The sequence below is a fragment of the Phytophthora cinnamomi genome (assembly GCF_018691715.1).
Source record: "Phytophthora cinnamomi strain GKB4 chromosome Unknown Contig106, whole genome shotgun sequence".
NCBI lineage: Eukaryota > Oomycota > Peronosporomycetes > Peronosporales > Peronosporaceae > Phytophthora > Phytophthora cinnamomi.
Genome location: NW_027151039.1, coordinates 1 through 138832, shown reverse-complemented (window position 1 = coordinate 138832; position 138832 = coordinate 1). Strand labels below are relative to the sequence as shown.

Below are 138832 nucleotides of genomic sequence, written 5' to 3'. Positions count from 1 at the left end.
TGAGCAGCTTCATGAGCGAGGACTTGCCGGATCCTGGCTGGCCCAGCACGAGCGTGATGGTTCCCGGCTTGAAGACGCCGCTGACGTTCTTGAGCACCTGCTTCTTGACGACGTGCTTGCTGGAGCGCATTTCGCGGAAGCCTGTCTTAAGGACATTGACCAAGGTGGGGAGCTCGACCTTGACGTCTGTCTCGTCCTTGACCATGATGTCGGCGGAGATGGAGACGTCCTTGAAGCGCACCTCCATCTGCGGGAGGCTCTTGCCGAGCGCCTTCTCCATGCGGGAGGCGACGTGGTCGTGGAGTGCCTGAGGCCCGCGAGCCATGAGCGTCTTGCCGTTATCGTACTCGATGGTGGCGCGCATGGGCGCGTCCGAGTCCTGCATGTCTACCCTGTAATTGCGTCGGAGCTGGTGTCGCCAGTAGGACTCAAATTGCAAAGTGATGTATCGGGTGGCTCGCGCTCGATGGATCCAACGTTAAACATGCGCGACATCGCAGCCGGTGAGCCTGGGCACTGTGCCATCCCGTGGATGGGCATCGCTGAACTCCCAAATACCAAGCATTTTGCTTACGACTGCTGTGCTCCGTCCCGAAAAGACGGGGCGTCCGTGCTGTTTTCCATCGCGCACTTCCATACTGTTTCTGTATGCATTTGGACATTTTGGACTCGAAATTTCTAAAACAAAGTGCACCTCGTTTTCCGGAACGGAAATCGGTTTACGACTGTGGCAAGCGGCCAATCAGAAACCCTTGGATTATGGGACGGGAATCAACGACCATCACTCTGACGATGTTGATTCCCCGGCTACAGTCGGCGTCTACCAGTCGCGGGGTATGCAACCTTTGCAATTCGGTTTGTCGCTGCGCGTAGCCTGGCAGATTGCTGTGCTGCACCGTCTCGCTGCTGGAGATGTCACTGACGTTGTGGGGGCCCAGACTGGATCGCCAAAAGTTGCGATCTGAAAGGCTGGAAGTTGCTCGCGAATCGTAGACGCTAGTGGGGTGAGACCTGCAAACAAGCGACTTACGGTAAGACCGCAGAAGAGCGGATGTGCTGCGTCGGTGCGTGTAGTGTACGCAATTGTTGGCGATGACGGTAGCGCCATCTGAGCCCAGGCGCGTTTCGTCACGTCGGACCCTTGGATTTAACTAAAGTTGCCGCCGCCTAGCGGCGGCGCTCGGCTAGTATTATAGCACGGATCATAACTCCCACGTTTCGTGGCTAAGCTCACCGATGCTCGGTGTAGCAAACTGGTGCCGTTGACAGTTCAGCCCGTGATGGCGAAACACATCTCACACAAGCATAGTTTGTGCAATTCTACAACTATTACACGCATTCCAGCGCTTCTCTCGCCGTCTGGGGGATCAACAAATTAGTTGAGTTGGTTAAATCGAAAGGTCCGATGTGACGAAACGCGCCTGGGCTCAGATGGCGCTACCGTCATCGCCAACAATTGCGTACACTACACGCACCGACGCAGCACATCCGCTCTTCTGCGGTCTTACCGTAAGTCGCTTGTTTGCAGGTCTCACCCCACTAGCGTCTACGATTCGCGAGCAACTTCCAGCCTTTCAGATCGCAACTTTTGGCGATCCAGTCTGGGCCCCCACAACGTCAGTGACATCTCCAGCAGCGAGACGGTGCAGCACAGCAATCTGCCAGGCTACGCGCAGCGACAAACCGAATTGCAAAGGTTGCATACCCCGCGACTGGTAGACGCCGACTGTAGCCGGGGAATCAACATCGTCAGAGTGATGGTCGTTGATTCCCGTCCCATAATCCAAGGGTTTCTGATTGGCCGCTTGCCACAGTCGTAAACCGATTTCCGTTCCGGAAAACGAGGTGCACTTTGTTTTAGAAATTTCGAGTCCAAAATGTCCAAATGCATACAGAAACAGTATGGAAGTGCGCGATGGAAAACAGCACGGACGCCCCGTCTTTTCGGGACGGAGCACAGCAGTCGTAAGCAAAATGCTTGGTATTTGGGAGTTCAGCGATGCCCATCCACGGGATGGCACAGTGCCCAGGCTCACCGGCTGCGATGTCGCGCATGTTTAACGTTGGATCCATCGAGCGCGAGCCACCCGATACATCACTTTGCAATTTGAGTCCTACTGGCGACACCAGCTCCGACGCAATTACAGGGTAGACATGCAGGACTCGGACGCGCCCATGCGCGCCACCATCGAGTACGATAACGGCAAGACGCTCATGGCTCGCGGGCCTCAGGCACTCCACGACCACGTCGCCTCCCGCATGGAGAAGGCGCTCGGCAAGAGCCTCCCGCAGATGGAGGTGCGCTTCAAGGACGTCTCCATCTCCGCCGACATCATGGTCAAGGACGAGACAGACGTCAAGGTCGAGCTCCCCACCTTGGTCAATGTCCTTAAGACAGGCTTCCGCGAAATGCGCTCCAGCAAGCACGTCGTCAAGAAGCAGGTGCTCAAGAACGTCAGCGGCGTCTTCAAGCCGGGAACCATCACGCTCGTGCTGGGCCAGCCAGGATCCGGCAAGTCCTCGCTCATGAAGCTGCTCAGCGGCCGCTTCCCGAGAGGCAAGAACATCACAATGGAGGGACAGGTGACCTACAACGGCACACCCGCCAACGACATGCAGAAGCACCTGCCCCAGTTCGTGTCGTACGTGACGCAGCGTGACAGGCACTACTCTCTGCTCTCTGTCAAGGAGACGCTCGAGTTCGCGCACGCCTGCACCGGAGGAGGCCTGTCGAAGCGAGACGAGCAGCACTTCATCAACGGCACTCCTGAGGAGAACATGGCCGCGCTCGACGCCGCCAGAGCCATGTTCAAGCACTACCCGGACATCGTCATCCAGCAGCTCGGACTCGACAACTGCCAGAACACCATCGTCGGCGACGCCATGACCCGCGGCGTGTCCGGCGGAGAGCGCAAGCGCGTCACCACGGGCGAGATGGAGTTCGGCAACAAGTTCGTCATGATGATGGACGAGATCAGCACGGGCCTCGACAGCGCCGCCACCTTCGACATCATCACCACGCAGCGCAGCATTGCCAAGAAGTTCCGCAAGACCGTGGTCATCTCGCTGCTGCAGCCGTCGCCCGAGGTCTTCGAGCTCTTCGACGACGTCGTGATCCTCAACGAGGGCCACGTCATGTACCATGGTCCTCGTGCTGAGGCGCTGGACTACTTCGAGGGTCTCGGCTTCAAGTGTCCTCCGCGTCGCGACGTGGCCGACTTCCTGCTGGATCTCGGCACGGGCAAGCAGTCCCAGTACGAGGTGAACTCGGTCCCGTCGAGCAATATCCCGCGCACGCCAGGCGACTTTGCGGATGCGTTTGAGCGCTCATCAATTTATCAGCAAGTCCTGGCCGACCTTGAAGATCCCGTGCACCCTGGGCTCATCCACGACAAGCAGACACACATGGACACCCAGCCCCAGTTCCACCAGAATTTCTGGGACAGCACCTCGTTACTGATGAAGCGACAAATGAGGGTGACAATGCGCGACTCAGCGGCACTCATGGGACGCTTGTTCATGAACACCGTCATGGGCTTGCTGTACGCGAGCGTCTTCTACCAGTTTAACCCGACGAATTCTCAGTTGGTCATGGGCGTCATTTTCGCGTCAGTGCTGTGCTTGTCGCTGGGCCACTCCGCGGAGATCCCGACAGTCATGGCTGCGCGCGAGGTGTTTTACAAGCAGCGCGGAGCCAACTTTTTCCGGACGTCATCCTACGTGCTCTCGAACTCCGCGAGTCAGTTGCCCCCGATTATTTTGGAGACCGTCGTGTTCGGCTCCGTGGTCTACTGGATGTGCGGCTTTGTGGACACCATCGGGGCCTTCCTGCTGTTCCTTGTGACGCTGTGCATTACGAACCTCGCATACACCGCGTTCTTCTTCTTCCTGGCGTCGGCGTCGCCGAATTTCAACGTGGCCAACCCCATCTCCAGCGTCTCGATCCTCTTCTTCATCCTGTTTGGAGGCTTCGTCATCACTAAAGATCAGATCCCCGACTACCTCATTTGGCTGTACTGGATCAACCCGGTCGCTTGGTGCGTGCGTGCTCTAGCGGTGAACCAGTACAGCGACTCGAGTTTCGACACGTGCGTCTACGGCGACGTCAATTTCTGTGAAAGCTACAACAAGACGGCCGGAGACTATTCACTCACCATGTTCGAGGTGCCGACCCAGAAGTTCTGGCTCTGGTACGGCATGGTGTTCATGGCTGCTTCGTACGTCTTCTTCATGTTCCTCTCGTACATCGCGCTGGAATACCACCGATACGAGAGTCCTGAGAACGTGACTTTGGATTCGGAGAACAAGGGTGACGCCACGGACAGCTATGGACTGATGAACACACCCCGTGGCTCACCAACAGACACCGAGGCTGTGCTGGAGGTTGTCCCCGACAGTGAGAAGCATTTCGTGCCGGTCACCGTCGCCTTCAAGGACCTGTGGTACACCGTGCCGGACCCGACCAACCCCAAGGACACCATCGACCTGCTCAAGGGTATCAGCGGATACGCGCTGCCAGGCACCATCACGGCGCTCATGGGGTCCTCGGGCGCTGGCAAGACTACGCTCATGGATGTCATCGCCGGCCGCAAGACGGGAGGCAAGATCCGCGGACAGATCCTGCTCAACGGCCACCCGGCCACCGACCTGGCCATCCGCCGATCCACGGGCTACTGCGAGCAGATGGACATCCACTCCGAGTCGGCGACGATCCGCGAGGCGCTCACGTTCAGCGCGTTCCTGCGCCAAGGCGCCGATGTGCCCGACAGCTACAAGTACGACTCGGTGAACGAGTGCCTGAACCTGCTGGACCTGCACCCGATCGCCGACCAGATCATCCGCGGCAGCTCCGTGGAGCAGATGAAGCGCCTGACCATCGGTGTGGAGCTGGCGGCGCAGCCCAGCGTGCTGTTCCTGGACGAGCCCACGAGCGGCCTGGACGCGCGCTCCGCCAAGCTCATCATGGACGGCGTGCGCAAGGTGGCCAACACGGGCCGCACCGTCGTGTGTACCATCCACCAGCCGTCCTCGGAGGTGTTCAGCGTCTTCGACAGTCTGCTCCTGCTGAAGCGCGGCGGAGAGACCGTGTTCGCCGGAGAGCTGGGCAAGAACGCGAGCGAGATGATCGCGTACTTCGAATCCATCGCCGGCGTGGCCAAGCTCGAGGACAACTACAACCCGGCGACGTGGATGCTGGAGGTGATCGGAGCGGGCGTGGGCAACAGCAACGGCGACAAGACGGACTTCGTCAGGATCTTCCAGGAGAGCAAGCATTTCCAGTTCCTGCAGTCCAATTTGGACCGTGAGGGTGTGTCTCGACCGTCGCCGTCGATTCCTGCTCTGGAATACAGCGACAAGCGTGCGGCGACGGAGCTGACGCAGGCCAAGCTCCTGCTGCAGCGCTTCTTCAACATGTACTGGCGCACGGCGTCGTTCAACCTGACGCGGTTCTTCGTGTCGTTGGTGCTGGGGCTTCTGTTCGGCATCACGTACGTCGGCGCCGAGTACAGGTCGTACTCGGGTATCAACTCTGGGATGGGCATGCTGTACTTGGCGGTCGGGTTCCTCGGCATCGGCTCGTTCAACAGCGCGCTGCCCATTGCGTCGCAGGAGCGCGCGGTGTACTATCGCGAGCGCGCGGGGCAGACGTACAACGCGCTCTGGTACTTCGTCGGCTCGAGCGTGGCCGAGATCCCGTACACGTTCGGGGCGACGCTGCTGTTCATGGCGATCTTCTACCCGATGGTGGGCTTCACGGGCTTCGGCTCGTTCCTCACGGTCTGGCTGGCCGTGTCGCTGCACGTGCTGCTGCAGGCGTACATCGGCGAGTTCCTGGTCTTCCTGCTGCCGAACGTCGAGGTGGCGCAGATCCTGGGCATGCTCATGGCGCTCATCTTCCTGCTGTTCATGGGCTTCAGCCCCCCGGCCGGGGACCTGCCCACGGGCTACAAGTGGCTCTACCACATCACGCCGCAGAAGTACACGCTGGCGGCCATGGCGACCGTCGTGTTCGGCGACTGCCCCAGCGGCGGCGACGGCAGCGACGTGGGCTGCAAGCACATGACGAACGTGCCGCCGACGCTGCCCAAGAGCCTCACGGTCAAGGCCTACCTGGAGGACGTCTTCCTCATGAAGCACAGCGAGATCTGGCGGAACTGCGCCATCGTGCTGGCCTTCGTGGTGCTCTTCCGCGCGCTCACGCTCCTGGCCATGCGCTTCGTGAACCACCAGAAGCGGTGAGCGCCGTCGACAGTCGGTCGGCGCCTCCACATCGTACAGTACACAGCTTACGCTGAAATACACTGAAATACACCTACTTGTATTTACATATCCTCCGTCTCGTGTCGCGGGTTTGTCGAGAATGGACTTTTTGACTTTTTGACGTCGTATGCATTATAGCAGGAGTTTTATTTTCGACAGCTGTCAAAATGGACTTTTGTTCAAATGACAACTTTGACAGTTGTCGATTTTGAAAATTGACGCAGCGGGCGAAGACGCCAATTCGACCTGAACCGCCTTCGCGCTGCGTGCGCCACGGAGACCACCCATCCAGCCAACACAGACTCTTGCTGAAGAGCCCAGCTGAGTGAGCGCAAGGAGAAGCTGCTGCCCATGGCCTCCCGACCGACCGAGCAGCAAGACTTTCAAGGGGGGGAAATCATCTGAAGTTTATTCAAAGAATATCGTATGAAAATGTACACAGAGCGACAGGTATTCCATCACTTCTTCTGGTGGTTGACGAAGCGCAGGGCCACGAGCGCCAGCAGCCGCGTGACCACGATGAAGCCCAGCACGAAGCCGAAGTTCTTCCAGATCTCGCTGTGCTTCATGAGGAAGACGTCCTCCAGGTAGGCCTTGACCGTCAGGTTCTCGGGCAGAGACGGCGGCACGCCCGTCATGACCTTGCAGCCGATCTCGGACCCGTCGCCGCCGCTGGGGCAGTCGCCGAACGCGATGGACGCCACCAGCGCCAGCGAGTACTTCTGCGGCGACACGTGGTAGAGCCATTTGTAGCCCTGGGGGATGGAGCTGCCGGGCGGGTTGAAGCCGTTGAACAGGAAGAAGATGGACGACAGCAAGATGCCGAACACCTGGGCCACCTCCACGGTCGGCATGAGGTACGACATGAGCTGGCCGAAGTACGCCTGCCACAGCACGTGCATCGACAGGTGGACCCAGTAGGCCAGGAAGCTCTTGACACCCGTGAAGCCCACCATCGGGTAGAACGGCGCCATGAACAGCAGCGTGCTGAAGAAGACGTACGGGATCTCCACGACGGTGGAGCCCACGAAGTACCAGAGCGCGTTGTACGTCTGCGCCGCGCGCTCGCGGTAGAATGCCAGGCGGTCCTCAGAGGCGATGGGCATCACGCTCGTGAACGCGATGAAGCCAATGAAACCAGTCGTGCAGAAGAGCATGCCCATGCCCGAGTTGATACCGGCGTACGAGCTGTACTCGGCGCTGACGTACGTGACGCCGAAGAGAAGGCCAAGCGTGAGCGCGAGACTGAAGCGAGTCAAGTTGTACGACGCCGTGCGCCAGTACATGTTGAAGAAGCGCTGCATCAAGAACTTGGCCTGCGTCAGCTCCGTCGCCGCACGCTTGTCGCTGTACTCCAGAGCAGGAATCGATGGCGACGGTCGAGACACACCCTCACGGTCCAAGTTGGACTGCAGGAACTGGAAGTGCTTGCTCGCCTGAAAGATCTTGACGAAGTCCGTCTTGTCGCCGTTGCTGTTGCCCACGCCCGCTCCGATCACCTCCAGCATCCACGTCGCCGGGTTGTAGTTGTCCTCGAGCTTGTCCACGCCGGCGATGGATTCAAAGTACGCGATCATCTCGCTCGCGTTCTTGCCCAGCTCTCCGGCGAACACGGTCTCTCCGCCGCGCTTCAGCAAGAGCAGACTGTCGAAGACGCTGAACACCTCCGAGGACGGCTGGTGGATGGTACACACGACGGTGCGGCCCGTGTTGGCCACCTTGCGCACGCCGTCCATGATGAGCTTGGCGGAGCGCGCGTCCAGGCCGCTCGTGGGCTCGTCCAGGAACAGCACGCTGGGCTGCGCCGCCAGCTCCACACCGATGGTCAGGCGCTTCATCTGCTCCACGGAGCTGCCGCGGATGATCTGGTCGGCGATCGGGTGCAGGTCCAGCAGGTTCAGGCACTCGTTCACCGAGTCGTACTTGTAGCTGTCGGGCACATCGGCGCCTTGGCGCAGGAACGCGCTGAACGTGAGCGCCTCGCGGATCGTCGCCGACTCGGAGTGGATGTCCATCTGCTCGCAGTAGCCCGTGGATCGGCGGATGGCCAGGTCGGTGGCCGGGTGGCCGTTGAGCAGGATCTGTCCGCGGATCTTGCCTCCCGTCTTGCGGCCGGCGATGACATCCATGAGCGTAGTCTTGCCAGCGCCCGAGGACCCCATGAGCGCCGTGATGGTGCCTGGCAGCGCGTATCCGCTGATACCCTTGAGCAGGTCGATGGTGTCCTTGGGGTTGGTCGGGTCCGGCACGGTGTACCACAGGTCCTTGAAGGCGACGGTGACCGGCACGAAATGCTTCTCACTGTCGGGGACAACCTCCAGCACAGCCTCGGTGTCTGTTGGTGAGCCACGGGGTGTGTTCATCAGACCGTAGTTGTCCGAGGCATTACCCTTGTTCTCCGAGTTCAAAGTCACGTTCTCGGGGTTTTCGTATCGGTGGTATTCCAGCGCAATGTACGAGAGGAACATGAAGAAGACGTACGCAGCAGCCATGAAGACGATGCCGTACCAGAGCCAGAACTTCTCGGTCGGCACCTCAAACGTGGTGAGCGAGTACTCACCCATGGTCATGTTGTAGGTGGCGCAGTAGTCGACGTCGTTGAATACACATGTGTCGAACTTGGAGTCGGAGTACTGGTTTACTGCAAGAGCACGTACGCCCCAGGCCATCGGGTTGATCCAGTAGAGCCAAATGAAGTAGTCAGGAATCTGGTCTTTCGTGATCGTGAATCCAGCAAAGAGGACGAACAACAAGACGGAGACCATGGAGATTGGGTTGGCCACGTTCAGGTCAGGAGAAGCACACGACAGGAAGAAGAACCAGGCTGTGAAGGCGAGATTTGTGACGAACAGCATCAACTCGAACACGAGGTATGCTTCAATGGTCGACACATATCCGCACATCCAGTAGATAATCGAACCGAACACCAGACTCTCGATCGCGGCCACAGGGACCTGACTCACCGAGTTCGACAGCACGAACGATACAGTGCGGAAGAAGTTGGCACGGCGCTGTTTGTAAAACACTGCTCGAGCCGCCATGAACATGGGAATTTGGGCTTGTTGTCCAAGCGAAACAAACATTACGGCGTTGAAGATGATGCCCATAACCAACTGGGAATTGGTCTCGTCAAACTGGTAAAACGTACTTGCGTACAGCAGGCCCATCAAGATGACCATGACAGCTCGACCGATCAAAAACGCGGTATCACGTGACAACAGTCTCAATTGACGGTGAACAACATCAATCGTGCTATCCAAAAATCCAAGGTGGAATTCCGGGACGGCGAGCACGTGCTTCTCGTTGTCCTCGATCAGGTTCGCAGACACCGGGCCATTCAGATCATCCATCATCCGAGCGTAGATGCGCGAGCGCGTGAACACATCCGCGTACTGACCGGCCGTGCGCGGGATATTGCTCGACGGGACCGAGTTCACCTCGTACTGGGACTGCTTGCCCGTGCCGAGATCCAGCAGGAAGTCGGCCACATCGCGACGCGGAGGACACTTGAAGCCGAGACCCTCGAAGTAGTCCAGCGCCTCAGCACGAGGACCATGGTACATGACGTGGCCCTCGTTGAGGATCACGACGTCGTCGAAGAGATCGAAGACCTCGGGCGACGGCTGCAGCAGCGAGATGACCACGGTCTTGCGGAACTTCTTGGCGATGCTGCGCTGCGTGGTGATGATGTCGAAGGTGGCGGCGCTGTCGAGGCCCGTGCTGATCTCGTCCATCATCATGACGAACTTGTTGCCGAACTCCATCTCGCCCGTGGTGACGCGCTTGCGCTCTCCGCCGGACACGCCGCGGGTCATGGCGTCGCCGACGATGGTGTTCTGGCAGTTGTCGAGTCCGAGCTGCTGGATGACGATGTCCGGGTAGTGCTTGAACATGGCTCTGGCGGCGTCGAGCGCGGCCTTGTTCTCCTCAGGAGTGCCGTTGATGAAGTGCTGCTCGTCTCGCTTCGATAGACCACCACCGCAGCAGGCGTGCGCGAACTCGAGCGTCTCCTTGACGGTGAGTGACGGGTAGTGCTTGTCCCGCTGGTTGACGTACGACACTAACTGAGACAGTTGCTTGCTCAGCTTGTCGGAAGCGATACCGTTGAAGGTCACCTCACCCTGGACCTGGACGTTCTTTTGAGTGGGGAAGCGGCCACTGAGCAGCTTCATGAGTGAAGACTTGCCTGATCCTGGTTGACCGAGCACAAGCGTGATAGTTCCCGGCTTGAAGACGCCGCTGATATTATTGAGCACCTGCTTCTTGACGACGTGCTTGCTGGAGCGCATCTCGTGGTAACTGGACTTGAGGACGTTGACCAAGGTGGGGAGTTCGGTCTTGGCGTCGGTCTCATCCTTGACCATGATGTCGGCCGAGATGGAAACGTCCTTAAAGCGCACCTCCATTTGCGGGAGGCTCTTGCCGAGCGCCTTTTCCATACGAGAGGCGACGTGGTCGTGGAGTGCCTGAGGTCCGCGTGCCATGAGCGTCTTGCCGTTGTTGTACTCAATGACAGCTCTCATGGGCGCGTCCGATGTTTCATCGTGCCAGTCAGCCATGGTTCACTTTACTTCGCCGTAACCTGTGATCCGCGAAGTCTTAAGGTGGAGGTTGTGGTCTCGAGTGGAGTGGAGTTGCTGGGGTTGTCGCTGGAAAGCGGCAAATTGAGAAGTGAGTTGGCAGGCTATCGGTGTTGGGAAGTGAGAGACATCGATATCTTGGCAACGGAGTCGCTGGTCGTGGTTTGCGGGACTTATCTGTAGAGTTAAGACGGGATTGCGAGCCTGATGATGGAGCTTCGTTTAAGTACGACCTGCTTGCTTTACCAGTGGAGTTTGGTGGAGGATTTGCTCTTGATACAAATTCTAAGTAACGCCGAGTGTCGTTGCGGACGATCGGTAAGTCACATGTCGTGATTGCCTGTTATACCGTTATCAGAGGTACTGTACATGCACAAATTTCTACATGTAAACAAAAAGCGACGGAAAAGGCCAAAATCTCGGTGTGTTAGTCCCATGTGTAGCGACGGTTTAACAACCAGCTCGTGGTTGAGACGGGTCTCCCACCGTCATCACTCATACAGCTGATCACGAACAACACAGGAGGATGACGTCGTTGGCATCGCGCCACCCTCGACAAAGCATGACAGGAACGAGTCAGACTGTTTTTGTAAAGCTGACTTGATTGTGGTATATATGTTGCGGGTGATAAGCACACGCCATGTTATCGGGTCAAGCAAGTTTCGGTGGAGTTATAAGTTCACGAATACAGACTGGTACTCCCGGTGCTCATTTGCTGATGCAGTCGCGTAACCCGAACAGCGCTACTACAAGTCGTTTCCAGAACACAGTTATCGTACGAGGAGATTGTCAAAGGTGCAAGAGGGTATATTGGTGACTATTAAACGAATTACTTCTTCTGGTGGTTGACGAAGCGCAGGGCGACGAGCGCCAGCAGCCGCGTGACCACGATGAAGCCCAACACGAAGCCGAAGTTCTTCCAGATCTCGCTGTGCTTCATCTGGAAAACATCACCCAAGTACTCCTTCACCGTCATATTCTCGGGTAGAGAAGGCGGCGTACCAGTCATTACGTGGCATCCAATCTCCGATCCATCGCCATCACTCGGACAGTCACCGAATACGAGCGATGCCACCAAAGCTAGGGAGTACTTGTGCGGCGTAATGTCGTACAGCCACTTGTAGCCCGTCGGGATAGATCCTCCAGGCGGGTTGAAGCCGTTGAACAGGAAGAAGATCATTTGCAACAGCACACCGAAGATGGAGGCCACCTCCACCGTTGGCATCAGGTACGACATGAGCTGCCCGAAGTACGCTTGCCACAGCACGTGCATCGACAGGTGCAGCCAGTAGGCGAAGAACGTGGTTGCCCCCGTGAAGCCGACCAGAGGATAGTACGGCGCCATGAGCAGCAGTGTGCTGAAGAAGACGTACGGGATCTCGACGACGGTGGAGCCCACGAAATACCAGAGCGCATTGTACGTCTGCGCCGCGCGCTCGCGATAAAATGCGAGTCGGTCTTCGGTTGAAATTGGGATCACACTTGTGAACGCGATGAAACCAATGAAGCCGGTCGCGCAGAAGAGCATGCCCATGCCCGAGTTGATGCCGGCATACGAGCTGTACTCAGCATTGGCATAAGTGATACCAAAGACGAAACCGAGAATCAAAGCGAGGCTAAACCGAGTCAAGTTGTACGACGCCGTTCGCCAGTACATGTTGAAGAAGCGCTGCATCAAGAACTTGGCCTGCGTCAGCTCCGTCGCCGCACGCTTGTCGCTGTATTCCAACGGAGGAATCCCTGGCGAAGGTCGAGAGACACCCTCGCGGTTCAAGTTCCACTCCAGCAATTCATTTTTTTTGCTCTCCTGGAAGATCTTGACGAAGTCCGTCTTGTCGCCGTTGCTGTTGCCCACGCCCGCTCCGATCACCTCCAGCATCCACGTCGCCGGGTTGTAGTTGTCCTCGAGCTTGGCCACGCCGGCGATGGAGTCAAAGTACGCGATCATCTCGCTCGCGTTCTTGCCCAGCTCTCCGGCGAACACGGTCTCTCCGCCGCGCTTCAGCAAGAGCAGACTGTCGAAGACGCTAAACACCTCCGAGGACGGCTGGTGGATGGTGCACACGACGGTGCGGCCCGTGTTGGCCACCTTGCGCACGCCGTCCATGATGAGTTTGGCAGAGCGCGCGTCCAGGCCGCTCGTGGGCTCGTCCAAGAACAGCACGCTGGGCTGCGCCGCAAGCTCCACACCGATGGTCAGGCGCTTCATCTGCTCCACAGAGCTGCCGCGGATGATCTGGTCGGCGATCGGGTGCAGGTCCAGCAGGTCCAGGCACTCGTTCACCGAGTCGTACTTGTAGCTGTCGGGCACATCGGCGCCTTGGCGCAGGAACGCGCTGAACGTGAGCGCCTCGCGGATCGTCGCCGACTCGGAGTGGATGTCCATCTGCTCGCAGTAGCCCGTGGATCGGCGGATGGCCAGGTCGGTGGCCGGGTGGCCGTTGAGCAGGATCTGTCCGCGGATCTTGCCTCCCGTCTTGCGGCCGGCGATGACGTCCATGAGCGTAGTCTTGCCAGCGCCCGAGGACCCCATGAGCGCCGTGATGGTGCCTGGCAGCGCGTATCCGCTGATACCCTTGAGCAGGTCGATGGTGTCCTTGGGGTTGGTCGGGTCCGGCACGGTGTACCACAGATCCTTGAAGGCGACGGTGACCGGCACGAAATGCTTCTCCCTGTCGGGGGCCACAGAGAGTAGTGTCTCTCCGCGGTTGGCAGTGCTTCGTGGAGTCTGAATGAGGCCATAGTCGTTTGTGACTTCATCCTTGCTCTCCGATTCCAAAGTCACGTTCTCGGGACTCTCGTGTCGGTGGTACTCCAGCGCAATGTACGAGAGGAACATGAAGAAGACGTACGAAGCAGCCATGAACACCATGCCGTACCAGAGCCAGAACTTCTCGGTCGGCACTTCAAACGTGGTGAGCGAGTACTCGCCCATGGTCATGTTGTAGTTGGTGCAGTAGTCGACGCCGTTGTACACGCACGTATTGAAGCTCGAGTCCGTGTACTGGTTCACTGCAAGAGCACGTACGCCCCAGGCCATCGGGTTGATCCAGTAGATCCAGATTAAGTAGTCGGGAATCTGCTCCTTCGTGATCACGAAGCCAGCGAACAGCACGAAGAAGAGGATGGAGACCATGGAGATCGGGTTAGCCACGTTCAGGTCAGGCGAGGCGCACGACAGGAAGAAGAACCACGCCGACATGGCCAGGTTCGTCATGAACAGCATAAGCTCGAACAACAGGAAGGCTTCCACCGTCGCCACGTAGCCGCACATCCAGTACAGGATGGAGCCGAACACCAGGCTCTCTGCAAAGCCCAACGGTAGCAGACTCAACGAGTTGGACAGCACGAACGAGTTGGTACGGAAGAAGTTGGCGCGGCGCTGCTTGTAGAACACGTCGCGAGCTGCGATGAACGTTGGGATCTGAGCCTGTTGTCCCAAGGACACGAACATGACGGCGTTGAAGATGATGCCCATGACCAACTGCGCGTTGGTCTCGTCGAACTGGTAGAAGGTGCTGGAGTATAGCAGTCCCATCAGGATGACCATGACGGAGCGGCCGACGAGGAACGCCGTGTCACGCATAGTGAGTGTGATCTGGCGCTGGACGACGGCTCTCGTGCTGTCCCAGAAGTTCTGATGGAATTCCGGGGTGGTGAGAATGTGCTTCTCGTTGTCCTCGATCAGGTTCGCAGACACCGGGCCATTCAGATCATCCATCATCCGAGCGTAGATGCGCGAGCGCGTGAACACATCCGCGTACTGACCGGCCGTGCGCGGGATATTGCTCGACGGGACCGAGTTCACCTCGTACTGGGACTGCTTGCCCGTGCCGAGATCCAGCAGGAAGTCGGCCACGTCGCGACGCGGAGGACACTTGAAGCCGAGACCCTCGAAGTAGCCCAGCGCCTCAGCACGAGGACCATGGTACATGACGTGGCCCTCGTTGAGGATCACGACGTCGTCGAAGAGCTCGAAGACCTCGGGCGACGGCTGCAGCAGCGAGATGACCACGGTCTTGCGGAACTTCTTGGCGATGCTGCGCTGCGTGGTGATGATGTCGAAGGTGGCGGCGCTGTCGAGGCCCGTGCTGATCTCGTCCATCATCATGACGAACTTGTTGCCGAACTCCATCTCGCCCGTGGTGACGCGCTTGCGCTCTCCGCCGGACACGCCGCGGGTCATGGCGTCGCCGACGATGGTGTTCTGGCAGTTGTCGAGTCCGAGCTGCTGGATGACGATGTCCGGGTAGTGCTTGAACATGGCTCTGGCGGCGTCGAGCGCGGCCTTGTTCTCGTCGGGGGTGCCGCCCGCCAGGTGCTGGGCCTCGCGCTCCGAGAAGCCGCCGCCGCAGCAGGCGTGCGCGAACTCGAGCGTCTCCTTGACGGTGAGCGACGGGTAGTGCTTGTCTCGCTGCGTCACGTACGACACGAACTGCGGCAGGCGGCGGAGCAGCTCGTTGGCGGGCGCTCCGTTGTAGGTCACGTCGCCCTCGACCTGGACGTTCTTTTGGGCGGGGAAGCGGCCGCTGAGCAGCTTCATGAGCGAGGACTTGCCGGAGCCCGGCTGGCCCAGCACGAGCGTGATGGTGCCCGGCTTGAAGACGCCGCTGACGTGCTTGAGGATCTGCTTCTGGACGACGTGCTTCTTGGCGCCCAGGCCGCGCACGCCCTTCATGAGCTCGTTGGCGAGCGTGGGCAGCTCCGTCTTGAGGTCGGTCTCGTCCTTGACGACGACGTCGGCGGAGATGGACACGTCCTTGAAGCGCACCTCCATCTGCGGGAGGGCTCGGCCCAGCGCCTTCTCCATGCGGGAGGCGACGTGCTGGTGCAGCGCCTGCGGTCCCTGCGCCATGAGCGTCTTGGCGTTGTCGTACTCGATGGTGGCGCGCATGGGCTGGTCGGAGGCGTCCGGCGGCGATGTCGTCATGGTGATGATATCCCAGTTGGGCTAGTGTGCTCTTGTGGTAGTGGAATGGCTTCGAGACGTGGCGTTGAGGGAGCAAATTGGAAAATGAGCAGGTGTGACCCAGCCGCTTGGGGTGGATTGCGGTCGGTCTCAGGTAACGCACGGCAAAGTGACTTTACCAGTCGACCATACCCATCCAACGGCGAAGTCGACAGTGACATGTCTACTAGACATGCCCAAGCGTTTGCAGCCGCTGAAGATCGCGTGAGTGATTATGAAGACGGGATAATCAAGAGCTCGATGATGCACTCTCGACTCGGCCAGCAGAGCTGGAGGAGGAGTACATATTACAGATGTAGGAGATTCAGGGTAGCATAGAGCGGACTGAGCTCTGGGCCATTTCCGACCGCCAAACGCTTCGCGAAGTGTGCTTTGTGGCTTTCCGCACTGATAGGGTCAAAACAAACACGAACGACCTGCCTTCGCACGCGCAAGGTGCACGCGTCTGCTGTCCGCGAGGCGGCGACCTGATATCAAGGTGCCTCGCAGTGGGTACTTGCCTTTTTTGAAGTCGAGCACCCACTGGGAGGTGAAGCACGTAGACGACCTAGGGCCACTTGGGTGCAGGTGAGCGGTAGTTGCAGGTGCAGTTGCAATGCAGGACCAACCATGTATTTGGTACGTAGAATGAATGTTGCCGTTTACGGCAATTTTCTGGTGCCGCCATCCAAATCGATTAAACACCATCTGGTCTCCTGATGCCAGCACGGGTTTCGATTGACGAAGCAGTGGTCTCCTGGCCCAGGGCTGCCAAACAGACACCGACCGACGACAAACAGCTACTATACCGTTGTACACGAGGCTCTGGGCTACAATGCAGCCTACATGGGTCCATCCAGACCAGCAGCAGCAACACACACATGCAACTACATACAATGCGTTTTCGGATTGCGAACCTTCCAGCAGTGCTGGACCAGCGCTGTATCTCGTACTTAAGCGAGGTCCCATCAACACGTCCGCTATTACTCCCATGATTTCCCGCCCCCAATTGGCTGAAAACACCTCATGGCCTACCCCTCGTAATACACACTTTTCGCGCCTACCCCTCGTAATGTACTGCACTCAGTTCGCTCCCCGCCTTAGCGAGCAGGACATCAAATGCTGTGTCGGCGCGCCGGACAGCAGCTTTGCTTCACGCTGACAGCTCTTACCTCACGATCACAGGAGGATTTAGGTCTGTAGCGGACGTCATCGCAACCGCACAGTGTACGACAGTAGTATGTCGCGTGTCCGCGAAGTTAAAGCACACAAGCCTCTCCTAATCGTCCGATCAGCAACAAAGTCACTTTCAAACTTCACTGCTCTGCGCTGCACGAGCTTGACCACTACTTAGTCAACGTCTATCCGTAGCTCCAGAGACCCAACGAATAACCTGAAGATGCCGCCGCCGGACGCCTCCGACCAGCCCATGCGCGCCACCATCGAGTACGACAACGCCAAGACGCTCATGGCCCAGGGACCGCAGGCGCTGCACCAGCACGTCGCCTCCCGCATGGAGAAGGCGCTGGGCCGAGCCCTCCCGCAGATGGAGGTGCGCTTCAAGGACGTGTCCATCTCCGCCGACGTCGTCGTCAAGGACGAGACCGACCTCAAGACGGAGCTGCCCACGCTCGCCAACGAGCTCATGAAGGGCGTGCGCGGCCTGGGCGCCAAGAAGCACGTCGTCCAGAAGCAGATCCTCAAGCACGTCAGCGGCGTCTTCAAGCCGGGCACCATCACGCTCGTGCTGGGCCAGCCGGGCTCCGGCAAGTCCTCGCTCATGAAGCTGCTCAGCGGCCGCTTCCCCGCCCAAAAGAACGTCCAGGTCGAGGGCGACGTGACCTACAACGGAGCGCCCGCCAACGAGCTGCTCCGCCGCCTGCCGCAGTTCGTGTCGTACGTGACGCAGCGAGACAAGCACTACCCGTCGCTCACCGTCAAGGAGACGCTCGAGTTCGCGCACGCCTGCTGCGGCGGCGGCTTCTCGGAGCGCGAGGCCCAGCACCTGGCGGGCGGCACCCCCGACGAGAACAAGGCCGCGCTCGACGCCGCCAGAGCCATGTTCAAGCACTACCCGGACATCGTCATCCAGCAGCTCGGACTCGACAACTGCCAGAACACCATCGTCGGCGACGCCATGACCCGCGGCGTGTCCGGCGGAGAGCGCAAGCGCGTCACCACGGGCGAGATGGAGTTCGGCAACAAGTTCGTCATGATGATGGACGAGATCAGCACGGGCCTCGACAGCGCCGCCACCTTCGACATCATCACCACGCAGCGCAGCATCGCCAAGAAGTTCCGCAAGACCGTGGTCATCTCGCTGCTGCAGCCGTCGCCCGAGGTCTTCGAGCTCTTCGACGACGTCGTGATCCTCAACGAGGGCCACGTCATGTACCATGGTCCTCGTGCTGAGGCGCTGGACTACTTCGAGGGTCTCGGCTTCAAGTGTCCTCCGCGTCGCGACGTGGCCGACTTCCTGCTGGATCTCGGCACGGACAAGCAGTCCCAGTACGAGGTGAACTCGGTCCCGTCGAGCAATATCCCGCGCACGGCCGGTCAGTACGCGGATGTGTTCACGCGCTCGCGCATCTACGCTCGGATGATGGATGATCTGAATGGCCCGGTGTCTGCGAACCTGATCGAGGACAACGAGAAGCACATTCTCACCACCCCGGAATTCCATCAGAACTTCTGGGACAGCACGAGAGCCGTCGTCCAGCGCCAGATCACACTCACTATGCGTGACACGGCGTTCCTCGTCGGCCGCTCCGTCATGGTCATCCTGATGGGACTGCTATACTCCAGCACCTTCTACCAGTTCGACGAGACCAACGCGCAGTTGGTCATGGGCATCATCTTCAACGCCGTCATGTTCGTGTCCTTGGGACAACAGGCTCAGATCCCAACGTTCATCGCAGCTCGCGACGTGTTCTACAAGCAGCGCCGCGCCAACTTCTTCCGTACCAACTCGTTCGTGCTGTCCAACTCGTTGAGTCTGCTACCGTTGGGCTTTGCAGAGAGCCTGGTGTTCGGCTCCATCCTGTACTGGATGTGCGGCTACGTGGCGACGGTGGAAGCCTTCCTGTTGTTCGAGCTTATGCTGTTCATGACGAACCTGGCCATGTCGGCGTGGTTCTTCTTCCTGTCGTGCGCCTCGCCTGACCTGAACGTGGCCAACCCGATCTCCATGGTCTCCATCCTCTTCTTCGTGCTGTTCGCTGGCTTCGTGATCACGAAGGAGCAGATTCCCGACTACTTAATCTGGATCTACTGGATCAACCCGATGGCCTGGGGCGTACGTGCTCTTGCAGTGAACCAGTACACGGACTCGAGCTTCAATACGTGCGTGTACAACGGCGTCGACTACTGCACCAACTACAACATGACCATGGGCAAGTACTCGCTCACCACGTTTGAAGTGCCGACCGAGAAGTTCTGGCTCTGGTACGGCATGGTGTTCATGGCTGCTTCGTACGTCTTCTTCATGTTCCTCTCGTACATTGCGCTGGAGTACTACCGACACGAAAGCCCCGAGAACGTGACTTTGGACTCGGAGAACAAGGGCGATGCTTCGGACGACTACGGTCTGATGAACACACCTCGTGGCTCACCAACCGAAACCGAGGCTGTTTTAGAGGTTGTCCCCGACAGTGAGAAGCACTTCGTGCCGGTCACCGTCGCCTTCAAGGACCTGTGGTACACCGTGCCAGACCCGACCAACCCCAAGGACACCATCGACCTGCTCAAGGGCATCAGCGGATACGCGCTGCCAGGCACCATCACGGCGCTCATGGGGTCCTCGGGCGCTGGCAAGACTACGCTCATGGACGTCATCGCCGGCCGCAAGACGGGAGGCAAGATCCGCGGACAGATCCTGCTCAACGGCCACCCGGCCACCGACCTGGCCATCCGCCGATCCACGGGCTACTGCGAGCAGATGGACATCCACTCCGAGTCGGCGACGATCCGCGAGGCGCTCACGTTCAGCGCGTTCCTGCGCCAAGGCGCCGATGTGCCCGACAGCTACAAGTACGACTCGGTGAACGAGTGCCTGGACCTGCTGGACCTGCACCCGATCGCCGACCAGATCATCCGCGGCAGCTCCGTGGAGCAGATGAAGCGCCTGACCATCGGTGTGGAGCTGGCGGCGCAGCCCAGCGTGCTGTTCTTGGACGAGCCCACGAGCGGCCTGGACGCGCGCTCCGCCAAGCTCATCATGGACGGCGTGCGCAAGGTGGCCAACACGGGCCGCACCGTCGTGTGTACCATCCACCAGCCGTCCTCGGAGGTGTTCAGCGTCTTCGACAGTCTGCTCTTGCTGAAGCGCGGCGGAGAGACCGTGTTCGCCGGAGAGCTGGGCAAGAATGCGAGCGAGATGATCGCGTACTTCGAATCCATCGCTGGCGTGGCCAAGCTCGAGGACAACTACAACCCGGCGACGTGGATGCTGGAGGTGATCGGAGCGGGCGTGGGCAACAGCAACGGCGACAAGACGGACTTCGTCAGGATCTTCCAGGAGAGCAAGCACTTCCAGTTCCTGCAGTCCAACTTGGACCGTGAGGGTGTGTCTCGACCGTCGCCGTCGATTCCTGCACTCGAGTTCAGCGACAAGCGTGCGGCGACGGAGCTGACACAGGCCAAGTTCTTGATGCAGCGATTCTTCAACATGTACTGGCGAACGGCGTCGTACAACTTGACGCGCTTCAGCCTCTCCCTGATTCTCGGTATCGTCTTTGGTATCACGTACGCCAGCGCTGAGTACAGCTCGTATGCCGGCATCAACTCGGGCATGGGCATGCTATTCTGCACGACTGGTTTCATTGGTTTCATCGCGTTCACAAGTGTGATCCCAATTTCAACCGAAGACCGACTCGCATTTTATCGCGAGCGCGCGGCGCAGACGTACAATGCGCTCTGGTATTTCGTGGGCTCCACCGTCGTCGAGATCCCGTACGTCTTCTTCAGCACACTGCTGCTCATGGCGCCGTACTATCCTCTGGTCGGCTTCACGGGGGCAACCACGTTCTTCGCCTACTGGCTGCACCTGTCGATGCACGTGCTGTGGCAAGCGTACTTCGGGCAGCTCATGTCGTACCTGATGCCAACGGTGGAGGTGGCCTCCATCTTCGGTGTGCTGCTGCAAATGATCTTCTTCCTGTTCAACGGCTTCAACCCGCCTGGAGGATCTATCCCCACGGGCTACAAGTGGCTGTACGACATTACGCCGCACAAGTACTCCCTGGCTTTGGTGGCATCGCTCGTATTCGGTGACTGTCCGAGTGATGGCGATGGATCGGAGATCGGGTGCCAGGTCATGACGGGTACGCCGCCTTCTCTGCCCGAGAATATGACGGTGAAGGAGTACTTGGAGGATATTTTCCTCATGAAGCACAGCGAGATCTGGAAGAACTTCGGCTTCGTGTTGGGCTTCATCGTGGTCACGCGGTTGCTGGCGCTCGTGGCCCTGCGCTTCGTCAACCACCAGAAGAAATGATCTCAAACCGTGATGGCAAACTCAGATTGCTGGTAAATTACCAGATCGCGTAATTTTCCACTGGAATATACTAGTAGTATACGTTTTAGAAATCTGATACACCTTTTGTCAATACTTGCGAAATAAAAACAGAGGACTATCCAACATTTCAACGATTATTGCTTACCGTCCCGTTCCAAGCGATTCATTGACACAAAAGCGCGACAATGAACATACGTAGTAGCGTTTCACGTATTCGATTCATTCATAGAGCGTGTATTACAGCAATAACTACAACGGAGTACTGTGTCCGTTAGCGATTGTCATAAAGAGTCTGCAACACCGACTCAAAACACTACAACAACCTGTTGTTGGTGCCAACTGGTCCATTACACGAGCGACTGCTGCGGAGACTTGACTTCCACGAACGCAGGCGACTTGGGCTTGCCACCGCTGTGGAACAGCGCCTCGATGTCCTCCAGCATGATGCCCTTGGTCTCCGGACAGAAGAAGTACACGAACACGCCGCAGATGCAACACAGACCCGCGAACAGGAAGAACACGCCGTTGATGTTGAGGTGCGGGAAGAGCTTGACCACCTCCGTCATGACGGCGCCCATGGCCCAGTTGGCCGCCGTCGACAGCGCCACGGCCGGCGCGCGCACGCCCAGCGGGAAGATCTCGGCCGGGTAGATCCAGCACACGGGGCCCCACGAGATGGCGAAGTTGAACACGAAGAAGGCCGAGCCCACGCAGATGAACCAGCCGCCCACCTTGGGGCAACCGGCGTCGTCCACGTTGCCGTCGCAGATAGCTGTGAACAGGATGGCAGCGAACAGGTGACCAAGGACCATGCCGACGGCGCCGATCAGCAGAAGCTGGCGACGGCCGAACGTGTCTACCCAGCGCATGGCCGGGATGGTGCTGAGGAAGTTGACGCCCGAGAGGAAGAAGGCCGAGTAAATACCGGCGTTGGTGATATCCTTGAAAATAAGCGCGCCGTAACTCATGATGGGGTTGATACCCGTGGCCTGCTGCAGCACTTGCAGCATCATGGCGATGGCCACGCGCTTGAAGATGGACGGCTCGAGCAGCTCGGCGAGACCCTTCTGGGCAGCCAGCTCCTCCGCGACCTGGTCGCCGATCACCTCCAGCTCGTGGCCCACGTTGTCGGTCTGGCGAAGGCGCTTCAGGACGCGCTCAGCCTCCTCCTTGCCCTTGTGCAGATACGTCCAGCGAGGGCTCTCGGGCACGAAGAAAATGCCGAGCATGACCACGATCGGGGCCGCCATGGCCACGCCGTTGGTCGTACGCCAGCCGTTGTCGCGGTTCTCCACGATGATGTTGACGACGTTGGCCAGGAAGAGACCCGTCACGACCGTCATCTGCATGAAGCCGGCGAGCAGACCGCGCAGCTCCTTGGGGGCCATCTCAGCACCGAACAGCGGCAACGAGAAGGACGAGTTGCCGACGCCAAAACCCTGGATCACGCGGGCGATGTACATGAGCGTGTGCTCCTGGGCCTTGTTGAAGCAGACCCACGAAGTACCGATGCAGAAGAGCAGGCCGGCCGTGAAGATGGTCCAGCGGCGACCCAGCTTGTCGGCCACGATGCCACCCACGAAGGCGCCGCCGAGGCAGCCCAGGTTGTACGCCATGTTGTACCAGACCGTGAAGTCCGTCCATTCGGCGGGCAGATCCGAGGAAGACGACGTACACTCCTCGTACGTGAAGTTGTGCCAGCCGACGCAGTAATCGTAGATGAAGGAGTCCATGATGAGCACGCCCGAGGTCACGCCTTGGTCGTAGCCGAAGAAGAGGCCGCCCAGCGCGGCGAACACGCACACGATGATAGCGTAGGTGCGCGAGCCCTCGGTCGGGACGTCATCGTCGTTGTTGTGGACGTTCACCACGACGCCCGCCGCCATTGTGGAGGGTAGATAGAAACCGAGACGAGAAAGCTGCGGTGCGTGAGCGCTGGCCTGTGCGGCAGGCAGTGAATTGCAGAATGAAACGAGTTGTAGCCCCGGCGGTTCTCTACATAGCATGTAGTACATATTGCTAACGTTAGGGAGAGGAGCTCCCGCGACTCGACTGAGGTGGCAGGACGGACGGCTGGCTCAGACGAGCATGCGATTATGTAGACTCTGTACTTGGCGATCGAGCGATCGAGCGACCGAGCTCAGCACCGTGCTTTGGATTACATATCGTGCCCTGTACAGCGTCGCTGGTGACTGGGCCAACCACTGGTTTGCGTACAAATCCCGCGGCCACTTGAAGCTGTCGCGCGGCAGCTTGAAGTTGGCAGCGACTTGGGATCGCCGGGACGCCGAGCTGCCCTGCGTTTGCGCGCGGCGAGGCGTCTCTGTCCGAAACCAGTCAATCGGCGCGCCCTACCACTTGATTTATTGGGCTCCTGGCTGGAGGCCGTGACACGTGAGCGTGCCGAGGTGTAGTGTTCACGCGTGGTGTTTTGATACACGTTGATTAAGAGTTGTTTTGAGTTGCAACCTGGGGCAACAGATCCGCGTTAATGCTTTCTGAAGTTTTTAGCGTTTTTCTGCTTGGTCGTGCAGCTCCAGTACAGTTCACGTGGGTGGTGGCCTCCACCGCTGAGCACGTGCATCGTGTAGTCCACGAATCGTGGACCACGATGCACGTGCTCAGCAACCGTTGTGATGGGTCATCGAAGTGCTTTGCAGTACATGTACACTGAGAGGGAAGAAGTTCTCCTGGTCCGCGTTTTTTAACGTGCGAAAAGTTAATGTAGGGTAGAGTAGAGACCGAAACGTCGTATTTCGTGTGTCGAACTTCAACCTGTACGTATCACGGATGGGCATGTACGGATTAAAAGCGGCGGTCAGTGACTGACCGCTGCTTTTGTTGGTCTGCCACCGCCACTGACTCAGTGGCGGTGGCAGACCAACTCGGTCCCAACAAGAAAGCAGGAAACAAGGAAGCATCCCTCAGCGGTTCGGCGGCTGGACCTCAGCCGTGAAGTGGTCCCAGAACTAGACCACTTGATTTATTGGGCATCTTACCCAGCCTGGGTCCTGCAGTGACCTCGGCTCCAGTCTGCCGAACTTGTGACCTTGTAATTCTGGTTGTTTCAGAGCTCTACGTCGAGTGTTGATACAGCCAGAAGACCATCCACTGATTGCCGGTGGAATGGCAACACATGTGCGTGTAGGCCAGTAGGTCTCGCTGCAGTGTTAAACGTGCAAGCAGATCCCCGCCATTTTAATTTGCGTGGGACGACTGCTTCGTCTATACGCGGTGTATGCACACACGCATTTTTGATGAGTCGACGATGCTCCCCATCCTTCAGCGTGAAGCAAACTTCAGAACAGCCAGTTCGGCCCGAACTTCGGGTGCATCGAGCAATGCAGGACAAGATGCAATACGAGACTTTAAGGTCAAGTCCAAACGCCTCGGAGATCCAGGTTTTCATCGTGTTGAGGACAAACCGGACCGTTATTATCTAAGTTAAATGGGCCGACACTGTGTACGTCGCCAAGTCACTGACGCATTCGTTTCCGGAACAACAACAGCAACGTTGACACAATAAATCAAGTGGTAGGGCGCGCCGATTGACTGGTTTCGGACAGAGACGCCTCGCCGCGCGCAAACGCAGGGCAGCTCGGCGTCCCGGCGATCCCAAGTCGCTGCCAACTTCAAGCTGCCGCGCGACAGCTTCAAGTGGCCGCGGGATTTGTACGCAAACCAGTGGTTGGCCCAGTCACCAGCGACGCTGTACAGGGCACGATATGTAATCCAAAGCACGGTGCTGAGCTCGGTCGCTCGATCGCTCGATCGCCAAGTACAGAGTCTACATAATCGCATGCTCGTCTGAGCCAGCCGTCCGTCCTGCCACCTCAGTCGAGTCGCGGGAGCTCCTCTCCCTAACGTTAGCAATATGTACTACATGCTATGTAGAGAACCGCCGGGGCTACAACTCGTTTCATTCTGCAATTCACTGCCTGCCGCACAGGCCAGCGCTCACGCACCGCAGCTTTCTCGTCTCGGTTTCTATCTACCCTCCACAATGGCGGCGGGCGTCGTGGTGAACGTCCACAACAACGACGATGACGTCCCGACCGAGGGCTCGCGCACCTACGCTATCATCGTGTGCGTGTTCGCCGCGCTGGGCGGCCTCTTCTTCGGCTACGACCAAGGCGTGACCTCGGGCGTGCTCATCATGGACTCCTTCATCTACGATTACTGCGTCGGCTGGCACAACTTCACGTACGAGGAGTGTACGTCGTCTTCCTCGGATCTGCCCGCCGAATGGACGGACTTCACGGTCTGGTACAACATGGCGTACAACCTGGGCTGCCTCGGCGGCGCCTTCGTGGGTGGCATCGTGGCCGACAAGCTGGGTCGCCGCTGGACCATCTTCACGGCCGGCCTGCTCTTCTGCATCGGTACTTCGTGGGTCTGCTTCAACAAGGCCCAGGAGCACACGCTCATGTACATCGCCCGCGTGATCCAGGGTTTTGGCGTCGGCAACTCGTCCTTCTCGTTGCCGCTGTTCGGTGCTGAGATGGCCCCCAAGGAGCTGCGCGGTCTGCTCGCCGGCTTCATGCAGATGACGGTCGTGACGGGTCTCTTCCTGGCCAACGTCGTCAACATCATCGTGGAGAACCGCGACAACGGCTGGCGTACGACCAACGGCGTGGCCATGGCGGCCCCGATCGTGGTCATGCTCGGCATTTTCTTCGTGCCCGAGAGCCCTCGCTGGACGTATCTGCACAAGGGCAAGGAGGAGGCTGAGCGCGTCCTGAAGCGCCTTCGCCAGACCGACAACGTGGGCCACGAGCTGGAGGTGATCGGCGACCAGGTCGCGGAGGAGCTGGCTGCCCAGAAGGGTCTCGCCGAGCTGCTCGAGCCGTCCATCTTCAAGCGCGTGGCCATCGCCATGATGCTGCAAGTGCTGCAGCAGGCCACGGGTATCAACCCCATCATGAGTTACGGCGCGCTTATTTTCAAGGATATCACCAACGCCGGTATTTACTCGGCCTTCTTCCTCTCGGGCGTCAACTTCCTCAGCACCATCCCGGCCATGCGCTGGGTAGACACGTTCGGCCGTCGCCAGCTTCTGCTGATCGGCGCCGTCGGCATGGTCCTTGGTCACCTGTTCGCTGCCATCCTGTTCACAGCTATCTGCGACGGCAACGTGGACGACGCCGGTTGCCCCAAGGTGGGCGGCTGGTTCATCTGCGTGGGCTCGGCCTTCTTCGTGTTCAACTTCGCCATCTCGTGGGGCCCCGTGTGCTGGATCTACCCGGCCGAGATCTTCCCGCTGGGCGTGCGCGCGCCGGCCGTGGCGCTGTCGACGGCGGCCAACTGGGCCATGGGCGCCGTCATGACGGAGGTGGTCAAGCTCTTCCCGCACCTCAACATCAACGGCGTGTTCTTCCTGTTCGCGGGTCTGTGTTGCATCTGCGGCGTGTTCGTGTACTTCTTCTGTCCGGAGACCAAGGGCATCATGCTGGAGGACATCGAGGCGCTGTTCCACAGCGGTGGCAAGCCCAAGTCGCCTGCGTTCGTGGAAGTCAAGTCTCCGCAGCAGTCGCTCGTGTAATGGACCAGTTGGCACCAACAACAGGTTGTTGTAGTGTTTTGAGTCGGTGTTGCAGACTCTTTATGACAATCGCTAACGGACACAGTACTCCGTTGTAGTTATTGCTGTAATACACGCTCTATGAATGAATCGAATACGTGAAACGCTACTACGTATGTTCATTGTCGCGCTTTTGTGTCAATGAATCGCTTGGAACGGGACGGTAAGCAATAATCGTTGAAATGTTGGATAGTCCTCTGTTTTTATTTCGCAAGTATTGACAAAAGGTGTATCAGATTTCTAAAACGTATACTACTAGTATATTCCAGTGGAAAATTACGCGATCTGGTAATTTACCAGCAATCTGAGTTTGCCATCACGGTTTGAGATCATTTCTTCTGGTGGTTGACGAAGCGCAGGGCCACGAGCGCCAGCAGCCGCGTGACCACGATGAAGCCCAACACGAAGCCGAAGTTCTTCCAGATCTCGCTGTGCTTCATGAGGAAAATATCCTCCAAGTACTCCTTCACCGTCATATTCTCGGGCAGAGAAGGCGGCGTACCCGTCATGACCTGGCACCCGATCTCCGATCCATCGCCATCACTCGGACAGTCACCGAATACGAGCGATGCCACCAAAGCCAGGGAGTACTTGTGCGGCGTAATGTCGTACAGCCACTTGTAGCCCGTGGGGATAGATCCTCCAGGCGGGTTGAAGCCGTTGAACAGGAAGAAGATCATTTGCAGCAGCACACTGACGACAAAGACCACCTCCAGGACCAGAAAAACGACTACTTAGTTAATAATCTAAAAAATAGTAGGATGGCCCATACCAGAGAATAGAAAACTTGAGATGTTGGATCATTTCTTTTGATTGGAACGACGAAAAGTTGGATCAAATCCGGCTAAATTACAGATAAATTGTATGCGGGTGTTCCAATACTCAACTCCACTTGGAATTACGAAGTTCTTGAAAATATCTTAGATCTTGGATCATAAGAATTGACAAGAAGTAGATTTTCTAGAGTACAGCTATGAAATATCTGCTGGTTTCCGAGTTTTACCTCTCCATCCAAGATTTTTATAGCTATTTTTTTTTAAGTTCTTACACATTCACCTCGTCTGAACCATGTGAGCGGGGTCTAGATCCTTCTCCTTCTAGCGGGGAATCGCGCACGAATTTCTCCCTGTTCTCTCAGTAAGCAAGCTCTCTAGTACTGCTTCTACTACGTAGTTCTATGCAGTAGCATTTCAAATAGTATAAAAACAAACGTTTTGAACTGGGTGGCATATGCTTTGCTGGGACGCTAAACGCTAGCCTGATAAAGTAGTAAATGGTGCGTCACATTGGAGCATGGCGATCCCATCGAAGAACGTGCCACCAGGCTTAGACCTGGTTCACAGGCGACTTCACCTCCACGAACTCGGGCGACTTGGCCACCTTGTTCTTGTTGAACAGCGCCTCGATGTCCTCGAGCATGATGCCCTTGGTCTCCGGACAGAAGAAGTACACGAACACCAGGCAGATCAGACACAGGCCTGCAAACAGGAAGAACACGCCGTTGATGTTGAGCGAGGGGAAGAGCTTGACCACCTCCGTCATGACGGCGCCCATGGCCCAGTTGGCCGCCGTCGACAGAGCGACACCCGATGCACGCACGTTGAGAGGGAAGATCTCGGCCGGGTAGATCCAGCACACGGGGCCCCACGAGATGGCGAAGTTGAACACGAAGAAGGCCGAGCCCACGCAGATGAACCAGCCGCCCACCGTCGGACACCCGGCGTTGTCGACGTTGCCGCTGCAAATGGCCGTGAACAGAATTGCGGCCCACAGGTGCCCGATGATCATACCCACGCCGCCGATCAGCAGCAGCGTGCGGCGGCCGTAGGTGTCCACCCAGCGCATGGCCGGAATGGTGCTGACGAAGTTGACCCCGGAGATGAAAAGCGCCGAGTAGCGCCCCGAGTTGGTGATGTCCTTGAAGATGAGTGCGCCGTAGCTCATGATGGGGTTGATGCCCGTGGCCTGCTGCAGCACCTGCAGCACCATGGCGATGATCACGCGCTTGCGGATGCTCGGCTCGAAGATCTCCAGCAGTCCCTTGCCGCCGGCCTCCTCCTCGGCGATCTGGTCGCCGATCACCTCCAGCTCGTGGCCCACGTTGTCGGTCTGTCGGAGGCGCTTGAGCACCTGCTCGGCCGCCTCCTTGCCCTTGTGCTTGTACGTCCAGCGAGGACTCTCCGGTACGAACCAGATGCCCAGCAGCACCACGATGGGTGGCGCCATGGAGATGCCGTTGGTCGTGCGCCAGCCGCGGTCGTGGTTGTACACGATGATGTTGACGATGTTGGCCAGAAAGAGCCCGATGACCACGGTCATCTGCATGAAGCCCGACAGCATGCCGCGCAGCTCCTTGGGGGCCATCTCGGCGCCGAACAGCGGCAACGAGAAGGACGAGTTGCCGACGCCGAAGCCCTGGATGATACGCGCGATGTACATGAGCGTGTGCGCCTGCGACTTGTTGAAGCAGACCCAGCACGTGCCGCCGCAGAAGAGCAGGCCGGCGCAGAAGATGGTGGCGCGGCGGCCGAGCTTGTCGGCGACGAAGCCTCCGATGAAGGCGCCCACGAGGCAGCCCAGGTTGTACGCCATGTTGTACCAGACCGTGAAGGTGGTCCACTCCGACGGCAGGTCCGATGTGGAGCGCGTGCAGTCCTCGTACGTGAAGTTGTGCCAGCCGACGCAGTAGTCGTAGAGGAAGGAGTCCATGATGAGCATGGACGACGTCACGCCCTGGTCATAGCCGAAGAACATGCCGCCGAGCGCGGCGAAGACGCACACGATGATGGCATAGGTGCGCGAGCCCTCGGTCGGCGTGTCGTCGAAGTCGGGCTGCTGCGTGCTCACGATGGCCCCGCCCGCCATGGTTCCGAGGCAGCGAACGCGAGGAGGTCAGTACAAGCTTGCGGGGGCCCTGGTCACCCCTTGCCACTTGCTGCTTGCGAGGAAAAATGCAGAGTGAGCACGTCCGGAGACCAGCGCCATACGGCTCGCTTGAAGCGAGGCGACGAGTCTAGTCTGGCGCCGGGACAGTGGTTGCGAAGCGCCTTGCAAAGCGAGCTTGAAGTTGTCGGTGGAGACTGCGCTGCACGGTTCCCTGTCACGGCGGAGCTCCTCTCCGCGCGCGCTTGATTTATCCGCGCGATGCCCTCTCCGCTCGCTCACTCGCTCGGGCTCGCCGTCTGAAGTTTGTCCGGGCAAAGTCTTGCTGAGTGGCAGCATACTCTGGTTCATACATCGCGCTCGGTGCCACTGTAATGACGAGAGGCTATCTTGAAGATAAGCAGCACCCGCCCGGCACAGTGTTGCGTCGGCGCGAAGTTTGTGAGGTTTGTCGTTCTAGTCGTACCGACCTACCACGGTGAGGGTCTCTGCGACCGCAGCTTGTACTGCGCGCCGAGCGCGCTCGACCGGCAAGGTTGAAGTACGCCTTGGTGCGCCGGCGCTAACAAGTCGTCTCGCTGCGGCCGGGCGTAGGCATGGAGTAGGCAAGACGAGGCGTCGAGGGCGGGATGGCGGCCGAGATTTAACAAGATCGCCGGTAATGCGGGCGTCAACGATTTCCAAGGCGCAGCTTGCCGCCCACGGCGTGCTGATTTTAATTTCTGCGCGGTGAGCGATACATGTAGCTTTGTGTGTTAGCTGACAGCGCCAAGGATTCCGTTCGAGTGCAAAAGCGCTCTCGGGTGGCACCAACTTGAAGTCGTCGCGGTGGCGCCGCTACTTGATTCATCGCTGGGCGGTGGCCGCGCCGGCTGCGACCTCATTTAGGCGCGGCGCAAGTCGCCTTCATCTCCTATCTTTGCGGCGGGGTCGCAACGACCGTTTGACGTAAGCCTCGTGTGATACCCCGCGTCATGAGCACGGCATGCATCGCCGGTAGCACTCGGTCTCACAGACGATTGTGCAGTTGTGGGCCTTATCGCGCAGCGCGACTTGGGTCGAACGACTCGGTCGGAGCGAGTCCGCTCACTCTCCATTGTTCAGCTTGCTTTCCTGTGTTGGATCGAGTTCGCGGGATACTTGGGCATGAACTTGGTAGCTCACTCACTGGGGCAGCGGCCCCAGATCACTGATCTGGAATCAGTCGTTTGTGAAAGACTGTGCCGGGCGGTCGAACTTCAACTTCGGGAAACCTCACTACGTTCTTCAGATCAAACTTGATTGACGAACTAAGGCAAGGGGCTTGCACTGTATTTTTTGTACAGTAGCAACTCGACTCTCCGACTACCATTATGCATTACCTTTTCTCGCCTTTCAGCTCGGTGAGCGCGTTCCGGGGCCGTGAGAAGGCTAGTCTGTGCTGAGCGAGGTTGATCAGTACAAATTAGACTCCGACCTTATTCACAAGGGAACGATTAGCCTCGGGTCTTACTTTCAAATGAGTCTTACTTTCAAATGGGTCTTACTTTCAAATGGGTCTTACTTTCAAATGGGTCTAACATTCAAATGGGTCTTACTATCCCAGGGCAGGTGTCCCAAATGCCTGCAAGCCATTACCGTTCCATGTATTGGGTGGAGTTCACGAACAATGGAGAGTGAGCGGACTCGCTCCGACCGAGTCGTTCGACCCAAGTCGCGCTGCGCGATAAGGCCCACAACTGCACAATCGTCTGTGAGACCGAGTGCTACCGGCAATGCATGCCGTGCTCATGACGCGGGGTATCACACGAGGCTTACGTCAAACGGTCGTTGCGACCCCGCCGCAAAGATAGGAGATGAAGGCGACTTGCGCCGCGCCTAAATGAGGTCGCAGCCGGCGCGGCCACCGCCCAGCGATGAATCAAGTAGCGGCGCCACCGCGACGACTTCAAGTTGGTGCCACCCGAGAGCGCTTTTGCACTCGAACGGAATCCTTGGCGCTGTCAGCTAACACATAAAGCTACATGTATCGCTCACCGCGCAGAAATTAAAATCAGCACGCCGTGGGCGGCAAGCTGCGCCTTGGAAATCGTTGACGCCCGCATTACCGGCGATCTTGTTAAATCTCGGCCGCCATCCCGCCCTCGACGCCTCGTCTTGCCTACTCCATGCCTACGCCCGGCCGCAGCGAGACGACTTGTTAGCGCCGGCGCACCAAGGCGTACTTCAACCTTGCCGGTCGAGCGCGCTCGGCGCGCAGTACAAGCTGCGGTCGCAGAGACCCTCACCGTGGTAGGTCGGTACGACTAGAACGACAAACCTCACAAACCTCGCGCCAACGCAACACTGTGCCGGGCGGGTGCTGCTTATCTTCAAGATAGCCTCTCGTCATTACAGTGGCACCGAGCGCGATGTATGAACCAGAGTATGCTGCCACTCAGCAAGACTTTGCCCGGACAAACTTCAGACGGCGAGCCCGAGCGAGTGAGCGAGCGGAGAGGGCATCGCGCGGATAAATCAAGCGCGCGCGGAGAGGAGCTCCGCCGTGACAGGGAACCGTGCAGCGCAGTCTCCACCGACAACTTCAAGCTCGCTTTGCAAGGCGCTTCGCAACCACTGTCCCGGCGCCAGACTAGACTCGTCGCCTCGCTTCAAGCGAGCCGTATGGCGCTGGTCTCCGGACGTGCTCACTCTGCATTTTTCCTCGCAAGCAGCAAGTGGCAAGGGGTGACCAGGGCCCCCGCAAGCTTGTACTGACCTCCTCGCGTTCGCTGCCTCGGAACCATGGCGGGCGGGGCCATCGTGAGCACGCAGCAGCCCGACTTCGACGACACGCCGACCGAGGGCTCGCGCACCTATGCCATCATCGTGTGCGTCTTCGCCGCGCTCGGCGGCATGTTCTTCGGCTATGACCAGGGCGTGACGTCGTCCATGCTCATCATGGACTCCTTCCTCTACGACTACTGCGTCGGCTGGCACAACTTCACGTACGAGGACTGCACGCGCTCCACATCGGACCTGCCGTCGGAGTGGACCACCTTCACGGTCTGGTACAACATGGCGTACAACCTGGGCTGCCTCGTGGGCGCCTTCATCGGAGGCTTCGTCGCCGACAAGCTCGGCCGCCGCGCCACCATCTTCTGCGCCGGCCTGCTCTTCTGCGGCGGCACGTGCTGGGTCTGCTTCAACAAGTCGCAGGCGCACACGCTCATGTACATCGCGCGTATCATCCAGGGCTTCGGCGTCGGCAACTCGTCCTTCTCGTTGCCGCTGTTCGGCGCCGAGATGGCCCCCAAGGAGCTGCGCGGCATGCTGTCGGGCTTCATGCAGATGACCGTGGTCATCGGGCTCTTCCTGGCCAACATCGTCAACATCATCGTGTACAACCACGACCGCGGCTGGCGCACGACCAACGGCATCTCCATGGCGCCACCCATCGTGGTGCTGCTGGGCATCTGGTTCGTACCGGAGAGTCCTCGCTGGACGTACAAGCACAAGGGCAAGGAGGCGGCCGAGCAGGTGCTCAAGCGCCTCCGACAGACCGACAACGTGGGCCACGAGCTGGAGGTGATCGGCGACCAGATCGCCGAGGAGGAGGCCGGCGGCAAGGGACTGCTGGAGATCTTCGAGCCGAGCATCCGCAAGCGCGTGATCATCGCCATGGTGCTGCAGGTGCTGCAGCAGGCCACGGGCATCAACCCCATCATGAGCTACGGCGCACTCATCTTCAAGGACATCACCAACTCGGGGCGCTACTCGGCGCTTTTCATCTCCGGGGTCAACTTCGTCAGCACCATTCCGGCCATGCGCTGGGTGGACACCTACGGCCGCCGCACGCTGCTGCTGATCGGCGGCGTGGGTATGATCATCGGGCACCTGTGGGCCGCAATTCTGTTCACGGCCATTTGCAGCGGCAACGTCGACAACGCCGGGTGTCCGACGGTGGGCGGCTGGTTCATCTGCGTGGGCTCGGCCTTCTTCGTGTTCAACTTCGCCATCTCGTGGGGCCCCGTGTGCTGGATCTACCCGGCCGAGATCTTCCCTCTCAACGTGCGTGCATCGGGTGTCGCTCTGTCGACGGCGGCCAACTGGGCCATGGGCGCCGTCATGACGGAGGTGGTCAAGCTCTTCCCCTCGCTCAACATCAACGGCGTGTTCTTCCTGTTTGCAGGCCTGTGTCTGATCTGCCTGGTGTTCGTGTACTTCTTCTGTCCGGAGACCAAGGGCATCATGCTCGAGGACATCGAGGCGCTGTTCAACAAGAACAAGGTGGCCAAGTCGCCCGAGTTCGTGGAGGTGAAGTCGCCTGTGAACCAGGTCTAAGCCTGGTGGCACGTTCTTCGATGGGATCGCCATGCTCCAATGTGACGCACCATCTACTACTTTATCAGGCTAGCGTTTAGCGTCCCAGCAAAGCATATGCCACCCAGTTCAAAACGTTTGTTTTTATACTATTTGAAATGCTACTGCATAGAACTACGTAGTAGAAGCAGTACTAGAGAGCTTGCTTACTGAGAGAACAGGGAGAAATTCGTGCGCGATTCCCCGCTAGAAGGAGAAGGATCTAGACCCCGCTCACATGGTTCAGACGAGATGAATATGTAAGAACTTAAAAAAATAACTATAAAAATCTCGGATTGAGGGGTAAAACTCGGAAACCAGCAGATATTTCATTCCTAGGAGCCCAGGGTTCGTGGAGCCCACCAGCTGTACTCTAGAATCAGAAATTTTACTTCTTTGTCAACCAAGATCTAGGATATTTTTGAGAACTTCGTAATTCCAAGTGGAATTGAGAATTGGAACACCCGCATACAATTTATCTGTAATTTGGCCGGATTTGATCCAACTTTCGACGTTCCAATTAAAAGAAATGATCCAACATCTCAAGTTTTCTATTCTCTGGTATGGGCCATCCTACTATTTTTTAGATTATTAGCTAAGTAGTCATTTTTCTGGTCCTGGAGGTGGTCTTTGTCGTCAGTGTGCTGCTGCAAATGATCTTCTTCCTGTTCAACGGCTTCAACCCGCCTGGAGGATCTATCCCCACGGGCTACAAGTGGCTGTACGACATTACGCCGCACAAGTACTCCCTGGCTTTGGTGGCATCGCTCGTATTCGGTGACTGTCCGAGTGATGGCGATGGATCGGAGATCGGGTGCCAGGTCATGACGGGTACGCCGCCTTCTCTGCCCGAGAATATGACGGTGAAGGAGTACTTGGAGGATATTTTCCTCATGAAGCACAGCGAGATCTGGAAGAACTTCGGCTTCGTGTTGGGCTTCATCGTGGTCACGCGGCTGCTGGCGCTCGTGGCCCTGCGCTTCGTCAACCACCAGAAGAAATGATTGCAAACCGTGATGGCAAACTCAGATTGCTGGTAAATTACCAGATCGCGTAATTTTCCACTGGAATATACTAGTAGTATACGTTTTAGAAATCTGATACACCTTTTGTCAATACTTGCGAAATAAAAACAGAGGACTATCCAGCATTTCAACGATTATTGCTTACCGTCCCGTTCCAAGCGATTCATTGACACAAAAGCGCGACAATGAACATACGTAGTAGCGTTTCACGTATTCGATTCATTCATAGAGCGTGTATTACAGCAATAACTACAACGGAGTACTGTGTCCGTTAGCGATTGTCATAAAGAGTCTGCAACACCGACTCAAAACACTACAACAACCTCAACTGGTCCATTACGCCAGCGACCACGAACGCAGGCGACTTGGGCTTGCCGCTGATGTGGAACAGGAAACGCTTACCACATCAAGTCTGGATCTACTCACGCTAGCTGACGTGGTGACATGCGATGTGTTGACTATTTTCGGCGATCTTAGCACTAAAGACGTGCGTCAACACGCAGGCCAAACGTACAACGCCATGGGGGAGTTACTACCATTCGGAATAGTTGCGCTAACTACCAAGATCAGCAAATGCGTTGGTGTCGAGGTTCGAGATGAACTGTGTTCCCTTAGTACCGAGCGCATGCAACGTAACGTTGATACCTATTTACTTCTTCGAAAGGTGACCATCAAGGCTGCAGATGTCCGTGGTGTTTTGCTGTCGGCTCAGCCCCCCCCTCCACCAAGCGTGACGCCACCATTGTGTTCGCAAACTACTTCCTGTTTGAAGAGACAACGAAGTTGTTTGTCGTCCGAAAATTAAGTGGTATGCCCAACGCGCGAGTCATTGCAGCAACTTCTCTTTTCTGTCCTAGGCACCGCGCTAGATGTTCACATCCATTTTGCGGCTGTTGGAAGCTAGCTCAGACAGTTATGGTAGCCTGCAGCTGGCCATAGTTAAACCAAATATATTTGGCGACAAGTTGAAGGGTGACAAGTATTCTGAAACGGAGTGGTAAACTTTATCAAGTCACAGTCTTCATTAGATGATCGTAGGCTACTTCAATTCACCTATGTAAACCCGCGACGTGTTCATTCGATTGTCAACAGCGTAACTCGCGTCCCCGTACACATCCTCGGCCAGTCAGTGCTACAACAGAACCCACGCCGGCAATCCACGTCTGAACTACGTAGATGTCCTCGCTAGATCCGGAATCAATAAAATGAGAGAGTTCACACGACAAACAAACCTACTTACCGCGGTCGCCAACATTACAGCGCGCGCGTCCACGTCCAACCCCACCTAGATTCTATGCCAAAGAAAACAGCATCATTAAGTCCACGACGCCGTAGTTCACGCTCGTCCAAGTCAAGTTGGATCCCACACTCAGGCTCATTTTGGAGTCCATGGCGCTCTCGAATTCAAGCCCAAATCCACGCCGGCGCCCACGCTCGAGGCCGTCCAATGCTTATGCTCGAGCACGCGACTAGATCCGAGTCCTTCCTCTAATATCCGACGCGTCCATGTTAGAGCAAACGCCAGCCATGCTCGCGTCAATGTCGTCGCTCACACCGCGTTACCGTCCATACCACCCCCCCACATATAGCGCCATGCCATGGCACCACAATTACAGGTACTTATCAGAATTTGCCGCACAACGTCCGGCTTCGTAGAGGCGCCAACACCAAGACCCAGAGCAGAAGCGGTGTCTCCTCGACACCCGCCGCATCGATTCCAGTGTCAGCTCTCTTCATCTGAGCGAGGGCGGAACCCCGGCTGATAATCCCCTTGGTCGTGAAAAGTTTGCTAGGAAGGTAGAACTTGTGGAATTTGTCCTAACAACTCCACGAATTTCGTGGAAACATCCATGGTTTCTGTGGCTGGTCGTGGACTTCTCGGCATAGGCAGACCTCCTGTATGAAGCAGTAGGTAGTAACCTCGGTCGGGTAGCGCTCTTCCCAGCGGCAAATAATACAGCATCGACGCTTCCTACTCTTTTTGTGGAGAAGTCGTGTAACAGAAGAGCCCAGCCGAGGGACCCAGTGTCGGCGAGCGAGACGTAGGCGGTGACGGCGAGCGGCGACGTGAAGTAAACGCCCATGTTGAACGAGGGCACGGCGACGATGGGCGGCATCGGAGTGGTCCGGGAGCGGTCAGCGGAGCCAAGTGGACGCTCCTGAGTGGCCAAGTTGACGAAGAGTGGCACAGTCAGCAGGACTCAGGGCTTGCGGTTGGCGCCCGGGGGTTGACTCGACACGGCGGCCGAGGCACGAGACAGCGGGCGATAGCGGCACCAGAACAGAATTTGCGTGCTCGAGCACACCTCGGGATCGCCGGTAGCGCGAGCTGCATCGCGAGACGCAACGAGCACGCAGGCGAGGAACGGGGACGTCAGTCTCCACAGGAAGGAGGAACTTCCGTAGCGTTAGCAACGAAGCCGAGAAACGGTCGTTGGACTGTTGAGGCTCACGACGAGGAATTGACGGACAGCGTGGGCAGTGGCTAGCGAGGGCTGACGACGGACGCGTGAATTTGTGCAGGACGTGGGTTAGTGTCGACAGAGAGCTGGCATTAACTTGTGTTTAGTTGAGTTGAGTGTAAAAGAGGTTCTAGTAACCCCACCTTAATAAAATTCGACCGAACACAAGGATGCACGGTCGGCGCAGCGATTGATATCGCTGTCGTCCATCTGGGCGTTGGAGACGTAAGAGGTAGACACGGCTGCGCAGCGACGGCTATACGACTCGCTTCACAACCGAGCGAGGAAACAGGTCTGCTTCAATCTGTTTCGATGCAACACCACATTATCTGATGGAACTGCTGTGTAGGAATTGACCACATGCGCTCTTCACTCGGCGCATCTGCCCACTTACCGTTCATGAACTCGGCAGTCAGCACCAATTACAGACTGGCGGTCGGGGTCACGTGTTGCTGGGCCCGGTTTTTCCAATCTGCGCGACAGGTACGCGTTCGACCGGGCGACGTCGATTACAACGACGGATAAATCCGGGCGACAATAAAGTCCGGGTGAGACAGATCCCCATTCGATCTCTGACTGCAGAGATGCTTTTGCTCGTCAAATGGCGTGGAACTGGTGATCCTGTCGTGGTCGCGGATGCTACAGAGTCCAGAGACAGTTAACCCACCCTCTCAGTAAATATATGTATTTTTCCGAGGTTTGGTCTTGTTCCAGACACCGTTCCGCTCCGCGCGGACTTCATTAAATGAAAGTAGCACAATAATATAAGTTTGTCTGACACGTTCATTTTGACGATTCACTGAGTAGTCGAGCGCATGGTTTGTATTGTTTGTGTTGAAAAGAGACTCAAATTGGTTACTGCAATGAAGTGTATGCCTTGAGTTGCTTTGCTTGTTCAGCCGCCCACTTGATATCTCCTTCACAATGCACGAGGGGTTGTTCGTGCAGCTTTGGACACAGCAGAGCTTAAAGGTTTCGTACACAGGACGATCGCTGAGGGGGTTGCAGCATGTGCTGGTGTTAATGTTTTTGTCGGAGTTGGCTGGACACAGGCATCCACGTTGCATGACCTCACAAACTTGGAACGCGGAACAGCTTGTTCTCTCAGGTCCCGCGTGGCAGACCTGGGTACGACAGCCACTACAGCAAGGAGAACGACGATGCAGGGCAGGAACCTCGTGGTTTGGCTCTTCAGATGATGAGGCGGGTTAAGCTGACTTGGAATTTGAGAACTACATGCCCATCAATGAAAAATAAGAGAATGCATTCCATGGTCACATAAACACGAGTGGATTGAACTAAACCTTGACTGCGTTTTGGTAGCCCGAGACTTTACAACATAGGTGACTTGAGGTTAATCTCTCACGATTCATGGATTGCCAATATTGCTCGATCAAAACGAGCGAATCAGGTTTCGAAAGTGCAACGATTTGGGTGTATAATAAAATTATGTGACCAATAACCTGGACAATTTTGGTTCATCGTACGGTCCGCGCGAGCTAACACGTCCGTATTATTGGCATTGTTCCTAGTGCAGACCCATACGCATGCCCAGTTTTAACTAATAGAGTATCAGTTTCAAGCAGTGCTCTCTCGGAGTGTGACTGGTGAAAAGAGTAGACGAATTTCCCATTTAGTATTGCAATGCTGTTCTGTTTTAGTTCCGACTACTGTACTATATCTGTTTGGGGCAGTTATCTCCTGTTATTCAAGAAAAGTTGAGAGCAGTACTTTACTACAGCAGAATCTATCTATTGTTGTGCTGTGCGGTCCGCAAATTAAAACCCAGAGCTGTTTCGGGTGAAGCACGGCTTTGTTAGACCTTGCCTGTGACCGCGTTCGCGCCGCGTAGGGTACGAGAAATAAACAAATTGAGGCAGGACGTAGCTTTGTTTCATCTGCTTTTTCAAATCTAGCCCATGAAATTTCAGAGCTTTTCTTCGTGCGGCGCACGACTTTGTGATTGATGTGAAGCAAAACTCCTTTGCCGACAAAGTAACTTGAGGTCAGTTGCGCAATGAAGCGCGTCGAGCAAGTGACGGCTACAGGGTACGGAGCGGTATAACTGGGCCAAGTGGCGGCCGGTGGTGATCCCTATGCGGGCGGGAAGCACCTGGTAGAGCTCTCCTAAGGACGTGCTGAGTAGAACCACGTAGAGCAGCTGGTAGCACGTGTAGGCGCCGCTCTGCAGGTCCGCCTCGAGGTTCCTCGGATCCAGGTAGTGCCGTGCTCATGAGCCACCCAGGGCCCGTGTAGGACCAGAACACGGACCAGCTGAAGCGCCGCCGTCATGGGGCCGTGGTGGGGGCAGCGGGGGAAGCGAGCAGCGTCGAGGTGTCAGCATGACGCATATCCGGGTGTGAGGTTGCCACTGAACAGTACAGCGTTGTGCCGACCGCTTAGTGCTGGTGTCATGGGGCCACTAAAAGCGAAGCTAAGAAATAGTGCTAAAGCTACTGGAGGCACGGCAAAGGAAAAATGCCTTCGTGCCACTATTGCTGCGTGTAACGCCATACCGACAAAGACAATAATTCGCAGCTTTGAAAAAGCAATTCCTGGGTACCCTAAGGTAACTGTCTAAAAGAGGGATTTTTTGCTTTTCCATACGGTTTCAACTTCGTTTTCTGTACCATAGGTTAGTTTATCAACCAATCCAATCGCAGAATTTTTACTCTCCGGATTTGTGTCGGGAGCTGTGATTACCTTATAGTATGGAGGATGCCATTCAGTGAGTCCGGATTTATCCGTCGTTGTCTGCAATGCCAATTCCAGCTTTTTAAGCCGTTTCTGGAATGAGTGACCATCAGTAATTGAAAATCTGCCCCGTATCCGATCAAGTCGATCCACTCCTTGCATATTTTTGCTACACTCTCCAATATATGTTGGTGCTGGGTAGGAATTTCTCTCACTAGCAACTGCACGTATAACTGGTGTAATTGTCGACGTATCTTCGATATCATGTTGACGACGTCACCATCGCACCTATAACCCTTTCGCGAACACAGTGCGTTTGTATAGTATAAAAATCCAAGATGTTACCAAATAAAAGGAGGCATTTTACCGCCATCGAGCACATTCACTAAAGTGCGACGCGACTGTTGAAGTACAGGAGGAGTCAAAAGCGGGTCTAAATACTACATTTTGATTGGCCGAAAAGATTGAATTACAATGCAGTCCGTTTCTGAAAGGGCACAGCCCGAATGCCATTGGCCGAACCACCTGCTCAACCGCCGCTCATCCTGGTTGAGGCCCGGAATATCTTCCCCGTATATTACCGAAGTGCGCAAGCGAATGCTCACTTTCGAAAAATCCAGGTCCCAAGGATGTCGAAGAAGCCTCCTCCGCCAGCCGACGAGCGCGTGGCCAAACGCAGTCGAAGGCCGACACGATCGCGGGATGCTAACAGAGACGCGACATCGCAGGGTAAGTTCACGCACCTCTACTTATTCAATGACGCTAATACCTAATGATTGTGCAGATGATGCTGTATTATTCAGCGAAATATGGCGAGCTCTACGCCGCGAAGGATGGACAGCGAAGCCACCTTCTCAGAGAAGTCTCGTCAACAAGTATCGGTACATAAGGCCAGGCAGCAATCCCGACGGAATCGAAGGTGTGGACTATCTTCTAGGAGAGGATGCACTTGTGGCGTATTATCTAAAGCTGAGCCACCAGCTCACCCAACTCGAGGGAAATATCGTGAGGGTATTACCCACAAGCCATGGCGAGCGTAGCGACTCTGCAGCAACTCATTCGACATCTATTTCTCAGGCGTGCGATATCAGTAACACCAGCGACCTACGTTGAATGCAACACTCGCAACGGCAATAGAACCACGGGGTTACAACAAAACGAGCGATGCGGCCAAATTGAAGTACGTGATCATCGTAGAGGACCTGATGGAGGCGCAAAAAGTGAAGCACGCGTCGATGGCGAAATTGAACAGAGTGACGGAGACGTAGTGTATAGCTGTCCCCATCAAGCTCAAATTCAACTGCAAGATCTAGACCGTGGACAAGGAACGAATCCAGACCTCAGAGCAGTGGAAAGTGGAGAACGTGGTGTAAGTGATGGAGTTGGGTAGAAGTAGCAGGACATCCGGCTTGTGTGAACTTGCTCGACCATCGTGTCGACAGGAGCGGGAGTAAAAATACTTGCTTTGATGGGGACCATATTCAGCAGCAAAGCGATAGCTGCAAACGCGTCCAAGAGCGCGACCAAAGTGAAGAGCGTGGCGAAATGCGAGGGCAGAACCCAAGTGCCGGATATGCTCGACGTCAAGCGGGTGGGCGTGGCCGTGGTCAAGGTCATGGCCGAGGTCGAGGTCGAGGTCGAGGTCGAGGTCATGGCCGTGGTGGTGGTGGACAGAGTATTGGAGCTCGAGAGGGTGCACGTGGCCAAACACGAAGTATTGGAACCCGTGCACGTGGCACTGGACAGCGTCGTGGTAGTAGTGGAGGTGGGAAAGGTGGCGTCCAAGCGCGTTGCCGAGGCTGAGAGCACGTTCAACATGTAGACCTCAGTCAGGACGAAGTTTCTCGCGATGATGAAGAGGACAGTGCTCGTGATGGTGAAGCGCGTGGCTTAGCGGATGGTACCCGGCAGCTTCGTGCCCACGGAGAACAAGTAGGTTTGCGAATTCAAGTTAAAGATGACAGTGACGGCTATGGGATGAGGCAAATCGATGATGGGAACATATCGGGTGTGACGGCAACTGAAAGTGATAACGTGCTAGCTGGATCTACTTCGCCGTCAAGTGCTGAATTGTATGTAAACAGTATAGTTGCGTACGCCCCAGCCAACGAAAAGTGGCTGATGACTAAGAAACTGGCGCCATTATTTCGGCATTTCGGCACGGCTTATGTTGTGGGTCGCGTTTGCAAAAGATTCATAGAAAAGAAAGTAGTTCTCTACGAAGTTAGATGGTTGGACAGTTTATTTCAAAGTCACGTCCACTCTGTAGCAATCGGTGCCCTTCAGCGTGGAATTGAGAACTATCGTCTTCTAACAAGGACTGCGAGAAAGGCCTCATGGAATTGTCTAACCTCTGCCCCTCCAGATGAAGATCTACCTTGCGAAGCTGTTCTCGAGGATCTTGTGGAGGTAGAAAACATAACCGAATATGATCCAGAGCAGGCCGTTCCCGCAAGTCTTGCAGTTGAAACCGTGAAAAGTATGAAGTTCGATCCCAGAATTGAGATGGAGGTTCCAAGTGACCTATACAGCCATAGTGATGGAACAAGTACTACACATGTGCGACCTGAAAGCGTTCACCTTTTCACGCATTCCGCGTCCTCAAGCTTCCTTGCCTACATTCCGATGTACTTTTGGAGACAGATTGTGAATGAAGTCAATGCGTACGCAGTTGTAAAGGGAGTGAAATTCCAGCCGGCCCTCACGCTTTCAGAGTTGATGAAGTTCATCGGTATTCTATTGTTTATGAGCATCAATGACAAGGGAGAATACGCTAACTACTGGGGGTCTCAGCTGGAAGACGCGATACTGGGCAACCTAAATTCTTCTGGCCCTGAGAACATCATGCCGCTATGTTGATTTAAGCTGATAAGGAAGTGTTTTTGCTTCCGTGCATCTGCGGCTTCAACCCAACGTGATCCTGCAGCAAGAATACACCCGCTTCTCAATCTCCTCAAATACGCGGGTGGGATGAATATCAATCTAGGTCGTGATATGGCACTAGATGAATGCAGTGTCGCTTGTCGCTCGCGATTTGGGCGCCATGTTGTTGTTTACAATCCAATGAAACCCACCGGTAAATACCACTTCCGACAGTACGTTTTGTGCTGTGCGACAACCTGGATAGCGACCAATTATCGTTTCCACTGCAGCAGTGACATTGGGGACCGATTGGACGGTGTCGTTCCCGCTGATGAAGCTCTGAACCTTCAGCAAGACTGGGTTGATGCAAAGGTTTCGTCAATTCGAAGACTAGTTCTTGAAGTGACGCGACCTATATATGGCTCGAATCGCAACATAAACATGGCCAACTACTATACGTCGGTACAACTACTGCAAGCGCTACGACTTCGAGGATTATATGCACGTGGTACTGGGCGCGGAACGGGTAAGCATTTCCGAAACATACTGTTCTTGATAAGCGAAGCGCTTCACGTGGCGATTTCCGCCAGGATGTATCTGCTGAACATGCTACCATCGCAGCCTCGTGGTGCGAAGGTAGCATTGTGCAGATTGCGTCTAATGCCGATGCATACTCGGTAACTTCTGTGGAGCGGCGACTTGGAGGTAGTACACAGAGCTATCCAGCCCCTGTAGTGGGCCTACTTTGGCTCACTACTTTAGCTTACACGTCGCGCTACGTGTATGAGGAAGCGTAGGAGTTTATTAATAATTTGAATTAATTATACTTGAGTCCACAAGTATAATATAAATCAAATAAAACACCAAATAGGTAGTTTAAGGTAAAATGAGAACTGTATTGTTTTGTGAATTGATCTTCCTTCTAAATCTGCCAAAACTGTTTATCATCTATGAAAGAGTTGACAGTGGCTGGCTGTCAGAGCCCCGCTAATATGCACGTCTCTAATTGGTAGAAAGATGCTGCTTTCTACCAATAGGATCTCTGGGTAGGTGTGGACCACTCATGTGTGGTGGTCCACTTCAATGTATCCATTGGTGTGCCTTACACCAATGTGAGGAAGTATCTAAAACCTTTAACAGATATTTATCTGTTAAACCATAAGTGACAAATGTCATGCACAAGTGACAGTTGTCACTTGTGACCGTTGTCGTGCACAAGTGACTGTTGTCACTTGTGTGTGTAACCCCGTTACACCATCCCCCCGTTAAGCTTAGACGTGTCGGTCTCGACACGTCAATTAATATTGACTGCTTGTCAATTGTTTGTGCTGGGGATTTCCGTGCTCATCCGCAATGAGCACGATCAAGCTGAAGACCACCATTGCAACAGAGTGTAAAATCTCTGTTGCTGTGTACAATGCGCGGTAGGGCGAGGTTCGCCACTACCACGGGAACAGACAACACAGTGTCTGTGTACGATTCTTCGATGTCGACCGCGCCTGTGCGTCGACATCTCTAAGCGAATTTTTGTTGCTTACCGTGACCGGGTAAGCAAGCGCCAAAGCACTTCGAGTCCTTCTCGAAGTGAGGCAAGTATTAGCAACTCCACGCTGTTGCGGTGGAGGCTGGTGTCCGTGCGTCGTGTGCACTGTCCGTTCAGGTGGCGGTGCATATTAGCAACCGCGACCACAACAGGTATACTACATGTATACCTGAGAGCTTCAATGATCTCCGTGCTAATTATCTAGCACGCGAGTCGTCAGGCGTTGTAGATTACTACAGCGCTCGCACTACCTTATTACTGGTAGTGCGTGTTGGGTTTCGTACTCCTTCACCATGTCCGGAACGTCTTCCATCAGGACGTTCCGTGGTTCCCACGTGTCGTGTTGGGGAGGGAAACCTCTCCAGCGAATGCGAAAACAATCCGGACCTCGGATTGTTTTCCTATGATCAACAATTCGCTGGACGATCCAGCGAATTTCTCCGCGTGCGTCTCGCAGCGGTGGCGGAGGTGGTGGAAACACGCCCCGATGGTCAACGCCGTGTTGACCTTCATCTCGTGTTGCTCCACGACCAAGTGACGGTTGTGGAGTACTTTCAGAGCGCGGCGGTTGCCGCTCTGTTCCTTAGTGTCCCGGCTCTGGCGGTCTCCCAGACCGCCTTGAACGTGCCGGTCGGGCTGTAGGCCCGACTGTATTAACTGCTCCAGCGCGACAACGCGTTGGAGAGGGTTTCCCCTGTCGAGTCTGTCTCTTCGGGTCAGACGAGCCACTTGGCTCGTGCTGGAGGTATGGCTTTAACCGCCCGACATAAAATGTCGGGTGGAGGCGCATGCTAGACGGTATGTCTAGCGTGTATGCGTTACCGTGGCGTGCCATCACCGTGAATGGCCCGATGAAGCACGGAGCAAGCTTGCTTGCTCCGAAATCCGAAACTGCATGTTTGGGCAGGTTTTGAGTAGATAACAAAACCAATGAATTCACGTTGAATTCATTTGTGTTGCCCCTGCCAATATTATCGGCGTTCAGCTTCTGTTTATCCACAGAAGCTGCAATCGTGTCCTGGACAAACCAAATTACGGCTTGTCTTTTATTGATGAAGTCAATTGCATCCGAGCTGAACTCGTTCAGCTCGCTCTCCGCAAGAGGTCCGGCCTCTGCGTGGTTCTTCGCGGTGTCTGCGCCCTGCGCAGACCCGTGGTCCTTGTTCCTTGTGGAGTCTGTGCTCTGCACAGACTCGTTTTCCTTGTTCTGGGGGTCAGCGCACTGCGCTGACCGTTGGTTCTTCCTGCCAAGGTCTGCGCGGGGCGCAGACCTGGTTGTCTTGGTCCTTGTTGTCGCGGCTGACACTGTGCAAGTGTCAGCGGTTTTCTGCGGCTGCTGTATTGCAGTCGTAGATCCTCCCCCACTTAAAGTGGGAGCCATCACTCCGAGTAAACCCGGTAGACGTGGATGCCGCGTGGCATTCACGTAGAACGATGTATGCCCGGTCGAGGCATGCACTATGTTATTGATGGCAAACTCTGCCATCGATAAGCACTCGCTCCAGTATTGGAACGAGTGAGCGTAGCTCTTCAAAATGTCGACGGGCACGCGATTCACGCGCTCGGTTTGACTGTCCGTCTGCGGATGATCCGCAGTCGACATTGAAAGTTGGCTCCTAAGAAGTGTAAACACTTCTTGCCACAGGTTCGCTGTGAAGCGCGGGTCTCTGTCCGACACGATGTCGGTCGGCATGCCATGGTGCTTGAACACCATGTCGACGAACAGACGGGCCGTCTGTTTCGCGGTCACTTCTGCCGGCACCGCAGCAAGATGTACCATCTTGCTGAAGCGGTCGACGAAGACCACAACACCGGTATTCCCTCCGCTGTCCGGGGGAAGACCAAAGATGAAGTCCAAAGACATGGACTTCCAACACTCCGACGGAGTCGGTAGCGATTGCAATGGAGCCTGCGCAAACGGCGCAGGCTTTACACGTTGGCACACGTCGCAAGCACGGACATACTTGCGCACCCACTTGTACTGGTGGTGCCAGTAGAAGTCACGCGTGAGAAGGACGTATGTCTTCTCACGTCCGAGATGTCCCGCAGACGGGGCATCGTGATACTCGTACATGATCCTGAGGCGCAGGTCATGGTCATTTGGCACGACAACGCGGTCCGTGTTGTCGTCGACTGCATTATAAAGAAGCAGTCCGTCGTGCACCCGATATCGGTGTGCACGCGCACGAAGGTGCTTGGGTAACTTCTGACGAGCCTTGTCAGAAGGTGTTGTGCCATAGGCCAGCAAGAGTTTCGCGTCCGCGTCGTGCGCGTACGCGGCCTTCACATCACCCAACAGGGACGATGTGGGTTTGCTTGATCGCATGACGTCAATGGCATTGACGTCAGCAGCTTCTGCGTAGTCCGGCCGACGTGATAACGCGTCGGCCACCACATTCAATCTTCCGGGTTTGTATTCGACCCGGAAGTTATACTCCGCAAAGAATGAGAGCCATCTCGCCATTCGTTGTGATATGTGTGGTGACTTCACTGCGGTGCGCAGTGATTCATGATCGCTGTAGACCACGAATGGTCTACTTCCAAGCAATACACTCGGAACTGTGCGAGTGCGTACTTCATGGCAAGGAGTTCCTTGTCATGCACCGGGTAGTTGCGCTCAGCTGGCTTCAGCTGACGCGATTGGTAGTAGACGACACGATCACGGCCCTCGTGATCGTGCTGCATCAACGCGCATCCGATCGCGAAATCGGATGCGTCACACACTACGTGAAATGGGCGATATTGGTCAGCCACTGCCAAGATCGGCGCCTCAGTCAAGCCCCGCTTGACTGCATCGAATGCCTTTTGGCAATTGGGTTTCCAATTCCACACAGCTTCTTTCTTAAGAAGCTGTGACAGCGGGCGGATCTTGCCCGCATAATCCTCCACGTACTTGCACAAGTACGTGGCCAAGCCAAGGAACTGCCTCAGTTCCTTGACACTTGAAGGCGTTGGCCATTCATTTATCACTCTGACCTTTTCCGGGTCAGGGCGAACGCCATTCTTTCCGACGAGACACCCGAGGACGGGTATCTCGCTCGCCCCGAAGATACACTTCTTCAGGTTTGCGTAGAGCTTATGTTTTCGCATAAGCTCAAGTAGCTTCCGGAGATGCACCCGGTGCATCTCAATGTCGGTCTTCCCGTCCACAGCCCGGCTGTGGGTGAATACATCATCGAAGTAGCTCGGCGCGAAGTCGCGCACCGAGCGCAACAAGGGCGTCGCGCACCTGTTGAAAGTCGCAGGGGCGTTCTTAAGCCCCTGTGGCATTACTAGCCATTCCCAGAGCATGCCGCTTGGCGTGCTCACTGCCGTGAGAGGGATATCGCTCTCACGCATTAGGATTTGATAAAATCCATCTCGCAAGTCGAGAGCACTGTAAACGGTGCGCCCGGCCATCGAATCGATGATAACATCTTTTCGCAGTATCGGCGTCTGCGCCGGTACCGTCGCATCGTTCAGCTTGTTGTAGGCATGAACGATGCGCCATCCGCCCTGTGGCTTCTTGACACAGAACGTCGGAGCACTGTGCGGGGACTTTGATTCCCGCACTTGTCCTGCTTTACGACGACTTTCAAAGAAGTCGTCGATCGCTTTTACTTGCTCTCGCGGCAGTGGCCACTGCCGCGTGACACAGTACTTCGTGCCCGGCACGAGATCAATCTCGTGCTGGATGCCCTTATCCTGCGGAAGTTCCGCAGGAATCTCTTCCGGGAGTACATCATTGTACTCCCTCAATAATTCGTAATAGGGACTCGACTTTAACGAGTCCCAACCTTGTTCCTCGAAGCGCTCTCGCTTCGTCTTCACACTGAGAGTGTCTTCACTCTCAGTGGTACTTCCCATGAAGAGCTGCCTGAGCTCTTCGCTCTCGCTCTCCGTTCTTTCGCTGTCCGAAAGGACGCAAACTTGCTCGATGCGTCCATCGTGCAAGTCGCGTGTGAAGCGCTTCCAGCTCATGGCTGGAAGCGAAGTCAACTCCGACGCCGTCGTCGGAGGACTAGCGAGTTCCATCTCGCGATACTGGAATCCAGTATCGGTGCGCGTCAAGACGCTTAGCGTCTCGACGTCCGGCGTCACCGCCTCAGTCTGCCCAGCAGACTGCTCTTGATGCGTCTCGGTCCCGGACCGAGACTTGCGCAGCGTTCTCCGCTTGCGCCGTCTTCTTGTTGTGCGGAGCCCGGCTCCGCACAGTTGTTCTTCTGGTCCAGGCTCGGCCGTGGACAGTTGTTCGCCGGCGGACCCTGTCTGCGGGCGCGCGATATCGAGCCCGGCTTGATCGCATGGCGCTTCGTGCAGCCCGGCTGCACGACAGCATCCAAATTGCGTCAGTGCGATACGTTTGCAACCGTCCGCAATGTTTGCAGCGTCAACTCCCGGAGTTGACACGCCTTCGTCACCTCGACGCCATTCATTGACGGAGCCCCTCATCACCGAGGGCGCGTCGACTCCCGGAGTCGACGCGTCGTTGTCGACCTGACCTCTTCGGGTCAGGGACTGTCCCATGCGTACTTGAACGCGAGTGTTGGTTCCCGGAACCGACACATCTTTTCCTTCCGACGTCGGCAGCATTGCCGACGTGGATTTCTCTTGTGCGCATCCACGCGCACCCCTTGGGCACCCCGGGACAGCGGCATTAAGCGCTGTCTCGACTGGCGAGTCGCGCGCACCTGCTGGTGCGTGTGCTGCGGTAACAGGGCCATCGCTCTCTGTTCCGCAGTCGCGACCGAAGCGCACGAGCGTGCGCTTCTTCCAGTCTATCACCGAATCATGCCATGCAAGCCACGATATGCCCATAACAACGTCGAACTTATCGTCCAGGTCCAGGACGATAAAGTGTACGACAAACACTCGTTGTTTGTACGAGAAGCGCACGTTCACGACGCGCTTCTCGGTCTTCACGATGGCACCTGTTACCAATCGAACTTCCAGAAGACTTCGAGGTACCTTTACCTCCTCGAAGTCAAGACTCGGTAAGCTCCGCAGTCGAACAAAGTTGATCGACGCGCCCGAATCTACCAGAGCGCGAAGAGAGTTGCTCGCTCTCTTCGACGTTACCTTCAAGATGACCAGGTTCGGCCTGTCATCTTGCTTCTTGCAGCGAGATGTGGTCTCACTGGGGGCTGCAGTCCTCAGTGTCGCGTGTCCGATGTCGGCACGCGTGACTGCATTACCAGTAGGGCGCCCCGCGCCTACTGGATGTTCACGTTTTTTGTTTGTTCGCGGCGATGCCCGGCATCGCCACGACGGCCACCATTGTAGTGCACGGGAGCCGTGCCCTCTCTGGCAAAGTGACCGATCCTTCCGCAACGGAAGCATCGCACATTACTTCCGTGCTGCTGGTGACCAGCAGCCGTTGCATTCGAGAAGTCCATTGGTTCCGGACCTCCCGGCTTCGCTACCGGGCGCGGTTGCGGCCTAGGCATGTTCACATGTAGTTTAGCCTGCCGCAGGCTAAACCCTTCTCGCATTGCGAGAGTAATCGCAACTTCGAGAGTACTCGGGTACTCTCGGAAGAGATAGGTCTTCACAGGCCCATCTCTAAGTCCCTTCATGAACGTGACGACTTTAGTCGCCTCGTCTATCGGGTTGGTCACGATGTTCGAGACCAAGTACCGTGCACGCTGCGCGTAAGCATGGACGTCATGCTTACCCTGCTGCAGATCGAGGAATTCCGCCCTCGACCGGAACTCATTTTGCGGGGGCTCAAACGCTTGTTTGAGCTCCTCTTTGAATATCTCGTACGTGCTAAAGCACGTAGGATCTGAGAGTCGGCGCCCGTACGCCCAACTCCTCGCTCGTCCGCCAAGACATGACATGGCGAACGCAACCTTTGACAACGGGTCGACGATACGTCGAGCCGCAATGGCTGTGTCGAGTTCGACAAGCCATCGGAGGAGAGGCTCGCCCTCTCTTCCTACATAATTGCTCACGCTCAATTTTAATAATTGAGCACGCGGTGTCGTCCCCGACGACGCCGTTGTTGAGGAAGCAGCATCGCGCTGCTCCTTCATGATGAATCCCAGAGCAACACCATGTTGCTCTGTCGGCGATAGCGTACGCAACATTGTGGTTATCGCCGCCTCCCCAATGACTGTTGACAGTCGTTGGAGGGCCTCCCACTCTGGATCCGACAGGTGGGGGCAGTCCGCGCGTGCAACATGAGTTGCATGCGTATTGGAGCTCTCCATGGGCACCTCCGTGCTCATGTGGTTCTCGGCTCCGCGTTCGTACACCTCGTACGAACGTCAAGTCGTCGGTCGTTGGACGGACTACAAAGTGCTACCAGGTGTAGTGGGCCTACTTTGGCTCACTACTTTAGCTTACACGTCGCGCTACGTGTATGAGGAAGCGTAGGAGTTTATTAATAATTTGAATTAATTATACTTGAGTCCACAAGTATAATATAAATCAAATAAAACACCAAATAGGTAGTTTAAGGTAAAATGAGAACTGTATTGTTTTGTGAATTGATCTTCCTTCTAAATCTGCCAAAACTGTTTATCATCTATGAAAAGGGTTGACAGCGGCTGGCTGTCAGAGCCCCGCTAATATGCACGTCTCTAATTGGTAGAAAGATGCTGCTTTCTACCAATAGGATCTCTGGGTAGGTGTGGACCACTCATGTGTGGTGGTCCACTTCAATGTATCCATTGGTGTGCCTTACACCAATGTGAGGAAGTATCTAAAACCTTTAACAGATATTTATCTGTTAAACCATAAGTGACAAATGTCATGCACAAGTGACAGTTGTCACTTGTGACCGTTGTCGTGCACAAGCGACTGTTGTCACTTGTGTGTGTAACCCCGTTACAGCCCCAGCATGCGTAAAACAGTACAACCAGTTCATGCAGGGGGTCGATCGTCTCGATCAGATTCGCTCTCGATTCTCGACGGCGGATGGTCATTCTTATAAGAAGTGGCACAAAAAATTAGCCCTTGCGCTCATCAATATCGCGAGATGAAATGCTTACCTCACGCGCCGAACGGTAGTCGATATATCTGGCCAACGGGATCCTCACCGCACTTTTATCATAGAGATGGCGTCTGAGCTTATATCAGACAAGTGGTCTGATGCGCCTAGCAACGGAAGAATGGCTTTCGATGGAGCTTGGATGGAAACAACAACGTCGCCTAGTGTAAGTGACACCAGTCATGAGAGAGTGTTTGTGTCTGTCAATGCTAACGGGAGCCCACAAAAGCAATATAAAGCTGTGGCGTCGCTACAGATATTGAAATACTGTGTGCGAAAGCGGAGAGGCTGTGTTGTCTGTAGGTGGGAAGACCGATGGCCCACGGAGAAAACATACTACAGTGGTAAACACAATGTTTGCCTTTGCAGAGGGGCTTACAAGAATCCAATCAATGACTACATGTGTCTTGACGTGTATTTTACTTGCTGGGATAAGTTTCACAGATATTATCTGCTGTTTTCAGCAAAAGGCAACATTCGGAAGTCAGCAGATCTGTATAAAGCTAAAGTGGCTCATGCGCAGGTAGACCCACCAGAACCGGTGGAACCTGTAACAGCAGCGAGGTCGCTAGAAAGCGCATTTAATGATGAATAAGGACATTTCGATACTTTAGGAAACAAAATAATCTTGTGGTGGTTACGATATGTCAACGATTACTACAGCTTGTGTGTAGCACCTATGGTAACGTAAAATTAGCTCCTTATGCTCTCCGTTATATGCCTCCTGCGCGGTTCGACATCGACCACAGCCCCAGCAAGAGAACACAAGTTTGTCCACTCCGGGAAAAATCCAGAGTGGACACAAGTTGGTCGACACCAACAGCAATCCGAACCGTACTCAAGATGGTCAACACCGCGAAACCCCGTCGCGTGCAGGGAGGTGATGGCATCGCGAGTTGTGCGATGATGATGTCCGCGGACAACGCCACGGTCGCCTTGATGACGCGCATAACAGACGGCGCGATGGCGGGCATCTCAAACAGCATGGTACGGGCAGCGCGATGGCGGCATCTCGAGCAGCATGGTACGGGCAGCGCGGTGGCGGGCTTCCCGAGCAGCATGGTAAGGGCAGCGCGACTACAGTGTTCACGGAGAACGTGGCGCATGCTCGTGGGCGTGCAGATGGCAGTGAGGATGGGTTCCGTAGTTCCACGTCGGCAATCGCTTCGGTCGACTCGTTGGACGCGTACGCTGGTGTGTAGAGTAAGGGGTCGATGTCTGGGGCGGCAGCGGCAGCTTCCAGGGAATAGACGATCGGTTGAGCGGAGCTTGGTGTTTTTGGAAATGAGTTTGAGGTCGCGACGCGCGCGGCGCGGAGCTCTCAAGATTGCATCAGTTCGCGGGTAATTTGCTGGCCAATCAGACTTCTTCATTTAAACATCACTGCCGATGGTTGGCGGAATTCGAGCGCAACAACCGGTGATTGGCGAAATCCGGCAACGCGAACCCAAGGAGGAAAATCTTCGCGCGCAAGTATGTGTTGCACGAACTCATCTCCTCGCTTCGTGTGACTTCCCACAGCCTTTGAATTCCGCGGGTTCTTCAACACCTACTCCGATTTATGGTCCCAATAAATGCGCCCCCAAGTGCATCACTAGGGCACCGCGCCCACAATTGCATCACTAGGGCACCCCTCCCGTTCATGATTGCCCGCTAACCTTGCCCATACTTTCTAATCTATACCCGCCGAGCGACGGCGTTGCGTTTACGGGGCCTTTGCCACCGTAGCAACAGCTGTAGCGTTGATGGTGGCGCTGTCCGTGCCGTGCAGGGCGCGAACAAGTCCCAAACGGTTGCACAAAGGATAGAAAGTTAGCGGGCAATCATGGACGGGAGGGGTGCCCTAGTGATGCAATTGTGGGCGCGATGCCCTAGTGATGCACTTGGGGGCGCATTTATTGGGACCATAAATCGGAGTAGGTGTTGAAGAACCCGCGGAATTCAAAGGCTGTGGGAAGTCACACGAAGCGAGGAGATGAGTTCGTGCAACACATACTTGCGCGCGAAGATTTTCCTCCTTGGGTTCGCGTTGCCGGATTTCGCCAATCACCGGTTGTTGCGCTCGAATTCCGCCAACCATCGGCAGTGATGTTTAAATGAAGAAGTCTGATTGGCCAGCAAATTACCCGCGAACTGATGCAATCTTGAGAGCTCCGCGCCGCGCGCGTCGCGACCTCAAACTCATTTCCAAAAACACCAAGCTCCGCTCAACCGATCGTCTATTCCCTGGAAGCTGCCGCTGCCGCCCCAGACATCGACCCCTTACTCTACACACCAGCGTACGCGTCCAACGAGTCGACCGAAGCGATTGCCGACGTGGAACTACGGAACCCATCCTCACTGCCATCTGCACGCCCACGAGCATGCGCCACGTTCTCCGTGAACACTGTAGTCGCGCTGCCCTTACCATGCTGCTCGGGAAGCCCGCCACCGCGCTGCCCGTACCATGCTGCTCGAGATGCCGCCATCGCGCTGCCCGTACCATGCTGCTCGAGATGCCGCCATCGCGCTGCCCGTACCATGCTGTTTGAGATGCCCGCCATCGCGCCGTCTGTTATGCGCGTCATCAAGGCGACCGTGGCGTTGTCCGCGGACATCATCATCGCACAACTCGCGATGCCATCACCTCCCTGCACGCGACGGGGTTTCGCGGTGTTGACCATCTTGAGTACGGTTCGGATTGCTGTTGGTGTCGACCAACTTGTGTCCACTCCGGAATTTCCCCGGAGTGGACAAATCTGTGTCCGCTCCTTATTGCTCGTGGTGTCGACCAACTTGTGGCTTCTGAACATCGCGACCGCCGGACCGAACGCGAATCATATCACCATGCCGCCGGTGATGCCCATCGATACGCTGTCCGTGAGGGTACATTAAGCCCATCGCTGGTTAGGGATACTCATCTCACGTGACACGTGTAGCCGGAGATAGTGCTGCTCATGGTGCCAATTAGAAAATGACAACAAGCTAACACCCGCACTTCTAAACGATTGCAAGGTGCTCGTCGCTGCCTTCAACTATTGGAATGTATAATGGCAGATTGCTGGCTGCTAGGAGACACGCCGACGTGTGTGAAGATGGAGCCGCCGTAGAGCTGGTATCGATGCATACTTGAAGCCAATAAAATTGAGAACGAACATGACAGATTTTATTTAGCTTGAAGTAACAGTGTCATCAGAAACTACAAAAACAACAGCTAAGTAGTGTCAGTCTGAATACAATCATACGCACGTTAAGGATGCTTGTCTGGGCGCTGTCGGTGGAAGGATCTCGGCGATATGCCATTCATGGTCATAGCGATTGGTTGTTCGGCTGTCAACCGGGCTGAACTATAGTAAGCGCATTTCGCACAGTCACACGGCATGAAAGCCTCATAGTCAAGTCGGTTTGCCAGGAGATCAACAACGTTCATGGCCATTTCCACGTAGACCATATTGTCGTACTCGGATTCACTTCGTAGGCCATCCATGCTATGTTTGGCTATAGTAGCTGGAGTGACCGACTTGTCTTGCTTCATCGCTATGTAGCTCTCTAGATGTTTATCGAGTTTCGGGCGGAGTTGATTCAGGTATAGATTCCAAAACCTCAAACGATTGTACAAGTCATTTCGTTTCACCTGCCAAAAAAGAGCATTAGCTAGTGGAAATAATGCAATGACAGCAAAAAAATAATGTCTTACTCCTGAAATCTCCATAGACGTATCTAGCCACCGTATCATCATAATGTGGTCATGGGCTGATTTTCCGCTCCCAAATGGGTTTGCATCGTGTAGCTTTCCAACTTCACGCATCTGTTTTACAGGTAAGGCTGCAACAAACTCATCGATTTCTGTAGATGAATTGAAGCGAGTTTCGTATTGCCAGTCACATCAACGACAACTAATTTAGTTCGAAACCCACATCATTAACAATGAGTGAAACGCACCCGTCCTTCCGCTGGATAGTAAACTGGGTAGAGGCTGTCGAACTCGATCGTTTGGTTAGAGCTAAACCTTTCAAGAGCCTTGTACAAAGACTAAAAATCCGTTTGCAAGCTTGATATCGCAATCTACAGTTCTCAGTTACCTCCTCAATGCTGAAAGGATTAGGACGATAAAAGCGCGCAACATTCAAAGGCATTGGTCTCACAGGACTTATCGACTGATAACAAATTCAACAGAACATTAGTCCCCCGTAGAATATCAACATCGAAGCAGTCTGGGTAGACCTTGACGCTGTCATGATCACGGCGCTCGTCTCGCATCGTCGCTAGACGGAAAGATTCGAACTGAGTGGTGGGTGGTCTTCAGCAGTCATGGAAGGTTCCGACCGTTTCACGTTCAACCTGCCCATCAATCTGAGATCGTAATTTTCGCGTAGATTTCAACATATTTTACAGGGTTTGAACAATTTCGAGAGGGGGCAAAGGGGAAGAGGCTTATATTACCCCTAGTCCTACATGAACCTCCCCCTGACATGACTGGCTAAAATAAAAGTAGGTGTGGTTGGGCGACCTTTTGAACCGAAGGAGGCATTTTGCAGCCATCGAAGGACTCGAACTCCACCCCCTTTTGTGACCACCGTTGAAGGTAGCGTTATGTTACCCGTGTCCGCGAAAGGGACAATAGAAGCTGCAATCATAGTGAAATCGCTAGAGATCGCCACGGTATTATTTGGACTAGCAGAAATGGTTAATCACGGAAAGTGTTCGCTATTGGATTCAATAGTCCCACGTCCGTATAGACCATTCTGCTGCACTTCTTGTAGAAGTTGCAACGAGCTGCAGTATTCACGATACGCTTCCCTCCGAAGAAGGGCCTAATCACTTCTAGCACATGCTGACGGATTTTGGACACTTTGTCGAATTCAGAACGCCGTTCCTGGACCACGACCTCACCAACAATCCTATCAAGACGATGGGAAACGTCACATCGATTGCAATAGATCTTGTAGTTCAGCGCGATCCAGGTAGACGAGCAGCACACCACGTACATACGAAAATGGTACTTGCCAGTAGGCTTCTTCGGATTGAAAACAATCATGTGGCGTCCTTGGTGCGATCTACACGCTACTCTGGCTTCACTCAGAGCAACGTTTCTTCCAACATCAACGCACAGACCCCTAGTCACCTTCAACAAATTCAAAATGAGCCTAATTCAGCATCTTGGTCCAGCGTCGTAGGAACCGCATTGAAGCCAAAACACCACTGAAGCAGTTTGTATAGGTTGAGACTATCCAACGACGTAGAGTTCCTATGAAAGACCATATCCTCAGGTTGGGCTCCCCAGTACTTGGCATATTCATCTTTGTTGTTCAACGCCATGTAGAACATAATGACTATGAAGTTCATTAGCTCGTGAAGTGTAAAGGTATCATGATTCTGAAGTCGTTAGGCGGGTGCGTACTTGTTCGTTGCAAAGAGAACTTGGTGTCAAAAGTACAACGGTAGATAGGCGAAGAAACGCGACGTGGCAGAGTTGAGAAATAGGTGCTTATATTCAGGCTGTAGGCTCGTCATAGTCGAACCATCACTTCGCTCGTACAAGCTCTAGGTGTATCAACGTTACCCGTAGGCTCAAAGCGCATGTTCGCAATGGCCTCCATTTCCTCCAACTTGTTGGCATCAGCACATCTGGGTTATACTCCACGTAATCCTCGACCACACGAAGATCAGCCGAGTCCCCAGAGTATAAAGTCGTCGTCCGCATCTCCAGGGTTGTCCTTCAATCTCGTCAGCGCACCATCGTCTTCCACACCGCTTTGAATGATACCAACGCTAACACTCTCTACAGCATTTTGAAACTGGGTATCAAGCCAGCGAATCTCGAAAAGGGAGACGAACTTGCCACGCACCGGTGCCGAGTCCACGTACAACATGACACAGCAGAACGGTATCTACGTCTCGCAGCATGTGCGGGCGAGGAGGAGGACGTAGGCAGTAGAATACCATCTACTAGTTATTAGCTGTAGCATGTCTGACTAAAGCGAAATACATGGGCACTCCTGTATCGAGGGCGGGACGTACTTCTGCTCATGCTGGAACCAGCAGCGCTTTGCCGGCGGTACGGCGGGCCCAAACGATGGAGTGCAAGGTCTTCAGCTGGTGCAATTTCGCGGCCAAACGCTTGACAGAATTTGCATCTTGCCTCGTTAATTTCTCCATCAACAACACTTGAGCCCAAAGACTGAAGACCTAGCTCAACCTCGTATTTGGGATCTATTTTGACCGCTGTTCCAGAGGGGTGGTTTTAGTTTGCACAAGGGCAATGTTAAGAAGAAGAAGAAGATGCTGAATGAAGTTGATTAACTGGGAGGTAGACTTGTCGTAGTGCTGGCTAAGTGAAAGCTAAATCAAACCTAAAGCTGAGGTATCCACGCACGCGTAATTGCGAGTTGAACGTTGTCACCAACTGGTTCGGAGACACAAAACTGTTCTGATCTCATTACTATGAAGATTGAACGGTTGATCGGCGATAGAGGTGCAGGTAGTGTTGTTGAAACGAGCAGCCCAAACGGGGAATATTTGGGCTGATCGCACGCACCCGCGGAAATAGAAATCGTACCGGAGACACCGTAGCGCGTGGAACACAATGGCTGTGTAGATGCGCCATAAAATGAGAAGAACCTCACGACGATGACGCCCTTCGTCATGGACATTGCGGTTGGACGGGAAGATCAACAGCCTCCACCCCAGGGAGCATCGAAAATCTGGGACCCATGGCTCTCATATCTTCCGCCATAACCCCTGGGCGGGGTCACACTCGGAAGAAGCAACGCGTAGCAGTCTAGATAGCCCGGAAGGGCATGGTTAACATAGCGATTTGCACCGGTGACTTTAGCCCGTGATGCGGTCTGTTGGTCTCCACGAGCACCCTCGCCTTGATCCTGTTGCCTACCCATTCGTGCTAGGAGGTGAAGAGTGCCGAAAGGTGGAATGAACAAGCGGCGACGCGAATAGACTGCGAACTGGGGTGGCTTCAGGCATATCCGGAATTAGGCATTTTGCAAAAATAGGATTAGGCATTCTCCACTTTCTCTTCATACACTACCTAAGTTTGAGAGGCCTGCGTATCATCCACAATGCGCATTGTTGTGGCCCGTCTTGTCTGTTCGCGGTGGTTCTCTTGATATATAAATAATAAATACTGGCATCAGTAAAGTAGCTGAAATTGACAATATATGTACGTATGCGTACCTTCGGCGTTGGCGGAAACTATAGCGTATATTTAGCACCGCGGTCTCTCCACGGAGATAGTTAATGCCTTCGTGGACATTAGCTCTCCCTCCCGGTCGGACATAGATGTACCGCTAGTCCAGGTATCGTATCGGGGGTGGCTTTGGATAACAACCTGCTTTTCTAAGGAGCGCCCAAGTTGCCTTAAACTTAACAACTCCTCCTGTGTTTCTAGTAGTGGCCGCCGCAGCGTCCGGACGCGTTCGAGGTATGTGTCGACGCTTCTCCCTGCCTGCTTCATCATCGGCAGACTCATATTACCGCTTTGTTATCGCTCCTATTCCGGTTGTGCGGTGGTGAATGGTCTGAACATCGCGCTGTTGTAGTCAGACCTACCACTACACTAACACTAACATATATGCACGTGTTATAACATAAACAACAAATCTATAGCAAATTCTATACAAAATTTGAAGCACATATATATATATATTGTGGCGGGGCGGGTGAGCGCCTTTTCTCGCCCAGCTGTATAGCACGTAGCCACAGAGCTGGCCATCCGGAGAAAATACTCCTCCTTCTGGATTTCCCAATGGGGTCAGACTCCGCAAGCAACACTAGGTGCTGCAAACGAAGTTGGTGTATGACCTTGTGAATCCCTCTAGGTGTCGTTTACTTTCGGTGAGACGGAATTCACCTTTTGAGTTGTTTTCACTACGAAGTGGCCTTGGTTGTAGAGCGCTTACATTACTTCAAAAGTAAGTCTCCACGACTGGGGCGAGATCTCAGGTAGACCTTCCTAGATAACCTTCAAAATACAGAGAGATAATATGCTAATATGCAGCGCTACTTATTCTTTTGGACCGTTGAGCGGGGGGCCATACACCAGTTTACTAGAGTTTCTTCCGAACCACTGGTCAAGTCCAGAAGCACCCTTCACTCACACGCACCAGCTCCCACAAGGAGATATTTAACTCCAAGCATAAGACTTTTAGAAAACTCAACTCCAAACGGAGAGCAACCTTCAGTCAAACAGTATACAGTCCTATCACACAGTTGTCTATCGATTGGATCCAGCGGTGACTACAGTGGAAGAACTCCGACCAAGTTGAGTACACGAGGGGTGGGAACCCCAGGATTCCCAGTGGTGACTTGGCATGCAAGTGGGTTGCCGATGCGTGGAAGAAGACGCCACAGCTCGTCATCGGCAAATCCATCACCGCTGCTGGGTTTCATGAAGACCCAAGCGAGTGGTTCATTTGGAAGCATGCCATTTACGGCCGAAAATTGCAGCAGCGGTGGAACGCTCAACAAACAAGCGACTCTACGGTGGATGAAGACGTGAGTATGTGGCGAGGTTAGTAGAAAATTCTGAACCCGTCAGTCCGCTACCCGAACCTGCTCGGCCCGACCCGAGAATGACTACGCGTGAACTGACTCGCTCCTGGTGAAATGGTCTGGCCAGGTCTAAGGCCTGGACATAATCCGTTCAGACTCTGGGCTAAGCCGGAACGCAACCGAGACCCAGGGTGCTTGACTTCGACCACCCTGGGTCTGAGCTGAGAGTCCAGAGTCTGAGTGTAACGGGGTTACACGTACAAGTGGCTACAAGCCACTTGTGAATTTAACAGATAGGATATCTGTTAAAAGTTTTAGATACTTCATCACCTTGGTGTAAGTCACACCAATGGATACATTGAAGTGGACCAACAAAAAACGTGAACATCCAGTAGGCGCGAGGCGCCCTACTGGTAATGGGGCACGCGACACCGAGGACTGCTGCCCCCAGTGAGACTAGCTCTCGCTGCAAGAAACACGATGACAGGCCGAACCTAGTCATCTTGAAGGTTTACTCGAAGAGAGCGAGTGACTCTCTTCGAGCTTTGGTAGATTCAGGCGCGTCGAACAACTTTATTCGACTACGAAGCCTGCCGAGACTTGACTTCGAGGAGGTAAATGTACCTCGAAGTCTTCTGGAGGTACGACTGGCAACAGGTGCCATCGTGAAGACTGAGAAGCGCGTCGTGAACGTGCGCTTCTCGTACAAACAATGAGTGTTTGTCGAACACTTTATCGTCCTGGACCTGGACGATAAGTTCGACGTGGTAATGGGCATGCCGTGGCAAGCCACGGCATGATCCGGTGATAGACTGGAAGAAGCGCACGCTCGTGCGCTTCGGTCGCGACTGCGGAACAGAGAGCGATGGCCCTGTTACCGCAGCGCACGCACCAGCAGGTGCGCGCGGCTCACCAGTCGAGACAGCGCTTAATGCTGCTGTCCCGGAGTGCCCAAGAAGTGCGCGAGGGCGCGCACAAGTGAGACCCACGTCGGCAATGCTGCCGACGTCAGAAGAAAAAGATGTACTGGTTCCAGGAACCAACACCCACGTTCAAGTACGTATGGGACAGTCCCTGACCCGAAGAGGTCAGGTCGACAACGACGCGTCGGCTCCGGGAGCCGACGCACCCTCGGTCATGAGGGGCTCCGTCAATGAATGGCGTCGAGGTGACGAAGGCGTGTCAACTCCGGGAGTTGACGCTGCAAACAGTGCGGACGGTTGCAAACGTATCGCACTGACGCAATTTGGATGCTGTCGTGCAGCCGGGCTGCACGAAGCGCCATGCGATCAAGCCGGGCTCGATATCGCGCGCCCGCAGACAGGGTCCGCCGGCGAACAACTGTCCACGGCCGAGCCTGGACCAGAAGAACAACTGTGCGGAGCCGGGCTCCGCACAACAAGAAGACGGCGCAAGCGGAGAACGCTGCGCAAGTCTCGGTCCGGGACCGAGACGCATCAAGAGCAGTCTGCTGGGCAGACTGAGGCGGTGACGCCGGACGTCGAGACGCTAAGCATCTTGACGCGCACCGATACTGGATTCCAGTATCGCGAGATGGAACTCGCTAGTTCTCCGACGACGGCGTCGGAGTTGACTTCGCTTCCAGCCATGAGCTGGAAGTGCTTCACACGCGACTTGCACGATAGACGCATCGAGCAAGTTTGCGTCCTTTCGAACAGCGAAAGAGCGAAGAGCGAGAGCGAAGAGCTCAGGCAGCTCTTCATGGGAAGTACCACTGAGAGTGAAGACACTCTCAGTGTGAAGACGAAGCGAGAGCGCTTCGAGGAACAAGGTTGGGACTCGTTAAAGTCGAGTCCCTATTACGAATTATTGAGGGAGTACAAAGATGTACTCCCGGAAGAGATTCCTGCGGAGATTCCGCAGGATAAGGGCATTCAGCACGAGATTGATCTCGTGCCGGGCACGAAGTACTGTGTCACGCGGCAGTGGCCACTGCCGCGAGAGCAAGTAAAAGCAATCGACGACTTCTTTGAAAGTCGTCGCAAAGCAGGACAAGTGCGGGAATCAAAGTCCCCGCACAGTGCTCCGACGTTCTGTGTCAAGAAGCCACAGGGCGGATGGCGCATCGTTCATGCCTACAACAAGCTGAACGATGCGACGGTACCGGCGCAGACGCCGATACTGTGAAAAGATGTTATCATCGATTCGATGGCCGGGCGCACCGTTTACAGTGCTCTCGACTTGCGAGATGGATTTTATCAAATCCTAATGCGTGAGAGCGATATCCCTCTCACGGCAGTGAGCACGCCAAGCGGCATGCTCTGGGAATGGCTAGTAATGCCACAGGGGCTTAAGAACGCCCCTGCCACTTTCAACAGGTGCGCGACGCACTTGTTGCCCTCGGTGCGCGACTTCGCGCCGAGCTACTTCGATGATGTATTCACCCACAGCCGGGCTGTGGACGGGAAGACCGACATTGAGATGCACCGGGTGCATCTCCGGAAGCTACTTGAGCTTATGCGAAAACATAAGCTCTACGCAAACCTGAAGAAGTGTATCTTCGGGGCGAGCGAGATACCCGTCCTCGGGTGTCTCGTCGGAAAGAATGGCGTTCGCCCTGACCCGGAAAAGGTCAGAGTGATAAATGAATGGCCAACGCCTTCAAGTGTCAAGGAACTGAGGCAGTTCCTTGGCTTGGCCACGTACTTGTGCAAGTACGTGGAGGATTATGCGGGCAAGATCCGCCCGCTGTCACAGCTTCTTAAGAAAGAAGCTGTGTGGAATTGGAAACCCAATTGCCAAAAGGCATTCGATGCAGTCAAGCGGGGCTTGACTGAGGCGCCGATCTTGGCAGTGGCTGACCAATATCGTCCATTCCACGTCGTATGTGACGCATCACGATCACGAGGGCCGTGATCGTGTCGTCTATTACCAGTCGCGTCAGCTGAAAGCAGCTGATATTAATTATCCGGTACATAACAAGGAACTCCTTGCCATGAAATATGCACTCGCAAAGTTCCGAGTGTATCTACTTGGAAGTAGACCATTCGTGGTCTACAGCGATCATGAATCACTGCGCACCGCAGTGAAGTCACCACACATATCACAACGAATGGCGAGATGGCTCTCATTCTTTGCGGAGTATAACTTCCGGGTCGAATACAAACCCGGAAGATTGAATGTGGTGGCCGACGCGTTATCACGTCGGCCGGACTACGCAGAAGCTGCTGACGTCAATGCCATTGACGTCATGCGATCAAGCAAACCCACATCGTCCCTGTTGGGTGATGTGAAGGCCGCGTACGCGCACGACGCGGACGCGAAACTCTTGCTGGCCTATGGCACAACACCTTCTGACAAGGCTCGTCAGAAGTTACCCAAGCACCTTCGTGCGCGTGCACACCGATATCGGGTGCACGACGGACTGCTTCTTTATAATGCAGTCGACGACAACACGGACCGCGTTGTCGTGCCAAATGACCATGACCTGCGCCTCAGGATCATGTACGAGTATCACGATGCCCCGTCTGCGGGACATCTCGGACGTGAGAAGACATACGTCCTTCTCACGCGTGACTTCTACTGGCACCACCAGTACAAGTGGGTGCGCAAGTATGTCCGTGCTTGCGACGTGTGCCAACGTGTAAAGCCTGCGCCGTTTGCGCAGGCTCCATTGCAATCGCTACCGACTCCGTCGGAGTGTTGGAAGTCCATGTCTTTGGACTTCATCTTTGGTCTTCCCCCGGACAGCGGAGGGAATACCGGTGTTGTGGTCTTCGTCGACCGCGTCAGCAAGATGTACCATCTTGCTGCGGTACCGGCAGAGGTGACCGCGCCGCAGACGGCCCGTCTGTTCGTCGACATGGTGTTCAAGCACCATGGCATGCCGACCGACATCGTGTCGGACAGAGACCCGCGCTTCACAGCGAACCTGTGGCAAGAAGTGTTTACACTTCTTAGGAGCCAACTTTCAATGTCGACTGCGGATCATCCGCAGACGGACAGTCAAACCGAGCGCGTGAATCGCGTGCCCGTCGACATTTTGAAGAGCTACGCTCACTCGTTCCAATACTGGAGCGAGTGCTTATCGATGGCAGAGTTTGCCATCAACAACTCAGTGCATGCCTCGACCGGGCATACACCGTTCTACGTGGATGCCGCATGGCATTCACGTCTACCGAGTTTACTCGGAGTGATGGCTCCCACTTTAAGTGGGGGAGGATCTACGACTGCAATACAGCAGCCGCAGAAAACCGCTGACACTTGCACAGTGTCAGCTGCAACAACGAACAAAACGAATGAGTCTGCGCAGGGCGCAGACTCCTCCAACAACAAGGACAACGACAACGGGTCTGCGCAGGGCGCAGACACCGTGAAGAAGCACGCAGAGGCCGGGCCTCTAGCGGAGAGCGAGCTGAATGGCTTCAACTCGGATGCAATCAACTTCCTTACCAAAAGATAATCCGTGATTCGGTTTGTCCAAGATGCAATAGCAGCTTCTGTTGATCAACAGAAGCTGAACGCAGACAATGTGGACAGAGGCAACACAAAAGAATTCAAATTTACTTCATTGGTTTTGTTAGCTACGCAAAACCTGCCTAAACATGCAGTTTCGGATTTCGGAGCAAGTAAGCTTGCTCCGCGCTTCATCGGGACGTTCACTGTGTTGGCACGGCACGGCAACGCATACACGCTAGACATACCGTCTAGCATGCGCCTCCATCCGACCTTTTACGTCGGACGGCTGAAGCCATACTTGCAGCACGAGTCATGTAGCTCGGCTGACCCGAAGCCTCGGCAGGAGCCGAGGCAGAAGTGGAAGCCTTGGCCTCGGCGACGAGCAGCCTCTCCTCCACCGCGCGGACGCCCTGGAGCAACCCCTTCATCTGGGTCCCCGGCTCGACCTGGATATTCGAGGCGGTCTGCGAGACCGCCGCGACTTGGGCCTTCTGGTTCGCCAGCTCCTGTTTCAGGGCGGCGAACTCAGCGCCCTGCAGACGCTCCACGGCGGTCACCCGGTCGTGGAGAGGCGCATACTGATCAGCCCGGGGCTGATCATACCCGGGGCGTGTTCCCACCCCCGCCACCGCCGATCCGTGACGCCCGCGGCTCAACCCGCTGGATTGTTGAGCGGATTGTTGACCATAGTATCCCGAAACCGAACCCTCAAGGGGCTCGTTTTCGTATTCGTTGGAGAGGATTTCCTCCCCATCGAGATACATGGGAGCCGCGGAACGTCTTGGTGGAGGACGTTCCGGAAATGGTGAGGGCGTACGAAGAGCAGTACGCGCTGGTGCAGCGGAAGTAGTGCGAGCGCTACGGGCATCACTAGCGCCCGAACCCTCACGTGCTAAGAACTTAGCACGGAGCTCTTTGAGATTCTCGGGCACACGGAACGACATGTACCCGTTCAGGTCGCGGTCGCTCAAGCGGACCGCGCCTGGGAAGCACTTCGCGCACTGAAAGCCCTCGGGCACAGCGCACGGCACATTTGCCTCCTCAGCAGCAACGTGGAGTTGCTCCAACTTTCCACACTTCGAGTACGTCTCGAAGCGATCACGCGCTTGCTTAATCCGATCGCAATAAGCACTCGGCTTCTTGTTGAAGTTCTCAACAAAAGCATTCCAATTTTGACAAAGTGCCTGCCACTCGGGCACTTTGCTGCGAGAAGATGTCTTCTTGCTTTGGAACCATCGGAGCTCATGGAAGAATCCGATGTAGTAATCGCGCCTTTGATGCGTTTCCGCATCAAAGTGCAGCTCGGCAGCCACGGCGTCATCTTTGATGGCGCTGCATACGTACAGCGGCTCCTCATTCGGAGGTACCGAGTTCCCATACCGGTCCGAGATCTCGGACGCGGACGGCTTCCACGGATCGCGCGCTGCAGGCGCAGCGCGCGGAGAGCCTTGAGCTTTGAAATCACGCGCTGCAGCAGCAGCGCGCGGAGTACTGAGAGCCCCAGCGGAAGCGAGTGGGGTATCACTCTCAGTACACGAACGCTTCGAACTCGAAGCGTCCGATTCGTCCCCTTCACGCGGGCGAACGTTCTTGGCGTGGGGGTCAAGCGATTCGCTCGACACTGAGTCTCTGCGCTTTGAGGACGAGTCGTTCTCGTCGTCCATGTCGACGACGTCGCCATACTTCGCCTTCTGGCGTTCGAAGTAGTCGTCGATGGAGAGATGACTCCCCATCGACTTTGCGGACTTCTTCTGAGGCGCGCTCATCGTTGAATGAGCGCGGATTTCTTCTCCAAACGCGGAGAATTGACGAATGGTCAATTCCAAAGATTGACGTGCGGGGACCCCGCGCGTCTAACCTTAAGGGGGGGATGGTGTAACGGGGTTACACGTACAAGTGGCTGCAAGCCACTTGTGAATTTAACAGATAGGTTATCTGTTAAACGTTTTGGATACTTCCTCACATTGGTGTAAGACACACCGATGGATACATTGAAGTGGACCACCACAATGAGTGGTCCACACATACCCAAAGATCCTATTGGTAGAAAGCAGCATCTTTCTACCAATCAGAGTCATGCATATTAGCGGGGCTCTGACAGCCAGCCGCTGCCAACCCTTTCGTAGATGATAAACAGTTTTAGCAGCTTTTAGAGGAAGATCAATTTACAAGCAATACAGTTCTCATTTTACCTAATCTAAGTCACTTGGAGTCTTATCTGATTTAAATTATATTTGTGTATTCAAATATAATTAAGTCAAGTAATTAGTAAGTACCTACGCTTCCTCATACACGTAGCGCAGCGTGTAAGCTAAAGTAGTGAGTCAAGTTAGACCCACTACACTGAGTCCAACCCTCGCTGTGCATATGGAGTCTGAGCTGAGAGTACCGAGTCTGAGCTGAAATCCCAGATTCTGGGCCCAGCTTTCGCTGTGGACAAGGTGTCGTCGTCGAGCGTATGGAGTCTCAGCCGAGTGTCTGAGATCTGGGCGAAGTCCAGGGCCTGAGCGAGTTGGCCCAGAGGGGTCTGAGAGAAGTCGACTTGACAGTTTCAGTCAGTCACTTCATATCAGCTGTACCACACTTAGGCACCCCCTCTGTTGGTATAAGTGCCTTACACACAGTGACCAATTGGCATCGCCGTGGACCTCTACGTGGCTGGCCTGATCTCGGTCGCGACGGATACAGTGATTTTCCCAGCACGGAAAGTCACCCAAGTCAGCATTTAACGGATTACATCTCACCTTTGTTCAAGGTGTACCCAGAGGGAAATTGCGCCCTCGCTTCATAAGTCTTAGTTTGTGCATCTGTTAAATTCAATCAGAGTTCGATTTGCCCCCAAAGGCGCAGGTGGTGCTTTCGGAGGGTCCAAGGAGATCATCCGATCAAATTCAGCTCCACATACCGACTCAGTTGCTATTCCTACAGAGTGGCAGTGGTGGGTATTTCGTATCGCTACACATTGGGGGTGCTTGTATACCCAGTGTCGTATTTCGCGTTTTCGGTCGGAAGGTGATTCGCCGTGAGGTTCAGGCAGAGTAGTGTTATAGCCCAGAGTCCAAGGGCCTTTGAAGAGAAGTGGAGTACATGAGTGTGGTGGCCTGCATATTCAAGAGGAGTGAATCGGACGAAGACACGTGCGGACTCAGACTTGCCAAGCGAGGTATGCATTTCGTTTATAACGTGACGATAATACAGAACAGGCTTTGATGCACCCTTTTTCGAGTGATCGCAGGAATTCGTTAAATACTGTGCTCGATGCGATAATATTCTCGATATTTGGAGTTTTGTAGAACAGTCAATATTGCGAAGTAGCACATTCTAATCCGATACATTTGTAGCGGAGGATTTTCCCTGCAGTTGTTATGGAGTGAGTCTGAAAAGTATTCTTTGTCGAGTAAGGGCTATTTCTCTAGGGGTGCCTCTCATCAAGGCACTTACCGCATTTTTTTTACTAACCCACCAGAGTTTAGAAGCCCCCTCGGTTTTTTGTGAGTAACAGTAAATAGTGACTCGGGTACTATTCGGTGAAACCTGTTAGTTGCCGCTGATATACGGAGGCAAATCTGACCATCGCAGACACATGACGGCTATGATCTCATTGACAGAACCGTAAAAACACACAAGAAAAAGGTCTGCCACACAGAATATGTGACATCGCATAGAAGCGATACCCTACACACTAATTTCGATCTAAGCCACACAAAATCAGTGCATGGCACACGTCGATATGTAAGAACACACCAAATGCTGGTGGCTGCACACCAGTCAATCATTAGCGAATCACGGTAGAAATTTTGGCTTTTCAACCACACGGGATGATATCCTGGTGCTGGTATCCTGGTGCTGTATCATGCCCGACGTGGGGCAATTTCACTTCTCAATACTCGAAGCCGCCTCCCCTTCTCCTCCTCCCTGTACCCCCTCATCTCAAGATGTCCCCAAGCTACACGCGGACGACGATCTGTAGCGACATGGCTCGCGAAGATTCCCAGCTGCTGATGGAAGACATGAAGGTCTCCATCATCGTGAAAAGCCAATTGGTTCCTTGCGTCGTGTGTGCGCCCTGACAAGGCCACATGAGGTGCGCTACCAGCTGCTGCGTTGCTCCTCGGAAACGTGCAAGGCGACTACTCCGTATGGCGCGTGTAAGTGGACGGGAAAGGTGATGACATGCCGAGAACTCAATCGTGTGACGATAATGGAGAGGGGTGTCCACGAGACTCTCGTAAGAGACCCTCAAAAACCCAAGCTGACACCTCGGCTCAAAGAATATGACCGTGAGTTGGCGACTCAACGGCTGAAACCAGCGCGAATTCGTATGGGTATGGCTCGGCGGTTTGGATTGTCGGAGACGGAATTGCCGACACTGAACCAAGTTAAATGGTTCACTACCGCATTCACCTAGGCCAAGCTGCATCGAAATGACGACTATGATGACATTGTGGATCAGATCGATGCGTTAGATTATGGACTGGAAAACCAACAACACGCAGCCGTTTTCGTTTGGGTGGCACAAGGAAGGCCAGATGTCGGAAACGGTTCCGATGAGCATCCGTTTTTTTTTTTTTTTTTTTTTTGGGGGGGGGGGGGGGGGGGCTGACGTCAAAGAGGCTGCTGCAGACCGCCGCCACCTTCAAGTTAAACTAGCTGCCATATCCAGTTGTTGTTTGCGGTGTATCGGACAGGAACCGTTCGTTCCACCTGGTGGCGCTGTTCATCACTTCCCAAAGACTGGCGGAGATGTATGTTGAGGCGTTGTCAGCTCTTCGGCAAATATTTTCGGCAGTTACTGGAATGTAACTTCTGGTCAAATACGTCATGGCGGATGCGGAAGCGGCTCAGCAAAATGCTGTTGATCAAGTCTCTGGCGTGGATTCGGACTATGTGTACCTGATGTGCTTCTACCATGCATGGCAAAGATCTACGAGCGGGTCAAGAGTGTTTCCCAGCGGTTGCGTAAGCGTGTAATAGCCGCCAATTACGATCTTCACTTTGCTGCTGACCAAGCTGCTTATGAGGAGTGGTCGCGTGAAAGTGAGCTGGCTTATTTTCGGGTTTACTTTAGGCGTGTGTGGGTAAAAAGCGATTTTCACCGCTGGCAGTGCTTCCATACCCCGAGTGGATACGCCACCACGAACAACCCGGTGGAGCGGTTTAACCGGTTAATCAAGCGCGATTACACGTTTCGTATGAAGCACAAGATTGAAACGCTCTTCCAGCTGCTTGAAGATTGTTGCGGACACCGGTCGGATAAGCCAAGAAAGTTCAAGGTTGTTCCTGGGGTCAATCTTAAGGCCCGGGTGAACGACTTCCGCCAGCGACCTACTCGTCGATATGACCCCAAGTCGATCCAGTATCGTGTTTCTGCTCGTATCACCGAACCCCAACATTGTGCGTGTGCCGTCACGTGGTTGTGTTCGTGCGTATTTACCTGAATTGGGTCGCAGCCGAGACACTGCACCCGTATCGGTGCAGATGGGCTCAAACTACGCGCGAATGGAATTGGAAGACCAACCAGAGAGCAGATGGGAGGTTGATGTGAGCAATTTGGCATGTGGATGCCAGTACAACATCAAGTTCGCACTCTGCATTCATGTGCTTTTTGCACTTCAGCCCAAGAACTACACTGGTCTCGACGGCAAGCGCACACTTGTAAATCGCTCAGTGCCCAAAACGCACCGTCGAAAGAATGCAGGAAATGTGCGAGCTCTCACCGGTCGCCACTTACTAATCGGCACGCACTGAATAATGTGTAAATTTCGCTAGAAACACAATAAGTTCCACTTTGTGAGTGAGGTATGCTAGATACTGAGTAATCAGCACGTTTACAAAAAGGTTTTGCTGCAACGTCGCAATTGCGCCTGTAATTCCAATGATATATATGCACAGAAGTTATGAAACCACCAACAGCCTCCAAGCTATGTATTAGATCGGTCACTATCCAACATTCCTCCAAGATGGCAAGCTCCAACGCTACTCACGACTCCACCGATGCCCCCCCTACTGGGTTCCATGTTTCGAGTGGTGTGAAGAACACCTTCGGAGCCGTGGTTGGGGTCGTCTGGACCAAGCGGCTGCCCGGTACCTGAGGACATGGGGCCACATCCAACGTGGTACCGGTCCAACTGTCGGTTAGGCAATCAAGCGCCTGCTCGATTCAGTACATCAAGCTCGCATCATCAAGGCTCGTCTCATCGCGGCAGCTGGCCAAGGAGACGATGCCGGTGAAGCAGAATGGGTGCTGCCGGCTGGGTTAACCTTAGTGGTCGTCCAACCTACCAAATGTGACGGATTTTAGCTGACCGCCGAATCAACGAGCGTGTCGCGTTCCTAACATCATAGGAACCGACATGGGAATCGGCAGCTAATTTGCCTTCCGGCGAAATAACCAGATACGGAAGGCGCCAGCGTACGCTGGTTGAGCACCGCTACATTGAAGCAGAGGCTACGGAAGAGAACTAAGACAAGAGAAATCGATCAAAGAGAAGGAGGCCAATGCAAGGTTCATATAACTTCATTTAATAATACATTTCTTTATTACATCTGCGTCTTGACTCCCATTGCTTCTTGAAATACCAGTCAGTGTATGCTCTAACGTGGGGACCGAACCAGACAAACCGGAATCGAACACAAGGCCAAACCGAACTGCTGGACTGGATGCAAGCGATCGATGTAGCGGACGCATGGCGCCTGCAACACCCGACGCTGGTAGAATACTCCGGCCCCAACGCTCGAGCAAGGATCGACTACGTCCTCATGAGCCCTCGCCACTTCCGCTCAGACATGCAGAACATCCTGCACGACTTCCGTCGGAAAGCAGAGCTCGGCGACCACAACGGCATCGACTTTCGCCTTGGTTCCACAACTTTTCGACCAGCAACCCGCCCACGGTGTCGCTGCCCCGAGTGGGTCATCCAGCTACCGGAAGCGCAAAAGCACCTCCAAGGGTCTCTGGAAGAGTTGGCTAATCGACTGCACGCCCCGACAGACGAACGGTACAATCCCGGCTGTCTTCTCGACGAGCATCAACGGCGTGACGCTACCTTCTTACGCGAGCTGTTCCAGTCCCGGAAGAACGCTCGCCAGAGAGAGATCGAAGAACTTCATCTCGAAATCAACCGGCTGAGACACCTTGAAGCAACCAACCCCTCGGCGGATCAAGCCAACCAGCTGAGCGAAAAGAAAGCACAGCTCGACGTGAAACACCAAGAACGTAAGCACTACGCCTCGCAGAAGAAGTTCGCCGCGGACCTCAAGGACGCCGCCTCAGATTCTTCACAACACACCGATTCCAGTCAATTCGCCGGAAGAACTGGACACGATGTGTGACGAGTTCAATCACTTTTGGTCCGGGGTTTACCGTTCACCGTCCAAGGCGTTCTCACACCCGAAGCCGAAATGGAATCGGCTTCAGATGGCAGAGATCCTGCAACACACCACTGCACATCTCACGCCAGAACAAGCTGCGTACATGGACAGCCCCCTGACGGCTAACGACTTTTATTGGGCCATCAAGCACACGACGGCAGGGAAGGCACCGGGTCCTGATGGGCTCCCGCTCGCCTACTACCTCACAGACCTCACGTTGTGGTGTTGCATTCTTGCGGTCGTCTATGCGGCGCAGTTGGAACGTGGAAGAATGTCCAAATATCAGCGTCGTGGCCAAGTGTGTTTGCTTTACAATAAGGGGAACCGGTAGGAACCTGGTAACTATCGACCCATTACGCTACTTAATGTGGATGCCAAGTTCGGACCGAAGATTCTGGCATTTCGATTGGGTCAGCTGCTGGACTCCCTTCTCGGGTCTGACTAGTATGGTTTTGTACCAGGACGGGATATTCACCACGCTCACGTCCGGTTTCAAGCGCTGATGAAGCTTTACGAGGATGAAATGGATTGTATGGCGAGAGCAGTGCCGCTGGACTTTGCAAAGGTGTTTGACAGTGTCGTGTGGGACGCCTTGGATATGATCCTCAAGCACTTTGGATTCGGCAGCGTCTTTCGCCGCTGGGTTCGGGTGATGTTTGCAGGCACTCTTGTAGTGCTGACGTTCAACGGGAGCTCATTGGCACCTTTCGAGATCGGGAGAGGCGTTCGACAAGGAGACCCTCTCTCCCCGGGCTTGTTTTGCTTTTTGTGGAACCACTGCTTAACCTGATTCGAGCACGGATGAAGGACGCTGGCCTTCGTTGTGGCAGGGACGACTGCACGGGGCTACTTCGAGACCTCCGCGACACGCAACGCCTGCTGAACTTGGTCGACCAGTTCTGCCAAGCGTCTGGCATGGGGTTGAACAAGAACAAGACCGTGGTGCTGCCGTTCCGACCCTGGGACAGTGATACTGACAGCATCCGCGAGTCGTTGCAGGATCTTGGCCTCTCGGTCGTCGGCAACGATGACTCGACCAAACTGTTAGGCATCTACTACGGCCCCAAGTTAACCGACGCGGCGCGTCTCGAGCATTTGCTTGCGGACATGCAGACACGTTGCTCCATCTGGAAGTACCGTGCCCACACGCTGCGCGGACAGGTCGTAATCCTTCAGCATATTATACTGACGGTACTCTGGTACTCGGTCAGCGTTTGCTACGTGCCCAAGTCCGGCTTCCAAGACAAGTTGGAGGCGATGATTGTCCGTTATATGAAGACTTCGATGGCATCCAACATTGTCCCGCGCATCTGGTGGAGCCTTCCGCAATCAATGGGATGACTTGGACTCACGCCAGCGGAAACGATGATCCAAGGACTCCAGCTACACACACTCTGTCAGCTTATCGTTGCTGTTCGGAAGACACCGCTGGAAGTGCGGTTGTGGACAGCGCCAGTGATTGAACTCTTTAACCGCGCCACGCAGCCTTGAGGTCGCGACTTTGACATCCTGTACGCTCCAGTCAGGAGCAGTCCGGATCACGCAGTGTCGCGCCGTGACTCTCGGTGGAGTCAAATGGGCAAGTACTGGCATCAAGTCATGTTCCTGTGGAGCACGAAACTGATGCAGAAGGTGACTCCCAACGCTTCAGCTTTTGACAAGGTGACGATGCCTTTCCTGGACAACACTCTTGTCACAACGGCAAAAAGACGCCAGGAACGCTACGTTCAGCTGGACTCGTTACAGTCAAGCCGCTCGCGCAACACCGCGTTTTTCGACCAGCTGATCTACTGGAACTCAGTGATCTGCCTGTGCAATCGGCATCATTGACCCAAGCTTTCAAACGGATGTGTGCGCCGGCAACGGCTCTCGACAACCATGCATGGGGCGTCTTCCTTACCCGGATTGACTCCCTCCTTCGATCCCTACCAAGACTACCCGCTGGCCCGCTCCCCGCACCCACCCTCTACTGTGCCCAGCACACATGGAGTTTTAAGGGTTACGAGGTGGCCGACCTTACCGTGGCCCTGATTCGCAAACTATTGGTCCATTTCAAGCCTCTCCCCCTCCCGGTCCAGTCGCTAGGGCTCGAGAAGCAACCCCCCACTGATATTTGGGCCCGGGTCCTCAAGATGATCAAGCATGTGCTGCCAGTCTACGCAGATCTGCTGTACCGGCTGCAGCACAACGCTTTATACGTCGGGTATCGCCTTCAGCATGTTGCTAATGCAATCACGACCTGTATGCATGGCTGCAACGTCCTGGAGACGACATCACATCTGTTTTGGCACTGTGGATTCGCCGCTGAGGTATGGAAGGAGTGGTTGGACGCTTTCCGACAGTGGTTGGATTCACCGATGGAATGGGCCACTATCGTCTACTTCGAAGGCATCGTACCTACACCAGGGGCCAAGAAGGACTATGGCTACTGCCTCTTTGTTGTCTTCCACATAGTGCGAACGGTAGTGCTCCGCAGTCTTTGGACACACCGGAACGACATCCGTTTCCACGACCATGAACCGAATTTGACCACCGTACAAACTCACGTCCATGCTCTAGTAGACCTCCACGTGGCCTCCCTATGGCGCGCGACTGCCAGGCAAGCGCTCCGGCACTCCTCGCGTAAGCAGGTGCAGCTACGAGCACTTTTGCGCAGCCTGCCAGTGACCGCGCCCTTTGAAGAAGAAGACACGAGCGGGACCGAGTCCCAGCCAGAAATGGGCACTCACCCAACCCAGAGATGAGGCCGGAAGAACGGCCCGATAGAAGGGTCTGGGCATCCGGCAGGAGTTCTCGAATGTTCCAGAATTTGGGTATAGTGGGGGTACCCAAATGTACTTTTTATGTACAAACGGGTACTTCCCAGATCCCAATAGACCCAAAATGGATCACCCGGATGACCCATTTACATATCCCAAAGGTGACGTTTTTATGTCCCGAATTGGTCGCAGAGCCGGCAGAGCCTCATTCGGCAATTTGCCAGCTCGAGCTCACATCTCACCCAAGGCCAAGACCCCACCCCACGCCAGACATGGCTACATCCAGCGCCCTGCGAGCCCCGACGATGGACATGACTCCGCCCTGCGCTGCACCGCCCGCAGCTCTCCAACCCTCGACCGGTCCGTGTGCTGTTGCGTCTGTTCATTCATTCGCATGCCCAACGGTTGAGAAGGAGGCTGTGGACACTAGCGGCCAAGACGGAGTTGCTCCAAGTGCCCCATGCACTCCGGGAGGGGGCATGGCTACACTCGCCACCCCGAACTCGCCTCCGCTGGACATGGCTACACCAGCCGCTCCAAGCTCGCCTCTGCTGGACATGGCTACACCAGCCACTCCAGACTCGCCCGTACCGGACTCGACTACTCGACCAAGTCTTCGATGAAGGTGCTTGGATTCCCGCCACCGAGGCCAAGAGCTTCCTGATTCAAGTTACAGGGGTCTACCGCTTCGTCTTCACGGATGAAACCGGTGTGGAACCCCCGATCGGACGCCATCACAAGCGCTATCTCGACATTGATGAAGCCAACCGCCACCGCAAGCATCCACGCGGAGACGAACAAAACTACACAAGCAGCAAGGCACCAGCGCACGACTAAGTGTTGGCAACAAGGTTCAAGGCACTTCGATCAAGTGCCTTCACGTCAAGCCCGACTTATCATCGGAAGTACTTCGGCAACTCGACCATCCTACCAAGTGAGAAATTAGTTTATAAATAGGTGGGCTAGCAGTGCACATTGCACACTCAAACTCCTAAGTGTAATGTAATTTGTTGATCTAACGTGGGGACCGAAAGCTGTCAACTGAAGGGTTACAGGGCCTAGACCTCTCAACTCGCTCCGCACAAGCTTTCGATCTTCACGTTGCACACACACGGCACAGGTCATGCCGCGGCCTCGCACCACTCGTCATCCATGCCGCCCTTGGCGACATTGACGTCCTTGTCGTCCTTCGTGCCAGGGCTACCGATCCAGCACGCAGGTCATGGCAGGTCGCGCCCTTGGTCGATGGTTGCTTGGGGTGTCTTGGATGATGAGGATTCCGAAATGGCAGTGGTGGTGGGCTACGCGGCCGGCCGCGGGACGGATGGTCTGCGTCCTCCCGAAAGCTCGGAGGCGCATCCCTGTCTTATCGGTGTGGCACACTTATACAATGTGTGCTAAACTTGTCTGGCTATGTGTTTTTACTATTTTGTTGATCTCATTCTGCTCCCGTTAATATTAACCTTTTCGCGAGCCTCCATTAAATATACAATCCAAATCTAAGGCATTCAATTGTAAATGGTAGTGAAATTCGCCCTTTAACGAAATCACGGTACTGCGCTTCGCATATCCAGGCCTCTCAAAATTTGGCAGAAAACCTACCTACCTGCCTAATTTGACCTCAATTAGGTATTTTGGGAAAAGTCTGAATAGGTAGTTCTTAAGTGGTTCGATACAAATGGCTCAAAAATCCAAATTAGGCATCCAGGTGGTATACTTTATTCAAGTGAATTGTAATTCGATACAAATGGCTCACAATCCAAGTTAGGTATTCAGGTGGTATACTTTATTCAAGTGAATTAGCTACGTGGACTCCTAGCGGCGCGTTCAGCTCTATCGACCAAAAAGAAGTACTGCAGCGACTGGAGTTGGCATTCCATTGCATAGTTGGTTAGAGCTGTTCTATTCGGGTTCTTATCTTGCTTCAAGACGCTGAACTCACTCTCAACTGAGTGAGTGCCGGGCGATATCGCCGCCACTCCAGCGACGAATGCGAACAGTAACGTGTACTTGCCTTCGCAGTCCACATCAGACCACGCATCAAGAAACGAAGATCGATCAACACTGTCAACGCGGTGATGAAAAGAAGTATTGACCTTGTATAGTTCGATGATATCATGTCTCCGCTTCCAAATGTCATGCGTTGCTGTCGGACCATACGCAGCAGTCAACCGAGCCTTGTGCGTCTCAATGAGATTGCGAAACTGGAGACAACAACACTTGAACTCAAAGGCTGAAGGCCAAGCTCAGCCTCGTATTTGGGGATCCATTTTTGTCGCTGCTGCAGAGGGGTGATTTTAGTTTTCACAAGGGCAGTGTTGACACAGCGGTTTGCATCAGTGACTTTAGGCTGTGGTGCGGTCTGTTGGTCTCTACGAGCACCCTTCTTAGACCCTCGCCTTGATCCTTTTGTCTTCACCATTCGTGCTAGGAGGTGGAGAGCGACGAAAGGTGGAATGCACAGGCAGCGACTGCGAGCTAGGGTGGTTTCAGGCGTCCGCAATTAGGTATTTTGAAAAAATAGGATTAGGCATTTGGCTCTTTCTCTTCACACACTACCTAATTTTGAGAGGCCTGCATACATTGTATGCGGCTTATCTCATGGGACGTCATCTACTGTGATTTGCCGGTTACATAGTGTGGGAAACTACAGTACATGTACATCTTGTGTACAGCTTGACATTTGTATTGAACATGATTACATGATGATTACGGCAATCACCTTTTGTCTGATTTGTCATAAAATATGGTGGATTTGCTGTTGAAGTTTGGTAAAAGGGCGAAAAATGCGCCCTCTATACCCGAAAGGGTTGACACCAACGGTAAAAAACAAAAGCTGACACTCGTTGTGAATCAATCGCTTACTTCTTATTAAGATGTTGATGGCTTAATATTTACTGCATTTTCATGTGGAACAGAGAAATATATATATGAAAATGAACATCATGTCAAACAAGGCAGTGAACAGATCTCGCATATCCAACGCATTGCATTACAACAGAGGAAATCCCTTCATACACAGCCTGCAACACCGACTGCTGTTGGAAGTACATGACCATTAGGCCCGCGATTGCTGCGGCGACTTGACCTCCGCGAAAGCAGACAACTTGGGCTTGCCACCGCTGTGGAACAGCGCCTCGATGTCCTCTAGCATCATGCCCTTGGTCTCCGGACAGAAGAAGTACACGAACACGCCGCAGATGCAACACAGACCCGCGAACAGGAAGAACACGCCGTTGATGTTGAGGTGCGGGAAGAGCTTGACCACCTCCGTCATGACGGCGCCCATGGCCCAGTTGGCCGCCGTCGACAGCGCCACGGCCGGCGCGCGCACGCCCAGCGGGAAGATCTCGGCCGGGTAGATCCAGCACACGGGGCCCCACGAGATGGCGAAGTTGAACACGAAGAAGGCCGAGCCTACGCAGATGAACCAGCCGCCCACCTTGGGACAACCGGCGTCGTCCACGTTGCCGTCGCAGATAGCCGTGAACAGGATGGCCGCGAACAGGTGACCAAGGACCATGCCGACGGCGCCGATGAGCAGAAGCTGGCGACGGCCGAACGTGTCCACCCAGCGCATGGCCGGGATGGTGCTGAGGAAGTTGACGCCCGAGAGGAAGAAGGCCGCGTAAATGCCGGCGTTGGTGATGTCCTTGAAGATGAGCGCGCCGTAGCTCATGATGGGGTTGATGCCCGTGGCCTGCTGCAGCACCTGCAGCATCATGGCGATGGCCACGCGCTTGAAGATGGACGGCTCGAGCAGCTCGACGAGGCCCTTCTGGGCAGCCAGCTCCTCCGCGACCTGGTCGCCGATCACCTCCAGCTCGTGGCCCACGTTGTCGGTCTGACGGAGGCGCTTGAGCACGCGCTCGGCCTCCTCCTTGCCCTTGTGCAGGTACGTCCAACGAGGACTCTCGGGCACGAAGAATATGCCGAGCATGACCACGATCGGGGCCGCCATGGCCACGCCGTTGGTCGTACGCCAGCCGTTGTCGCGGTTCTCCACGATGATGTTGACGACGTTGGCCAGGAAGAGACCCGTCACCACCGTCATCTGCATGAAGCCCGACAGCAGGCCGCGCAGCTCCTTGGGGGCCATCTCGGCGCCGAACAGCGGCAACGAGAAGGACGAGTTGCCGACGCCGAAGCCCTGGATCACGCGGGCGATGTACATGAGGTTGTGCGCCTGGGCCTTGTTGAAGCAGACCCACGAAGTACCGATGCAGAAGAGCAGGCCGGCCGTGAAGATGGTCCAGCGGCGACCCAGCTTGTCGGCCACGATGCCGCCCACGAAGGCGCCGCCGAGGCAACCCAGGTTGTACGCCATGTTATACCAGACCGTGAAGTCCGTCCATTCGGCGGGAAGGTCCGAGGAAGACGACGTACACTCCTCGTACGTGAAGTTGTGCCAGCCAACGCAGTAATCGTAGATGAAGGAATCCATGATGAGCACGCCCGAGGTCACGCCTTGGTCGTAGCCGAAGAAGAGGCCGCCCAGCGCGGCGAACACGCACACGATGATAGCGTAGGTGCGCGAGCCCTCGGTCGGGACGTCGTCGTCGTTGTTGTGGACGTTCATCACGACGCCGGCAGCCATTGTAGCGGGAGGGTTGAGGACGAGGTCGAAGTGAAGTCGCTAGTAGCTTGGGCCGTTGGAGGCGAATGGCCTTGTGTCGTAGGCGAGGAATTGAAGACTGAATAATGAAGGCCGTGGCACAGTCGGTGGCACGATGCAATGCTTGCCGCAGAGCAAGACAGCGTCAGTGGATTTGTATGTGTGCTTGGGAGACCTCTACGACTTGATCAAGGTGACAGGGCGAACTGCTGGTTTGAGGCAACAGGGAACCTATGCATCTTACACACACTGAACAGGTGAGAGGCTGGATTGTTGAAGTTGGCGCTGACTTAGGATCGCCGGGATGTGTTCGCGTACTTGATTTATTTGGCACCGCGCTGGCATGACGCACGAGCGTGTTGCTTTCCTCTTTGCTTATCGGTTAAAAACCCACGCACCATGAACTCAGCCATACATATTTGCCCATGCCTGTGTGAACACTGACAGTCTTGCTGGTTCTGCCGGGACCTAATTGCTGCCGTACGATCGCTTTCTGAAGTTTCTGCTTGGTGCGTTACCAGAGCAAATGTTCAGTGTACGTGTTGTACCGTTGACATTCCACCTCATGGAGTCCACTATATAGCAATGCTCGAATACCACTCCGGATGGGAAGTACTCGGAAGAACGCCTCCGAAGAAGTGCTCTCGTTGTCCGCGCGGTATGGAAATCCTTGCCTGAGCTCTTTCTAACGAGCACTGTCCGTACCGTTTGTGATAAGTAACTGCGGACGAACTTGAACGTTACTACTAATCCTGCGTCATGGTAATCAATGATTACCTGTCGCACTTGAATTACTATATTCATCCGGGCTGACAATCGACATTCGAGTCGTGCTCGACGTGCTCAATCGAGTGTGTTCTGTAGACTACAGTCTGTAGTGTTCACGGGTGTGTAGTCCGTAAAATGGTGGACCCAACGTTGCTACACTCTGGACGTACGGTCACGTTACATGTAAATGCGTACACATGCCCTGCGCACCATTGCCTATCCTGTTTAGACAACCTGGTGCAAACACATCCGAATTAAGATCACAGGGCCTGTGACATCTTTTCCGCATCTTTAAATGGGTGGGTACTGGGCCTCAGGACTCATCGTTCCGTACAAATGCTGACGTCCAGATTGCTACAATAGAACGCTCCAATGTTCGGCATTTTCTCGTCAGAGATTGGGTCTTCTTCTGGGACCGAGTACATGTACAAACTCACCGTAGGTAAAATACCCTAACTACGCGAATAAGTGGTGGTTCTCCGATGAGACACATCTTCTCGAGAGAACATGCATATCGTGATTAAATCGATCTCCCAGAAAACCACGGTTTTTTCAGCGTGTTATGCCGATTTACGTAGACTTCCATGCCCACTTACAATACCAAGTCAAAATACCCGTGCAAGTTTGCTCAGGGTTGTTCTTGAACGATAGCGGGTTCGTATTCGCATGTTTCGAACCACTTCAATAACATTCCTGTGTACTACCACACCGAGCATAGCAGTAAGCCCCTCACACTTCGCTCAGAACGCGCGCTTCTACGTGTTGGTCTCACTCCCGATCGAACAAGTGCATGCTGAGTGGATGTACTTCGATAAAATCGAAGGGTAGCGAACATAAGCTCATTGGAGTTGTCGTGGGAGTGCACAAGTGGAGGAATTCGTGAAAGCGTGATATTCAAATAGTTGCATTGCCTCGCTTGAGCGATTGATTTGCACACCAAAAGCCATAGGTCCTCCGGAATGTCCTAATATGTTGCAGGTTAATTGGCCCCTCATGCGACTTGGCATGATCTCAAGAGGAAACATACGTCACCACGAAAGATACGGTATTAGCCAAGGTGCCGACCAACTCCCTTGTGGCCTAATTGTGCAAGTCGCCAGTATGTAAGCTGATGAGAATAGTGAGTCTTAGAGTAAATGTGCTGCATCACAGCTCGCCAGGATACTACAGTCTTCCTTGTGGATCAAAAAGTACGTGCATGCACCAGTACCGTACAGTAGTAGGTTCCAGGCAAGGGTAACCCAATTCATACCAATGATGTTGGATGTGAAAACAAAACTTTATCACTCGATATATCGAATAAGAAATAGCCATGAATTGACTTGGGAAAACGTAAGTCGCCAACACCGCTGCTTGAGGGCTCTCTCCTATTGGCTAATATATTCCCTCCTCGTCGAGATACATAGGAGCCGCGGAATGTCTTGCTGGAGGACGTTCCGGAAATGGTGAGGGCGTACGAGGACCGGTACGCACTGGCACGGCAGAAGTAGTACGAGCGCTGCGATCATCACCAGCGCCCGGAGCCTCGTGTGTTAGCATGGAGCTCTTTGAGATTTTTGGGCATACTCAACGACGCGTACCCGTTCAGGTCGCGGTTGCTCAAGCGTACCGCGCCCGGAAAGCACCTCGCGCACTAATAGCCCTCGGACACAGCGCACGGCAGCGTGGATCTTCCCCACTTACCGCACTTCGAGTACGTCTCGAAGCGATCACACGCTTAGTCCGTTGACGGCAAGACCCCGGCTTCTTGTTGAAGTACTCAACAAAAGCGTCCCAACTTTGACAAAGTGCCTGCCACTCGAGCACTTTGCTGCGAAAAGAGGTCTTCTTGCTTTAGAACCTTCGGAGATCATGGAAGGGTCCGATGTAGTAATCGCGCCTTTGAGATCAAAGTGCAGCTTGGCTGCTACGGCGTCATCTTTGATGGCGCTGCACACGTACAGCGGCACCTCATTCAGAGGCAAGGATTTGTCATACCGGTCCGTGATCTCGGACGCGGATGTCATCCATGGGTTGCGTGCTGCAGGCACAGCGCGCGGGGAGTCTTGCGCTCTACAGACTGAGCATGACGGGCTTCATGTTCCGTGATCTCGGACGCGGACGGCATCCATGGGTCGCGTGCTGCAGGCACAGCGCGCGGAGACCATTGGGCTTTCGAATCACGTGCTGCACATGCAGCACGCGGAGAACGGAGAGCCCCAGCAGAAGCGAGTGCGGTATCACTCTCAGTTCGCGAACGCTTCGAACTCGAAGCGGCCGATTCATCTCCCTCACGCTGGCGGACGATCCCAGCGTGGGGGTCGAGCGAGTCGCTCGACACATAGTCCTTGCGCTTAGAAGACGAGCCCTTCTCGTCCTTCTTGTCCTCCATGTCTTCGTCGTCGTCGTCGACTTCGGCGATGTCGTCACCGTACTTCGCCGTCTGGCGCTCATCGTACTCATCGATGGAGAGATTACCATCCACCACCTTCGAGTCCTTCTTCTCTTGAGGTGCGCACATCGTTGAATGAGCACGAGGTTTCTTTTCCCAACGCAGAGAACTGACGAATGGTCAATTCCAAGATTGACGTGCGGAGACTCCGCGCATCTAACCTTAAGGGGGGGGGGGTGTAACGGGGTTACACGTACAAGTGGCTGCAAGCCACTTGTGAATTTAACAGATACGATATCTGTTAAAGTTTTAGATACTTCCTCACCTTGGTGTAAGTCACATCGAAGTGGGCCACAACAATGAGTGGTCCACACCTACCCAAAGATCCTATTGGTAGAAAGCAGCATCTTTCTACCAATCAGAGACGTACATATCGATCCGCTGGCAATCTCTTTTAGATACGATATAACATTTAGGAGGAAGTTCACTTTAGATACAATACAGTTTTCATTTTACCTTAATCTAGCTACCTGGTGTCTTTATTTGATTTATATTATCCTTGTGGACTCAAGTATAATTAATTCAAGAAGTTAACCCCTTGAGCCCAAGGTAGTACCGTACTCCAATCTAGTCTAAACCATAGGTAGCCTAATGTGTATCTGCGGGTAAGGGTTTTCATACAAATATCGTGATATTCCAGTAACGTGTATAGTGGATAGGCAGACGATAAACCTAATCATCGGTAGACTGACCTCTCGCTACTCTGTATGGTCCAGCTTGCTCATGGGTTCCGACAGCCAACTATACACGTTTGGGTAAATAACGTGTATTCTTGGCAGCAAAGACGGTGCGAGTTCCTGCAAGAGTCAGGGCGTCGCTGAACACAGACATGAAAGGAGAGTGCATAATCAAACCAACAAGAATATATGCAACTGATCCGAATGGCGTGACATTTTACCATACCGAAACTAAGTAACAAATGGACGGACGCTACCTGCTGGTTACTCTGTTGCCGTCGACCCGGGTGCGCGACGGGCCCGCTTTTAGCGGTACCGAGCTGGTCCTGGACTCATCACTTGCTTCCTCGTCACTCTCACCTCCTTTTCCGTCTTCCTCATTCCGCGCAGGCCCGCGCGCACGGATTGAGCGCTTTCCACCGCGTGTCGGCATTGGTACCAGCGCAGCATTGCGCCACGCACGGTGCCAGATGTCGAAACAAGACAGTAGCTCGCCCTTCACAGTATGACGCTTCTTCACAGAAAAACCCTTTACGCCATTGGCTTCTTCGAGGCGGTTTGCAGCTTGCATTTGCTGCAATAGGTCGAAGCGGCACCTCCACGAGCGTTGTCAGTGTCCTTTAGAAGCGAACAAAATTTGCAGACGCGGGTACGACGCTTTCGTCCTTGATTGTTGTTGCCAGATCTCCACTCATCATTTTACAATGGTATGTGCTCAGCGCGCCGACGTCTAGTAGTCTCCAGCTCTTTTGATGGCGTAGTTTGTAGGCTCTGGTTGCTGCGTAGTGCAGCCGAATCTTCATCTTGAAGCTGGCACAGCTCGAGGTGGAGGTGTTTCTGGAACTTCACGTGGATCATCTTTGGGCGATTCGCAGCAGCGCGAACAGCATTGTAGAATACTTAGGCGTCGATAATTGCCCGGTCAACCAGACCCAAGAAGAGCCCCTTATAGTACTTCTTGTTCTTGATGCAGAGCTGTAGTGAGCACCTGTAGAATGTATCATACACGATTAGAAGGTCCTCTAAGCTGTGCATACACGATAGCAGCACTTACCGCTGCAGCCGTGTATGTCTGCCCCTCCCATATAGGTCTAATAATCCTTTACGATGAGTGGACACGCCACTTCTTGCTGCTCCCCTGTCAACGTGTTTCGGCGAACAACGCGGTCCGGTTGGACTCTACCACCTGTACAAAGCATGTGTACAGTTCGCGTATCCCACCAGCGCATCACTCTCATCCCTGGTACTTGCAGGGCTTCCGAAAAAATGTATGTCCCTCGTTCAATGCTCGATGGTCTTTTTTTTTTAATTCTTTGGTGGTTTTTTCTTGTCTCCTTTCTTCTTTTTCGGGATCAGCAGCGTGCTCAAGCCTTCGCGATACGTGCGTATGGTCCCGATGGAATAGAAACCCGTTGTTAAAAGTTGCATAGACAACGGAACCAACGAGTAAAATCGATCCATGACGATGAGCCGCATCTCACCACTTGCTGGAGCCGTAGAACCAAAGATATGCTGCAAATTTCGAGCAACCGCCGCTGGACCGGACTTGTGATCAGTGGAGTTTGTATTGCCTGCTCTTTCCTTTTTACCCCAATAAACTTCAAAGCCGTATGATACAATTTAACAAAACGTTTGAATGAACTATACACGATAACCGAACTTTGAAGCAAAAAAAGCAGGTGTGTTCGAGGACACACCTGCTACTCACCGAATGCAGTACGCATTTGCTGAACAGCACAACATGAATAATTTTGTACCCCACTCGTGGGGCTTATCCTTGATGTACACACGCACGCGATTGAACGTAGAACGCGATGGCAACATTGCCTCGCCAAAGGTCATGATCGCTGGTGGTGCATAGCCAGCAGCAAAGCGGTTTTGTACAGCGTCTATCACCGGACGGAGCTTCCATGCACGATCTTTAGCAGCTCTGGGGTCATTGTTAGAGCTAAAATGAAGGTTCCGAGAAATGTGCATGAAGCGGTCGCGCGTCATAAATTTTCCAAGACAACCACGAGGTATAGTGCCTTCCTCTATTGACTTCCAATGATTAGCCAACTCTTCCTTGTTTGGGACGATTGACCGCCCTAGCAGTAGCCCTATGAAAGCACACAGCTCTTGCAGCAGTAGGTGGCACATTCATCACATCATTGCGAATGCGGTCTCGTGACTTGGCCTTATATTCTGGGTGCTTCCGTTCCCGCGCGATTTGCTTCGCCAATTGTCCCTCCATCATTTCATCTATACTGCCTTCGAAATAGTCATTTGATTCGGCAGCAATAGTCTCCCACAAGGAAAAAAAGAAAGCGCCTGATGGTGTTGTAGCTGCATCTAATGCGCGAGCAGTGGATCCAGACTCACCAACGTATAGCCGAAGGTAGTCTTCACGCATGGCGTTCGTTGCCCGCGGCTCATAGGGTTCTTGAAGGTAATCATAAGTTGTGTGAGTCTCCAACTCAGATCAACCCTTCTCGCCAAAATGCTTCAAGAAGCGTCAGGCACGGAACCCCTCGTAATATTCTCCCATCCCCGGATGGCAGCTAATAATGTGCGGTCAAATCTCGTATCGGGTGGAACGGGCAAGTTCATGTCCGTATCATCAACTATCTCGACGGCCTGGTCGTCATCGTCGCCATCATCATTCTCGGCGTCAGACTCAAACGTTGCGTACTTGCTAGGATCCTCATTGGTACATACGTGGTTGACATCTACAACATAGATACACGTTAGGCTGAGTTCATATTGTATACACCAACCTTCAGCAAATCGACCGTCGTTCTGCGAGTCTCCTTTCGCCTCTTTGTCCTCGTCCTGGTCGGGATACTTCACGTTTGTTTTATCTGCATCTTCGGACTCGATCTCCACATCGGACGCACCGCTGCTGTCACTAACGCCTTCAAAATCATGACCCAGGTTTCGCCGACTGGTAGATGAGTCTACATAACAAAAAGGTGTCAGATGCAGGATAAGTTACAGCTCTAAAGTTGAATCATACACGATATTACCTAGTGACCTTTCGCTCGAATATCCCCCATCACTACCAGGTGAAAACGTTGTATCATGCGGAGAGATGGCTTGCAGAACCCTCGGGCAGCTGGATGGTGAGTTCTGGGATTGAACGGGTGGATGATTCTGGGGTGGTGGGTTCACGAACGGGGTCGGGCCTTGCGCAGTTTGTTCTCGAATAAGTCTGGTTGCGGTTCCTGGGCTGGCGGTGCCGGTTGCTGATCGCTAGCAGGTAGATTCACGGATATTGACTGACCTGGACAAGCTAAGCAAATATGCACATTTAGTACAAACGAAACATGAATCATACAACATACGGCGTACGTACAGTCAATCGCAGTAGTTTTGCGGTCAGCGATCTCACAGCGCTGCGACGCCTGACCGCGTCTGCAGAGCCGTCACGCCTCGCCTTCTTTTTTGCCTTCAGGTGAGCTAGCCACAGTAAAGCGTTCGAATACACTACCCGAGATAAGTTAGATCAATCAAAGCCCTTAACGGTATCAATCTTGTTGAGGTACCTCATAAGCTCTTCCTTCCCCACGAAAAAAGCTCTTACGTCCTTCTTCGTTTTGCTAGGCTTGGTGTACGTGAAGTCGATTGAAAGCCCCACAGGTCGCTTCGATTGCCACCCCGGCTTCTTCAGCTCGAGCCATCTTGCTTGGAACGCCCTTTCCAGCGGCAGCGACCTCACCTGTCTCCGAGCCGGCGAATCTTCAAATGAGAGAAAATTGAGTGGCAACCAGTCGCCGGTCGATCAAATTGCATATTCAGGATGCAAGTTTGATCTGCTACTGTCCTTTCTAGCGGTACTGTCTATGTTGATCGTGCCACCTTAGGAAAGCTTGGATACTTCACCTACCCCTCTTTGACTTGAAATTTCTAAGGTACCCAAAATCCAAGTATAGCATTCCTTCACGTGGACCATACACGTTAAGGAATCGTTCTAAACGTGTAGGGTCCACGCGCTCGGGTTTAAGGGGTTTATAATCACAACTTTTCCTCATGCACGTAGCGCAACGTGTAAGCTTAAGTAGTGAGCCAAAGTTGGATCACTACAGGAAGGCAGATCACTATTATGTGCAGTCTCCCCGCTGTTTCGACAATTTTTGCGGAAATATGCAACGAAAACCGTCCATGAGCAACAAGACAGGGTGTCTGCTTTCAGTGAGAATCGCAGACAAAAAGAATTCTAGCTGTGAATGCTCTGTCCGTAGTAGTGATATCAGCAGCAGGTAGCTGTGCACAGTCTACTACAATATGATTATCAACTCGCTCGCCGGGAGGAATGAATAAAGAGGGCACCACAAGACCTCCACCACTCGCACACACAACAAATGAGAATCGTGGGGTCGGTGTGCCATCCATTATGAGATCCACGCAAAGCGACCACACGCGTTAACTTTTTACATCTTTCAAATGCGGTTTCATCTACGTTGTAAATGCGAGAGGGCTCCACCTTGTGCTCAATTACCACCTTGGTGAGCGACCAGAACAACGTTGTGATGTAGGTTTTAGAGACTGCACTTCGATCCTTCGTAACTACTTGTGACTTGTGATTTCCCAATGCTGGATACCGAACTAAGAAGCCTCGATACCATCCATCGCTCACACCCTTTCCATCTATCAGAATCGCGACCTCACTCGCTTTCGGCTTTGGAGGTTGCTGGCGGAAAATGGAGAATACACGATCTTGTGGGTCCGAGTCCTGCTTCTGCTTTGCCATGAAGTATTTCACGGTTGCCAAAGTCGACGACAGGGACGGCGCGACCATGCGCTTGGCCTTGGCGCTGCCCTTCTTGCCCTTCTTATCATCCTCATACTGAAACACCGTTCGGGAGTTAGCACATGAGCTGGGCACGCTGCTTTCTTACCTTGAGTTCCTCTTGACCGATTGGCTGGTTTGTACCGGTGGGATCGCGCACGCCATGAAATCGGCCTTGCGGTTGAGGCACGTTAGTTCAGGCAAGGGGGGGGGGGGGCGCCCGGTAGCTACCGTTTGTGGCATGTTCTGGTAGGCGGCACTCCAGAAGTCCGGTACGTTATTGCGTCGTCAGCCCATGTGCGCTGTTAACACGTGCACCCTACGAGAAAACCCACGCCGAGAACAAACCAAACCAAAGTTACCAATGAACCGGTTCGAAACGGTTTTGTGGTTTGGTTCGAAGGGGTTCGAATCCATAGAAACGCAGCAAACCACGAGAGGGTGGTTGGCTGTAAACCTCGATTCGAAACTGTTCGCGACGCGCCTCTTATCGAGAAGTGCCGGGTTGCACAACCGAAATACCAAGCGCCATTGAAGAGAAAAGCTGCTGTAAAGACGAAAGCTGTATCAGTGTGAGATACTCACCGCCTTTGAAAATGAAAACCGTGTCATCCAGGACGTGCAAGCGAATGCGCTTTCCTGGCTACCGATACCAGCCGCAGATTCTAATTCTTCGGGGTGTTCAAGATATGCCGCTTGCTTGGGCGCGGCCTTTGACGAGAGCCCGCCCGGAGAACAGAGAGCCATATTGACTAACCAGGCAACGGAAAAAGCAAAGCACAGGTTGCAGATGAAGCTCAACTCCAAACCACGAAACACCAAACCTCAGGAAGGGTTCATGAGCGTTTGTCGGGTAACGTTCAAACAAAAGTAACGGCTAAAATTGGTTCAAATATTGTTGGTGTTGCTGCTCGTGTGGAAGAGGGAAATGCCGCAATGAGATTTGTCGTTAAGCTTGAATCTGCGTTACTGTCCTCCTCTCCCTGTTGTTCCCCTTGTCCTGTTTGATGCCTCTCATCATGTTGTTTTCAGGAACTTGGATTCCACTTGATCTCATTATGGTATACCCTACCGAGGACTCACCCGTCTTCGATCTACCCAATCACATCGTGGCGAGGCACGTGCAGTACCCACCGTCAACTCGTTCACCATGAAGTCATCTCCGGATGAGTCTTCGCTTGGTCCGTCCCGTCTACATTAGTGGTACGCAATACCTATAAATATAACTTTGAACCAATAGGTTTTGCACTTTGGTTGGTTGGGTTTGTTCAAGAAAGAAAAAAAAAACAGCCGTGAGCCTGTCGTGACCAAAAAATCGGCGCGACGCTGTCGTGAATTATCTTGATCTAGCTATGAAAAAGAATTTATGATGCAGCTTCTGAAGGCACCGATCACGGCAAGCGGTCGCGCACAGGACACGCAGCGCTTGCAGCCATCAGTAACCAGAAAAACCCACGCGACCAATGGGATTTGAGCAACGCGCTGTGTAAAATTTGTGACCAGCGCGGGCATACACCCAACTATCATGACAGCCACGTAGCCAAGCAGCAGCGCAATTAGTCCACCAATCAAATAGCTGGACGCGCCGCAGCCGCAGCGCAGTCCTCCGATGACGAATGAAGGTGCGGGGTGTCGACAGACACCGCGCCCAAACCATTCGATCCTGGCAAGACTATTGTGGAACAAGTTGTGGACTCTGGTGCTTCATTTCACATGACTGGAATTCGAGAAGTTCTTCTGAACATTGCGCCTTGTGATGATCGCACCGTTCAAATGGCTGATGAGCGTATTGTTGTAGGAACAGAAGCCGGCGACCTCAAGATAGCCGACGGACTTCTTGGTATTGTACACAACGTGGTCTACATACCATCGTTCGCCCAAACGCTCCCCTCCGTATCGGTGCTTACAGCAGATGGATGAATACAAGTGTGATTTCGGTGATAACGGATGTACCGTGTACGGACCAGCTATCTTTCGGAGCGCTATTTGTGATGGCGTATACGTGAGCACGAAGACGACTGCAAGTGGATTGCAACGACATCGCTAACAGTAACTTTCCCGACAGTAGCAAAAGATTCACTTGAAGTCTGGCATCGCCGATTGGTTCATTTGAATTATCAAGCAATACTGGACATGGAACGTGGTGACCTCGTCCAAGGACTCCGCATCAAAGATTCAAGACATTGCCCATGTACCCATGTGAAGTGTGTGCACTTTGGAAAGGTCACAGCAGAGCTGCACCCCGACGCAGCCTTCGAACACAAGAAGCAAAAGATCGCATCTGTCACGCTGACCTGGCAGGTCCGTTCCAGCGTAGTATTCACGGCCATCGCTACTACATGGCAGTGAGGTACCCACGTCTACTTTCTCAAAGCGAAAAATGAAGCCGTGACGAAGTTTCGGCACTACATTCATTTGGTGAAACGACGAAATGGCGACGCTGATTTTTGTGTGCTTCGCACGGATAATGGCGGCGAATTCATTATCAAAGCTTTGACGACCTGGGTGACGACGAAGGTATTGAACGACATTATGTTGAGCCGGATAAATACCACCAGAACGGTGTTGCTGAACGGACTAATCGCACGTTGGCGGACATGACTCGCTGTTTATTATGGCAGGCAAACGTCCCTCACAATCTGTGGGAATATGCTGTTCCTACTACTGTCTACATGCCCAATCGCGTAGTCACGCGCAGCAACCCGGGCACAATGCCGTACACTCGCTATCACGGTAGTCGTTCAGATCTTAGTGATTTGCACGCATTTGGTGAGAGCGTCGTTGTCCAACTCAAACCGACACAGCGGAGCACAACGTTTAAGTTTCGACCCATTGCGCAGCGTGGAATTTACGTTGGGCCTGATCACCAGCGGAAAGGATGCTTTGTGTACATCCGGGAAGGTGGATCTCGGATTGTTCACAGTTGCGACATCACATTCATGGGCCTGCAGCTGCGTCCACTTAGGCCATCAAGCGCTCTCGACCCTTTGGCCTTTTCACCAAACACACCTAGCCGCTCTTTAACGCGGACGTTATGTCTTTGAGCAGCTCGATGCGGGGAAGTGACCAAGCAGAACCTCCGCCTACAATTGTGGAGCACCGAAGTGCAAATCCGAACCTCTCTCAGCGTCGTCGATCGGCAAGGATAGGTGTGCGAAACGCCGGAACTGCGTTTTTAGTGCTGGGAGTAATTCAAGAACCGATGACATTGAAAGAAGCCAAAAAAAATCCCCGCCGTGGCCGCAGTGGAAAAAGGCTATCGAGGACGATATCGAGGCGCTTCGTGCCAATGGGACATTCACGGTTGTGACTCCCCCGGCTGACGCCCATGTAATCGGATCCATTATAAACTTCAGGCTAAAGCGCCAGGCAAACGGCTCAATTGATCGGTTCCGAGCTCGGGTTTCCGCGCAAGGATGTGGCCAGATATACCTGCTCGATTATATCGAGACGTATGCTCCTGTTATAGCACTAATCGCTATTCGTGTATTTCTAGCAGAATGCAATCACAGAAGAGGACACGTTCGTGAAGGAGATATTCCCACAGCCTATGTTAAGGCAGGATTGCGGGAGGCCATTTACGTCACGCAATCGAGCGGATTCGAAGAAAGAGAACCCTACAAGTCTGGTTGCTCGGCAAAGCAACGACAACGCCAATGGAGCAAAATACACTGCTGTACAAGGCTGGCGAAGGAGAGGAACTCGCGGAACACGTCCCGTACAGGCAGGCAATTGTCGCCTTGCTGTACCTCAGTCGGGTATCTCGCCCAGACATATCCTTCGTTGTAAATCAAGCAGCGTCGCAGTGTAGCAAACCAAGCGCTCGACATTGGCACGCATTGAAACGGATAACTACGCTACGTGTCGACCACGCGATCCATAAGGTTAGAGTTCCGACGCACCACAAAAGCCCCACACCTGAGGTTGTTCACAGATGCGGATTGAGCCAACGATACAAGCCATAGACAGTCGATTTCCGGTCAGTTATTGCGTGTTCACGGCTGTCCCGTACACTGGTCCTGCAAGCGTCAGACTGTCGTGGCTAAATCATCAACCGCAGCGGGGTATATCGCAGCTGACACGAGTCTAGAAGACCTCAAGTGGACGGCGATGTTGATTTACTCGCTCATGGGAGTGAAGTTGACCAAGATACCTATGATGATCGACGACCTTTCGACGATACAGAGGCGCAAGAAGAAGAAAACGTCAAACTCACAAAAAAGCGTCGACATCGCTTTTCACTCTATCAAAGATGCATACCAAGATGGCACCATCAAGCTCGCGTACTGCCCGAATTCCGAAATGCTTGTGGATGACTTTACAAACGCGCTGGGGAAGACGCTGTTTTGCCACCTTCGATGTGCGATCGGACTTGCCAAGCTTGCCTCGTCGCACGACTCGCGGGGAAGCGTCGACGCCACTGATGAGAGTGGCACGAATCCGAGTCAGAGTTGATGGCTCGAGGCAGCGCTGACGACCCGAGGTGCTCTGTAGGTACAGGTAGGACGAGGGTGAGCAGGTCAGTGGGAAAACTCAGCGGTAAATCAGTCCTAAATTCACCACCTTCACGACAGCTTCACGTCCCACTGCTCGTCTAGTTCGTTTCGAGCCGCTAACACCCATTGCCGCTTGGACAGACGACGTCGTTGCTCTAGTAGCCGTGCCTGTCGGCGTTTCATCGTCTTCGTCGTCGAAGTTGTTTTCATGATCAAGTTGGGCCTCGAGATCAGACGCCACTCGTCGTAGTAGGGTTGCAGGGTAGTGATAGGAAATCAAGAATGAAACGTGTGCTATAAATTGCTCCGCCTCACCATTCTGATCTTCACGCTCCAGTAGGAAATTTTCATAACTGCCGGTTCAACTATCCGTAATGGACCTATCCATTGATGCACGAACTTCGTACCTTTCGGCCCTCTGGGTGGCCGGACCATCCATACTCGGTCACCAGGTCGCAATTCACGCTTCTTCTTCACCATACGATCGTAACACTTTGCTTGCCTAGTCTGCTCTCGTTGACGGGCTCGTTCAGCACACTCATAGCTGCTCTGCAAAGCTGCTAACATTCGCTTGTGGTGTCCTATTAGTTTTCCCGCTTCCGTCACGCTGGTCGCTCGTAACAGTTGGTTCGGTGCTCTCAATCTCCGACCCATCATCAGCTAGTTAGGAGACAGACCAACTGTAGAATGCTGGTCGGAATTGTAGGAATAGACGGCGAAGTCAATCAGTATATCCCAGTCGTTCTGCTTATCATACTGCATGTATATTGAGACCATATCTTTCCAAGTCCTGTGAAACCTCTCTACCAGCCCAATCATCTGGGTTAATTTGTTCCGATTGCACAGTTCATCGATCACTTTGCCGGTCAATTCCGGCGCTCCATCAGTAAGTATCTCGCGAAATGGCCCAAATTTCAGAACAATATCTTTCATCAGGAATACAGCTACATGTGGAGCCGTATGCTGCTTCACCACAGTAGCAACAGCATATCTAGTTACATACTCCACGGCAGCAATCACATAGGGTTCACCTCCATCACTTATCGGAAGTGGTCCTACCACATCTAACGCTCATCGCTCTGCTACGTCTCCTCCACGAATACTTCTCAGCGGTGGTACAACTTCTCGAGGTTTGGTTTTTCTGCTGTCGCATTCTTGACAGCCTCTGACCCATTGACTAACTTTTCCCTGAAGGTTTGGCCACCAATACAAATGCGCAATCCTCGCGTACGTATGGGGAGCCTGAAGTTGACCCGCCCAAACAGAATCACGGTGCTCTTTGAAGACCGGAGCCCACAACTTCGGAGGTAAAATTACCCGTCTCCCGTTCCCCGTCTCGATCAATGCTAATCCGTGCTGCTCAAACACTCGCATGCCGTGATGGTTGCCGTTTTCAACTAACCGCTGCACGACTCGACTTCGTTTTTGAGCCACCATGATCTCGTCGTCAGTAAGCTTCAATGTCGTGTTGCTCGTTGCTGGCTTCACCACTGACTGTTCACCATTTCTCTGTTCAGCATGACGTTGTGCGAGTTCGCTAGATCCCTGTCGTGCCCGTCCAGCTTGAGACTGCTCCCCATACGTACGCGAGGATTGCGCAATTGTATTGGTTCCCTCTCGTTTTCGTTAGTGTCGTAGTTCGCGATGCCGAAGGTGTCGGTGTCGTCTCCGTCGTTACCGTTGCGCGGTCGGCTATCGGTGCATCACGTCTCCTCGCCCACGCCGATCTTGTCGTGGTTGAGTCTCGTCTTGTCGTTTTCGTCTTCGTGGTCGTTGCTCTCGTGTTCGGTGTTGCTGCTATTGGAGATGTCTCAGTCGCCGCGCTCGACGTTGATGTCGCGTTGTTTGTGATGCCGATGTCGCTCGTCGCGTCTGCTCCGTCGTGGTTGTCGGTGTGTACATCTCACTGTCGAATGCTGCTGAAGCTATGGCTTCACGGCGTTCACCACTCACTGCATCCCGTCCTTGCTGTTCGCTCATACGTGGTGCTGGGGTCGTCATCTCCACGACCGTCGGTTCACTCATGGTCGTCGCAGTCCAGCCGTCAGCCCAGGTCACTCGCTTCGTGCTTCTCTCAGTAGATTGTGGTGTCATGCTCGCGCCAAGTTCCTCCGGTATACGCCGATCATTGTGACGAATCCGCTGCTGGTGCTCACGCATCTCGGACTGTGTAGGTGCCTTCTCGTGTCTCTTGTTGGCTGTGCTGGTGGTCGTCGCTATAGTCGATGTCGGTTGTAGTGGGCCTACTCTGGCTCACTACTTTACCGTACACGTGCGCCACGTGTATGAGGAAGCGTAGGAATTTATTAATAATTTGGATTAATTATACTTGACTCCACAAGTATAATATAAATCAAATAAATACTCCAAGTAGCTAGTCTAATGTAAAATGAGAACTGTATTGTTTGTAAATTGATCTTCCTCCTATATCTACTAAAAACGGTTTATCATCTATGAAAGGGGTTGACACCGGCTGGTTGTCAGAGCCCCATTGACATGTACGTCTCTGATTGGTAGAAATATGCTGCTTTCTACCAATAGGATAATTGGTTATATGCAGGCCACTCATTCTGGTGGCCGAAAGTGTAGCCATTGGTGTAACTTACACCAATGTGAGGAAGTATCTATCTTCTAACAGATGTCTGTCTGTTAGAACCACTAGTGACTATTGTCACGCACAAGTGACAGTTGTCACTTGTGACCGTTGTCATGCACAAGTGACAATAGTCACTTGTGTGTGTAACCCCGTTACATCGTCGATGTCGTCGGTGTCGTCGATGCCGTCGGTGTCATCGAGCCTGCGCTTTCTTCTCGTTGTCTGGATGCATCCAAGCGTCGCTTCACCGCTCACGTGAGTGGTCCCGATGTGGTTTCAGTATCATCCAGAGCGTGCGTTGCTTCTTCCCACACGCTATCGTCGTCTGATTGCCTGCGGTTCTCGTGCTCTGACGCCGTTGTGGTCCTGGTCGTGCGGCACTCAACTCACGTTCGTTCTCAGACTCGGTTTTCGTCGCGGTAGCTTCGTGCCATGTCTTCCGCAAAATATCTTCAACACTTGTTGTGGTGGCAGTTGACTCAACTTCTGCCATCTGTTGATTTGGGCTCCTCGTCCGCCCTACTCCAGACCTTATCGCATTCTCGACGATGGTCGGCTGCTGCGTATGCTCATCAATATACTGCTCAGACTCGTGATCATGATCAGGGCCATCTGTCATCGTCGTCAAACTACTGGACGGCGGTGGTAGCGAGTCGACAGGAGCTAGCGTCGTCTGTAATTTATCAGCTTCGTGATCCACAGCAGACCTTATTACACTACAATTTTGCTCAGCGGCTGCAGTTACTTGTCGCCTCCATCGTCGACGTCTACCCACAGCTGTCAGAACTACCGCTGGTGCTCTTGATTAAGCATCTGCCACTACTTTGGTACATCCTGTACAATAGTCAACGTCAAACTCGTACCCTTGAAGTGTTAACGCCCAGCGGTGTAATTTGCCAGTTAGATTGGGACTCTACATGAGCCATCGTAGCGCAGAATGGTCCGTGACAATCGTAAAGTGTCGACCATACAGATAAGGACGGAAGGGTTTTATAGCCCAAACAACTGCTAAACACTCCAATTCCGTAATTCTGTAGTTGCTCTCTGTCGCCGAGTTCACTTTGCTCGCATACGTAATAGGTCGCTACCCTTCTCCTTGGTCCTGCATCAAACATGCTCTTATCTTGCTAGCATCCGCGACAACACGAAATGGCAATCGGAAGTCGGGATAAACCAGCAGTGGTTTTGTTGTCAAAATTTCTTTGATCGCATTGTATGCAGTCTCCTCCTCGTTGCACCATTTCCACTTGGCACTCTTACGCAGCAATTTCGTCAGAGGCTCCACGATGGATACAAATCCCTTCACAAATCTACGATAATAACCAGCTAGATGTGTGAATCGCTTCACTTCCGTAGCATTCGTAGGTCTCGGGAAATTACGCACGGCTGCCGTCAGTCTCTGCAATGGACGGACACCTTCACAACTCAGTTCATGACCCCAATATTCCATGGATCTGGCTGCAAAAGAACACTTCACAAGTTGCAAAGTGAGACCAGCGGTATTGAGTCGTTGTAGGACACTAGCCAACTCCACTACGTGCTTTTCAATACTCCCATGCGTAAACACAACGATGTCATCCAAATATACGAGGCATGTATTCCAAGTTAGACCACATATTACAGAATTCATAAGGCGTTGAAAAGTCGATGATGCGTTTAAAAGGTCGAAAGGCATGCGAGTAAAACGATATAGACCACACTTCGTAGTGAATGCACTTTTATCCCGACCGCCTGGCGCAACTGTAATCTGCCAATATCCTGCACACAAATCTAGTGTAGTGAACTACAGTGCTCCACCCAACGCATCCAATGTTTCATCGATTCTGGGCAGCGGATACACGTCCTTTTGGGTGACATTGTTCAGGGCACGATAATCTACACAGAAGCGAACTTTGCCATCCTTCTTCCTGACCAGAACCACGGGAAACCCCAGGCTCCGTCTTCCTCTTGATGACTCCTGCCTTCAACATCTTCTCAACGTTCTCGTCAATGATCTTATCCTCTGTCTGGGCATGGCGTCGTCGCTTCATCATTATCGGCGCCGTGTTGCCAGTATCAATACATCTAAAGCAGTTGCTGGAGGGCTGTCACCTGTGGCAATTGTCAGTTTGCGATACACTCGCAGTAGTTTGATGATTATAGCTCGTGCGCTTGGCTCTCCTACTTGCAACTCGTCCTCTTGATGTGGTGGAGTCTTGGTGTCACCCAAGTAATCGAGCCACTCATGTAGATGATTCGAATCCAAGTCATCACTCACACTTAAAACTGTTGTGTCATTATCAATAGGAATCCACGTGCCCAACTCCTTTTTACTCGGTAGCTTCATTGGTTTATCGTGTGCATTGTCAGCAGGGACCCACGCGCTTCCATCCTTCACAGTAGTCGCGATGGTCACTATCATGATTGCTCCCGTATATTTAGTTGGCACGAACACTCCTCTCTCGCGTTTGCAGCAGGGACCGCCACTGCTATTGGCGCCGCTGTACGACCTTCAAGCTTCGTTTTGCGGACAATTCTCACTGCTGCCATTCACACCCTTCCCTCACCGCTGTAAGTGATGAACGGTATTACAACAGATCGGTCACCCTCTCTGTAGCGTACTTCACTCTTGTGAAAATCCATGATGGCGCCACGCGTCTTCGTGAAATCCACACCCACCAGAAAATCATTCGTACAGCCAGACACAATACACTCGTCTATCTCAATGAGTTCATTAAAGACACTACGAAACACAAAGTACCAATCACCGATCACGTCAAGCTGAAATCCTCCAATGCCCTCTACAAACTCCACCGATGCTCTACGACTGACTCTGTCGCCATATCGCATCCACTCAGTAGCCGCTACGGTGTATCTGGCACAACTATCCAACTTGATGCACTTCCGCTCGTTAGACACCAGCACAATTGCAGTAGGTAATCCATCATCGGCTTCTACACATTCCATCACATCACTACCAGCAGCCGAAGCTTCATCATCACAGCCATGGCTCCGCTGCACTAGGCCCACTCGCGTCTTTTCATTGCAGGCCCGCTCCGGATCACTACGCCGCTGGTGTCGCCGTCATTCCAGCTCTTGCAGGGCTTGACCAGTTTTCTGCCTCCGCTCTTCTAGCTCCATCGCGACGCAACACTGTCGTTCCGATTCTTCAGCTTGCGCACGTTCACGTCGTTTCGCGAGGGCTCGTTTCACTTGCTGTCGCTTCGTGCCTTCCGTCGTGCCAGCCGTATTAGTGCGATCTGCTCGCCACCTGCAGTCGTATTCGCGCCTTCCCCAGTTGCTCGTACTTCTCGTCGTTGCGTCACCTTCTTGCACGATGGCTCGGCCACGTCCTTGATGTGGACATACCGTGCTGCTGCCATTGCTGGGCGCACCGTCACCACAGAGATCACGGCTTTCAGAACAGCTCGCTACGCCGCACCCGTACGCATTTGCTGCATTAACGTTCCCACCTCCGACCTCTTCGTGACCACAGTCTGACTGACCCACATTCTTTGGGATCTGCCCGTCGTTCTCCATCACTACGACCGCCTCGTTCTCGGCTTTGCTCACATCTGATTCTTTCCGGCTGCCACATATGTTTCGCTGGGGACCTCTACCACTACCCAGGCGCCGTACTACCCCTACCGCGTCCGTGCTTAGTTTTCCACTCTGTGGGGTTTAGGCAACCGTGTCTTCAGGTACTCGTCATTACGAACCTTGGCATCAGCGCCGTACAGTCTCGTGCCATATGACCAAGTTGCCCACACGCATAACATTTAGGCTTCACGGTGCACGCTGCTGCCCAATGACCTGATCGCCCGCATTAGTGGCATGCGTTGTCGTTGCTGGTTTGCTCGCGCCACCAACAACCTCCACGCACCGGGATCGTCTGTTATTCTTCTTACTCTCGACCGATTTGGTCTGTTTCACTGCGGCCTTCGTCTTCTTCGGCCGTGATGCCGTATTTGGCTCCTCATCACTCGAAGCTCTCACATCACGAGGTCTCTTGGCTTTCGCCACTGGCACTTTGCTGGTAGCCTTACCACCGGTCGGATCAGGTACGATTGCACGCTTCCGTTCAGACTTGCGAGGCTCATACCAATACTTGCCACTCCATGTATGCCCAGGTGGTGATTCCCACGTACCGGAGTACTTATTATATATGCCCTGCGAGTTTGTGAAGAGAGCAACAGCCTGCATGTCACCTTGCGCTGCTGCAGCTGTTTCTACGCCACCCGAAAGTAATGTAGCTACCCCCGTACCGATAGTCATACCAGGAATCATATTGGTTTGCCCCATGATGCCGTCCATCGGTATGATATATCGACTGGTTGCTGTGGCCCATGCCTGTCCAATATTCATCATCCCCTGCGCTACGTTGTCAATATGATCATCAATTTCCGTTGCCTTATCGACTGCCTCTTCCAGGGTCGTAAGCTTGGGTGCCTGCTTCACAAGTTTCTGTGTAGGCTTATTCAAACAGCGGTAAAATTGAGCAAAGAGTACACGTTCTCGTACTCGTTTTCGTCCAACTACATCTCGTAATCCTGCTGCGAAGTCGGCATAAGTTTCACCTGGCATCATTTCCCTCATGTTGACTCTCCACTCCGCAGTAGACTTGTCTAATTTTTCACCGTAGCGCCTGAGGAGAGTCTTCTTTATATTCGTCCAGGTGCGTTGATTAGGCAAGCGGCGATCCATATCAACCCACCACTTGGCTGCATTTTCCATCAACTTATTTCCTAAGATGAAATAGAGTGACTTATCAGTCCACTTGCCTCGTCCATATTCCTCTGTATCTTTCAAAGCCAGGTCGACCCAGTCAATCCATGTGGAAACAGAAATCTTAGGCGATGGGGTGAAAGCCGGCAGTTTCAAATCTTTTACGCTCTTCTTCCTTGCTCTGCGTTCTCGTCGGTGATGTCGCAGACGTTCTTCATCTCGGCGTGATGGTCATCGTCCCCGTGTGCTCTTGACACCACTGCTACTTGAACTCTCATCGCTGGAGCTCTCGCTGCTGGGGTCATCGCCACCACAGTCACGATCGCTCCGTCGTCGATGTTCACGTCGTGCTCTCGTGCTGGAGTCGTCGGAGCTGCTCGACTCACTGCTGCTTGGTGGATCAGGAGGAGGTGCCGCTTGTCGTCGTGCTGGTGTGTCGCGGCGCTCTCTGCCTGTTCGTGCTGTCCCCGTGCTAGTGTTCTGTCGCATTGCTGCTTCATTCTCGTCGCGTGGCTGGCCGCCGCCACTACTTCGTGTGTTGCTCGTGACTGGTTGCAAGTTCGCCACCATCGTGGTGAGTTGCTGCAGCACCCTCATCATGGCCGTCATCGCTATTGCGTCTTGTGTTGCTGGTGCTGATGAAGCATCCGATACGCTACGCGGTTCCGTTGAAGTTGGACTCGTTTGTGAATCTCGTGTTGCAGGATTTGCTCGTGTTGGCGGTGGTGTTGGTCTCGACGCTGACGGAGTTGTTGCTTCAGCTTCGTCATCGCCACGCTGGTCCACTGGAGGCGGTGAAATCACTACTCGTCGGCCAGAAAGCTCATTGTCGCTCGTGGATTCTCTGTCATCGTGCGATGTCGTTGCGCTTCTGGTTCTGGGTCTTCTCGTCATCATCGCCTTGCTTGACGTCGATCGTCTCTCCACCGGTGCCATGGTAGTCGTAAGTAGTAATTTCGGTAGTCGTAACTAGTAATCCACTCACAGCCCCTGCAAACGACCACTATGTAACAAGTCTTATAACGCTAGCTTGCCAGCGGGTCGTCGCTCGTAATGCTGATTGCTGTGTCAGTGCCAAGGTTCGGGGATGTGACAGCTTAACTTGAGTCCTGTGCCGGAACGCGTCCGTCCCTACTTTTTATTTACACTCGTTCGGGACTCTATCAACTACGTCCAATTCGTCAACTCCCTCGTCTGCCTGAGTCCGCCTCACGTCGTCGTCAGCCTCACCTGCTGCAATCATGCGTTACAGGAGTGTTGGGTGACTTCGATCCCGGTCGGTACCCAGTCGCGCTCGCTCGTCAACCAGGCTGTTGACAGTCCACGGACGTCTCCCACTGCACCTAACACTCGTTCAAGCTGGTCTGTTGGTAGCCACGACACAGCGCCGCTTATCACCTCACCCACACTCGTTCAGCTCCGTCGTCACTAACCCGCTGTTTACTGCAGGTCAACTCGTGCTCACAGCGAGTCGCAACTGTAGTGGGTCTAACTTGACTCACTACTTTAGCATACACGTTGCGCAACGTGTTTGAGGAAGCGTAAGTACTTAGTAATTACTTAGGTTAATTATATTTGAATACACAAATATAAGTTAAGTAACAAAAGGATTCCAAGTGACTTAGATTAGGTAAAATGAGAACTGTATTGCTTGTAAATTGATCTTCCTCTAAAATCTGCTAAAAACTGTTTATCATCTATGAAAGGGTTGACAGCGGCTGGCTGTCAGAGCCCCGCTAATATGCATGTCTCTGATTGGTAGAAAGATGCTGCTTTCTACCAATAGGATCTTTTGAGTATGTGTGGACCACTCACTGTGGTGGTCCACTTCAATGTATCCATTGGTGTGTCTTACACCAATGTGAGGAAGTATCCAAAACGTTTAACAGATAACCTATCTGTTAAATTCACAAGTGGCTTGCAGCCACTTGTACGTGTAACCCCGTTACACCATCCCCCCCTTAAGGTTAGACGCGCGGGGTCCCCGCACGTCAATCTTTGGAATTGACCATTCGTCAATTCTCCGCGTTTGGAGAAGAAATCCGCGCTCATTCAACGATGAGCGCGCCTCAGAAGAAGTCCGCAAAGTCGATGGGGAGTCATCTCTCCATCGACGACTACTTCGAACGGCAGAAGGCGAAGTACGGTGACGTCGTCGACTTCGACGACGACGATGAAGACATGGAGGGCGAGGAGGACTCGCCCTCAAAGCGTAAACACTCAGTGTCGAGCGAATCGCTCGACCCTCACGCCAAGAACGTTCGCCCGCGTGAAGGGGACGAATCGGACGCTTCGAGTTCGAAGCGTTCGCGTACTGAGAGTGATACCCCACTCGCTTCCGCTGGGGCTCTCAGTACTCCGCGCGCTGCTGCTGCAGCGCGTGATGTCAAAGCTCAAGGCTCTCCGCGGGCTGCACCTGCAGCGCGCGATCCGTGGATGCCGTCCGCGTCCAAGATCGCGGACCGGTATGGGAACTCGGTTCCTCCGAATGAGGTTCCGCTGTACGTATGCAGCGCCATCAAAGATGACGCTGTGGCTGCCGAGCTGCACTTTGATGCGGAATCGCATCAAAGGCGCGATTACTACATCGGACTCTTTCATGAGCTCCGATGGTTTCAAAGCAAGAAGACCTCTTCTCGCAGCAAAGTGCCCGAATGGCAGGCACTTTGTCAAAATTGGAACGCCTTTGTTGAAAACTTCAACAAGAGGCCGAGTGCTTACCGTGATCGGATTAAGCAAGCGCGTGATGGCTTCGAGACGTACTCGAAGCGTGGAAAGCTGGAGCAACTTCATGTTGCTGCTGAGGAGGCAAATGTGCCGTGCGCTGTGCCCGAGGGCTTTCGGTGCACGAAGTGCTTTCCAGGCGCGGTCCGCTTGAGCGACCGCGACCTGAACGGGTACACGTCGTTCCGTGTGCCCGAGAGTCTCAAAGAGCTCCGTGCTAAGTTCTTAGCACGTGAGGGTTTGGGCGCTAGCGATGATCGCAGCGCTCGTGTTACTTCCGCTGCACCAGCGCGTACTGCTCTTCGTACGCCCTCACCATTTCCGGAACGTCCTCCACCAAGACGTTCCACGGCTCCCATGTATCTCGATGGGGAGGAAATCCTCTCCAACGAATACGAAAACGAGCCCCTTGAGGGTTCGTTTTCGGGATACTATGGTCAACAATCCGCTCAACGATCCAGCGGGTTGAGCCGCGGGCGTCACGGATCGGCGGTGGCGGGGGTGGGAACACGCCCCGGGTATGATCAGCCCCGGGCTGATCAGTATGCGCCTCTCCACGACCGGGTGACCGCCGTGGAGCGTCTGCAGGGCGCTGAGTTCGCCGCCCTGAAACAGGAGCTGGCGAACCAGAAGGCCCAAGTCGCGGCGGTCTCGCAGACCGCCTCGAATATCCAGGTCGAGCCGGGGACCCAGATGAAGGGGTTGCTCCAGCGCGTCCGCGCGCTGGAGGAGAGTCTGCTCGTCGCCGAGGCCAAGTCCTCCGCTTCTGCCTCGGCTCCTGCCGAGGCTTCGGGTCAGCCGAGCTAGATGGCTCGTGCTGCAGGTATGGCTTCAGCCGTCCGACGTAAAAGGTCGGATGGAGGCGCATGCTAGACGGTATGTCTAGCGTGTATGCGTTGCCGTGCCGTGCCAACACAGTGAACGTCCCGATGAAGCGCGGAGCAAGCTTACTTGCTCCGAAATCCGAAACTGCATGTTTAGGCAGGTTTTGTGTAGCTAACAAAACTAATGAACCAACTTTAAATTCATTTGTGTTGCCTCTGCCCGCATTGTCTGCGTTCAGCTTCTGTTGATCAACAGAAGCTGCTATTGTGACTTGGACAAACCGAATCACGGCTTGTCTTTTGGTGATGAAACTGATTGCATCCGAGCTGAAGTCATTCAGCTCGCTCTCCGCTAGAGGCCCAGCCTCTTCGTGGTTCTTCACGGTGTCTGCGCCCTGCGCAGACCCGTGGTCGTTGGCCTTGTTGTTTGGGGAGTCTGCGCCCTGCGCAGACTCATGTGGTTTGTCCATTGTTGCAGCTGACACTGTGCAAGTGTCAGCGGTTTTCTGCGGCTGCTGTATTGCAGTCGTAGATCCTCCCCCACTTAAAGTGGGAGCCATCACTCCGAGTAAACTCGGTAGGCGTGGATGCCGCATGGCATTCACGTAGAACGGTGTATGCCCGGTCGAGGCATGCACTGAGTTGTTGATGGCAAACTCTGCCATCGATAAGCACTCGCTCCAGTATTGGAACGAGTGAGCGTAGCTCTTCAACATATCGACGAGCACGCGATTCACGCGCTCGGTTTGACCGTCCGTCTGCGGATGATCCGCAGTCGACATTGAAAGCTGTCTCCCAAGAAGTGTAAACACGTCTTGCCACAGATGCGCTGTGAAGCGCGGGTCTCTGTCCGACACAATGTCGGACGGCATGCCATGGTGTTTGAACACCATGTCGACGAGCAGACGGGCTGTCTGCTTCGCGGTCACCTCTGCCGGCACCGCAGCAAGATGTACCATCTTGCTGAAACGGTCTACAAAGACCACAACACCGGTGTTCCCTCCGCTATCCGGGGGAAGACCAAAGACGAAGTCCAAAGACATGGACTTCCAACACTCCGACGGAGTCGGTAGTGATTGCAGTGGAGCCTGCGCGAATGGCGCAGGCTTTACGCGTTGGCATACCTCGCAAGCACGGATGTACTTGCGCACCCACTTATACTGGTGCTGCCAGTAGAAGTCGCGCGTGAGAAGGACGCATGTCTACTCACGTCCGAGATGTCCCGCACTCGGGGCATCATGATAATCGAACATGATCCTGAGTCGCAGGCCATGATCATGCGGCACGACAACGCGATCCGCGTTGTCGTCGACTGCATTGTAAAGCAGTAGTCCGTCGTGCACACGAAAGCGGTGTGCACGCGCTCGAAGGTGCTTGGGCAGCTTCTGACGGGACTTGTCAGAAGGCGCTGTGCCATAGGCCAGCAAGAGCTTCGTGTTCGCGTCGTGCGCGTACGCGGCCTTCACATCATCCAACAGAGATGATGTGGGTTTGCTCGATTGCATGGCGTCAATGGCATTGACGTCAACAGCTTCTGCATAGTCCGGCCGACGTGATAATGCGTCGGCCACCACGTTCAATCTTCCGGGTTTGTATTCGACCCGGAAGTTATACTCCGCAAAGAATGAGAGCCATCTCGCCATTCTTTGTGAAATGTGTGGCGACTTCACTGCGGTACGCAGTGAAGCATGGTCGGTGTAGACCACAAATGGTCTACTCCCAAGCAAATACACTCGGAACTTTGCGAGTGCATACTTCATGGCAAGGAGTTCCTTGTCATGCACCGGATAGTTGCGCTCAGCTGGCTTCAGCTGACGCGATTGGTAGTAGACGACACGATCACGGCCTTCGTGATCGTGCTGCATCAACGCGCATCCGATCGCGAAATCGGATGCGTCACACACTACGTGAAATGGGCGATCTTGGTCAGCTACTGCCAAGATCGGCGCCTCAGTCAAGCCCCGTTTGACTGCATCGAATGCCTTTTGGCAATCGGGTGTCCAATTCCACACAGCTTCTTTCTTAAAGAAGTTGTGATAGCGGGCGGATCTTGCCCGCATAATCCTCCACGTACTTGCACAAGTACGTGGCCAAGGAACTGCCTCAGTTCCTTGACACTTGAAGGCGTTGGCCATTCGTTAACCACTCTGACCTTTTCGGGGTCAGGGCGAACACCATTCTTCCCTACGAGACACCCGAGGACGGGTATCTCGCTCGCCCCGAAGATACACTTCTTCAGGTTCGCGTAGAGCTTATGCTTTCGCATAAGCTCAAGTAGCTTCCGGAGATGCACCCTGTGCATCTCTACGTCGGTTTTCCCGTCCACAGCCCGGCTGTGGATGAATACATCATCGAAGTAGCTCGGTGCGAAGTCGCGCACCGAGCGCAACAAGTGCGTCACGCACCTGTTGAAAGTCGCAGGGGCATTCTTAAGCCCCTGTGGCATTACTAGCCATTCCCAGAGCATGCCGCTTGGCGTGCTCACTGCCGTGAGAGGGATATCGCTCTCACGCATTAGGATCTGATAGAATCCATCTCACAAGTCGAGAGCACTGTAAACGGTGCTCCCGGCCATCGAATCGATGATAACATCTTTTCGTGGTATCGGCGTCTGCGCCGGTACCGTCGCATCGTTCAGCTTGTTATACGCATGAACGATGCGCCATCCGCCCTGTGGCTTCTTGACACAGAACGTCGGAGCACTGTGCGGGGACTTTGATTCCCGCACTTGTCCTGCTTTACGACGACTTTCAAAGAAGTCGTCGATCGCTTTCACTTGCTCTCGCGGCAGTGGCCACTGCCGCGTGACACAGTACTTCGTGCCCGGCACGAGATCAATCTCGTGCTGAATGCCCTTATCCTGCGGAAGCTCCGCAGGAATCGCTTCCGGAGTACGTCTTTGTACTCCCTCAACAATTCGTAATAGGGACTCGACTTCAGCGAGTCCCAACCTTGTTCCTCGAAGCGCTCTCGCTTCGTCTTCGCACTGAGAGTGTCTTCACTCTCAGTGGTACTTCCCATGAAGAGCTGCCTCAGCTCTTCGCTCTCGCTCGCCGTTCTTTCGCTGTCCGAAAGAACGCAGACTTGCTCGATGCGTCCATCGTGCAAGTCGCGTGTGAAGGGCTTCCAGCTCATGGCTGGGAGCGAAGTCAACTCCGACGCCATCGTCGGAGGACTAGCGAGTTCCATGTCACGATACTGGAATCCAGTATCGGTGCGCGTCAAGACGCTTAGCGTCTTGACATTCGGCGTCACCGCCGCAGTCTGCCCAGCAGACTGCTCTTGTTGCGTCTCGGTCCCGGACCGAGACTTGCGCAGCGTTTTCCGCTTGCGCCGTCTTCTTGTTGTGCGGAGCCCGGCTCCGCACAGTTGTTCTTCTTGTCCAGGCCCGGCCGTGGACAGTTGTTCGCCGGCGGACCCTGTCCGTGGGCGCGCGGTATCAAGCCCGGCTTGATCGCACGGCGCTTCGTGCAGCCCGGCTGCACGACAGCATGCAAATTGCGTCAGTGCGGTACGTTTGCAACCGTCCGCACTGTTTGCAGCGTCAACTCCCGGAGTTGACACGCCTTCGTCACCTCGACGCCATTCATTGGCGGAGCCCCTCATGACCGAGGGTGCGTCGGCTCCCGGAGCCGACGCGTCGTTGTCGACCTGACCGCTTCGGGTCAGGGACTGTCCCTTACACGCTTGAACGTGGGTGTTGGTTCCCGGAACCAACACATCTTTTTCTTCCGACGTCGGCAGCATTGCCGACGTTGATCTCACTTGTGCGCGCCCTCGCGCACTTCTTGGGCACTCCGGGACAGCAGCATAAAGCGCTGTCTTGACTGGTGAGCCGCGCGCACCTGCTGGTGCGTGCGCTGCGGTAACAGGGCCATCGCTCTCTGTTCCGCTGTCGCGTCCGAAGCGCACGAGCGTGCGCTTCTTCCAGTCTATCACCGGATCATGCCGTGCAAGCCACGGCATGCCCATTACTACGTCGAACTTATCGTCCAGGTCCAGGACGATAAAGCGTTCGACAAACATTCGTTGTTTGTACGAGAAGCGTACGTTCACGACGAGCTTCTCGGTCTTCACGATGGCACCTGTTGCCAGTCGTGCCTTCAGAAGACTTCGAGGTGTATCTACCTCCTCGAAGTCAAGTCTCGGCAGGCTTCGTAGTCGAACAAAGTTGTTCGACGCGCCTGAGTCTACCAAAGCTCGAAGAGAGTCACTCGCTCTCTTCGAGTAAACCTTCAAGATGACTAGGTTCGGCCTGTCATCTTGTTTCTTACAGTGAGAGCTGGTCTCACTGGGGGCTGCAGTCCTCAGTGTCGCGTGCCCGATGTCGGCACGCGCGACAGCATTACCAGTAGGGCGCCCCGCGCCTACTGGATGTTCGCGTTTTTTGTTGGTCCGCGGCGATGCCTAGCATCGCCACGACGGCCACCTCCAGGGGGCATGGGAGCTGTGCACTCCCGTGCAAAGTGACCGATCCTTCCGCAACGGAAGCATCGCACGTTACCTCCCTGCTGCTGGTAGCCAGCAGTTGTTGCGTTCGAGAGGTCCATTGGATCCGGACCTCCCGTCCTCGCTACCGGGCGCGGTTGCGGCCTCGGTACGTTTACATGGAGTTTAGCCTGCCGCAGGCTAAACTCTTCTTGCATGGCAAGAGTGATTGCAGCTTCGAGAGTACTCGGGTACTCTCGGAAGAGATAGGTCTTCACGGGCCCATCTCTAAGTCCTTTCATGAACGTGACGACCTCGGTCGCCTCGTCAATCGGGTTAGTCACGATATTTGATACCAAATATCGTGCGCGCTGCGCGTAAGCATGGACATCATGCTTACCCTGCTGAAGGTCGAGGAACTCCGCCCTCGACCGGAATTCGTTTTGCAGGGGCTCAAACGCTTGTTTGAGCTCCTCCTTGAATACTTCGTACGTGCTGAAGCACGTAGGATCGGAGAGTCGGCGTCCATACGCCCAACTCCTTGCGCGTCCGCCAAGGCAGGACATGGCGAACGCGACCTTCGACAGCGGGCCGACGATGCGTCGAGCCGCTATGGCTGTGTCGAGCTCGACAAGCCATCGGAGGAGAGGCTCGCCCTCTCTTCCCACGTAATTGCTTACGCTCAACTTTAATGGTTGAGCACGCGGTGTCGTCCCTGACGACGCCGTCACTGAGGAAGCAGCGTCACGCTGCTCCTTCATGATGAACCCCAGAGCAACACCATGTTGCTCCGTCGGCGATAGCGTACGCAGCATTGTAGCTATCGCCGCTTCTCCAATGACTGTTGACAGTCGTTGGAGGGCCTCCCACTCTGGGTCAGACAGGTGGGGGCAGTCAGCGCGTGCAACATGCGTTGCAGGCGTATTGGAGCTCTCCATGGGCACCTCCGTGCTCATGTGGTTCTCGGCTCCGCGTTCGTACACCGCGTACGAACGTCAAGCAGTCGGTCGTTGGACGGACTACAAAGTGCTACCAGGTGTAGTTGGTCTAACTTGACTCACTACTTTAGCATACACGTTGCGCTACGCGTTTGAGGAAGCGTAAGTACTTAGTAATTACTTAGGTTAATTATATTTGAATACACAAATATAAGTTAAGTAACAAAAGGATTCCAAGTGACTTAGATTAGGTAAAATGAGAACTGTATTGTTTGTAAATTGATCTTCCTCTAAAAAGCTGCTAAAAACTGTTTATCATCTATGAAAGGGTTGACAGCGGCTGGCTGTCAGAGCCCCGCTAATATGCATGACTCTGATTGGTAGAAAGATGCTGCTTTCTACCAATAGGATCTTTGGGTATGTGTGGACCACTCATTGTGGTGGTCCACTTCAATGTATCCATTGGTGTGTCTTACACCAAGGTGAGGAAGTATTCAAAACTTTTAACAGATAACCTATCTGTTAAATTCACAAGTGGCTTGCAGCCACTTGTGCGTGTAACCCCGTTACAGCAACCCCCGCGGCAAATGCTAACGTGAACACCGGCTATAGTGGCGCCGGTTATAAGAGAAAGTCGACTATTCTAGCGCTTCCGTGAGATCCCAAAACGTGAGTATATAGTAAAATCAAGTCAAACCGGCTATTAGGCTGTAAGAGTGTAAGAGAACTCTCCCGCCAAACCAAGACTACACATTGTAAGAGGAGTGAGGGGACACTTCACCTCACTATCTACGAAGATAACAAACTCCGTCGCGTTGAACGCTGTTTAGGAGGCGACAATTCGACGCTTCTTGATACTAGGATTGTGTCAACGAGCATGAGCGCTAGGCTGGAGCGCGACAGCGAACTGACTACCAGGTAGAGAAACGGAGCTTGGAGATCTAGAACTGCGGATATATAGATTAGATTTATCGGATCCGTTCTGTTGAAGATTCTGTTGAGAACAACCCAGAGAGAGACGACACAAGCGAGCAGTCTTCAAGTGACAGCGAGAGGGACGATGTTGGCGAGGAGGAACTCGCACGGCGAGGTACTAGAAAGGGCGCAAAAGCTCCAGATCTACATGTTTGCCCACGGATTGCCGGACACCAGCGTAGAGAACGTTGTCAACGCCACCAGGAGAATGGCAATCGCCTCTTCGTCCTTCCATACGGAATAGTAGTTTGTATGTTAAATGATATGTTCCCTCTTATAGCAACTATAAATCTATAAGAGAGCTTGGGGCTACGTATCGTGCGTACTGCAGCACCCCTTGCGGGTGAATTCGATGACATCCCCACAAGGGTGATAACTAGATTTTGTCCAGCTAGACAACTGACTGTAGTACAGCGGTAAGCGAGAGTAATCTTAAAACATGCCAGTTTACTTGCAACGATCCTAGTAGCGTGAATAGAAGATTATAAACGCATTACAAGCCACCCATTGCCAGCTACTCCGGGTAAGTCAAGGGAGAAGGAATGGGGAGGAGAGGGGGGCATTGGGGCGCCTGGTGCAGCTTGATTCGGCGCAGCGTCATGATTCGCGTATAACCACGACCGCAGCCTAGCTACACTCTGTGCGTGCATGACTCCGTAACGTAATGATTGGCTGTTTTTTTGTATTCATCTCCAGCAGTGCAGCGAAAAGTTGGGGTTAGAGATGCACTCTCTCAGCGGCAATCTCCAGCTGCATAGCGAACACGTTCTTTTAATACATGACTTATCTATCGAACTAGCAGTGCACAGCTATGTATGCTCGTTTGCCCAGTATGTATTGGCAGGTTACATTGGACGCGAATTGAACACCTTGTCGCACTATGGAATGCGAATCCGGCTGTTCATAATGTTGGGGCTATAATAGCAATCTCCTTTTTGTAGCATGAAGCTTGTTGTTGTTTACGAGCAACGGCTGTGAGCTTTCATTTCTGTTCAAACCAATAGCCTAAGTTAGGTTGGTCTTCCTGCCTCAACCGATTAGGTATTAGAGTCATGCAATGATTGCGTCGCTAGTTTTGGAAGATATGGCAGTCTGACAACTGGCTTACGGACTAGTACGCAGTTCGTAAGAAGTGTGTACCGGTACAGAGAACACCGACTATAGTCGAGGTGTTTGGTCACCAACTCGCACCGAGACGATGATGCTTCGTCCATTTGAAGGTGGAGACGGAGACGGCGAATATCTCCAGTTGTGTTATTGTATCTCCAGCTGCGTAGGTAACGAACACGATCTAATGGGGTACACATGGTGTAGCAGCCACCCAGCTTTGCGTTATCGTAGTGTCGTTGAGAACAGTATACACATTTTGCGTTATGGAACGCTTATCCGCTGTGCTTGGACCAAGCATAGCGCCAAGCCTTGGTGCAGTACTAGGAGAATAAATGGTATTGTTACAAACCAGAGAGCCGGTTCTATTGGAATGTAACATTCGAACGAGGCTCTGGCAAAACCACGGCCGCTTTCGATACCAAAATTTACGTTAACATCTAAAAGTGCGTCGAGTTATCACTACAACCCATGCAGTATAGGCCATGTTACGCGTTGCGGTGGGTTGGTCGGGTACGCCCGATCAAGACACTGTCGGAGTGTCTGAACTCTGGAGTAGACCTTAGGCAGGCTGAAGTCGAAGTGGATAAAGATCTCAACAAGGAAGACATTCTTGACGCAGCGGTATAACCTCCTCGTATCCGCCGGCTCGAATACTCTTGCACGAGCGGCAGCGCACGTTGTTTTACAAAGTTTGGAGGATTACGGAGTTGCCTACATTTTTGAAGAGAGCTCAACTAACGAATATGTGTACGGACACTCTAATAGCTTTTGACAGGCAAAACAGAAGCCAAGTAGCTCTGGTGTTGCCGCGGGGGGCAGAGTTGACTGTGACGCAATCTTACTTCGTGTGCACCGCATCAAATGAACAACATGCGTCACACTATTTAACGCTAGAATGCAAGAACGTCGCCCCCGATACTCGCATACATTCAAAATCATCTGTATTTTGGTGTGATAACTACAGTAGGTTTGTATTAGTTTGAACCATGGATATTCAAACTGGTTTGGGTGGTTTGTAGATTTATCGACGAACTGGTATTATGCTTTGCATGCGTTTGTCGTTTTCACCTTGTGATTTGCGCGAGTTATAATATCTAGCGCCGGATATAAAAACAGGTGGCCACTAACTCGACCAAGTTATTTTCACCAGCTTCGATATCGATCTCGATTTACGCTATCTGTGGTCGAATTGCCGATCCAAAAACGCAATTCCGGCCGATTTATTTCAAATCGCGATGGCTGTGTACGGATTATAATGCCGTGCTTTATATAAAACATATGCAATTGGACACTTACATCTGGACACTTGACAAGTGGTCGGCAGATCGCGCTGCCGATCTGTCGAAGCACCGCAGTTTCCGAAAACCTTCATCGTGCACAAGTGCAGAATGTACTCTCTCGACTACCGTTGGCGAGTCGTTTTTCTTATGCATGTGTGTGGAATCTGTATGCAGTATGTAAAGGATACATTTGGGCCTAACGTGCGAACACTGCAGCGTTGGTACAAGTTGTTTTTGACCGATGGTGTGGTTGATGAAGGAGGTCGAACTAACCGCTCGTCGCGTTGGCCGAGTGCCGTGGTTACCCGTGTTCGAAAGTACGTGAAAGCCCACCCTACATTTTATTTAGAGGAGCTACAGCAGTTCATACGAAACGCTTTTCCTAAAGTAAAATGGTAGTGTAGTATCAACATGTGGTCTTACATGGCGGGGAGCAGCTAGCGCCACAGAGAAGCGGAAAGCCCAGTGATGCAGGAGCCGCTCGTGCACTCACAGACGAAGCTAACGAGTCGTTAAGCACGTCCAACAGAGCCGTACCAGAGTAGCAGTGGCCGGCGACGTTACCTCGGTGTCCTGAGAACCAACGATGCGCCCGTTATGTTAAGTAGGAAGAGGTGGTGCGACTTACCTACGCCTGGAGGTCGATTTACTACCGTCTCGCATTTTTATGTCTTCGAATTATTTTATCTCAGAGATCGATCTAAGCCCTAAATCCCAGCGACAAACTAGCTGCAAACCACAATACAACCCAGCTCAAAACCGGCTCTCTGGTTTGTAACGACAGTCTCAGTTACAGTACTGGGTGACAATACATGATCGGCTACAAAAAACAACAACATCTAAATGAGAATTGACCAACCAAACCAGTTTTGCCGAAACTTCAGCGTCGACAACGTAGAATAATGCATCGCACAGAAGCCTGCGGCAGCAGCCATCGCTAGGCTCGCAGCTTCCGATCCCACGTCAACTTACAACTTCGAGTTATGAAACCCCTGCATGCGTAGCGCTGTCACGCCGTTGATGTTTACGGAGACCAGACCGTCTATCACCGTGCATCAACCTGGTGGGCAAATCACCATCTCGTGTAGTTTCCTTGGCCGTCGGGCTGCTATCCTGTAAAGTCCATTTCGGAATCGGTTCCACATCCGCAGGGTGGAAAACACTCTACAGCCAACGTGAAGGAACCATGCAAGCTACCAACCTACTACTTCTGTTTCTGGCTACACTTCTCGTCAATGTCAATTCGGCTGCTACTGAGGAATTCCCCCAAACAAGCGACCTCCGCTCGCTCTTGGACAAAAATGACGGCAAGCGCGGAGGGTTGTCATCCCTAAACGACGACAGTATGGGCGGCTTAGTGGAGAATGAGGACAGGGGCTTTACGTCCTCAGTAACTGAGTCAGTTGCCTCGAAAATCAAAGGTTTGTGGAAGAGTACTGGTCTCAGAAACAAGTTCGGTCGTTCCGGAAAGAATGCCTACCTGGTGGCGACTGTGGAAAGAATGCCTATCGTCAAGAAACTCGAAACCACGATTGAGAGGAACCCGAAGTTCATCGACAAGTTAAGCAAGAATCCTGAATCGATCAAGAAGTTGGCGAGGGACCCTGAAGTTGCAAAAGTGACAACTATGCTTAAGAAGAACGACGTCAAGGTCACCCAGGACAGTATCAAGCAGCTGCGCGCTGCTGCGTCGAATGACCCCGCCAAACTGAGCACGCTGGATGTAATCGACCGTGTAGCGGAGATGGGGACAGTGGCAGTGTCCGGCGCGATTGCCTTGCTTTTATTGGCAGCTTCGGGTTGGGCGCTATCCATGGTGGTGCCTTATATTCTTTTAAAACAAAAATAGTCGAGGCAGCGTGCAGGTTCCAACTATGTGGATGTAGCCTTGTGGAAAAGGGAGAGATGCTGATTCACCGCTAGAGAATAGAACTAATAATTAGCCCGCGGCGTTTGGAGTTTCTAAGGAGAAGTATGGTGGTCTTCTAGTTGTGTTTACCTCGAAGCTATACATGTAATTTCTGGAATATTCACGGGGCTTGCAGCTCTAATACTTGGAAGCTTGATATTTGGTAATTAAGATCAGATACATTTTTCTTCTTTTTTTTTGCTGAGCCGTTGTCTGTCTGGCCTCCCCTTCTCCTCATTTCTAAGTCGAATCTTGATATCTGTACAGCCTGCGCAATCTTTAAATTTAAAAAAAAATAGTGCGTCTCGTCCTCCTTCATCTTAGTGTTTTTTCAAGATACTTATATAATTGCATCCTGTCATTACTTTTTTACAGAGATTATTTATCGTTTGTATAGGCATAATAATTTTAGTGCATGTGTTTGTGTGTCACACCAATTGGTCGGATACGTCGGCGGTCGGATGTGTTGTGGTATGGTAAAATATAAGTTTAAGGACAACATACGCCCTTAAGGCCGCACACATACATCCAATCATGACCGCGGGATAGTAGTAGAGTCCTTCTGTTGGCTGTAATAAATCTTCATATGGTTTGGAGGGGAACCTTCGAGGTCTTATAATCTTCAAGCTGTCCACAGGGCCTTAATATCTCATTACCAGAATGACCAAGGAACGGAAGACCAACAGGGTGAACGAGAAGCGAGATGCGGTTGATGATGCTCACAAAGGAGCTACGACTGAGGATGTCGAGAAAGCAAGATGAATTCCTGTGCGAACGCTGAACCGCTGGCTAAAGTTGGCTGCTGAGAGCAGTGAACCCATCGACAACAAGGGACGTAAAAAGGTAATTACGCAAAAACCAATGACTGGTCTTCAGGGCGCGGTGTGGTTCTGCAGCGCGCACGCTGCCATTACCAAATGGACCGCCAAGAGGTGTCTTCATGTGCCGAAGTGACCACGCGGGAGGGTGAATTGAAGGGGCCGTGCCGCGTACCGGCACGGCTAAGCGGGACTGTCGCTTGCACGAAGAACTGTGTAGAGTTAATCCCCCTTCTGGAACGCAGACGAGTATCCCTGTGTTGAAGTGTGTTAACCCCTACGAAAGTAGCTAACGGAAGAGCTCCCGAAAGGGTGGATGTGGGTTTGATTCCCACCTTTAGTATATGTTATAAATGCGTTGAAGAGAGCGCGTGACGCTTTATGATGTTTGAACTGACGACTGCAGCGGTTAATTTAATAATTCTAATTTTCTTTCGGTATGAAAAGATTGTGTTGTTCGCTTGTTTGCATGTTGGTTATCTTTTTCGCTGAGCAGGTAATTTATGTACAAATTGACAATTTACGTATGACGAAATTGACGGATCATGTATGTAGTGGGTCTAACTTGACTCACTACTTTTGCTTACACGTTGCGCTACGTGTATGAGGAAGCGTAAGGACTTAGTAATTACTTAGGTTAATTATATTTAATACACAAATATAATATAAATCAAATAAAGACTCCAAGTGACTTAGATTAGGTAAAATGAGAACTGTATTGTTTGTAAATTGATCTTCCTCCTAAAACTGCTAAGACTGTTTATCATCTATGTAAGGGGTTGACAGCGGCTGGCTGTCAGAGCCCCGCTAATATGCATGACTCTGATTGGTAGAAAGCAGCATCTTTCTACCAATAGGATCTTTGGGTAGGTGTGGATGGTGGCTCACTTCAATGTATCCATTGGTGTGACTTACACCAAGTTGAGGAAGTATCTAAAACTTTTAACAGATATCTTATCTGTTAAAATCACAAGTGGCTTGTAGCCACTTGTGCGTGTAACCCCGTTACAATGTATGGTTACATGTATTCGTCACAACTATGTAGACCATGCTGGTGACGCTCATGTTGCTGCATTCGTGGTGGCCCTCACGCCGGGCAACAACACCAAACCCAAGCACTCGGCAACGTCATCGACAGCAATGCGGCGAACGACGAGCAAGCAAACACTCGTCCCACTACAGCTAGAGGTGGCAACGCGGAGTGCCCACAACAACGGCTAGCCTGCATTGGTGGGCTGTGTAGTGTGCAGATCATTTGGCTATCCGTTTCCGGCAACAAGCAAAGGATATTGTCGTTGCAAAACCTCCGTCTAGTACAGAGGCAGATGAAACGAACAATGGTAGTTACCAAGGCAGCACTAGAAGCGAGCACGCTTGAGTAGCTCTAGCAAAGGCTAACCAACTAATACACATCTGATTGTCGGTGAAACGTAGGCCGTATATTGTACTTTGTATGTAATCGTAGGAAATACCGTGGCCAAATCGACAAAAATGTGAGTGATAGCGCAAATAAACATATAGAAATTTGTATACACTGACGAAGGCGAACGAGTGGCACGGGTTTCGTAGGCAACACATCCGACTCGCTAGGATTGGTGCAAAACAATTCACGCTGTCAAGCCGATCCCTCCTGCATCATGAAGACACGCAGTGCGACCAAGCAAGTTAAGGAGAACCTGACTTCGAGCACACCTAGCCAGCCGCTGTCCACCTCTAAGCGCGGCTCGGCTCGGCCCACCTCCAAGAGCGGCTCGGCTCCGCCCACCATTGAGCCCAGCTTGGCCTCGAGCGCCACGAGCACCACCGAGTCCAGCTCGACCTCGAACGCCACCAAGCCCAGCTTGGCCTCGAGCGCCATAATGGCCCCGGTCTCCGTTAAGTCTGTCTCGCCTCGTACCACAGCGTTGAGCAGTCCATTTTCAGCGCCTTCGACGTGCAACCGTGACGTGTTCCCTTCATCCACCAGTTTGGTGGCATCCCCCTCCCCCCAATCGGCCAGCTCACCGTCGACTTGGGCTGCTGCGCAAAATGGGAGTGAAACGAGAGAAGTTATTGTACAAGATGTAAGGGATGTGTGCGTGTCTTCCAAACACCGCGCGCGTATCGAGGTAGCTTGGCGGTTATATCTCGATAGATTTGGTCAACTAAAGGCGACGAGGCGCCGATGTATTTTACAATCACTAGTCAGCTCGACCTCACATACTTTACGCCGAGTGATTTTGAGGCGTTCCTGTTGGAGAAGCGCAAAAGTGTCAGTGTGGGGACGCTAAGTGGGTATCGCAGCACAATAAATTATCTCTATCGGCGTCGAGAAATACCTCTTCCTGCCGCTTACGAGAAGGGAATGGCTACATGTTTTTCAGGATTGAAACGCATGGAGGCCTTAAAGCTTCAATTGGGATCGCCAACAGAGTGCGGCAAAGACCCGATACCCTTCTCTTTGTACCGGGAGCTGTGCCACTCCACACTTGCTTGACAAGACCTACATGTTTCGAACTACCCAATGGAACTTGATGTGCCGATCAGAGTGCGTGCAAACACTATGCACCGAGCACATGAGCTACCGTGACGACAGTGTTGGGTGCATCATGTAAAATTCGAAAATTAGTAAAAAAGCAGATTGCTGAATCGACAGCAGAGGCTGGTTGCGAAACTAGATTAGGCATGGCTCAAGAGCAGGCACAAAAAATATTTAGGGTAGGAATGGAGAACTTGCCTCTCCTAGCTTCAACTCGCAAGCGCAGAGTATCCGAGCTATCCCTTGGAATTACGCTCCGCCCAGGTCGTCAAGCAGCTTCTAAGCGCTCGTGGAGCTTGCCATAATTGGACAAAACTCGGTTTATCTCCACCAAAAATAAGAGACGTTGTTGTCCGCGAGAATTTCTACGTTTTTCCTGGATAAGTGAATTTGCATTCAAGAGCTCGAGTCGACTTCCAGCAAGGCCGCCGATGACCCAAGATCACATTCAGGCTGTCAAGACACTACAGGCAGCTTTTAGAGGTCGGTTGGCGTAAAAATCGCAGATCTGAATTATTGACGTCAAGCCAGCAGTAATAAATTTATACATGAGCCTCCTTCACTCCCAAATAATCGATCACTTCCTGGAGCGTGTGGGCTGAGGCAGCATCCCATTTGAGGCCAATCTTTTGTCCTGGAAAAATACTAACCAGGAAGTCGACATACTTTTTGTCGAATGCTATTTTGGGCTTCTAACATTAGAGCATTCCCACGTGTCGGGTCAAAACACCGACCAAAAGTCATTTCTAACCATCAAATAGCTTTTGGATAGTTTTTCGCGCTCGCACCGGTTCGACTAAAACCAAACCAAATTTCGTCAGCGGCCATCTTCCAGTCATCCTTCTGTCAAATTGCAAATGGATAGCTGGGGGATGGTCACTTCTCAAGCGACGCTTCAGGTAGCGGGGCAGCTTCGAAATGGCACAGGAAAAAAACTCGTCGGGGGAAAAGCTATCAGGACCTGGAGAACCTGGAGCTGGTTAAAGCGTATGTTCACGTGTCCACGGATGCATCAGTTGGAATTACTCAGTCGGCAGAAACCTTCTGGACGCGCATCAAAGACAAGATGGAGATCTCAGAGCGCATTGCCAATGCGATCGCAGTGGAAGACCTGAAGCCACGAGCTTGGACGAGCCGTCAAGCGCGATTCGGCGTGATGCATAGGCCTATCGGGAAATACATCAGCTGCGTGACCTGGGGTTTCATCATAATACTGCTTCATAAAGCGCCTATAGCGCGTCTCAAAGTCCCGCTCTTTGTTTTTACTATTTCCTGGCCGAGAACCGCCGCGTTTCACTGTCGTATCACGAGAGCTAGATCGAGACGCTGGGAACAGAAGTTGCTGGCGATAAGCTCATCGTCGTCATCTTCACAATCCAAACTGATGATGTCAAGGGAGCCACCCTGCGCGCTCGCCTACGCAAGAGCGTTTACTGGTACGTCTTCCATCTCCAGTACCGACTACCCTCCCCCTCGCTGAAAAAGATTTGACTGACTTATCGCCGCGACGGGTGCGAATTTTTCTCTCGATCAAATTTGCAGGATCTTTTGTACCCTCAGTTTGACCTAACTTTGACTTTGGTTTTGACACGACCGGTGGAAATGCCCTTAGGTAAGTAAAACGATAATGCATCAAATATTATGTTAGCGACTGGAAATCGTTTTCTTTGTCTAGACAAATAGCTATCAAACGAAACCAAATGCTCGAAAATCTGGTTTTGGCATTCTATTTGTTACGTTATTCTTTCTGTGAGGTATGGTAACAAAACAAAATGTAAAACAGACGTACACACGGCAGTGAACAAATCTAGCATATCCAAAGCATCGCATTGCAACCGCAGCTACAAAAGGAAATCCCTCGGTAATATATCTATCATACGTCGTCCGCCTGCGCCTGCGGCTGGCCGGGCTCGAGCTTGGCCTGTATAGAGTCAAAACACCGAGTCAAAATACTACAACAACCTGTTGTTGAAAGCAAATCCCCATTATGCCAGCGAATGCTGCGGTGATTTGACCTCCGCGAAAGCAGGTGACTTGGGCTGCTGGCCGCTGTGGAACAGCGCCTCGATGTCCTCCAGCATGATGCCCTTGGTCTCCGGACAGAAGAAGTACACGAACACGCCGCAGATGCAGCACAGACCCGCGAACAGGAAGAACACGCCGTTGATGTTGAGGTGCGGGAAGAGCTTGACCACCTCCGTCATGACGGCGCCCATGGCCCAGTTGGCCGCCGTCGACAGCGCCACGGCCGGCGCGCGCACGCCCAGCGGGAAGATCTCGGCCGGGTAGATCCAGCACACGGGGCCCCACGAGATGGCGAAGTTGAACACGAAGAAGGCCGAGCCCACGCAGATGAACCAGCCGCCCACCTTGGGGCAACCGGCGTTGTCCACGTTGCCGTTGCAGATAGCCGTGAACAGGATGGCCGCGAACAAGTGCCCAATCACCATGCCGACGGCGCCGATGAGCAGAAGCTGGCGACGGCCGAACGTGTCCACCCAGCGCATGGCCGGGATGGTGCTGAGGAAGTTGACGCCCGAGAGGAAGAAGGCCGCGTAAATGCCGGCGTTGGTGATGTCCTTGAAGATGAGCGCGCCGTAGCTCATGATGGGGTTGATGCCCGTGGCCTGCTGCAGCACCTGCAGCATCATGGCGATGGCCACGCGCTTGAAGATGGACGGCTCGAGCAGCTCGACGAGGCCCTTCTGGGCAGCCAGCTCCTCCGCGACCTGGTCGCCGATCACCTCCAGCTCGTGGCCCACGTTGTCGGTCTGACGGAGGCGCTTGAGCACGCGCTCGGCCTCCTCCTTGCCCTTGTGCAGGTACGTCCAACGAGGACTCTCGGGCACGAAGAAGATGCCGAGCATGACCACGATCGGGGCCGCCATGGCCACACCGTTGGTCGTGCGCCAGCCGTTGTCGCGGTTCTCCACGATGATGTTCACGACGTTGGCCAGGAAGAGACCCGTCACGACCGTCATCTGCATGAAGCCCGACAGCAGGCCGCGCAGCTCCTTGGGGCCATCTCGGCGCCGAACAGCGGCAGCGAGAAGGACGAGTTGCCGACGCCGAAGCCCTGGATGATGCGCGCGATGTACATGAGGTTGTGCGCCTGGGCCTTGTTGAAGCAGACCCACGACGTGCCGGCGCAGAAGAGCAGGCCGGCCGTGAAGATGGTCCAGCGGCGACCCAGCTTGTCGGCCACGATGCCGCCCACGAAGGCGCCGCCGAGGCAGCCCAGGTTGTACGCCATGTTGTACCAGACCGTGAACGTCGTCCACTCCGACGGCAGGTCGGCCGACGACGACGTGCACTGAGCGTAGGTGAAGTTGTGCCATCCGACGCAGTAGTCGTAGATGAAGGAGTCCATGATGAGCACGCCCGAGGTCACGCCTTGGTCGTAGCCGAAGAAGAGGCCGCCTAGTGCGGCGAACACGCACACGATGATGGCGTAGGTGCGCGATCCCTCGGTCGGGACGTCGTCATCGTTGTTGTGGACGTTCACCACGACGCCTGCAGCCATTGTGGAGGGGGAGTTCGAGGTCGAGGTCGAAGTAGTTGCAGTGCTAGGGCCGTCGGGGAGAACGGCTTTGTGCGGTAGGCGGAGAATTGAAGAATGAATAATGGAGGCCGTGGCACAGGGTGCAATGCTTGCCGCAGAGCAAGACGGACTCGGTGGATTTGTATGTGTGCTTGTGAGACCCCTACATCTTGATTGAGGTGTCAGGACGAACTGCTGGTTTGAGGCAACAGTGGTCAAGCGATCAACCTGTTGACTTCCACGCAACACACACACGCTGAACAGCTGAGGTGGGGCAGGGCTGGAGTTGAAGATGGCGCCGACTTAGGATCGCCGGGACGTGCTCGTGCAGAAGCAAGACGGATGCTGTCCTGCTTTGCACGCTGTGCGGGGCGTCTCTGTTCAATCGTCGCCGCCCTACCACTTGATTTATTTGGCACCGCGTTGGCGTGACGCACGAGCGTGTTGCTTTCCTCTTCGCTTATCGTTTAAAACCCACGCACCATGAGCTCAGCCATACGTACATGCGCATGCCTGTGAAGTTCACACTGTGAACACTGACAGTCTTGCTGGTACATGTACTAATTCCTACGGTACTATTGCTTACTGAAGTTCTGCTTGGTATATTACCGCGGCAAATGTTCAGTTTACGGACGTTGACACTCAAAACTTTTGAACGTCTCGTACATAGCAATGCTCGAAATGCCATCCTTCTGGACTCCGGATGGGAAATACTTGGGCAAGAGCGCAGTCCGAAGGAGTGGTCTCGTTGTCCGGAAGTCCTTTCTGAGCTCTGTTTAACGAGCATTGTACGTACGGTTTTGATAAGAAGCTGCGGGCGAACTTCAACGTTACTAATCCTGCTTCATGAAATCATGCAACCGGGACACTGCACTAGGGCTCAAAATCAGCATCGAACTATGATCTCGAATATTCAGTATCTGCGAACTTCGCTGCTTGACGCTCCCTGACGGCCAAGCCGACCGCACGGAGTCGCACCTCGAAGCGTTGGTAGTCGTCGACCTCTTCGACACGAAAGTGACGTAGACGCACGTGAGCGTTGTGAGAGCAACGCACGTGCGAAAGGACTAGTCGTGCCTTCAACACGAAGACACAGGTCATAGCGAGGGGGAGGGGGTGGCGGGTTCGCCATCCGAGTCGTTGGAGCCGTTCGGAAACGAAATGCGGGCGACCTTGGCCTTGCGGAGGTCGTCTGGCTGGAGAGCGCAACGGACGAGGCTCGGAACTCGGCCAACATCGGCTCACGGGGGTGCGATTAGGATTGCGTTGGCGCGAGACCATGGTACTGCGTCGTTCAGGTGGGTAATTCGGAAATGAGTGCTGTTAATGCGCACCACAGTGCTTTCATGAGTTTGTACACGCCTCGACGTAGAATTGTCTTATGCTAACTGTTACCGGTAGTTGTTGGGTAGAATTTTACGTACGTACCGCTTCGCCTCTGTCCTAAGCGAAGTTTTGTCCTAAGCGAATTTTTATTTTAGCCAATGAAAACAATGCATTGACACCGCATGTCTGTAGTTAAAATTCCATGTTGACCAGCTAATTATAGGCTGCCACCAGCCATTCGGTCTCAGTGTTCAAAGTGCTATGGGTAGACCACGCACCACAGGAACCGGCAAAAAGCCATAGCGCTACATCTGCATTGCAGTCGACTATACGCACAAGCGCCGCCTTCTCGAATTCCTGGCTGCTGGCTATTCTGTAAACAAAGCTATTCCACTATTCTACCCAAATTGCAGCGAGTCCGATACTCTGCGGAAACAGAAGCAGATTTCAAAATGGAAAAAGCCACAGGGCCACATTGTAGCGGTCTGTGATGAAGGAAAGGGAATCTACGCTACAGTGGACAGGGCACCGTCCTCTCTAGTGACGCTGAAGGTGATATTGTGCTGTGGATCAACTCTATGCGTAAGGATGGCTGTCCTGTTTCGTGCCAGATGCTTAAGTACTGGAAGTTGCAGCCGACGAAGGACTTTCCCTCGCAATTTTCAAGGCGTCTCATTCATGGCGCTGTCGGTTCATGCGCAGACACAAGCTGTCTATTCGAGCACCGCAATTTTATGCGGGTTCAATTCCCGCCGTGTCCATACTTTTTGATTGGCCCAAAATACCAATAATTATTCAAACTTTTACTTTTTATCATTTAATTCTGAGACTTGGCAACAGATGGACCGTAAACTGTATACCTTGCAGTTCGCTTAGGACAGGGGCGATGCGGTAATACATCTCCATGTGTGCATGTCAAGGTACGTGGGGTGCCATTTACTAAATTATAGTTCTGAGCAAGACTCTCGTTTAGCATACTCGAGAGTATCGAGGTGGTAGTTGTTAGCTCTACTTGATTTACTGTATCCATCCAGGCTGACTATAGCCATTCGAGTCGTGCTTGACTTGCTCAATCGATTGTGTACTGTAGTGTTCACGATATACTGGGTGTGTATTCCGTAAAATGGTGGATCCAACGTTGCTTCACTCTGGAGATACAGTAACATTACATGTAAACAAGTACAGGGCATGTACATGTCCTGCGCAGTATTGCAAACGCATCCGAATTAAGATCACAGGGCCTGTGACAGACAAATGACAGCTTTTCCGCATCTTTAAATGGGTGGGTACAGGGGCTTAGGACTCATCGTTCCGTACCAACCCTGACGTTCAGATTTCTACAATGGTACGAGTCGCCAGTATGTAAGGTGATGAGAATAGATCACCACTTTTCCAGCCTTACAGTAAATGTGCTGCGATGACAATACACTACGATGCTACAGTCTTCCTTGTGGATCGAAAAGTACGTGCATGCACCAGTACCATACAGTACTGGGTTCTAAGCCAGGGCAATCTAACTCATATCAAGGATTTCGGACGTGAAAACAAAATTTGAGTTCAAAATTTGAAGCTCAGTGTACACGTTATCATAGTCATGATCCCACATCGTACTCGTCAATTGGACCACGGACAAGAGATGTCAGCACGCAAAACTGCACTAGCAGTCGTCGCAACGAGTAACTGCTGGAATATGCACAGTACAAAACACTTCTCGTTCTGGTGGCGCTAAAGTCACAATCGCAAGTCCGAACCTCCGGAGCAATCACAGACTTCTCACCAGAGTTCGCAAATAGCGATTTTCGGGTTACCCGCCCCGCCCGTTCGCACCTCTTGGTTCACCTCGGGCATCCGAACTCCGCCGTCGGGCGGGTGCGGGTACCCGGACTTTCCCAGTCCATTATATACTTAATACTACAAACAGAGCCATTCTGGCAATATATTGTGAATTTGGCCTACTCTCAGTCGATGAGATCGCTATTAGATCTCACTACGAGAATATCATCTAGCATCGATGGCTTGAGGGAACTCCGCGATTTACACATTACGGCTCCCGCACTGGAGAAATTGCGTTCCGATACCGCGCTTGACGCCGGAATGCATAGCGGGCTATACAGTATCAATCACAAAGGGAGACAAGCGGTTATACTGTATACAACATTATAGATAGATAGATTCAGGTATACCCGCACCCTATCCGTATACCCGGCCTGGTTCCGGGTTCGGGTACCCGATTGCGAGCTCTGCTTCGACTCACACTCTCGCTTCGTGGAAGCGCGATGGATGTTCCGTGCTCAACACACTGTGCCATAATGACATTGCCATTTCCTGTACATTTACGCTGGATATATCTCAGCTCCAACAAGACTACTGATGTCGCGTTGAATGTCCACAACGCTAACTTCGGGCTCAGGCGTGACATCTAGCATGCACACAATGGACACCTACACCTTTTTTTTTATTTCGATGTCAAGTTCTAGTCGACAACAACAATGGTGTGTGAACAACCAACGGCGTGGCCATGGCGGCCCCGATCGTGGTCATGCTCGGCATCTTCTTCGTGCCCGAGAGTCCTCGTTGGACGTACCTGCACAAGGGCAAGGAGGAGGCCGAGCGCGTGCTCAAGCGCCTCCGTCAGACCGACAACGTGGGCCACGAGCTGGAGGTGATCGGCGACCAGGTCGCGGAGGAGCTGGCTGCCCAGAAGGGCCTCGTCGAGCTGCTCGAGCCGTCCATCTTCAAGCGCGTGGCCATCGCCATGATGCTGCAGGTGCTGCAGCAGGCCACGGGCATCAACCCCATCATGAGCTACGGCGCGCTCATCTTCAAGGACATCACCAACGCCGGCATTTACGCGGCCTTCTTCCTCTCGGGCGTCAACTTCCTCAGCACCATCCCGGCCATGCGCTGGGTGGACACGTTCGGCCGTCGCCAGCTTCTGCTCATCGGCGCCGTCGGCATGGTGATTGGGCACTTGTTCGCGGCCATCCTGTTCACGGCTATCTGCAACGGCAACGTGGACAACGCCGGTTGCCCCAAGGTGGGCGGCTGGTTCATCTGCGTGGGCTCGGCCTTCTTCGTGTTCAACTTCGCCATCTCGTGGGGCCCCGTGTGCTGGATCTACCCGGCCGAGATCTTCCCGCTGGGCGTGCGCGCGCCGGCCGTGGCGCTGTCGACGGCGGCCAACTGGGCCATGGGCGCCGTCATGACGGAGGTGGTCAAGCTCTTCCCGCACCTCAACATCAACGGCGTGTTCTTCCTGTTCGCGGGTCTGTGCTGCATCTGCGGCGTGTTCGTGTACTTCTTCTGTCCGGAGACCAAGGGCATCATGCTGGAGGACATCGAGGCGCTGTTCCACAGCGGCCAGCAGCCCAAGTCGCCTGCTTTCGTGGAGATCAAGTCTCCGCAAGCGTCACTCGCGTGAGTAGAGATTGAATGACTGCGAGCTCGGCCGTGCTTCGAGTACCAGTACCAACTCGTCTCGCATTATCAGTTGTAGGCGCCATCTCCGTTGTAGATATCAATCCCTTAGCGTCCGTAACATGTTTCCCACTTCACTTGCCTGCATTGCCAATGGTACGTCGGTTGGATATGTACCTCGATACGAGTACATGTGTCCTCTCTGGTGCAGTTGTTTGTTGCCTTCCTTGCACTCTTGTTGGCAATAGGATCTGCAATATGCTACAGTATTGTGTTTTGTGTCGCTGACAAGGACAACTTGTGTAGCAGTCGTAGTTGCACCCGTCTTGCAGTCGTTTTGTCTTTGTTCGGGATTTTGTGCACTTCAAGGACCAAAATCAGTGACGAACACCGAAAAAGGTCCAGTCAGATTGAAAACACTCCGTGGACCATTACCGTAACCTGTATTTCACGAGCTGGAAGGCAGGTCTCACAGCCCAAGTACTCAGGAGCCTTAGCGAAGGCAAGCACCAGCGTGTTCCGGGATCTCGTTTGCAATGTTCAACCTCATGGCTGCCAGTTGATTGATTTATTTGTCCAGCTGGGAGCGACCGACATAGGATACGAGGCGCATCCTTCAGTATTACTAGTCGTCGCGCAGAAACTTCAGAATGGCCACATCACTGCAATGCAATGAATGCAATGGATGCTATGAAGCGCTAGCGCGTGTTAGCACCAAATTGTATACGCGCACCACTCCGATGCAAAGACCTTCGTTTTGGTGAGCAATGTGGCGTGGAGCACTGGGTCCTATCACTGAAAGCCGAAGATGAACGCAACGCGTTTCCGAATCAACGCAGCAGCGTGAGGTTCTTCCATCAAGTCTTTTTACGTATGGTCTCACGAATCGTGGCTTGTGACGGTTCCGTTGCATCTCCATCGCAAACCATCTCCAGTACAGAGCTCAAATAAGACGATGAATCAAGTGGTAGGGCACGCCAACCGACTGGCGCCGGATAGAGACGCCCCGCACAGCGTGCAAAGCAGGACAACCGCCGCCTCTCTTCTGTAACTTTGGACGTCCCGGCGATCCTAAGCCGCGCCGCCAACTTCAACACTACAGCCCTGCCCACCGTAGCTGTTTCAAGTGCGTGTGTAAGTTGCATGACAGGCCGCCTACAATCCAAGAGGCTCTGCTGTTGATTGTACGGTATTGTACTGCGCTGTACATGTACTGAGCTTGATCGCTCAATCAGTGTGGCAGGCCCACCTCCAGCCAGCAGCTAGCCGTAGCTGCTGGCCTCGGTGGATTTGAACAAGTGACACCTCTATCAAGTTGTAGGGTCCTCTCCCGATCACATGTTCAAATCCACCGAGGCCATCTTGCTCTGCGGCAAGCACGTCTCGCCGTTGCAGCTCCATCGACTGTGTCGCCACGTTACCCCATTATTCATTCTTCAATTCTCCGCCTACCGCACAAAGCCGTTCTCCCCGACGGCCCTAGCACTGCAACTACTTCGCCTCGACCTCGACCTCCCCTCCACAATGGCTGCAGGCGTCGTGGTGAACGTCCACAACAACGATGACGACGTCCCGACCGAGGGATCGCGCACCTACGCCATCATCGTGTGCGTGTTCGCCGCACTAGGCGGCCTCTTCTTCGGCTACGACCAAGGCGTGACCTCGGGCGTGCTCATCATGGACTCCTTCATCTACGACTACTGCGTCGGATGGCACAACTTCACCTACGCTCAGTGCACGTCGTCGTCGGCCGACCTGCCGTCGGAGTGGACGACGTTCACGGTCTGGTACAACATGGCGTACAACCTGGGCTGCCTCGGCGGCGCCTTCGTGGGCGGCATCGTGGCCGACAAGCTGGGTCGCCGCTGGACCATCTTCACGGCCGGCCTGCTCTTCTGCGCCGGCACGTCGTGGGTCTGCTTCAACAAGGCCCAGGCGCACAACCTCATGTACATCGCGCGCATCATCCAGGGCTTCGGCGTCGGCAACTCGTCCTTCTCGCTGCCGCTGTTCGGCGCCGAGATGGCCCCAAGGAGCTGCGCGGCCTGCTGTCGGGCTTCATGCAGATGACGGTCGTGACGGGTCTCTTCCTGGCCAACGTCGTGAACATCATCGTGGAGAACCGCGACAACGGCTGGCGCACGACCAACGGCGTGGCCATGGCGGCCCCGATCGTGGTCATGCTCGGCATCTTCTTCGTGCCCGAGAGCCCTCGTTGGACGTACCTGCACAAGGGCAAGGAGGAGGCCGAGCGCGTGCTCAAGCGCCTCCGTCAGACCGACAACGTGGGCCACGAGCTGGAGGTGATCGGCGACCAGGTCGCGGAGGAGCTGGCTGCCCAGAAGGGCCTCGTCGAGCTGCTCGAGCCGTCCATCTTCAAGCGCGTGGCCATCGCCATGATGCTGCAGGTGCTGCAGCAGGCCACGGGCATCAACCCCATCATGAGCTACGGCGCGCTCATCTTCAAGGACATCACCAACGCCGGCATTTACGCGGCCTTCTTCCTCTCGGGCGTCAACTTCCTCAGCACCATCCCGGCCATGCGCTGGGTGGACACGTTCGGCCGTCGCCAGCTTCTGCTCATCGGCGCCGTCGGCATGGTGATTGGGCACTTGTTCGCGGCCATCCTGTTCACGGCTATCTGCAACGGCAACGTGGACAACGCCGGTTGCCCCAAGGTGGGCGGCTGGTTCATCTGCGTGGGCTCGGCCTTCTTCGTGTTCAACTTCGCCATCTCGTGGGGCCCCGTGTGCTGGATCTACCCGGCCGAGATCTTCCCGCTGGCGTGCGCGCGCCGGCCGTGGCGCTGTCGACGGCGGCCAACTGGGCCATGGGCGCCGTCATGACGGAGGTGGTCAAGCTCTTCCCGCACCTCAACATCAACGGCGTGTTCTTCCTGTTCGCGGGTCTGTGCTGCATCTGCGGCGTGTTCGTGTACTTCTTCTGTCCGGAGACCAAGGGCATCATGCTGGAGGACATCGAGGCGCTGTTCCACAGCGGCCAGCAGCCCAAGTCGCCTGCTTTCGTGGAGATCAAGTCTCCGCAAGCGTCACTCGCGTGAGTAGAGATTGAATGACTGCGAGCTCGGCCGTGCTTCGAGTACCAGTACCAACTCGTCTCGCATTATCAGTTGTAGGCGCCATCTCCGTTGTAGATATCAATCCCTTAGCGTCCGTAACATGTTTCCCACTTCACTTGCCTGCATTGCCAATGGTACGTCGGTTGGATATGTACCTCGATACGAGTACATGTGTCCTCTCTGGTGCAGTTGTTTGTTGCCTTCCTTGCACTCTTGTTGGCAATAGGATCTGCAATATGCTACAGTATTGTGTTTTGTGTCGCTGATAAGGACAACTTGTCGTTGCAGTCGTAGTTGCACCCGTCTTGCTGTCGTTTTGTCTTTGTTCGGGATTTTGTGCACTTCAAGGACCAAAATCGGTGACGAACACCGAAAAAGGTCCAGTCAGATTGAAAACACTCCGTGGACCATTACCGTAACCTGTATTTCACGAGCTGGAAGGCAGGTCTCACAGCCCAAGTACTCAGGAGCCTTAGCGAAGGCAAGCACCAGCGTGTTCCGGGATCTCGTTTGCAATGTTCAACCTCATGGCTGCCAGTTGATTGATTTATTTGTCCAGCTGGGAGCGACCGACATAGGATACGAGGCGCATCCTTCAGTATTACTAGTCGTCACGCAGAAACTTCAGAATGGCCACATCACTGCAATGCAATGAATGCAATGGATGCTATGAAGCGCTAGCGCGTGTTAGCACCAAATTGTATACGCGCACCACTCCGATGCAAAGACCTTCGTTTTGGTGAGCAATGTGGCGTGGAGCACTGGGTCCTATCACTGAAAGCCGAAGATCAACGCAACGCGTTTCCCAAATCAACGCAGCAGCGTGAGGTTCTTCCGTCAAGTCTTTTACGTATGGTCTCACGAATCGTGGCTTGTGGCGGTTCCGTTGCATCTCCTTCGTAAAACCATCTCCGGACAGAGCTCAAATAAGACGATGAATCAAGTTTTAGGGCACGCCAACCGACTGGCGCCGGATAGAGACGCCCCACGCAGCGTGCAAAGCAGGACAACCGCCGCCTCTCTTCTGTAACTTTGGACGTCCCGGCGATCCTAAGCCGCGCCGCCAACTTCAACACTACAGCCCTGCCCACCTCAGCTGTTTCAAGTGCGTGTGTAAGTTGCATGACAGGCCGCCTACAATCCAAGAGGCTCTGCTGTTGATTGTACGGTATTGTACTGCGCTGTACATGTACTGAGCTTGATCGCTCAATCAGTGTGGCAGGCCCACCTCCAGCCAGCAGCTAGCCGTAAGTGACACCTCTATCAAGTTGTAGGGGTCCTCTCCCGATCACATGTTCAAATCCACCGAGGCCATCTTGCTCTGCGGCAAGCACGTCGTCTCGCCATTGCAGCTCCATCGACTGTGTCGCCACGTTACCCCACTATTCATTCTTCAATTCTCCGCCTACCACACAAAGCCGTTCTCCCCGACGGCCCTAGCACTGCAACTACTTCGCCTCGACCTCGACCTCCCCTCCACAATGGCTGCAGGCGTCGTGGTGAACGTCCACAACAACGATGACGACGTCCCGACCGAGGGATCGCGCACCTACGCCATCATCGTGTGCGTGTTCGCCGCACTAGGCGGCCTCTTCTTCGGCTACGACCAAGGCGTGACCTCGGGCGTGCTCATCATGGACTCCTTCATCTACGACTACTGCGTCGGATGGCACAACTTCACCTACGCTCAGTGCACGTCGTCGTCGGCCGACCTGCCGTCGGAGTGGACGACGTTCACGGTCTGGTACAACATGGCGTACAACCTGGGCTGCCTCGGCGGCGCCTTCGTGGGCGGCATCGTGGCCGACAAGCTGGGTCGCCGCTGGACCATCTTCACGGCCGGCCTGCTCTTCTGCGCCGGCACGTCGTGGGTCTGCTTCAACAAGGCCCAGGCGCACAACCTCATGTACATCGCGCGCATCATCCAGGGCTTCGGCGTCGGCAACTCGTCCTTCTCGCTGCCGCTGTTCGGCGCCGAGATGGCTCCCCGCTGAGCTGCGCGGCCTGCTGTCGGGCTTCATGCAGATGACGGTCGTGACGGGTCTCTTCCTGGCCAACGTCGTGAACATCATCGTGGAGAACCGCGACAATGGCTGGCGCATCGACTAACGGCGTGGCCATGGCGGCCCTGATCGTGGTCATGCTCGGCATCTTCTTCGTGCCCGAGAGCCCTCGTTGGACGTACCTGCACAAGGGCAAGGAGGAGGCCGAGCGCGTGCTCAAGCGCCTCCGTCAGACCGACAACGTGGGCCACGAGCTGGAGGTGATCGGCGACCAGGTCGCGGAGGAGCTGGCTGCCCAGAAGGGCCTCGTCGAGCTGCTCGAGCCGTCCATCTTCAAGCGCGTGGCCATCGCCATGATGCTGCAGGTACTGCAGCAGGCCACGGGCATCAACCCCATCATGAGCTACGGCGCGCTCATCTTCAAGGACATCACCAACGCCGGCATTTACGCGGCCTTCTTCCTCTCGGGCGTCAACTTCCTCAGCACCATCCCGGCCATGCGCTGGGTGGACACGTTCGGCCGTCGCCAGCTTCTGCTCATCGGCGCCGTCGGCATGGTGATTGGGCACTTGTTCGCGGCCATCCTGTTCACGGCTATCTGCAACGGCAACGTGGACAACGCCGGTTGCCCCAAGGTGGGCGGCTGGTTCATCTGCGTGGGCTCGGCCTTCTTCGTGTTCAACTTCGCCATCTCGTGGGGCCCCGTGTGCTGGATCTACCCGGCCGAGATCTTCCCGCTGGGCGTGCGCGCCGGCCGTGGCGCTGTCGACGGCGGCCAACTGGGCCATGGGCGCCGTCATGACGGAGGTGGTCAAGCTCTTCCCGCACCCTCAAACATCAACGGCGTGTTCTTCCTGTTCGCGGGTCTGTGCTGCATCTGCGGCGTGTTCGTGTACTTCTTCTGTCCGGAGACCAAGGGCATCATGCTGGAGGACATCGAGGCGCTGTTCCACAGCGGCCAGCAGCCCAAGTCGCCTGCTTTCGTGGAGATCAAGTCTCCGCAAGCGTCACTCGCGTGAGTAGAGATTAAATGACTGCGAGCTCGGCCGTGCTTCGAGTACCAGTACCAACTCGTCTAACATTATCAGTTGTAGGCGCCATCTCCGTTGTAGATATCCAATCCCTTAGCGTCCGTAACATGTTTCCCACTTCACTTGCCTGCATTGCCAATGGTACGTCGGTTGGATATGTACCTCGATACGAGTACATGTGTCCTCTCTGGTGCAGTTGTTTGTTGCCTTCCTTGCACTCTTGTTGGCAATAGGATCTGCAATATGCTACAGTATTGTGTTTTTGTGTCGCTGATAAGGACAACTTGTCGTTGCAGTCGTAGTTGCACCCGTCTTGCTGTCGTTTTGTCTTTGTTCGGGATTTTGTGCACTTCAAGGACCAAAATCGGTGACGAACACCGAAAAAAGGTCCAGTCAGATTGAAAACACTCCGTGGACCATTACCGTAACCTGTATTTCACGAGCTGGAAGGCAGGTCTCACAGCCCAAGTACTCAGGAGCCTTAGCGAAGGCAAGCACCAGCGTGTTCCGGGATCTCGTTTGCAATGTTCAACCTCATGGCTGCCAGTTGATTGATTTATTTATCCAGCTGGGAGCGACCGACATAGGATACGAGGCGCATCCTTCAGTATTACTAGTCGTCGCGCAGAAACTTCAGAATGGCCACATCACTGCAATGCAATGAATGCAATGGATGCTATGAAGCGCTAGCGCGTGTTAGCACCAAATTGTATACGCGCACCACCCGATGCAAAGACCTTCGTTTTGGTGAGCAATGTGGAGTGGAGCACTGGGTCCTATCACTGAAAGCCGAAGATGAACGCAACGCGTTTCCGAATCAACGCAGCAGCGTGAGGTTCTTCCATCAAGTCTTTTTTTACGTATGGTCTCACGAATCGTGGCTTGTGGCGGTTCCGTTGCATCTCCTTCGTAAACCATCTCCGGACAGAGCTCAAATAAGACGATGAATCAAGTTTTAGGGCACGCCAACCGACTGGCGCCGGATAGAGACGCCCCACGCAGCGTGCAAAGCAGGACAACCGCCGCCTCTCTTCTGTAACTTTGGACGTCCCGGCGATCCTAAGCCGCGCCGCCAACTTCAACACTACAGCCCTGCCCACCTCAGCTGTTTCAAGTGCGTGTAAGTTGCATGACAGGCCGCCTACAATCCAAGAGGCTCTGCTGTTGATTGTACGGTATTGTACTGCGCTGTACATGTACTGAGCTTGATCGCTCAATCAGTGTGGCAGGCCCACCTCCAGCCAGCAGCTAGCCGTAAGTGACACCTCTATCAAGTTGTAGGGTCCTCTCCCGATCACATGTTCAAATCCACCGAGGCCATCTTGCTCTGCGGCAAGCACGTCTCGCCATTGCAGCTCCATCGACTGTGTCGCCACGTTACCCCACTATTCATTCTTCAATTCTCCGCCTACCACACAAAGCCGTTCTCCCCGACGGCCCTAGCACTGCAACTACTTCGCCTCGACCTCGACCTCCCCTCCACAATGGCTGCAGGCGTCGTGGTGAACGTCCACAACAACGATGACGACGTCCCGACCGAGGGATCGCGCACCTACGCCATCATCGTGTGCGTGTTCGCCGCACTAGGCGGCCTCTTCTTCGGCTACGACCAAGGCGTGACCTCGGGCGTGCTCATCATGGACTCCTTCATCTACGACTACTGCGTCGGATGGCACAACTTCACCTACGCTCAGTGCACGTCGTCGTCGGCCGACCTGCCGTCGGAGTGGACGACGTTCACGGTCTGGTACAACATGGCGTACAACCTGGGCTGCCTCGGCGGCGCCTTCGTGGGCGGCATCGTGGCCGACAAGCTGGGTCGCCGCTGGACCATCTTCACGGCCGGCCTGCTCTTCTGCGCCGGCACGTCGTGGGTCTGCTTCAACAAGGCCCAGGCGCACAACCTCATGTACATCGCGCGCATCATCCAGGGCTTCGGCGTCGGCAACTCGTCCTTCGCTGCCGCTGTTCGGCGCCGAGATGGCCCCAAGGAGCTGCGCGGCCTGCTGTCGGGCTTCATGCAGATGACGGTCGTGACGGGTCTCTTCCTGGCCAACGTCGTGAACATCATCGTGGAGAACCGCGACATCGGCTGGCGCACGACCAACGGCGTGGCCATGGCGGCCCCGATCGTGGTCATGCTCGGCATCTTCTTCGTGCCCGAGAGCCCTCGTTGGACGTACCTGCACAAGGGCAAGGAGGAGGCCGAGCGCGTGCTCAAGCGCCTCCGTCAGACCGACAACGTGGGCCACGAGCTGGAGGTGATCGGCGACCAGGTCGCGGAGGAGCTGGCTGCCCAGAAGGGCCTCGTCGAGCTGCTCGAGCCGTCCATCTTCAAGCGCGTGGCCATCGCCATGATGCTGCAGGTGCTGCAGCAGGCCACGGGCATCAACCCCATCATGAGCTACGGCGCGCTCATCTTCAAGGACATCACCAACGCCGGCATTTACGCGGCCTTCTTCCTCTCGGGCGTCAACTTCCTCAGCACCATCCCGGCCATGCGCTGGGTGGACACGTTCGGCCGTCGCCAGCTTCTGCTCATCGGCGCCGTCGGCATGGTGATTGGGCACTTGTTCGCGGCCATCCTGTTCACGGCTATCTGCAACGGCAACGTGGACAACGCCGGTTGCCCCAAGGTGGGCGGCTGGTTCATCTGCGTGGGCTCGGCCTTCTTCGTGTTCAACTTCGCCATCTCGTGGGGCCCCGTGTGCTGGATCTACCCGGCCGAGATCTTCCCGCTGGCGTGCGCGCCGGCCGTGGCGCTGTCGACGGCGGCCAACTGGGCCATGGGCGCCGTCATGACGGAGGTGGTCAAGCTCTTCCCGCACCTCAACATCAACGGCGTGTTCTTCCTGTTCGCGGGTCTGTGCTGCATCTGCGGCGTGTTCGTGTACTTCTTCTGTCCGGAGACCAAGGGCATCATGCTTGGAGGATATCGAGGCGCTGTTCCACAGCGGCCAGCAGCCCAAGTCGCCTGCTTTCGTGGAGATCAAGTCTCCGCAAGCGTCACTCGCGTGAGTAGAGATTAAATGACTGCGAGCTCGGCCGTGCTTCGAGTGCCAGTACCAACTCGTCTCGCATTATTAGTTGTAGGCGCCATCTCCGTTGTAGATATCCATCCCTTAGCGTCCGTAACATGTTTCCCACTCCACTTGCCTGCATTGCCAATGGTACGTCGGTTGATATGTACCTCGATACGAGTACATGTGTCCTCTCTGGTGCAGTTGTTTGTTGCCTTCCTTGCACTCTTGTTGGCAATAGGATCTGCAATATGCTACAGTATTGTGTTTTGTGTCGCTGATAAGGACAACTTGTCGTTGCAGTCGTAGTTGCACCCGTCTTGCTGTCGTTTTGTCTTTGTTCGGGATTTTGTGCACTTCAAGGACCAAAATCGGTGACGAACACCGAAAAAGGTCCAGTCAGATTGAAAACACTCCGTGGACCATTACCGTACCCCTGTATTTCACGAGCTGGAAGGCAGGTCTCACAGCCCAAGTACTCAGGAGCCTTAGCGAAGGCAAGCACCAGCGTGTTCCGGGATCTCGTTTGCAATGTTCAACCTCATGGCTGCCAGTTGATTGATTTATTTATCCAGCTGGGAGCGACCGACATAGGATACGAGGCGCATCCTTCAGTATTACTAGTCGTCACGCAGAAACTTCAGAATGGCCACATCACTGCAATGCAATGAATGCAATGGATGCTATGAAGCGCTAGCGCGTGTTAGCACCAAATTGTATACGCGCACCACTCCGATGCAAAGACCTTCGTTTTGGTGAGCAATGTGGCGTGGAGCACTGGGTCCTATCACTGAAAGCCGAAGATGAACGCAACGCGTTTCCCAATCAACGCAGCAGCGTGAGGTTCTTCCATCAAGTCTTTTTTACGTATGGTCTCACGAATCGTGGCTTGTGACGGTTCCGTTGCATCTCCATCGTAAACCATCTCCAGTACAGAGCTCAAATAAGACGATGAATCAAGTGGTAGGGCACGCCAACCGACTGGCGCCGGATAGAGACGCCCCGCACAGCGTGCAAAGCAGGACAACCGCCGCCTCTCTTCTGTAACTTTGGACGTCCCGGCGATCCTAAGCCGCGCCGCCAACTTCAACACTACAGCCCTGCCCACCTCAGCTGTTTCAAGTGCGTGTGTAAGTTGCATGACAGGCCGCCTACAATCCAAGAGGCTCTGCTGTTGATTGTACGGTATTGTACTGCGCTGTACATGTACTGAGCTTGATCGCTCAATCAGTGTGGCAGGCCCACCTCCAGCCAGCAGCTAGCCGTAAGTGACACCTCTATCAAGTTGATTGTACGGTATTGTACTGCGCTGTACATACCTGAGCTTGATCGCTCAATCAGTGTGGCAAACCACCGAGGCCATCTTGCTCTGCGGCAAGCACGTCTCGCCATTGCAGCTCCATCGACTGTGTCGCCACGTTACCCCACTATTCATTCTTCAATTCTCCGCCTACCACACAAAGCCGTTCTCCCCGACGGCCCTAGCACTGCAACTACTTCGCCTCGACCTCGACCTCCCCTCCACAATGGCTGCAGGCGTCGTGGTGAACGTCCACAACAACGATGACGACGTCCCGACCGAGGGATCGCGCACCTACGCCATCATCGTGTGCGTGTTCGCCGCACTAGGCGGCCTCTTCTTCGGCTACGACCAAGGCGTGACCTCGGGCGTGCTCATCATGGACTCCTTCATCTACGACTACTGCGTCGGATGGCACAACTTCACCTACGCTCAGTGCACGTCGTCGTCGGCCGACCTGCCGTCGGAGTGGACGACGTTCACGGTCTGGTACAACATGGCGTACAACCTGGGCTGCCTCGGCGGCGCCTTCGTGGGCGGCATCGTGGCCGACAAGCTGGGTCGCCGCTGGACCATCTTCACGGCCGGCCTGCTCTTCTGCGCCGGCACGTCGTGGGTCTGCTTCAACAAGGCCCAGGCGCACAACCTCATGTACATCGCGCGCATCATCCAGGGCTTCGGCGTCGGCAACTGTCCTTCTCGCTGCCGCTGTTCGGCGCCGAGATGGCCCCTTAAGGAGCTGTGCGGCCTGCTGTCGGGCTTCATGCAGATGACGGTCGTGACGGGTCTCTTCCTGGCCAACGTCGTGAACATCATCGTGGAGAACCGCGACAACGGCTGGCGCACGACCAACGGCGTGGCCATGGCGGCCCTGATCGTGGTCATGCTCGGCATCTTCTTCGTGCCCGAGAGCCCTCGTTGGACGTACCTGCACAAGGGCAAGGAGGAGGCCGAGCGCGTGCTCAAGCGCCTCCGTCAGACCGACAACGTGGGCCACGAGCTGGAGGTGATCGGCGACCAGGTCGCGGAGGAGCTGGCTGCCCAGAAGGGCCTCGTCGAGCTGCTCGAACCGTCCATCTTCAAGCGCGTGGCTATCGCCATGATGCTGCAGGTGCTGCAGCAGGCCACGGGCATCAACCCCATCATGAGCTACGGCGCGCTCATCTTCAAGGACATCACCAACGCCGGCATTTACGCGGCCTTCTTCCTCTCGGGCGTCAACTTCCTCAGCACCATCCCGGCCATGCGCTGGGTGGACACGTTCGGCCGTCGCCAGCTTCTGCTCATCGGCGCCGTCGGCATGGTGATTGGGCACTTGTTCGCGGCCATCCTGTTCACGGCTATCTGCAACGGCAACGTGGACAACGCCGGTTGCCCCAAGGTGGGCGGCTGGTTCATCTGCGTGGGCTCGGCCTTCTTCGTGTTCAACTTCGCCATCTCGGGCCCCGTGTGCTGGATCTACCCGGCCGAGATCTTCCCGCTGGGCGTGCGCGCCGGCCGTGGCGCTGTCGACGGCGGCCAACTGGGCCATGGGCGCCGTCATGACGGAGGTGGTCAAGCTCTTCCCGCACCTCAACATCAACGGCGTGTTCTTCCTGTTCGCGGGTCTGTGTTGCATCTGCGGCGTGTTCGTGTACTTCTTCTGTCCGGAGACCAAGGGCATCATGCTGGAGGACATCGAGGCGCTGTTCCACAGCGGCCAGCAGCCCAAGTCGCCTGCTTTCGTGGAGATCAAGTCTCCGCAAGCGTCACTCGCGTGAGTAGAGATTGAATGACTGCGAGCTCGGCCGTGCTTCGAGTACCAGTACCAACTCGCCTAACATTATCAGTTGTAGGCGCCATCTCCGTTGTAGATATCAACTCTTAGCGTCCGTAACATGTTTCACTTCACTTGCCTGCATTGCCAATGGTACGTCGGTTGGATATGTACCTCGATACGAGTACATGTGTCCTCTGGTGCAGTTGTTTGTTGCCTTCCTCGCACTCTTGTTGGCAATAGGATCTGCAATATGCTACAGTATTGTGTTTTGTGTCGCTGATAAGGACAACTTGTCGTTGCAGTCGTAGTTGCACCCGTCTTGCTGTCGTTTTGTCTTTGTTCGGGATTTTGTGCACTTCATGACCAAAATCGGTGACGAACACCGAAAAAAGGTCCAGTCAGGATTGAAAACACCCGTGGACCATTACCGTAACCTTTATTTCACGAGCTGGAAGGCAGGTCTCACAGCCCAAGTACTCAGGAGCCTTAGCGAAGGCAAGCACCAGCGTGTTCCGGGATCTCGTTTGCAATGTTCAACCTCATGGCTGCCAGTTGATTGATTTATTTATCCAGCTGGGAGCGACCGACATAGGATACGAGGCGCATCCTTCAGTATTACTAGTCGTCACGCAGAAACTTCAGAATGGCCACATCACTGCAATGCAATGAATGCAATGGATGCTATGAAGCTAGCGCGCAAGCACCAAATTGTATACGCGCACCACTCCGATGCAAAGACCTTCGTTTTGGTGAGCAATGTGGCGTGGAGCACTGGGTCCTATCACTGAAAGCCGAAGATGAACGCAACGCGTTTCCCAATCAACGCAGCAGCGTGAGGTTCTTCCGTCAAGTCTTTTACGTATGGTCTCACGAATCGTGGCTTGTGACGGTTCCGTTGCATCTCCATCGTAAACCATCTCCAGTACAGAGCTCAAATAAGACGATGAATCGGGTTATGGGCACGCCAACCGACTGGCGCCGGATAGAGACGCCCCCGCACAGCAAAGCAGGACAACCGCCGCCTCTCTTCTGTAACTTTGACGTCCTGGCGATCCTAAGCCGCGCCGCCAACTTCAACACTACAGCCCTGCCCA

General features: G+C 54.0%; 25 protein-coding genes across 32 annotated transcripts in view; 14 read left to right on the top strand and 11 right to left on the bottom strand.

Annotated features, from left to right (window-relative positions):
• IUM83_17347 (ATP-binding Cassette (ABC) Superfamily) overlaps positions 1–385 on the bottom strand; it is a gene marked incomplete at both ends in the record, with an annotated part of 4085 nt that extends 3700 nt beyond the window's left edge. The window contains one exon of the mRNA XM_067942298.1: positions 1–385. This exon is cut by the window's left edge and continues 3320 nt beyond it. Within this exon, the coding sequence (XP_067782448.1) occupies positions 1–385 (385 nt within the window).
• Positions 386–2154: 1769 nt separating this feature from the next.
• On the top strand, positions 2155–6240 carry IUM83_17346 (ATP-binding Cassette (ABC) Superfamily; the record flags this gene model as incomplete). Its single annotated transcript, XM_067942297.1, has 1 exon — positions 2155–6240. One exon carries the CDS (start codon positions 2155–2157, stop codon positions 6238–6240), a length of 4086 nt encoding a protein of 1361 aa, XP_067782449.1.
• Positions 6241–6719: 479 nt separating this feature from the next.
• Positions 6720–10820, bottom strand: IUM83_17345 (ATP-binding Cassette (ABC) Superfamily; the record flags this gene model as incomplete). Its single annotated transcript, XM_067942296.1, has 1 exon — positions 6720–10820. The coding sequence occupies one exon, from the start codon at positions 10818–10820 to the stop codon at positions 6720–6722; it is 4101 nt and encodes a 1366-aa protein (XP_067782446.1).
• A 1029-nt stretch (positions 10821–11849) lies between these two features.
• On the bottom strand, positions 11850–15771 carry IUM83_17344 (ATP-binding Cassette (ABC) Superfamily; the record flags this gene model as incomplete). Its single annotated transcript, XM_067942295.1, has 2 exons — positions 11850–11865; positions 11954–15771. 2 exons carry the CDS (start codon positions 15769–15771, stop codon positions 11850–11852), a joined length of 3834 nt encoding a protein of 1277 aa, XP_067782447.1.
• A 1417-nt stretch (positions 15772–17188) lies between these two features.
• Positions 17189–21283, top strand: IUM83_17343 (ATP-binding Cassette (ABC) superfamily; the record flags this gene model as incomplete). Of its 2 annotated transcripts, none has more annotated exons than XM_067942294.1 (1): positions 17189–21283. In XM_067942294.1, the coding sequence occupies one exon, from the start codon at positions 17189–17191 to the stop codon at positions 21281–21283; it is 4095 nt and encodes a 1364-aa protein (XP_067782443.1). The 2 variants fall into 2 exon arrangements, with proteins under 2 accessions (XP_067782443.1, XP_067782444.1); XM_067942293.1 differs by having other exon boundaries at positions 19172–21283.
• Positions 21284–21651: 368 nt separating this feature from the next.
• IUM83_17342 (Sugar transport protein 10) lies at positions 21652–23190 on the bottom strand (the record flags this gene model as incomplete). Its single annotated transcript, XM_067942292.1, has 1 exon — positions 21652–23190. The coding sequence occupies one exon, from the start codon at positions 23188–23190 to the stop codon at positions 21652–21654; it is 1539 nt and encodes a 512-aa protein (XP_067782445.1).
• Positions 23191–25307: 2117 nt separating this feature from the next.
• On the top strand, positions 25308–26846 carry IUM83_17341 (Sugar transport protein 10; the record flags this gene model as incomplete). Its single annotated transcript, XM_067942291.1, has 1 exon — positions 25308–26846. The coding sequence occupies one exon, from the start codon at positions 25308–25310 to the stop codon at positions 26844–26846; it is 1539 nt and encodes a 512-aa protein (XP_067782442.1).
• A 368-nt stretch (positions 26847–27214) lies between these two features.
• On the bottom strand, positions 27215–27689 carry IUM83_17340 (Pleiotropic drug resistance protein ABC Superfamily; the record flags this gene model as incomplete). 2 transcript variants are annotated; one of them, XM_067942289.1, is made up of 2 exons in its annotated part: positions 27215–27578; positions 27658–27689. In XM_067942289.1, 2 exons carry the CDS (start codon positions 27687–27689, stop codon positions 27215–27217), a joined length of 396 nt encoding a protein of 131 aa, XP_067782505.1. The 2 variants fall into 2 exon arrangements, with proteins under 2 accessions (XP_067782505.1, XP_067782504.1); XM_067942290.1 differs by lacking the exon at positions 27658–27689 and having other exon boundaries at positions 27215–27565.
• Positions 27690–28211: 522 nt separating this feature from the next.
• IUM83_17339 (Sugar transporter) lies at positions 28212–29750 on the bottom strand (the record flags this gene model as incomplete). The annotated part of the gene is made up of 1 exon (XM_067942288.1): positions 28212–29750. One exon carries the CDS (start codon positions 29748–29750, stop codon positions 28212–28214), a length of 1539 nt encoding a protein of 512 aa, XP_067782475.1.
• A 2781-nt stretch (positions 29751–32531) lies between these two features.
• Positions 32532–34070, top strand: IUM83_17338 (Sugar transporter; the record flags this gene model as incomplete). Its single annotated transcript, XM_067942287.1, has 1 exon — positions 32532–34070. The coding sequence occupies one exon, from the start codon at positions 32532–32534 to the stop codon at positions 34068–34070; it is 1539 nt and encodes a 512-aa protein (XP_067782474.1).
• A 671-nt stretch (positions 34071–34741) lies between these two features.
• IUM83_17337 (Pleiotropic drug resistance protein ABC Superfamily) lies at positions 34742–35092 on the top strand (the record flags this gene model as incomplete). The annotated part of the gene is made up of 1 exon (XM_067942286.1): positions 34742–35092. One exon carries the CDS (start codon positions 34742–34744, stop codon positions 35090–35092), a length of 351 nt encoding a protein of 116 aa, XP_067782455.1.
• A 6750-nt stretch (positions 35093–41842) lies between these two features.
• Positions 41843–42091, top strand: IUM83_17336 (uncharacterized protein; the record flags this gene model as incomplete). The annotated part of the gene is made up of 1 exon (XM_067942285.1): positions 41843–42091. One exon carries the CDS (start codon positions 41843–41845, stop codon positions 42089–42091), a length of 249 nt encoding a protein of 82 aa, XP_067782519.1.
• An 11823-nt stretch (positions 42092–53914) lies between these two features.
• Positions 53915–54310, bottom strand: IUM83_17335 (uncharacterized protein; the record flags this gene model as incomplete). Its single annotated transcript, XM_067942284.1, has 1 exon — positions 53915–54310. One exon carries the CDS (start codon positions 54308–54310, stop codon positions 53915–53917), a length of 396 nt encoding a protein of 131 aa, XP_067782454.1.
• Positions 54311–71213: 16903 nt separating this feature from the next.
• IUM83_17334 (putative pollike protein) lies at positions 71214–71885 on the top strand (the record flags this gene model as incomplete). Its single annotated transcript, XM_067942283.1, has 1 exon — positions 71214–71885. One exon carries the CDS (start codon positions 71214–71216, stop codon positions 71883–71885), a length of 672 nt encoding a protein of 223 aa, XP_067782473.1.
• Positions 71886–72725: 840 nt separating this feature from the next.
• IUM83_17333 (Pol Polyprotein) lies at positions 72726–73265 on the top strand (the record flags this gene model as incomplete). The annotated part of the gene is made up of 1 exon (XM_067942282.1): positions 72726–73265. One exon carries the CDS (start codon positions 72726–72728, stop codon positions 73263–73265), a length of 540 nt encoding a protein of 179 aa, XP_067782517.1.
• Positions 73266–77741: 4476 nt separating this feature from the next.
• Positions 77742–79280, bottom strand: IUM83_17332 (Sugar transport protein 10; the record flags this gene model as incomplete). The annotated part of the gene is made up of 1 exon (XM_067942281.1): positions 77742–79280. One exon carries the CDS (start codon positions 79278–79280, stop codon positions 77742–77744), a length of 1539 nt encoding a protein of 512 aa, XP_067782456.1.
• Positions 79281–85658: 6378 nt separating this feature from the next.
• Positions 85659–98525, bottom strand: IUM83_17331 (Fanconi anemia group J; the record flags this gene model as incomplete). Its single annotated transcript, XM_067942280.1, has 5 exons — positions 85659–85882; positions 85931–86110; positions 87792–87999; positions 98322–98398; positions 98462–98525. 5 exons carry the CDS (start codon positions 98523–98525, stop codon positions 85659–85661), a joined length of 753 nt encoding a protein of 250 aa, XP_067782453.1.
• A 14678-nt stretch (positions 98526–113203) lies between these two features.
• On the top strand, positions 113204–113866 carry IUM83_17330 (Avr1b-1 avirulence-like protein; the record flags this gene model as incomplete). The annotated part of the gene is made up of 1 exon (XM_067942279.1): positions 113204–113866. One exon carries the CDS (start codon positions 113204–113206, stop codon positions 113864–113866), a length of 663 nt encoding a protein of 220 aa, XP_067782434.1.
• A 2493-nt stretch (positions 113867–116359) lies between these two features.
• Positions 116360–116602, bottom strand: IUM83_17329 (uncharacterized protein; the record flags this gene model as incomplete). Its single annotated transcript, XM_067942278.1, has 1 exon — positions 116360–116602. The coding sequence occupies one exon, from the start codon at positions 116600–116602 to the stop codon at positions 116360–116362; it is 243 nt and encodes an 80-aa protein (XP_067782432.1).
• Positions 116603–119247: 2645 nt separating this feature from the next.
• IUM83_17328 (Sugar transport protein 10) lies at positions 119248–120785 on the bottom strand (the record flags this gene model as incomplete). The annotated part of the gene is made up of 2 exons (XM_067942277.1): positions 119248–120243; positions 120330–120785. The coding sequence occupies 2 exons, from the start codon at positions 120783–120785 to the stop codon at positions 119248–119250; spliced, it is 1452 nt and encodes a 483-aa protein (XP_067782433.1).
• A 3862-nt stretch (positions 120786–124647) lies between these two features.
• Positions 124648–125550, top strand: IUM83_17327 (Sugar transport protein 10; the record flags this gene model as incomplete). Its single annotated transcript, XM_067942276.1, has 1 exon — positions 124648–125550. The coding sequence occupies one exon, from the start codon at positions 124648–124650 to the stop codon at positions 125548–125550; it is 903 nt and encodes a 300-aa protein (XP_067782513.1).
• Positions 125551–126884: 1334 nt separating this feature from the next.
• IUM83_17326 (Sugar transport protein 10) lies at positions 126885–128607 on the top strand (the record flags this gene model as incomplete). Of its 3 annotated transcripts, none has more annotated exons than XM_067942275.1 (3): positions 126885–127526; positions 127613–128293; positions 128407–128607. In XM_067942275.1, 3 exons carry the CDS (start codon positions 126885–126887, stop codon positions 128605–128607), a joined length of 1524 nt encoding a protein of 507 aa, XP_067782529.1. The 3 variants fall into 3 exon arrangements, with proteins under 3 accessions (XP_067782529.1, XP_067782531.1, XP_067782530.1); XM_067942274.1 differs by having other exon boundaries at positions 127071–127526; positions 127613–128224; XM_067942273.1 differs by having other exon boundaries at positions 127071–127526.
• Positions 128608–129917: 1310 nt separating this feature from the next.
• IUM83_17325 lies at positions 129918–130619 on the top strand (the record flags this gene model as incomplete). Of its 2 annotated transcripts, none has more annotated exons than XM_067942272.1 (1): positions 129918–130619. In XM_067942272.1, one exon carries the CDS (start codon positions 129918–129920, stop codon positions 130617–130619), a length of 702 nt encoding a protein of 233 aa, XP_067782430.1. The 2 variants fall into 2 exon arrangements, with proteins under 2 accessions (XP_067782430.1, XP_067782431.1); XM_067942271.1 differs by having other exon boundaries at positions 130107–130619.
• A 95-nt stretch (positions 130620–130714) lies between these two features.
• Positions 130715–131647, top strand: IUM83_17324 (Sugar transport protein 10; the record flags this gene model as incomplete). Its single annotated transcript, XM_067942270.1, has 1 exon — positions 130715–131647. The coding sequence occupies one exon, from the start codon at positions 130715–130717 to the stop codon at positions 131645–131647; it is 933 nt and encodes a 310-aa protein (XP_067782514.1).
• A 1496-nt stretch (positions 131648–133143) lies between these two features.
• On the top strand, positions 133144–137739 carry IUM83_17323 (Sugar transport protein 10; the record flags this gene model as incomplete). 3 transcript variants are annotated; one of them, XM_067942268.1, is made up of 4 exons in its annotated part: positions 133144–134521; positions 136216–136661; positions 136749–137486; positions 137632–137739. In XM_067942268.1, 4 exons carry the CDS (start codon positions 133144–133146, stop codon positions 137737–137739), a joined length of 2670 nt encoding a protein of 889 aa, XP_067782512.1. The 3 variants fall into 3 exon arrangements, with proteins under 3 accessions (XP_067782512.1, XP_067782510.1, XP_067782511.1); XM_067942267.1 differs by lacking the exon at positions 133144–134521 and having other exon boundaries at positions 136206–137486; positions 137539–137739; XM_067942269.1 differs by lacking the exons at positions 136216–136661; positions 136749–137486; positions 137632–137739 and having other exon boundaries at positions 133144–134688.
• Between the last annotated feature and the right edge of the window lie 1093 nt (positions 137740–138832).